The sequence below is a fragment of the Leucopleurus acutus genome, assembly GCF_964270905.1.
Source record: "Leucopleurus acutus genome assembly, chromosome: 4".
NCBI lineage: Eukaryota > Metazoa > Chordata > Mammalia > Artiodactyla > Delphinidae > Leucopleurus > Leucopleurus acutus.
In genome coordinates this window covers 14,123,156-14,263,890 of record NC_139146.1, presented here as the reverse complement: position 1 = coordinate 14,263,890, position 140,735 = coordinate 14,123,156, and the positions used below count along the sequence as shown (strand labels likewise).

Here is a 140,735-nt window from a genome sequence, read left to right as displayed (position 1 = left end):
TCTCAACTTTTAGAATCTGACAACAAAAGAACTTCAGTTCTGAAGTAGATGTTATTTTGTGGTTAGACTTCAGAACTTCTAAGTGGAATTTGGTTTTGTGATAGTGGATTCTGTAAAACTTAATGAGAGGCATATCTAATTGTATTGATACCTCAGTATTTAAAATCTGATGGCATTGATTAAAGTCAGCCACCTATATCTTTTTAAATGACACAGGTGTCAGGATGCTTATAAAGTCTGATTCTAATGTTTTATTATCCTCTTAACTACAGTATGTTTTATAACTATCAGTCATTTACCAAACTAATCTTCTTAGTCAATTTCAGAAGAGACAGACTTTTTGATCAAAAAAGAGAAAACAGTTTTAAAACTACCTTTTTTTTTTTTTGTCAAGGTTAAGCCAAAGTATAATTTTAAGACAACTTCCAGGAAGCACATAATCTTTTCTTTTGATAAAAAGTAATAAGATTTAATGCAGATCAAGACCAGGTCTTTAACCAAAACAAAAGCTTTAGTTATTTTACTTTCACATCTCTAATACACAATAAACTAAAATTAATATTCTTCCATGTTTCTTAACCAGACAGCTCTGGGTTTATAATATAGCCAGATGTCTTAAGTTTTTTTCCCTTGTTAAATTCAAGGGTGATTGTTTCATACAATAACAGGGTACCTGGAATTTTTAGAATATTAACAAACTGCTTAGAAGAAAAACCCCTAAATGTCTATGGCAGTAAGTCAGTACCTATAAGTGGTAATGGCTCTTTCACCTTCCAGATCTCTAGGGGTACCTCTAGCATATTGTTCGAGTAAGCATTAAAACAAAAGGCATGTCTGTTCAGATACATTATGAAATAACTTGGAGCTTTCAAGTCAAAGAAAGAAAACTAATAATTGAATCACGAACATTTGACTTAGTCTGTCAGGCAGGTCAAAATCCATATCAACAACAGCAACAAAAATAAATGGTAATGATCTTTGCTTTGGAATCTCTAATTTACTGTCATGTCCTAGGTCACATGATGAGTATTAGGGAAGTGTATTGATTACCCATCCTATAAAGAGATTAGTGAACTTCAACATGTTTTAGATAGTTTAATTGCATTATAGTATATTACACTATAAGTGGAAATTATCTTAGTCTTTCCAGTTACCTTGTTTTATCTCTCAGTTCTGGACTCTTAAATAATCATTATATTTCTCTCAATTATATTTTGTTTTATTTTGGATTATTCTTTAAGCCTTTTATTTCATGGATTTAAAGAAATACTTTTACGATCACTTTGATGGCTAATTTTATTACCTGTCTTTTTACTTTAAAACCAAATCTTACTGTTAAGAATTTTTTGACTCTTAAATTTATACTTGAAAAGCCATGTTATAAGTTTCCATATGTAATTTCTCTAAAATTTAATAAGGCTTAATAGATTTTTCATATTCTGGCCTTTGAATACTTTTAAGTAGTTCTAGACCAAAAGAGGTCAATTTTGTGAGTACTGTGTATTAAGTAACCAACGTCCCTCGTTTTTAATCCAGATATCAATGTAACAAAAAGGGTCAGAAATTCAAAACAGTTGTTAAAGATCAGACAACTTCAATTCTTTGCTGCTTTCTGATTACGTACATGTGTTGTGCATCCTTCTTGTTTTTTTTCAGAATTTCTTAAATTTTTTGCTTCCAAGACCTTGAGTTAACATGCTCTTGAAATCTTATGGACCCACCCAGAATGTAGATGTAAAAATGTAATTAGAAATGGAGAGCTAAGCAAAGGAAACATTAAAGTGTTGTGGTTTCTTCACCTGAAATAATACTTTTATGGCTTAGTGTCTTGGAAGGAGACTCACATTAAAAGTAAAAAATGTTATATTTGGCAGGATGAAGCCATTGTTGTTTAATATAGAAGCAAATTTTTAATGAAGTTACTGAATTGTTTAGTACTAAAATGGCATCCAAGTCATTTTTCCTTTCTCCAACCATTATTAAAATAATTTATACACATAGTGACTCCGACTCCAGTCATTAGTATAAAATACCTTCTGGCAGTTTAGTACCTACTAGCTTTTTTTTTTTTTTAAAGAAAACTACTGCATTTGATTTCTCAATTTCCCAGTTTGTTTTTAGCACAGAGTGACCAGTGCAAAGCAGAAAATCATAATGAAGTGTGATGTGTCTATAAACTGCATATAACAGACCCTTAGTTTCAATAAGCAGACTTGAGAATGGTTTGTAATGTTAAGTCGGTAATGTTATTATATATGATGCTAATATATATGTGGCATACAATTTTGGTTCACATTTAAAATGTTTACATTTCACAGAATCAAAGTATATAAAACATTATATATATAAAATGGCATCTTCATACTAGTGAACAAATAGCAATTGATAAATGCATTTCAGTTTTGGATGGCAAGTGCACATTGTCAAGAAGTTATGTAATTATAAATATATTTATCTACTTACTCTTTGAACCATGAGTTTTACACAGCTGAGGCTTAATGTTCACATACTGAACTTCACTGACTTGGTGGTTTGTGGACAGGTCATCAGAGTCATTTACATAAATTTGCTTGGCAGTGAGGGTTCTGAGTAAATTGACAAACTTTTTAAACCATCAAATGATATCGATTCTGAAAACTACAATAGTAGTTTGCTAATACTGTGTTGTCAGCGAATAACTTAACTTTATATTAGAAGAGAAAATCTAGCGATAAATGAACTAGACTTCAGAAATTTTCAGTACACAAAGAGGAGCTCCCTGCCCAAGTTTCTCCTAACCTCTTTTTGAGAATTGCTATTCCAGTTGAACATGTGTCAAATAGCATGTTGGGATAAGGAAACAACTGAGGTCCCCTGGTCTAGATTACAGCATTTGGTGCTTAATCTTCTAGTGCTTGAACAATTTGTGAGAATAAGAAGGATAATAAATCCTCAACTCAGAAAAATATTTATACCCCCATTTAACTTTCCAATGAAATGGAAATTAGTACTTTCAAAGTCTAGAAGGCTGAACAGTTGGCAGTTCATTCCTGTTCATCTTATCCTGATTTGGGGAAGAACTGGAGAGGATTTTGCTCTTTTTTTTTTTTAACCCACAATCCCTAGTGATTAAACAGCAAAGAGTTGATAACCTTCCCGAGGTGAAGAAGGAATGTCCGTTGACTGTAAGTACCTCCTAATACTTTATCCTCAAGCTCTCCCCTCTGCTGAAAGGTAAAGAAATCGGTTCAGGATGGTTCATGCATCCTGCAAATGCCAAAAGGCAATTTGAAGCAGTTCTGTTGAGCAGCATTTCCTTACTTTTCTTCACAATTATATTTGGTCTCCTGTTTAACCTCACTGAAAAGGATTTGTGTATTCGTTTTAGACATAACAAGATTCACGTTAAATTAAGAACAAATAACTAGGAATTTGTAGTAAAGAAAATTAACCCTGTTGAAGGCAACGAGAAGCAAAGAACAAAGAGAAATAAAATAGAAGTCCAAATATCACTAGTTATGACAACGTAAGTACCATAAACTTAGCAGTTTAAGAACTACATGTAGTGTTTACAAATACACTTCTTAAACATAATGATGTAATAGTTGAAAGTAAATTAATGTAAAAATGCCAATCAAAAGAAACTTATTAATCAGATTAAGTTGCCTTTACAGTGGGGAAAAAAAGGGGGGAGTATTGGTATACAGAGTTTTAATAATGGTAGAGCAATTCACCAGAAATGTAACTCTGAAACAACAGCCTCTATATATATAAAGCAATTTGACAACTACGAAAAGAAGTTTAGGCCCACAATATCAGTGATAATTGGTAGTAGGCTATAAGTATAAACAGAAATGAATAGAACTTTAAAACCTAGATCTAATATAAATTATATGAACTGTCACTCAGCTATCAGGTAAAACTATTTTACATAAATATGTAATATTTAGTAAACATGACACCATAGCCAAAAGAAATTCCATATGCTTGAATTGAAAAAAAATGAACTTATAGAAAAGTCAAATCCTGTTGAAAATCAGAACATACTTCTACTTGAATGACAATATAAACTGCTTTAAATGGCAGCTGTACCCCTTAAACCTCAATCTCTTTTGGACCTACTCTTTCTCTCATTGCAGTACATGAGCATGCACATAATAAGCACTCAGCAATCTTTAAGTCAATGAACCTGCATATAAAATGCAACTTGGTAACTTGCAGCTGAAGCACTAATTTAGAATTTTATACAGGCATACCTCATTTTACTGTTTTTTTTACAAATTGAAGCTTTATGGCAACCATGTGTTGTCACAGGATGGTAGGTATTTTTTAGCAATCAAGTACTTTTTACGTAAGGTATGTATGTATTTTTTTGACTTAATGGTATTGCACACTTAACAGACTACAGTATAGGGTAAACATAACTTTATTTTTATTTATTCATTTATTTAATTTATTTATTTTATTTCTGCACCAAGCATGGCATTCAGGATCTTAGTTCCCCGACCAGGGATCAAACCTGTGCCCCCTGCAGTGGACGCATGAGTCTTAACCACTGAACTGCCGGGGAAGTCCCAAAGATAACTTACAGGCACTGGAAAATCAAAAAATGTGTGAAACTCACTTTGTCATATTCACTTTATTACCATGGTGTGGCACTGAACCTGCAACATCTCTGAGGTATGCCTGTATGCTTTAATGCATATACTTAAAATGATGTAAAAGATGTAATGACTTAAGAATACCAGTAAAAAGGTAGATAACAGCAAAATGAACCTGAAGAAAATTAAAAGGTAAAGAAGGAAATAAGAGCTGAAATCAATAGTAAATGGAATAAAGAATGAAAACATGTATCTGAAAGTAATATATATATTATTATATATATATATATATATAATTATATATATAATATATAGAGAGAGAGGCGGTACGTGGGCCTCTCACTGTTGTGGCCTCTCCCGTTGCGGAGCACAGGCTCCGGACGCACAGGCTCAGCGGCCATGGCTCACGGGCCCAGCCGCTCGGCGGCATGTGGGATCTTCCTGGACCGGGGCATGAACCCATGTCCCTTGCATCAGCAGGCGGACTCTCAACCACTGTGCTACCAGGGAAGCCCTGAAAATAATATTTTTAAAAACAGACAAGCCTCTGCCAAAGTTAATCAAGGAAAACAAACATAAGCATTAGAGAGATTGATTGAGTTAAAAATTTACCCATAATCCCACTTACAATCCCATCAGAAAGAATACAATACCTAGGAATAAAACCTACCTAAGGTAGTAAAAGACCTGAACTCAGAAAACTATAAAACACTGATGAAATAAACTGAGGACAAAACAAACAGATGGAAAGGGATAATGTGTTCATGGACTGGAAGAATTAATATAATTTAAGCGACCATACTACTCAGGGTAATCTACAGATTCAATGCCATCCATATCAAATAGCAAGGGCATTTTTCACAGAACTAGAACAAATAATTTTCAAATTTATATGGAAACACAAAAGACCCCGAATAGCCAAAGCAATCTTGAGAAAGAAGAACAAACTTGGAGGTAGCACAGTCACTGATTTCAAACTGTACCACAAAGCTACAGTAATCAATGGAACAGAGTAGAGAGCCCAGGAAAGAACCAATATTGTAAAAATGGCTATACTACCCAAAGCAATCTACAGATTCAGTGAAATCCCTATCAAATTACCAATGGCATTTTTTCACAGAATTAGAACAAAAAATTTTACAATTTGTATGGAAACACAAAAGACCCCGAATAGCCAAAGCAGTCTTGAGAAAGAAAAATGGAGCTGGAGGAATCAGGCTCCCTGACTTCAGGCTATATTACAAAGCTACAGTAATCAAGACAGTATGGTACTGGTACAAAAACAAATATAGATCAATGGAACAGGATAGAAAGCCCAGAGATAAACCCATGCACCTATGGTCACCTAATCTATAACAAAGGAGGCAAGAATATACAATGGAGAAAAGTTTCTTCAATAAGTGGTGCTGGGAAAACTGGATAGCTACATGGAAAAGAATGAAATTAGAATACTCCCTAATGCCATATACAAAAATAAACTCAAAATGGATTAAAGACCTAAATGTAAGGCTGGACACTATAAAGCCCTTAGAGGAAAACATAGGCGGAACATTCTTTGACATAAATAGCAGCAAGATCTTTTTTGACCCACCTCCTAGAGAAATGAAAATAACAAAAGTAAACAAGTGGGACCTAATGAAACTTAAAAGCTTTTGCACAGCAAAGAAAACCATGAACAAGACACACAACCCTCAGAATGGGAGAACCCTCAGAATGGGAGAAAATATTTGTAAACGAAGCAACTGACAAGGGATTAATCTCCAAAACATACAAACAGCTCATACAGCTCAATATCAAAAAACAAACAACCCAATCAAAAAATGGGCAGAAGATCTAAATACACATTTCTCCACAGAAGACATACAGATGGCCGATAGGCACATGAAAAGATGCTCAACATCACAAATTATTAGAGAAATGCAAATCAAAACTACAATAAGGTAGCAACCTCACACCAGTCAGAATGGCCATCATAAAAACTCTACAAATAACAAATGCTAGAGAGGGTGTGGAGAACAGTTGCACTGTTGGTGGGAATGTAAATTGGTATAGCCACTATGGAAAACAGTATAGAGGTTCCTTAAAAAACTTAGAGTTACCATATAATCCAGCAATGCCACACTGGGTATATAAATGAAAAATATGAAAACATTAATTTGAACAGATACATGCACCCCAATGTTCATAACAGCATTATTTACAATTGCCAAGATATGGAAACAACCTGAATGTCCATTAACAGATGAATGGGTAAAGAAGATGTGGTGTATATATACAATGGAAAACTACTCAGCCATAAAAAAGAAATGTTGCATTTGCAACAACCTGGATGGACTTGGAGGGTATCATGCTAAGTGAAATAGCTGAGAAAAAGACAAATACTGTATGATATCACTTATAAGTAGAATCTAAAAACTAAACTAGTGAATGTAACAAAAAAGAAACAGACTCACAAATATAGAGAACGACCTAGTAGTTATCATGAAGAGACTGAAGGGCGGAGGGGCAAATTATGGGTTGGGGATTAAGAGATACAAACTAACTACTATGGATAAAATAAATAAACTACAGGGACATATTGTGTAACACGGGAAATATAGCCAATATTTTATAATAACTATAAATGGAGTATAACCTTTAAAATTATGAATCACTGTTGTATATCTCAAACATATAATATTGGACAGCAACTATACCTCAAATAAATAAATAAAAATTTTAAAAGGTAACATACTCATTGTAAAAATACTGTAAAAACAGGAAAATACAAAGATTAAAAGATAAATCAACGTTTCAGGGGAAAAAAAAAGGACCTCTATATAGAGGTCTCTATATAATCTACATAGATAGAAAAAATTATAAAACATTACTGAGACATTATAGTAGACCTAAATGAAGAAAAATACCATGTTCAAAGATTGGAAGACTTGATCTTGTTAATGACAGTTCTCCCAAAATTGCTACATAGACTCAATACAGTTCCAATTTCAATGCAATGCAAGTCTAGTCAAAATCTCAGCAGGTGTCTTTTGGAGAATGACAAGCTAATATTTATATTGAAATGCAAAAGGCCAAGAACTGCAGACACTTTTAAAGAAAAATAAAAACAGGGTATTGGCTACAGCATTATACATATAAAGCTATTAAGCTTTAGTTAAAGTAGCGTAATATTGGTGCAGGAATGCAGTGGAACAGAATAGAGGGCCCACAAAAAGACCATTCATTTGGTGACAATATAGAACATTGGACAAAGGTCAGACTCTCACTAAAAGGTACAGGGGAAAGTTGTCATCCACATGGGGGAAAACACAACTAAGTACTATGTCACAGTATAAAGAAGAATCAAATCCAAGTAGACTAAAGACTTAGCTGTGAAAGTCAAAACTACAGGTTTGTTCATTTAACTGAGGTATAATTAAAATGCAACACTGTATTCGTTTCCAGTGTACAACTTCATGATTCAATATTTGTATCAAAACTTTTTAGAAGGCGGAGATCACCTTCCTCCCACAGATACACCAGAAATACATCTACACGTGGAACAACTCCTACAGAACACCTACTGAATGCTGGCAGAAGACCTCAGACCTCCCAAAAGGCAAGAAACCCCCCCACGTACCTGGGTAGGGTAAAAGAAAAAAGAATAAACAGAGACAAAAGGATAGGGATGGGACCTGCACCTCTGGGAGGGAGCCATGAAGGAGGAAAGGTTTCCACACACTAGGAAGCCCCTTCGCAGGCGGAGACTGCGGGTGGCAGAGCAGGAAAGCTTCGGAGCCGCAAAGGAGAGCACAGCAACAGGGGTGCGGAGGGCAAAGCAGTGAGATTCCCCCACAGAGTATCGGTGCTGACTGGCACTCACCAGCCCGAGAGGCTTGTCTGCTCACCCTCCGGGACGCGCGGGGCTGGGAGCTGAGGCTCGGGCTTCAGTCGGAGCGCCGAGAGAGGACTGGGGTTGGCAGCGTGAACACGGCCTGCAGGGGGTTAGTGTGCCACGGCTGGCCGGGAGGGAGTCCGGGAAAAAGTCTGGACCTGCCGAAGAGGAAAGAGACTTTTTCTTTCCTCTTTGTTTCCTGGTGCGTGAGGAGAAGGGATTACGAAGGCTGCTTAAAGGAGCTCCAGAGACGGGCGCGAGCCACGGCTAAAAGTGCGGACCCCAGAGACAGTCAAAAGATGCTAAGGCTGCTGCTGCTGCCACCAAGAAGCCTGTGTGCGAGCACAGGTCACTACACCCCCCTTCCGGGGAGCCTGTGCAGCCCGCCACTGCCAGGGTCCCGGGATCCAGGGACAACTCCCCGGGGGGAACACACAGCGCGCCTCAGGCTGGAGCAACATCACACCGGCCTCTGCACACCGGAAAGGAAATAGTTAATCAAGTCCAGGAAGCACAGAAAGTCCCATACAGGATAAATCCAAGGAGAAACACGCTGAGACACATATTAATCAAATACTCAAAAATTAAATACAAAGAAAACATATTAAAAGCAGCAAGGGAAAAACAACAAATACCACACAAGGGAATCCCCATAAGGTTAACACCTGATCTTTCAGCAGAAACTCTGCAAGCCAGAAGGGACTGGCAGGACATATTGAAAGTGATGAAGGAGAAAAACCTGCAACCAAGATTACTCTACCCAGCAAGGATCTCATTCAGATTTGATGGAGAAATTAAAACCTCTACAGACAAGCAAAAGCTGAGAGAGTTCAGCACCACCAAACCAGCTTTACAACAAATGCTAAAGGAACTTCTCTAGGCAAGAAACATAAGAGAAGGAAAAGACCTACAATAACGAACCCAAAACAATTAAGAAAATGGGAGTAGGAACATACATATCGATAATTACCTTAAATGTAAATGGACTAAATGCTCCCACCAAAAGACACAGATTAGCTGAATGGATACAAAAACAAGACCCATATATATGCTGTCTACAAGAGACCCACTTCAGACCTAGAGACACATACAGACTGAAAGTAAGGGGATGGAAAAAGATATTCCATGCAAATGGAAACCAAAAGAAAGCTGGAGTAGCAATTCTCGTATCAGACAAAATAGAGTTTAAAATAAGACAATTAGAAGAGAGAAAGAAGGACACTGCATAATGATCAAGGGATCGATCCAAGAAGAAGATATAACAATTGTAAATATTTATGCACCCAACACAGGAGCACCTCAATACATAAGGCAAATACTAACAGCCATAAAAGGGGAAATCAACAGTAACACATTCATAGTAAGGGACTTTAACACCCCACTTTCACCAATGCACAGATCATCCAAAATGAAAATAAATAAGGAAACACAAGCTTTAAATGATACATTAAACAAGATAAACTTAATTGATATTTATAGGACATTCCATCCAAAAACAACAGAATACACATTTTTTTCAAGTGCTCATGGAACATTCTCCAGGATAGATCATATCTTGGGTCAGAAATCAACCCTTGGGGGGCTTCCCTGGTGGCGCAGTGGTTGAGAGTCCGCCTGCCACTTCAGGGGACGCAGGTTCGTGCCTCAGTCCGGGAAGGTCCCACATGCCGCGGAGCGTCTGGGCCCGTGAGCCATGGCCACTGAGCCTGCGCGTCCGGAGCCTGTGCTCCGCAGTGGGAGAGGCCACAGCAGTGAGAGGCCCGCGTACCACAAAAAAAAAAAGAAATCAACCCTTGGTAAATTTAAGAAAATTGAAATTGTATCAAGTATCTTTTCTGACCACAATGCTACGAGACTAGATATCAATTACAGGAAAAGACCTATAAAAAATACAAACACATGGAGGCTAAACAATACACTACTTAATAACAAAGTAATCACTGAAGAAATCAAAGAGGAAATAAAAAAAATACCTAGAAACAAATGACAATGGAGACACGACGACCCAAAACCTATGGGATGCAGCAAAAGCAGTTCTAAGAGGGAAGTTTATAGCAATACAATCCTACCTTAAGAAACAGGATACATCTCGAATAAACAACCTAACCTTGCCCCTAAAGCAATTAGAGAAATAAGAACAAAAAACGCCCAAAGTTAGTAGAAGGAAAGAAATCATAAAAATCAGATCAGAAATAAATGAAAAAGAAATGAAGGAAACGATAGCAAAGATCAATAAAACTAGAAACTGGTTCTTTGAGAAGATAAACAAAATTGATAAGCCATTAGCCAGACTCATCAAGAAAAAAAGGGAGAAGACTCAAATCAATAGAATTAGAAATGAAAAAGGAGAAGTAACAACTGACACTGCAGAAACACAAAAGATCATGAGAGATTACTACAAGCAACTCTATGCCAAGAAAATGGACAACCTGGAAGAAATGGACAAATTCTTAGAAAAGCACAACCTGCCAAGACTGAATCAGGAAAAAATAGAAAATATGAACAGACAAATCATAAGCACTGAAATCGAAACTGTGATTAAAAATCTTCCAAGCAACAAAAGCCCGGGACCAGATGGCTTCACAGGCGAATTCTATCAAACTTTTAGAGAAGAGCTAACACCTATCCTTCTCAAACTCTTCCAAAATATAGCAGAGGGAGGAACACTCCCAAACTCATTCTACAAAGCCACCATCACCCTGATACCAAAACCAGACAAGGATGTCACAAAGAAAGAAAACCACAGGCCAATATCACTGATGAACATAAATGCAAAAATCCTCAACAGAATACTAGCAAACAGAATCCAACAAACAGCACGTTAAAAGGATCATACACCATGATCAAGTGGAGTTTATTCCAGGAATGCAAGGATTCTTCAATATACACAAATCAACCAACGTGATACACATTCTTAACAAACTGAAGGAGAAAAACCATATGATCATCTCAATAGATGCAGACAAAGCTTTCGACAAAATTCAACACCCATTTATGATAAAAACCCTGCAGGAAGTAGGCATAGAGGGAACTTTCCTCAACATAAAAGGCCATATATGACAAACCCACAGCCAACATCGTCCTCAATGGTGAAACACTGAAAGCATTTCCACTAAGATCAGGAACAAGACAAGGTTGCCCACTCTCACCACTCTTATTCAACATAGTTTTGGAAGTTTTAGCCACAGCAATCAGAGAAGAAAAGGAAATAAAAGGAATCCAAATCAGAAAAGAAGAAGTAAAGCTGTCACTGTTTGAAGATGACATGACACTATACATAGAGGATCCTAAAGATGCTACCAGAAAACTACTAGAGCTAATCAATGAATTTGGTAAAGTAGCAGGATACAAAATTAATGCACAGAAATCTCTGGCAGTCCTATACACTAATGATGAAACATCTGAAAGTGAAATCAAGAAAACACTCCCATTTACCACTGCAACAAAAAGAATAAAATATCTAGGAATAAACCTACCTAAGGAGACAAAAAACCTGTATGCAGAAAATTATGACACTGATGAAAGAAATTAAAGATGATACAAATAGATGGAGAGATATATACCATGTTCTTGGATTGGAAGAATCAACATTGTGAAAATGAGTCTACTACCCAAAGCAATCTACAGATTCAATGCAATCCCTATGAAACTACCACTGGCATTTTTTCACAGAATTAGAACAAAAAATTTTACAATTTGTATGGAAACACAAAAGACCCCGAATAGCCAAAGCAATCTTGAGAACAAAAAATGGAGCTGGAGGAATCAGGCTCCCTGACTTCAGACTATACTACAAAGCTACAGTAATCAAGACAGTATGGTCCTGGCACTAAAACAGAAAAATAGATCAATGGAACAGGATAGAAAGCCCAGAGATAAACCCACACACATATGGTCATCTTATCTTTGATAAAGGAGGCAGGAATGTACAGTGGAGAAAGGACAGCCTCTTCAATAAGTGGTGCTGGGAAAACTGGACAGGTACATGTAAAAGTATGAGATTAGATCACTCCCTAACACCATACACAAAAATAAGCTCAAAATGGATTAAAGACCTAAATGTAAGGACAGAAACTATCAAACTCTTAGAGGAAAACATAGGCAGAACACTCTATGACATAAATCACAGCAAGATCCTTTTTGACCCACCTCCTAGAGAAATGGAAATAAAAACAAAAATAAACAAATGGGACCTAATGAAACTTAAAAGGTTTTGCACAGCAAAGGAAACCATAAACAAGACCAAAAGACAACCATCAGAATGGGAGATAATATTTGCAAATGAGGCAACTGACAAAGGATTAATCTCCAAAATTTATAAGCAGCTCATGCAGCTCAATAACAAAAAAACGAACAACCCAATCCAAAAATGGGCAGAAGACCTAAACAGACATTTCTCCAAAGAAGATACACAGACTGCCAGCAAACACATGAAAGAATGCTCAACATCATTAATCGTTAGAGAAATGCAAATCAAAATGAGATATCATCTCACACCAGTCAGAATGGCCATCATCAAAAAATCTAGAAACAATAAATGCTGGAGAGGGTGTGGAGAAAAGGGAACGCTCTTGCACTGCTGGTGGGAATGTGAATTGGTACAGCCACTATGGAGAACAGTATGGAGGTTCCTTAAAAAACTGCAAATAGAACTACCATATGACCCAGCAAACCCACTACTGGGCATATACCCTGAGAAAACCATAATTCAAAGAGTCATGTACCAAAATGTTCATTGCAGCTCTATTTATAATAGTCCAGAAATGGAAACAACCTAAGTGTCCATCATCGGATGAATGGGTAAAGAAGATGTGGCACACATATACAATGGAATATTACTCAGCCATAAAAAGAAACAAAATTGAGCTATTTGTAATGAGGTGGATGGACCTTCACTCTGTCTGTCATATAGAGTGAAGTAAGAAAGAGTAAGACAAATACCGTATGCTAACACATATATATGGAATTTAAGGGAAAAATATGTCATGAAGAACCTAGGGGTAAGACAGGAATAAAGACACAGACCTACTAGAGAATGGACTTGAGGATATAGGGAGGGGGAAGGGTAAGCTGTGACAAAGCGAGAGAGTGACATGGACATATATACACTACCAAACGTAAAATAGATAGCTAGTGGGAAGCAGCTGCATAGCACAGGGAGATCACCTCGGTGCTCTGGGACCACCTAGAGGGGTGGGAGGGTGGAAGGGAGGGAGACGCAAGAGGGAAGAGATATGGGAACAATATGTATATGTATAACTAATTCACTTTGTTATAAAGCAGAAACTAACACACCACTGTAAACCAATTATACTCCAATAAAGATGTAAAAAAAAAAAATTTGGGGAAGATGGAATTATGAAGTTGCGTGAAAAATGGCAGAAGGTAGTAGAACAAAATGGTGACTATGTTGTTCAATAACGTTCCTGGTGAAAATAAAAAATGTCTTTTATTTTTACTTAAAAACTGAAGGAATGGGATTTCCCTGGTGGCACAGTGGTTGGGAGTCCGCCTGCCAATGCAGGAGACACGGGTTCGGTCCGGGAATATCCCACATGCCCTGGAGCAACGAAGCCCTTGTGCCACAACTGCTGAGCCCAAGAGCCACAGCTACTGAAGCCCGTGCGCCTGGAGCCTGTGCTCCGCAGCAAGAGAGGCCATAGGTGATGAGAAGCCTGTGCACCACAATGAGGAGTAGCTCCCACTCGCCGCAGCTAGAGAAAGCCTGCGTGCAGCAACGAAGACCCAATGCAGCCAAAAATAAAATAACTAAAATAAATTTATTTAAAAAGAAAAAGAACAAAGGATCTTTTTGGTCAGCCCAATAATATGCTTAAGATCCTTTCTTTTTGTGAAATCTATTGTAAGGTTTTGATTGGTGATTACTCTGGATTTCAAGAATGCCGACCCATAACAATATCTGCTTGCTTTAAGCTGATAGGCATACAAGTTAAACACATTCTAAAATATCTACATTTTTGTACTCCCCTCCCTCATATTTTTTTATTTTAATGTCCTATTTTACGTTTTCATGATTATCTTTTAGTGCTACTTGTAGTTATAATGTTTTACAAAAATTATTTGAGCGCTTCCCTGGTGGTGCAGTGGTTGAGAGTCCGCCTGTCAATTCAGGGGACACGGGTTCGTGCCCCGGTCCGGGAAGATCCCACATGCCATGGAGCAGCTAGGTCCGTGAGCCATGGACGCTGAACCTGCGCGTCCGGAGCCTGTGCTCCTCAACGGGAGAGGCCACAACAGTGAGAGGCCCGTGTACCGCAAAAAAAAAAAAAAAAATTTGATTTTTTTAAATCTTACAAGCAACTCTATGCCAATAAAATGGACAACCTGGAAGAAATGGACAAATTCTTAAAAATGCATAACCTGCCAAGACTGAATCAGGAAAAAATAGAAAATATGAACAGACAAATCACAAGCACTGAAATTGAAACTGTGATTAAAAATCTTCCAAGCAACAAAAGCCCGGGACCAGACGGCTTCACAGGCGAATTCTATCAAACTTTTAGAGAAGAGCTAACACCTATCCTTCTCAAACTCTTCCAAAATATAGCAGAGGGAGGAACACTCCCAAACTCATTCTACAAGGCCACCATCACTCTGATACCAAAACCAGACAAGGATGTCACAAAGAAAGAAAACTACAGGCCAATATCACTGATGAACATAGATGCAAAAATCCTCAACGGAATACTAGCAAGATCACTTAATGGCTTAAGTGATCTTCAACCATATATTTGCCTGTCCTACTGGGATTTTCCCCTTTTCTTTAGATTCTTGTTTCTTTTTTAGAGATCGTTCAATATTTCTTTTAGGGTAGCTTTAGCATTGTTGAATTCTTTGTTTTTGCTTGTCTTAGAAATTATTTTCCCTTCTATTCTAAATGATAATCTTGCTGGGCAGAGTATCCTAGGTTGCATGTTTTTCCCTTTCAGTAATTTGAATATATCATACCACTTCCTTCCGGCCTGCAATGTTTCTGCAAAAGATTCATCTGATAGGGGAACTGGGGGTTTCCTTGTAACTCCTTGTTTTTCTCTTGCTGCCTTTAGAATCCTCTCTTTCAAGGAATTTCTCTTGTCCTTTAATTGGGAGTAGTTCCTCTGTTTTTTCATTTTACTTAACTTTCTCTGTCTCTATTAATTTAGGAGAAACAGTTACCCACTACGGTTCTGAAGGGGTGTTTTTATGTAGGAGAGTCCCTGTGTAGACTGTGTGTGTCCAATATTTTTGATGCAATGGCTGGTTTTGGTATGGATGCCAGCCATGTCTTTTTCAATGTGTGCTGGTCATTATCTCCTTGAGAGGGGGTGTGACTGCTGTTGTGGTGTTCAAAGCTTGCGCTGGATGTGAGGCAGGGCCTCCTCTTTGTTCTGTGGCTGTCACCACCCTGCTGGGGGCAGGGTCTACTCCCCAGTTGTTGAAGTAGAAGCCCTGAGGGTTGGGTTTAATCAGGCTCCGTCCTCTTGAGTGTGTGCCCTACCCCAAAGGAGGTGATTGCTGAAGCAAACGAGGCCCCTGTGGTCACAGTGACCCTATGCGCTGCCTGTGCAGGCATCCATGGTTCTGCTCAGCAGCCCAAGGTAGCATCTTTTTCCATTGTGTTCATCCCAGATGTAGTGAAAGGCTGTGGTGTGGAATAGGCTGTGGCTGGGGATTGAGGCACTGCAGCTATGCTGCCACCTGAGACCTGGGTTGCCGCTGGCCGACCTCTCCCAAAACCCATCTGCCCCAGATCTGGCATGAAGCTGTGGTATAGAGTGGGCAGAACTGGGGCACTCCTGCTGGGAAACTAATTGCCACATGCTACTGCACAGAGCCTGACTACCAGAGATTCAGCACCTAGCTGCTGCACATTCTTGTGGTGCTGCTCGGGGCATGTGCTGACAATGTGTGCTGTGGCTGGGCCCACCATCATGCACAGGCTGACAAAGAGCTCTTCAGCATCCCGTGAATCACACCCCAGGCCCTCCAGGCTGTCTCTGCATGGCTAGATGAGTCCTCTGCCAGGGCCTGTCTGCCTGAGATTCGGCACTTAGCTGCTGTGTGTCCTTGTGGTACCACCCCATGTGCACACTGACAGCGTCTGCCTGGCTTGCCCAACCACCCCGCTAGGTGCACTGACAATGTTCTCTGTGGTTCCACCGAGATCACACCCCAGGCACCCTGGTCTGTCTCTACGCAGAGAGACTGAATCTTTGCCCTGATCTGTGCCAGGCTGTGGTGTGAAATGAGGGGGATGGGGGTGTTCACCCTTTCAGATTGGGAAATGCAGCAAGGCGGCAGCTGACAGTGTTAAGTCTATTTCCACCCTGATTGTTAGCAAGCCAGCACGTGTGACACTGCTCCTGAGTAGAGTCTAGGCTTCTCCAGCCCTTCTATCTGCCTCAGTGGATTTACCAGTAGGCAAGGGAGCTCCCTAGTCTGAGGAACTATCCATGTGGACCTCCTTTTCCTTCCAGACCCCTCCCAGGGGCACCAGTCCCAACCTGAGGCCCTTTTTTTTTTCTTTTGTCCTACCCAGTTACATGGAGATCTTTCTTGCAACTTTGGTTGTATAGGAGATCTGCCAGTTTCCAGTTAGTTTTCTGTGAGAGTTGTGTCACATATAGATGTATTTTTGATGTTTGCGAGGTAGGTGAGCTCCAGGTTCTCCTACTGTGCCAACTTGATCCCCCTTCCTCCTATAACTACAGACATAGACTTAAAATCTATGTCATCTCATATTAGTATAGCCACCCACCTTTCTTTTGGTTACTGTTTGCATGGAATATCTTCTCATCTTTCCACTTTTAACCTATTTGTGTCCTTCAATCTAAAGTGAGTCTCTTATAGACAGTATATACTTGATTTTCTTTTAAAATCCTTTCAGCTTCATCTGCATTCAAAACAATTACTGATATGGAAGGACTTCTGCCATTTTGCTATTTGTTTGCTGTATGTCATATCATTTTTATCCTCTATTACTGCCTCCTTTTGTGTTTAATGGATTTTTATATAGCATGCTGTTTTTACTTCCTCTCATTTCCTTTCAATATATATAGTTTAAGTCATTTTTCTAGTGGTTACCCTAAGGATTACAATTAATATCTTACACTTATAACAACCTAGTTCCAATAACTATCAACTTAGCTTCAACAGTATACAAAAAATCTACTCTTTTATAGCTCCATCTCTTCTTATGTTGTTCCTGTCACAAATTATACCTTTATACATGGTGTGTCCATTAATATAGGCTTATTATTATCACTTACTCATTTGTCTTTTAAATTATATAGGAAAAAATTTACTAACAAAAAAATACAATATTATATTTTATACTTAACTATGTAATTATCCCTACTAGTATTCTTTATTTCTTCATATGCTCCAAATTACTGTCTAATGTCCTTTCATTTAAAAAAAAATTATTTATTCATTTATTTTGGTTGCGTTGGGTCTTAGTTGTGGCATGCGAACTTCTTAGTTGCAGCACGCATGCAGCATCTAGTTCCCTGACCAGGGATTGAACCCAGTCCCCCTACATTGGGAGCACAGAGTCTTACCCACTGGACCACCAGGGAAGTCCCTGTCCTTTCATTTTTTAATCAAAGGATTCCCTTTAACATTTCTTTTAGGCAGTTTTATAACCAACAAACTCCTTCAGATTTTGTTTATCTGGGAACGTCTTCTTTTTTTTTTGCAGTACGCGGGCCTCTCGTGGCAACTGTTGTGGCCTCTCCCGTTGCGGAGCACAGGCTCTGGATGCGCAGGCTCAGCGGCCATGGCTCACGGGCCCACCTGCTCCACGGCATGTGGGATCTTCCCGGACCAGGGCACAAACCCGTGTCCCCTGCATTGGCAGGCGGACTCTCAACCACTGCGCCACCAGGGAAGCCCCCACTGCGCCACCAGGGGAGCCCATTTTTCTCCATTTTTGAAGAATAGTTTTGCCAGATATGGAAGTCTTGGTTTACAGGGTTTTCACTTTTGTTTTGGTTTTTTTTTCTCTCAGTATTTTAAATATGTCACCATACTATCTTCTGGTCTCCATGGTTTCTAATAAGAAATAATTTTATTGAGGATCCCTTCTTTGTGGTGATTCACTTCTCTCTTGCTGCTTTCAAGATTTTCTCTTTGTTTTTGTTTTTCAATAGTTTGCTTATAATGTGTCTTAGTGTGGATCATTTTAAATTTATTCTTCTTGAAGTTTGTTGACTTTCTTGGATGTGAAGGTTCATGTCTTTCATCAAATATGGGACGTTTTTAGCCATTATTTCTTCAAATATTCTTTCTGTCCCTTTCTCTCCTCTACTTTTGGAACTTTCATTATGTATATGTTGGAATATTTGATAGTGTTCCACAGGTCTCTTAACCTCTGTTCCTTTTTCTTCAAGCTTTTTTCTTTCTGCTCCTCAAACTGGATAATTTCAATTGACCTATTCAAGTTAATTGATTCTTTCTTCTCCCTGCTCAAATCTGTTGTTGAAACACTCTAGTGAAATTTTATTTTCGTTATTTACTGAATTCTCATTTGAATCTTTTTTATAATTTCTATTTCTTTATTAAGATCCTCTATTTGTTCAGACATTTCAACATTCTCCTGGTTTTCTCTAGTTCTTGGTGTATGGTTCTCTTTAGCACTTTGAACATATTTAAGACATTTGATTTTAAGTCTTTGTCTAGTAAGTAAAATGTCTGGGCTTCCTCAGACACTGGGGCAGTTTCTGTGAATTTTTTTTCCTGTGAATGGGCCATACCTTGTTTCTTTGCATTCCTCATATTTTTTGTGGAAAACTGGACATGTTAGTATTATAATGTGGTATCTCTGGAAATAATATTCTCTCACCACCCCCTCCTCAGAATTTGTTGTTACTCATGGTGGGTTGTAACTGACTGTTGAGTAAACTTTCTAAATTATTTTTGTGAAGACTATACTTTTTTCTCAGAAGTATATGTTTCTTTAGCTTAGTATTCAGCTAATGCTTTGACAGAGATTTCTGGATGCTGGAGCCAAGAAAAGAAACAAGATAAAAAAGGATTCTTTTCTTTTTTCAGATTTGAGGGCACTCCTTCAACATTTAGCTGGGCCATATAAAACTCTACTCTAGCCTTCACTTCCTGCTTATGCTGAGACTAAAGATCAACCAATATTGAAAGGCTAGGGTCTTCTCAAGTATTTTGTATGTGTTCTGCCCTGGTCATGTGGATAACCTTTTAGATTCCCTGGTATACAAAGGAAATTCTCAAAGTTCCTATTGCCCCAAAGTATCTTATTCCCAGTTTGTCCTCTGAGGTTGTGTGACTACTGTGCAACTATTGCTTGTCCCAACTGTTATCTTTTGCCACAGCATCTTGTTCACTTGTGGCAGTGGTTCGTTCATTTGTCTCTCAATGTGTTTAAGGGATGCCTTCCATGGAGCTAATTCTCCACCCAGAGAGTTCCACATTGGGTAAAACAAAGGCAAACATCTATATGTCAAGGAACCGAAGACAAATCAAAACAGACAATCAAAATTATTTGAGAACAAGGTCTATTCTGTTCCCTCTGGGACTAGGAACCCACACCAAGAACACAGGTTGATGCCTTCAAAACCAGGACCAATCTGGGAACAGAGAAGTGTGGGAAAGGTAACTTAAATGCCACAAAGCTCTCCTATGTGCTTAAGTCACCCTTTTCCTAATAAAGCATTCACTTCATTGCTATAAACCTTTGACTACCTTCCAGGATTCCAATAAATTTGATCCTGACAATTTGCCAGTTTTTTTGTGGGTGTTTCTAGGGAAGTACAAAACCCCAGAGTTTCCTACTCCACCATTTTCACTGACATTACTAGTCACACCTCTTTGCATTATTTTTTGTTTTTGTTTTTAGCAGTCACTCGAGGGATCACAATATATATATCCTTAACTTTCATAGTCTATTTGGGGGTTACTTTTGTACCACTTCACTTCAAAGAATCTTCCAAACATATTTAACTTACCCAATTTCCATTTATTCTGTAAATGTCATATATATTACATTTATATACAACATAAAACTCGAAGTAAAAGGTTTTGATTTTTACTTTAATTACTGACGTAAACTTCAAAGAAATTAAGAAAAAGTGATACTTGTTTATATTTATCCATATATTTCCCATTTCTGGTGTTCTTTATTCCTTCCTGATGATCTGAATTTCTATTTGGTATCATTTCCACTCAGCCTGAAAATGTTCCTTTGGCATTTCTTGTAATGAAGGTTAAAAGATGATGAATTCTCTTTGTTTCTATTCATCTGAATTAATATTTTGTTAGGCACAAAATTCTGAGTTGGCAGGGTTTGCCCATCAACCCCGCCCGAGCACTGAAATATGTCAATTCCCTGTCTTCTTGGTCCATTATCTCTCATGAGAAGTCAGCATCACTTACATCATTGTTTCCCTGCAGCAATATATTGCCTTTCTCTAGCTGCATTCAAAGTTTTCTCATTTTCTCTAGTTTTCATAGGTTTGATCACAATGTGCCTAGGTGTGGTTTTCATGGTATTTTTCCTGCTTGGGATCTAAAGAGTTTCTTGAATATGTATACTTAATAATGTCTTTCAAAAACTTTGGGAATTTTTGAGCTATTTTTTTCTCCATAAAAAAGAAAAACTCACTCCACCACACATTTAAAAATTTTTGTTGACTACTGGAAATCATTATCATTCTATGATATCTGAAAATTTTTAGTATCTGATAAATTTTTACATTAAAAGGAGAATTAAATCTTCTGAAAAATAAAAGAGGGGGGTACTCTTATAAACACATTTCACAGGTCAGCATAACCCTGATACCAAAACCAGACAAGGATGCCAAAGGAAAAGAAAATTGCAGGCCAGTATCCCTGATGAAAAGAGATGCAAAAATCCTCAATAAAGTATTAGCAAACTGAATCCAAAAATACATTAAAAGGATCATACACCATCAAGTGGGATTTATTCCAGGGATGCAAGGATGTTTCAACATCCACAAATGAGTCAATGTGATACACATAACTTTTTTAAGAAAATGAAGGATTATCATATGACCATCTCAACTGATGCAGAAAAAGCATTTGACAAAATCCAACATCCATTTATGACAAAATTCTCAACAAAGAAGGTACAGTGGGAACATATCCCAACATAATAAAGGCCATATATGATAGGCCCACAGCTAACATCATATGCAAAGGTGAAAAGCTAAAAGCATTTCATCTAAGATCACGAACAAGACAAGGATGCCCGGTCTTGCCACTTTTATTCAACATAGTACATGAAGTCCTAGCCAGAGCAATTAATCTAGAAAAATAAATAAAAGGCACCCAAATTGTAAAGGAAGAAATAAAACTGTCAGTATCTGCAGATGACATAATACTATATATAGAAAAGAGTAGAAGTTCCCTCAAAAAACTGTTAGAACTAATAAACGAACTCAGTAAAGTTGCAGAATATAAAATCAATACACAAAAATCAGTTGCACTTCTATACACTAATAACAAACTATCAGAAAAAGAAATTAAGAAAACAATCCTACTTACAACTGCATCAAAAAGAATAAAATGCTTAGAAATAAATTTGACCCCAAAATTTAACATCTATATATTGAAAACTACAAGATATTAATGAAAGAAACTGAAGACACTAATAAATGGAAAGAGATGCCGTGCTCATGGATTGGAAGAATTAATATTGTTAAAACATCAAAATTCCAATGGTATTTTTCACAAAAACAGAACAATCCTAAAATTTGTATGGAACCACAAAGGAACCCACATAGCCAAAGCAATCTTGAGAAAGAATAAGAAAATTGGAGGCATCATGATTCCTAATTTCAAACTATGTTGCAAAGCTATAGTAATTAAAACAGTATGGCACCGGGATTAAAAATGACACATAGGTAAGCTCCCTGGCGGGCCGATGGTTAGGACTTGCACTTTCACTGCCATGGCCTGGTTTCAATCCCTAGTCAAGGAACTAAGATCCCACAGGCTAAGCAGTGCAGGAAAAAAAAAAAAAAGACACATAGATCAATAGGACAGACTCAAGAACCCAGAAATAAACCCACACCTATACAATCTACTGATTCATGATAAAGTAGTCAAGAATATACAGTGCGGAAAGGACAACCTGTCAATAAATGGTGGTGGAAAAACTGGGCAATCACATGTAAAAGAATGAGACTATACCACTATCTTACATCATACACAAAAATTAACTCAAAATGGATTAAAGACTTGAACACGAGGCTTGAAACCATAAAATTCCTATTAGAAAACATAGGTGGTAAGCTCCTTGACATAGGTTTTAGCAATGACTTTCTAAATCTGACACCAAAAGCAAAAGCCAAGAAAAGAAAAACACATGGCAAAACATCAAACTAAAAAGCTTCTGCACAGCAAAGGAAACCATCAACAAAAAGGCAACCTACTGAATGAGATAAAATAATTTCGAATCATATATCTGGTAAGGGGTTAATATCCAAAATATAGAAAGAACTCATACAACTCAACAGCAAAAACACAAACAACCCAATTGAAAAATGGGTAGAAGATCTGAATAGAGTTTTCCAAAGAAGACATACAGATGGCCAACAGGCACATGAAAAGATGCTCATCATGACTAATCAGGAAAATGCAAATCAAAACCACAATGTGATACCCCTTTACACCTGTCAGAATGGCTGTCATCAAAAAGTCAACAAATAGCCAGTGTTGGCAAGGATGTAGAGAAAAGGGAACCCATGTGCACTGATGGCGGGAATGTAAATTGGTGCAACCACCATGGAAAACAGTATGGTGTTTCCTTAAAAGATTAAAAATAGAACTACCAGTTCCATTTCTGGGTATTTATCCAAATAAAACAAAAACACTAAGTCAAAACTACACATGCACATGCACCCCTATGTTTCACTGCAGTACTACTTACAATAGTCAAGATATGGAAACAACCTAAGTGTCCACTGATAAATAATTAGATAAAGAAGGTATGGTGGGCTTCCCTGGTGGTGCAGTGGTTGACAGTCTGCCTGCCGATGCAGGGGACACGGGTTCATGCCCCGGTCCGAGAAGATCCCACATGCCGCGGAGCGGCTGGGCCCGTGAGCCATGGCCGCTGAGCCTGCGCGTCTGGAGCCTGTGCTCCGCAACGGGAGAGCGTACCGCAAAAAATTTAAAAAAAGAAGATATGGTATTTTACATATATACTATAATATTATTTGGCCATAAAAAAGAAAAAATCTTGCACAAATTGATAACATGATGGACTCAAAGGACATTATGCTAAGTAAAACAAGTCAGTAAGTCAGAGAGAGAAAGAGAAATACCACATGAGCTCTCTTATATGTGGAATCTAAACAAAAAATGAACAAATGAACAAAACAAGTTCATAGATACAGAACACAGACTGGTGGTTCCAAGAGGCAGGTGGTGGGGGTAGGAGAAATAATGAACTGGGGGGGGGGGGTTGGTGCTTTTTTTCTTTTTTAGTTTAAACAGGTTAAACAAAAATTTAAAAAAGAAAAAAATAATAGGTATGGAGGGGACAATGGGTCCCTCCAATGTAGGGGATACTGGAAAGTGCCTGAAAGGAAGGTATCCTGCACTTTAGACCATGGAAGGTAGGTCAGTCCCCCATTCCTGGGGTCACCAGCTTTATGTTGTAAGCAGCTTAGCCCCAAGAATATTCAGAAGCCCCACTCAGAATTCTCTCAGGAATAAAAAGGAGGGGGTACCAAAAATACAAGGCCTTAGACTTCCAGTAGCCAATGTGACAAGTTCTTATATGAAAATATCAGGCTTTTGGTATGTCCATACTATGGGAAATTGTAAGTTCAATTTATATGTGGTGATCTTGGGTAATTAATTTGATACACTGGGAGTTTAAAAATATAAATTGCAGTACATATAATGATCCCATTTCTTTAAGTAACAGGAACTATGTATATATTTGTACAAAAATAGCAAGGTATGGAAGGAACCATTTCAAAGTTAACATTGATTACCTAAGAGAGAGTAATAGTTTAACAAATATTTTCAAAATAATAGTATATTACATACAAATTAAAATGAAATTTGAAAAAAGCACCTGGTGCTGGAGAAGTCTGAAAACCTTGTAGACAAGGAAGGTGTACTTCCTTCTGTATCTTCCTGTTTAGTCTAAAGGGGAGTTTACATTTAAGTGGCTGCGGAATGTCCCCAAAGTGTCCCAGGTTGGAAAATCTTCCTACAAGACGAGACATCAACCACAGTCAACCACACCAAGTCAGGATGTGATTTTCAGCTGTTAAACTGCAGGGGACATTCAGTGGTTTCCCAAATGTGGTCTGTGAAGGACTAGAGAGTCTGGGAAAGGGGAGTTATGAGGCTAACAGGTGAAATTCTGGGACCCCACTGCCACTGTCTGTTTTGCAATTGGGATTTTCATTAAACTTAGGATTCAGCAGCAACAAAAACAAAAGAAGTTGAAAATTTCTGATACAATTGAAAGGGACTTTGGAGTCAAAGAAAATTTACTTAATCTCCCTGAGTCTTAGTTTCTTCATCTGTGTAATGCAGATAAACCACAACCTACAAGGGCTGTTGTGAGGATAAGATGAAATAATGCAGTTAAGCACTTAGCACTTAATAAATGGTCACTTAAAAGACAAAAGGGTCACCTAACTTGGGGTGAATAACGGGCTTGAAACATTTTACACTATAGCATTGTCTTCAACTTTGCCTGTCACTTTCAGACATAATGCATTTCAATGACCTGGGGTGAACTGTCAACATCGTGCACTCTGAGCACCTATTCATTCTGGGTGCTACTTTTCTGTTTGAAAAAGTCACCTCATTTTGTGAGGTGAGGAACCTAAATTCTTATCAGGCTGGAGGGAAAGAAGGGTGATAGAGACCTATGAAGCTCATGTTTAGTAAGCATCACAGTGGAGAAGACTGCTTCTTGCATTCTAGGACAGGAAAAAATGTGAGGCCTTTACTGAACCAGGCCGACCCAGGTAGTCTGTCTTGATCAAAATGGGATAATAAATACAAAATGGGATAATAAATACAAAGAAACATTGTGCCTCAGAACCCAAATTCTGAAACTAGACTCCCTGGATTCAAATCATGCATTGGTCACTTACTAGCTATGTGACCCTGGTGAAGTTGCTTGACATCTCTATGCCTTAGTTTCCTCATCTATAAAATAATAACTATTGCATATGGTTATTGAGAGGATCAGATTAGTTAATGTATGTAAGGCACTTAGAATAGAATAAGAGCTGTATAAGGGTGCTATATAAGAGTTAGCACATATGCTACATTCTACATATACCTAGGCATATATAACTAATCAACGACAGCATTTTTTTCCAATGAATCTGTTTTAGGTGTCTATATCCTTTGCAAAAAAGACACTCGGTGTAGCTGTTAACTGATTAGCTCACCAAATGAAAACTGTTTTCACCTCATAAAGTCAACTGGAATATTTTATTATAAGCAGTGGAGAATGTCAGTTTACCCATACCAGCTTTCTATACCAAACACTCCACAAGAGTAAAATGTATCCTGATTAGAGGCAAATGATGCCATGTAAGGGAGATTTGGCACCCAGGCCTGGTGGCCTGTTGTGTGGACACAGATGTTTTCAGCTGCTGGAGACAGTCTGTTCACATCCTGAGACAAGCAGCCATGAAAACTCATTTTTGCCTGTCCTCATTCGTCATTTGCTATAGAATAAGAGCAGTTACTAAGCCACAGACCACAAAGAAAAAAGTTAGTCTCATAAAATACAGCATGATCCTGCTTGAAAAAGCATGCACACTTCAAAGTCACCCATGGACAGAGACACATAGGTAAGCCACTTGAGGACATTTATTTCAACTAGGAGCATTTACCCTGAGAACCCAGCCCTTGGTTAAAGAAAGAGACAGAGAGAGTGAGAGAGGGAATTTTGTTCAACATAAATATTTTAAAAATTATAGGCTACAGAAGGTAGAAAATGAAGCTTCCCTACAATCCTCACATTTATTTGTAAATACTATATATAGCCAACAGACTGTCGTAATAAAGTACTCTTATCTCTTGACTTGGGCTACTTCAGAGGGAAACTAATTGTCCTAAGAAATTAGATATTTTTCCCCAGTTTTACTGAGAAATAATTGACATACATCACTGAATAAGTTTAAAGCAGAGATGTTCTTAAAATAGCTTCTTCAGAGCTATACATCACTATTCTTTGCATTGTTCAGGGTACTAGCATTGTTTCTCATTCTTTTTAACTGTAGGGAAAACCAAAAGTTACATAAATAAAGGAAAAAGGATTTTATGTCTCAGCTGGAAGTTAGTGATATTTACTTAATTATAATATAAACTGAATATTGTGATAAACAAAAATTATGAGGTAACTACATTTGGAGGATGAGATTAGATGAAGGGAGGACAGAGAAGGATGAAAGTAAAAACAACTAAATACATAATTCCTCATCTACAATAGAAAATAGATTTAAATCTAAAACTAAAAAATCAACAAAGAACATAAGCATGTTATTTAAAAATAAGGTAAAATATACAAAAATAAGGTGTTAAATGAATTGAAGATGGTTGCACCTGAGGAGCAGAAACAGCTGTTTTTGGATGCTTCTTTGTTGTTTGTTAGTAACCTGTGATATAAAACATATGTGTGTTTTGCACCAGTATCAGCATATCAATAGTGATGCTATGGGCTAGAAATGCCTCGAGGCATTCACCCAGGCCCACAGTGAGTCCCACACACAGACATTTCCCCTTTCAGAACCACTGCTGTGGCTGGATCAGCCCTTGTGGTTCTTATTATGATTGCAAGATGCCTTCAGCAATAAACATCAGGAAACTTTGAAAAAAACAACAAGGTTTATTACTCACAGGTCCTACAGAGTACACAGCACACCTGGGGCTACACAGTGAAGTCACTGATAGAGAAATTTCTCTATTATTTTTGTCAATTTTCTCTAAGTTTGAAATTATTTCAAAATAAAAAGTTTGAAAACAAAAATGCCTTGCAAAAATGTTAAAAGAAGTTCTTTAGAAGATTTGGTGGCTGACGAGAAACTGCTTCCTGGTTCAGAGCCGGCTGTCTTCTCACTTCCACATGGTAAAAGAGGCAAGGGAGCTCTCTGGGCTCTCTTTTATAAGGGAACTAGTCCTATTCATGAGGTCTCCACCTTCATGGCATTATCATCACACAAAAGTGCCATCTCCAAATACCATAAGGTTTCAACATATGAATTTGGAGGGACACAAATATTAAATCTACAGCAAAATGGTGTAGTGTTATTTGAAAATGGACTAAGATTAGTTGTCAACGTACACTGCAAACTCTGGGGAAAACACTAAAAAATGTTGAAAAAAAAAGTATAACTGATATGCTAAGAAAGGAGAGAAAATGAAATCAAATAAAATGATCAATTAAAACTAAAAGGTAGAAAAAGAGTAGAAGACAAAAATAGGAACAAAGAACAAAGGCAACAAATAGAAAACAGCAACAAATATGGTAAATATTAATCCAAATATATCAATAATTACTTGGCGGCTCAATAGTTAAATGCACCAATTCAAAGACAAGTGATTGTCAGAGTGAAAACCCAACTATCTAAACTTACCTACAAGAAACCCACTTTAAATATAAAGACTCACATAGATTGAAAGTAAGTGGATGGAGAAAAATATATCATGCTAACACTAGTCAAAAGAAAGCAGGAGAAGTTATATTAGTTTGCAACAAAGCAGACTTCAAAGTAAGGGAAGTTAACAGGGATAAAGAAAGGTATTACATAATGATAAAAGGGTCAATACTCCAAAAAGACATAACAATTTTTAATGTGTATACACCTAACAACAGAGCATAAACTGGGTGAGACAAAAACTGATAGAACAGCAAGGAGAAATAGATGAAACCACTATCATAGTTGGAGACTTCAAACACTCTCTTAGAAATGAACATATACAGCAAGAAGAAATCAGTAAGGATAAACCTGAACTTAATTGTAATTTAAATATATATATATTTATATATATATCCCTGCAAACAAAAGTCCAGGACCAGATGGCTTCACTGGGGAATTCTACCAAACATACGAAGAAGAACTTATACCAATCCTTCTCAAACTCTTCCAAAAGACTGAATATGAGGGAACACTAACTAAGTCATTCTATGAAGCCAACGTTACCCTAATACCAAAACCAGACAAAGACATTACCAAAAAGGAAGATAACAGGCCAATATCTTTGATGAATATACATTCAAAAATCCTCAACAAAATATTAGCAAACTGAATCCAACAACACATAAAAAAGATCACATATCATGACCAAGTTAGATTCATCCTAGGGTCACAAGGATGGTTCAACATATACAAATCAATCAGTATGATACACCACATAAACAAAAGAAAAGACAAAAACCACATGGTCATCTCAACAGAGGCAGAAAAAGCATTTAACAAAATTCAACATCCATTCATGATAAAAACTCTTACCAAAGTGGGTATAGTGGGAACATATCTCAACATAGTAAAAACTATTTATGAAAAGCCCACAGCCAACCTAACACTCAATGGTGAAAAGCTGAAGGCCTTCCCACTTCTATTCAACATAGTATTGGAAGTCCTAGCCACAACAATCAGACAAGAAAAAGAAATAAAAGGTATCCAAATTGGAAGAGAAGAGGTAACATTATCATTATGTGCAAATGATATGATACTAATATATAGAAAACCCTAAAGACTCCACACAAAAACTACTAGAACTGATAAACGAATTCAGCAAGGTAGCAGGACACAAGATTAACATACAAAAATTGGTTGCATTTTTTTACACTAACAATGAAATATCAGAAAGAGGAAGTAAAAAAAAAAATCCATTTTTAAATGGTATCAAAAAATAAAATACTGGGCTACCCTGGTGGCGCAGTGGTTGAGAGTCCGCCTGCCGATGCAGGGGACACGGGTTCAGGCCCCGGTCCAGGAAGATCCCACATGCCGCAGAACGGCTGGGCCCGTGAGTCATGGCCGCTGAGCCTGCGCGTCTGGAGCCTGTGCTCCACAACGGGAGAGGCCACAACAGTGAGAGGCCCGCGTACCACAAAAAAAAATAATAATAAAATAAAATAAAATACTTTGGAATAAGCCTGATCAAGGAGGTGAAAGAACTATATGCTGAGAACTATAAAACATTGATGAAGGAAACTGAAGATGATTTAAGCAAATGGAAAGCCATCCCATGCTCTTGGAAGAATTAATATTGTTAAAATGGCCATACTACCCAAAGCAATATACAGATTTAATGTCATCCCTATCAAATTACCCATGACATTTTTCACAGAACTAGAACAAATAATCCTAAAATTTATATGGAACCATAAAAGAACCAGAATTGACAAAGCAATCCTAAGGAAAAAGAACAAAGCAAGAGGCATACCTTTCCCAGACTTCAGACAATACTACAATTAGCTACAGTAATCAAAACAGCATGGTATTGTCAGAAAAAAAGACATATGGATCAATGAAACAGAATAGAGAGCCCAGAAATAAACCCACACACCTACGGTCAATTAATCTTGACAATTAACAAAGGAGGCAAGAATATACAATGGAGAAAAGACAGTCTCTTCAGCAACTGGTGTTGAGAAAGCTGGACAGCCTCATGTAAATCAATGAAATTAGAACACTCCCTCACACCATATATAAAAATAAACTCAAAATGGTTTGAAGACTTAAATATAAGTCGTAACACCATAAAATTCCTATAAGAGAACACAGCAAAACATTCTCTGACATAAATCATACCAATGTTTTCTTAGATCAGTCTACCAAGGCAATAGAAACAAAAGCAAAAATAAACAAACGGGATCTAATAAAACATAAGCTTTTGCACAGCAAAGGAAACAGTAAACAAAATGGAAAGATGACCTATAGACTGGGAGAAAATATTTGCAAGTGATGCAAACAACAAGGGGTTAATCTCCAAAATATACAAACAGCTCATTCAACTCAATAACAACACCAAAATCCATTTAAAAAATGGGCAGAAGACCTAAATAGACATTTCTTCAAAGAAGACATACAGATGGCCAATAGGTACATGAAAAAATGTTCAACATCTCTAATTATTAGAGAAATGCAAATCAAAACAACAATGAGGTATCACCTAATACTGGTCAGAATGTCCATCAGTAAAAAGTCTGCAAATAATAAATGCTGCAGAGAGTGTGGAGAAAAGGGAACCCTCCTACACTGTTGGTGCGAATGTAAATTGGTGCAGCCACCATGGAGGCTCCCCAAAAATCTAAAAATAGAGTTGCTATGTGATCCAGAAATCCCATTCTGTGGCATATATCCAGACAAAGCTCTAATTCAAAAAAATACATGCACCCCAATGTTCATAGCAGCACTACTTACAAAAGCCAAGAGATGTGAACAACCTAAGTGTCCATCAACAGATGAATGGATAAAGAAGATGTGGTACATATACAATGGAAAATTACTCAGCCATAAAAAAGAATGAAATAATGCCATTTGCAGCTACATGGATGGACCTAGAGATTATCATACCAAGTGAAATAAGTCAGAAAAAGAAAGATAATAGCATATGATATCACATATATGGAATCTAAAATATGACACAAATGAACTTATCTATGAAACAGAAACAGACTCACAGACATAGAGAACAGACTTGGGGTTGCCCAGGAGGAGGGTGAGTAGCGGAGGGATGGATTGGGGGTTTGGGACTAGCAGATGCAAACCATTATATACAGAATGGATAAACAACAGGTCTATTGTACAGCACTGGGAACTATATTCAATATCCTGTAATAAACCATAATGGAAAAGAAAAAAATAAAATAATTAAGTAAATAAAATCATCTAAACCTCCCCCTCAGGAAACTAGAAAAAAAAAAAAAGAGCAAGTTAGATCAAAAGTAAGCAAAAAAAAAAGAAACAATAAGAATCAGCAAAATCCAATATTCATTGCAGCACTATTTACAATAGCCAGGACATGGAAGCAACCTAAGTGTCCATAGACAGATGAATGGATAAAGAAGATGTGGCGCATATATACAATGGAATATTACCCAGCCATAAAAAGAAACGAAATTGAGTTATTTGTAGTGAGGTGAATAGACCTAGAGTCTGTCATACAGAGTGAAGCAAGTAAGAAAGAGAAAAACAAATACTGTATGCTAATACATATATATGGAATCTAGAAAAAAAAAATGGTTCTGATGAACCTAGGGGCAGGACAGGAATAAAGACACAGACGTAGAGAATGGACTTGAGGACACGGGAGGGGGAAGGGTAAGCTGGGACAAAGTAAGAGAGTAGCACTGACATATATACACTACCAAATGTAAAATAGATAGCTAGTGGGAAGCAGCTGCATGGCACAGGGAGATCAGCTCAGTGCTTTGCAACTACCTAGAGGGGTGGAATAAGGAGGGTGGGAGGGAGACGTAAGAGGGAGGGGATATGGGGATATACCTATGTATATAGCTGATTCACTTTGTTATAGAGCAGAAACTAACACAACACTGTAAAGCAATTATACTCCAATAAAGATATTAAAAAAAAAGAATTAGAGAAATCAATGAAATTGAAAACAGTAAATCAATAGAGAAAAATCAACAAAACCAAAAGCTAGTTCTTTGAAAAGATCAAAAAATTCATATGACTCTAGCCAGGCTAACTAAGAAAAAAAGAGAGAAGTTACAAATTACTAATATCAGAAATGATAGAGAGGACATCACTACAGATCCCATGGACATGAAAAGGATAATAAAGGAATACTTTGAACAACTCTACGCCCACAAATTTCATAACCTAGAAGAAATGGACCAATTTCTGTAACACATAATCTGCCAAAACTCACACAAAAAGAAACAGACAATGTTTAGGCCTATATCTATTAAAGAAATTGAATCAATAATGGATAACCTTGCAAAACAGAAAGCACCAGGCCCAGATGCGTTCACTGCTGAATTCTATCAAACTTTTAAGGAAGAAATTATACCAATTCTCTACAATCTCCTTCAGAAGACAGAAGCAGAGGGAATACTTCCTAACTCATTCTCTTAGGTCAGCATTACCATAACACCAAACCCAGTTGACAACATTACAAGGAAAGAAACTACAGACCAATATCTCTCATTAACACAGATGCAAAAATCCTCAACAAAATATTAGCTAATTGAATTAAAAAGAATTATACACCATGACCAAGTGAGATTCAACACTCAAAATTTAATTAATGTAATTCATCACATCAACAGGATAAAGAGAAAATCACATGATCATACCAATAGATTCAGAGAAAGTATTTGACAAAATCCAACACCCACTGATGATAAAAACTCTCAATAAACTCGCAGTAGAGGAGATCTTCCTTAACTTGATAAAGAATATCTATAAAAAACCTACAGGGACTTCCCTGGTGGTCCAGTGGTTAAGACTCCGCACTCCCAATGCAAGGGGTGTAGGTTCGATCCCTGGTTAGGGAACTAAGATCCCACATGCCGCATGGCATGGCCAAAAAAAGAAAAAAAAATTAAGAAAAAAACCTACAGCTAACATCATACTTAATGGTGAGAAACTAGAAGCATTTCCACTAATATCAGAAACAAGGCAAGTATGCCCCCTCCCATAATGCCTTTTCAACATCATACTGGAAGTACTAGTTACTGCAATAAAACAAGAAAAGGAAAGAACACATGTACAGGTTTGGAAGGAAGACATAACTGTCTTTGGTCACAGATTATTCTATCACCTATGTAGGAAACCAAACAACAACAACAAAAAACCTTCCTGGAACTAATAAGTGATTATAGCAAGGTTGCAGGATATATGGTTTATATACAAAAGTCAATTGCTTTCCTATATACCAGCACTGAACAAGTGCAATTTGAAATTTAAAATACAATGCAATTTACAGTAGCATCCCCGAAATGAAATACTTAGGTGTAAATCTAACGAAATATGTACAAGATCTATATGAGGAATACAACAAATCTATGATGAAAGAAATCAAAGAAGAACTAGATAAATGGAGAGATATTCTGTGATCATGGATAGGAAGGCTCAATATTGTCAAGATGTCAGTTTTTCCTAACTTTGATCTACAGATTCAATGCAATCCCAACTGAAATCCCAGCAAGTTATTTTATGGCTATCAACAAGCTGATTCTAAAGTGTATACTGAGAGGCAAAAGACCCAGAATAGCCAGTGCAATATTGAAGGAGAACAAAGTTGGAGGACCGATACTACTAAGGGTATTGGGTCATATAAATCTACTGTAATCAAGACAGTGTAGTATTGGTGAAAGAACAGACAAATAGATCAATGGGAAAGAATAGAGAGCCCAGAAATAGACACACAGAAATACAGTCAATTAATCATTGACAAAGGAGCAAAGGCAATAGAATGAAGCAAAGATAGTTTTTTCAACAAATGGTGATAAAAAAAACTGGTTATCCACATGCAAAAAAATGACTCTATACACAGCCTTTACAGCCTTCACAAAAATTAACTCAAAATGGATCACAAACCTAAAAATAAAACTATAAAACTCCTAGAAGGTAACACAGGAGAAAACTAAGATTACCTTGGGTATGACAATGGCTTTTTAGATACAACACCAAGACACAATCCATGAAACAAATAATTGATAAGCTGGACTTCTTTAAAATGAAAAACTTTTGCTCTTCAGAAAGACATCTCAAGATAATGAGAGACAAGCCACAGACTGGCAGAAGGTTGCAAAAGAAACAATGATAAAAGACTGTTATCTAAAATACAAAGAATTCTTAAAACTCAACCATAAGAAAACAAACAACACGATTAAAAAACCAAGGCAAAGAGTTCAATCCATATCTCACCAAAGGAGACAGACATACAGATGGCAAATAAACATATGAAAAGATGTCCTACATCATGTATCATCAGGGAAATGCAAATTAAAACAAGATGCAACTACACAGCTATTATAATTTCTAGACTAAAATCCAGAACAATGATAACATCAAATGCTGGTGAGGATGTGGAACAGGAATACTAATTCATTGCTAGTAGGAATGAAAAGTGGTACAGCCACTTTGGAAGACAGTTTAGAAGTTTCTTACAAAACTAAAATATACCCTTACCATAAGATCCAGCAATTGCTTTCCTTGGTATTTACTGAAAGGAGCTGAAAATATGTCCACAGAAAATCCTGCAAGTGGACATTTATAGCAGTTTTACTCATAATTGCCAAAACTTGGAAGCAACTCAGATGTCCTTCAATAGGTAAATGGATAAATAAACTGTAATATATCCAGACCATGGAACATTATTCAGTGCTAAAAGAAGTGAGCTATCAAGCCATGAAAAGGTATGGAGGAAACTTAAATGCATATTACTAAGTGAAAGAAGCTAATCTTTAAAGGCTACATTCTATATGATTCCAACTATTCAACATTCTGGAAAATTCAAAACGATGAAGAAAGTAAAAAGATCAGTGGTTGCTGGGGTGGGGTGAGGGTGGTGGATAGGAGGAGCACAGAGGATTTTTAGGGCAGTGAAAATACTATAATGATAGATATATGTCATTATACATTTGTCCAAACCCATAGAATATACAACATCACGAGTGAATCCTAAGGTGAACTATGGACTTTGCATGATTATGATGAGTCAAGTAGGTTCATCCTTATTAAAAATGTACCTTTCTGGTGAGTGATGTTGATAATGGGGGAAGCTATGCATGTTTGAGAGGAGGGAGTATATGGGAACTCTCAGTACCTTCCACTAAGTTTTCCTGTGAACCTATAACCGCTCTAAAACATTCTTTTCTTTTTAAGTCGATATAATCCCTGATACTAACAGAATAAAGGATAAACACCACAACCTCCACCCCCCACCAAAAAAAAAAAACCCACAATGACAGCAAATTACAGGAACTTCTGAAAGTTTAACAGCAAAAGCAAGTCTAATTGGAAGACTGGACTCTGGAACCAACCGCTCAAGCGTTGTAATATATAACCCTAAAGGAAGGATTTCCAGGAACGAAGGGAAAAGTTGACTTTTCTCTGAACAGCTTTTATACAGCTTGCAGGTAGACAAACTTACAGAAACCTGATATATCCATTAATGTTGAAGAAAAGAGCTTTCCATTTAGAAACTGACCTAAGTTTGTGGAGTAGTTCTCAGTTTGTTACATATCCTTGCTGAATATCACCATCTTCTCATCTGCATAAAGTGTATCATACCAACCTCAGAGGTCTTTTTTTTTTTTAGTTATTTCTGAGACATACATTTTAAAGTAATAACAAGAATTATGACATAACATTATACAAGAACATATAAGATTTTTATAAACTTCTAAAAATTTCAGGTCTTTTTTTTTTGCGGTACGCGGGCCTCTCACTGTTGTGGCCTCTCCCGTTGCGGAGCACAGGCTCCGGACGCGCAGGCTCAGCGGCCATGGCTCACGGGCCCAGCCGTGCCACGGCATGTGGGATTTTCCCGGACCGGGACACGAACCCGTGTCCCCTACATCAGCAGGCGGACTCTCAACCACTGCGCCACCAGGGAAGCCCTCGGAGGTCTTTTGTGTGTGTGTGTGTGTGGTATGCGGGCCTCTCACTGCTGTGGCCTCTCCCATTGCGGAGCACAGGTTCCGGACGCGCAGGCTCATTGGCCATGGCTCACGGGCCCAGCCGCTCCGCGGCATGAGGGATCTTCCCGGACCGGGGCCCGAACCCGCGTCCCCTACATCGGCAGGCAGACTCCCAACCACTGCGCCACCAGGGAAGCCCGTCGGAGGTCTTTTTTGATCAATACATTATCGCACGTGTGTGAGAACTCTCAAATGTGTTATTCTACAGATGGCATTATAATTAATAGAAATTTACCAAAATAAATAATGGAGTCAATTTTCTTAAAGCTCCGTATCCATTCATTACAGATATGAAAAACTGGAGTAAGTACAAAGGTGTTAACCGGCGGTTAAGTCAGGTACTGACTTTTTTCCCCTATGCTGCTCCGTCAAGTTTAAGCATTTGGAATTCAAAAAATTGTTTTAAACCCTTTACAGAATTGGAAGAAGTAGCTTTTCAGACCGTGAAGTGAGTAACTGACTAGTTGTGAATATCTCATATCTTAGGCTACCTTTTTTATCCGTCTTGCGCGGGTCTTCCAAGAGCCGAACTGCCAACGCTCCCAACCAAGTTCTAGGCCGCCGAAGCACTTCCGGTCCTCGGCCCGGAGGCGAGCGGATAAGGAGCCTGCCACGCATGCGCGCCCAGGCGCAGCTTCTGCGGAACGCCCCGCCTCCTTACGTCCCCTCCAACCTCGCTAGAACGGCAACCGGCGGGAGTTTTTCAAAATGGGAGCGCGGAGGCGCCGCCCAGGCCTCGGAAGGTGCCCGGGAGACCTTTCGGTGGCTGTAGTGTCGTCGCCGGGAGCGGCGGCCTAGAGAGCCGAGCCTGATGGACACCAAGACACGCTGCCTACTTGGAGCGCTGCCTCGAAAGGACTGCGTAAAGGGAGTTAATCCAGGGAGCACGGACCGCGGCCTGGAAATATGGCGACCTGCATCGGGGAGAAGATCGAGGTGAAAAGACTCGGCAGTCCCCAGTAGGGTGGGTGGGAGTCGGAGTGCCGGGACTCGTCGAGACCCTGGCAGGAAGGGGAGAGAGCGCAGCTAACGGCTGCAGGTTGGACGCCGGAGTGCTTTGGGAGGGTCCCAACCGCCGGGGGCCCGGCTGTTTGAGGGCGGAGCGGCCCGCCCCTCTGAGACGCGGGGGCGGTGGGACAGGTGTGTTGCTCGCGGCCCCGCCCTTCTGTCCCTAGACACCGCGGCTTCATGTCAGCGATCCCGCCGGAGCTGCCGCGCTAGAGCAGGGCAAGGCTATCTTCCCCTTCTCCAAGGGGATGGCGGTTACCTCCGGCGGGAGTTGCGGCGGGATTCCGTTCAGGGCCTTAGCTCTCGGGGGCAGGCTGGGGGTGGGACGAGGATGCTGAGGCTACGCTGAGGCTGAGGAACCAGACCATTAGGGTGCTCTATCCAGAGACCAGCCTGGAAGCTCAGAGACCCGCAAGGCGTCAACATGCTGTCCACCCCAGACACCTGCTGTATCGAGGTGTGATACCTGCTTGAATTTTGAATGCAAGTTCTCCTCCCGATCCATTTTAGCCTCTTTTTTCCAGCCCCTTCCTATTTTTTCTTCCTTTCTGCATCGAAAATCATTACACATATCCTTTAATTTTAACTTTTAAGGATTTTAAAGTTGGAAATCTTCTTGGTAAAGGATCATTTGCTGGTGTCTATAGAGCTGAGTCCATTCACACTGGTTTGGAAGTTGCAATCAAAATGGTAAGAATATGTTAATCAGTTTCTCACTTCTGCTTTGCAAGTAACTAGAGAGGTTTGCTACTTGAGATGTTAGAAACTCCTTACCTGCCAGCCTTTTCTTTATGCTGTAAAAAACCCATTGCTTAGGCAGAAGACAGTAGTTCCAACAGTTAAACTTAAGGATCTCTTAGGAGATCCTTAACCATCCTTAAATAAGTGTTCTATCTTTACTCATGTTCATTAGATTTGGTATCTGTTCTAATTATATGTACTTAGAGTAATTGGTAGCAGTCAAAGAACAAATAATAATTTGTTTATAATAAGAAGAATACACTGTGCATAGTTCTGTATTACACTGTAAAAAGCTAAAATACTATTCTTGATTGTTAGAAGTCAGTCTAATAGGAGTAACATAAGGAAATTAAGAAACACCTAAACCAGTAGGAAAAGGGAAGATTTGTTTTAAAGCTTTGCTAAATTTTATTTGTTGTTATTATCATAGATATGATGGTTGAGCTATTAAATTCTTTAAGTTGGTAGAGTGTATTAGAATGCATTGGGCAAGTTTATTGAATGTCCACCCTGTCAAGCACTTTGCTAGGTGCATGGGGAAAATAGACAACGAAATAAATTGATCTCAAAAAGAAGATAAAAGGACTTCAGAATATTTTATAGTATACTTTCTCTTTTCAAAGTTAACATGACAACTTCACATTTGAAAGTTTATCATTAACATTTAAACCTCTCATGTTATTTTTAGATAGATAAGAAAGCCATGTACAAAGCTGGAATGGTACAGAGAGTCCAAAATGAGGTGAAAATACATTGCCAATTGAAACATCCTTCTATCTTGGAGGTAAGATACAAATTTTATAAAAGTGGCCAAGGGCATTGAATTTTTCTGTATTATAATTTATTATGCCCTTTTACATTTCAGCTGTATAACTATTTTGAAGATAACAATTATGTGTACCTAGTATTAGAAATGTGCCATAATGGAGAGATGAACAGGTATATAAAAAACAGAAGAAAACCATTCTCAGAAAATGAAGGTAGGCTGTGCTTCTTTTCTTTCTTTCATTTTTCTTAAAAAAAATTGGTTTTGGAAAATACAAATTTTACTCTTTGTAGTTTTGAAGAATGTACTTTTTATAATATTTAGTAAAACTGTTTCAATGATTACTTTGGGCTATAAAAAGAGATTTTTCCCCCCCAAATTAAGAAAGTTGTTAATTCATGTAAGTAATTCAGGCATTACAGAAATAAAGTAGAAGAAGAAATTTGCTATCCATCTTTTGCCAAAACAACATTTTAAATTAAGTCATTGGTCACAGTTGAATGTGTATCTTTTCAAATTTAGAAAAAGCTTTTTAGGATGCTGTTGATGACTATGAAGTAGTTTCTAAGTCGAACACAGTACCTGTTGAAACCATTTATTATAGAAAATGTCAAACACTTAAGTTGAGACAGTAATATAATGAGCCCCTATGAACTTACCACTGAGCTTCCAAAACTATCAACTCATTGTTTCATCTGTACCCTTCTTATTCCCCCAATTCCTCAGAGTATATTGAAGCAAATCATAGACATCTTTTTATCTTTAAACAATGCAGACTTTAAAAAAAAAACAAAAAACGTAAGCACAAAGTCACTATCACACCTAATAATTCCTTACTGTCAAACACATTGTCAGTTTCAGCTTCCCCAGTTTCTTATAAGTAACTTTTTTTACAGTTCAGATCAGGATCAAGTAAGGTCCGTATATCATCACACAAATGATTGTTTTCAAATTATCTTACCCTGCTAACTGACATTGCAGGCTAAGATTGAAAGCTAAGAAAGGTGGTTGCTGATAGGCTTTTTGTCCATTTGATCTATATTTAACCCATTTGGAAAACAATTTGGTCATATGTGTTAAGAGTTAAGGAAATGTTCATATCCTTAGACTGAAAATAAGAACATAATACATAATAAGAAAATAAATTCATATACATATTGATGATGAGTACTGCATTTTTCATAATACTGTATAATAGTAAGGCCTTCTTAAATAAGACAACTTGCAAAAGATAGGAAGGAAATGAATTACCAATTTGACTAATTAAAATTAAGAGTGTGTATGACAAAGGATACTGTCAACAAATTTAAAAGTTAAAGATAGGAAGAAAATATTTGTATAACAAATGGCTGTCCAATTAATTTTAAAATATAAGGCATGCCTTAAAAGAAAAGATAATTGTATAGGAAAATGGACAGGGGATGTAAGCAGACTGTTCACAGAAGAGAAAGTATAATTGGCCAATAAACATACGAAAAGATGCTCAAAATCAGTAGTAATCATAAGAATGCCAACTAAAATAACGAGTACCATTTTTTTACCCATTGGATTGAGACTACCTAATTTCAACAAGGATACGCTTGAAAATAACAGCCTTTTGAAGGGCGATTGGCAAGGTATTAAAATACTAAATTTTATCTTTGAACTCAGTGATTCTACTTCTTGAATTTACCATAATGAAGCACCCCATTTATATGCACAAGAAAACAAGCATGTACAAGAATGTTTATTGCTATATTTTTTTATAATCTTGAAATGACCCAAATATTAATAGCAATTTAACAAGATGGAGATCTATGTGTACTGACATAGAAATATCTCCAAGAAATATTGTGAAGTGGCAAAAAAAAGTAATAAACTATATTTTTATACCATTTTTATATTTTAAAAACATTTATTACAGTGTATTTCTATAGATTTAAGTGTACATAAGCACATGGAAGAAAAGTTTAAAAGAATATATATAAACTGTTAATAGTGACTACTTTTTAGGAGGGTTTGGGAGGACATCAAAGGAAATACAGCTTGCTTTTCTTTTTTTCTCTTTTTTACAATTTGAATTATTTATGAATTGTTTAATTATAAATATTTTCTCTTTCTATGGACTTCTGGTTACCCTAGTTAACTCTGGTCACTCCCAGTTCCTATTAAAATTAAGCCTCCCTTAACTGTATTTAGAAAACTCATTAGTTGGAAAGGACAGAGTTTAAAAGGAGTGCCTAGTTGTCTTAATAGGAATTATTAAAGAATATTATGAAATTATCAGAGTGGTATTTTGGCTGGTAAAACTAAGCTACAAACCAGTTTACTAATTGTCATACTGGCATATGTACTTGGGTTTCATGATGTATTCTAAATACTGAATCTTCAGATTTTCTAAATTGTAGTTTTAATTTTTGCATTCTAATAGCTCGACACTTCATGCACCAGATCATCACAGGAATGCTGTATCTCCATTCTCATGGTATATTACACCGGGACCTCACACTTTCTAACCTCTTACTTACGCGTAATATGAACATCAAGATCGCTGATTTTGGGCTGGCCACTCAATTGAAAATGCCACACGAAAAGCACTATACTTTATGTGGAACTCCTAATTACATTTCCCCAGAAATTGCAACTCGAAGTGCACATGGACTTGAATCTGATATTTGGTCCTTGGGCTGTATGTTTTATACATTACTTATTGGAAGACCACCTTTTGACACTGACACCATCAAGAACACGTTAAATAAAGTTGTATTGGCAGATTATGAAATGCCAACTTTTTTGTCAAGAGAAGCCAAGGACCTTATTCACCAGTTACTTCGTAGAAATCCAGCAGATCGTTTAAGTCTGTCTTCAGTATTAGACCATCCTTTTATGTCCCGAAATTCTTCAACAAAAAGTAAAGATTTAGGAACTGTAGAAGACTCTATTGATAGTGGACATGCCACAATTTCTACTGCAATTACGGCTTCTTCCAGTACCAGTATGAGTGGTAGTTTATTTGACAGAAGAAGACTTTTGATTGACCAGCCACTCCCAAATAAAATGACTATATTTCCAAAGAATAAGAATTCAAGTGATTTTTCTTCTTCAGGAGATGGAAGCAGCCTTTATACTCAGTGGGGAAATCAAGAACAAGAAACCAGTAATGGTGGAAGGGGAAGAGTAATCCAAGAGGCAGAAGAAAGGCCACATTCTCGATACCTTCGTAGAGCCCATTCCTCTGATAGATCTGGCATCTCTAATAGTCAGTCGCGAGCGAAAACGTATCCAATGGAACGATGTTACTCAGCAGAAATGCTTTCAAAATCCAAAAGATCAGGAGTAGATGAAAATGAAGAAAGATACTCATCCACAAACAGCAATGCTAATATTCTTCACTTCTTTAAAGAAAAGACATCCAATGGTTCTGGATCTTTTGAAAGACCTGATAACAATCAAGCACTGTAAGAATAATTCTATCAAAAAGCATTTTACTTTTCAATAAACATTGTATTAGCACAAACATGAAGCTGCATCTAACTAAGGGTTACCTTGTCAGATATTCCTGGGGCACTTTTAACTATGACTTCTGTTTTTTAATAGGAAGAGAATCAGAATGATGATTTTGAATTGTGGTTAAGAATCTCTTAAAATGAGTATATGTGCTCATGAATGTATTTGTAGTATGTGTTTAATACTTGGGAATTTCTAGTGTCATTTTAAATTTTATATGAAGCAGGTCTCCAGTGCGATGTATCATATATTAAACATGTCTGATTCCTAAAGTACTCTTAACAGTAACTGTACACACACACACACACACAAATAGAGAAAGAGAAGTTGACCCTAAGTGATGAGTAATCATATTGACTGCTTCTCACATGAAGGCAAGTTTTTAGTGACTAGTGTTTTTCTTTTTCTGATCTTTGATTTTTATGTTTAAATTAAAAGAGGACAGTAGCCATATAGAAATGTCACAGTGCCATGGGCATTTTGGCATGGGAATTTAGCTTCATAGACACAATTTAGTTATGCAAATGTTGGGTTCTACAGTTAATGTAAAAATTTTTAGGTATTCATATCAGAAGAGAGCTCCCTTTTTTAGTGTTTTTTTATCTTAAAAGGTTACTACCTTTTAATTTTTTATTAGTTTATGGGAAATTTTTTTTCTTTGTTTAGCTCCAATCATCTTTGTCCAAAAAATGGAAAAACTCCTTTTCCATTTCCAGACCAGACAGCTCAGACTGAAATGGTGCAACAGTGGTTTGGGAATCTGCAAATAAATGGTGAGTTTTTAATGGACTATTTAATAAAAAGTTAATGACTTGGCCACTTACCAAGCATTGCAGTTTTCTATTTGGGTTTTCTTAAGAAAATAGTACATTTTCAATAAACTGTTACAATAATAGTAATAATTACTGTTAACACAGTTTGAGTATTTACTGTATCAGCCACTGTCCTTAATGCTTAATATATATTATTATTAATAATTCTCACAAAAACCATATGAGGAAGATACTATTATTAGCCCTGTCTTACAAATGAGGAAATAGTAGTACGCAAAGGTTAATTTGCCAAGCTGCACTGTCCATAAATACAAGAGAGAGGAGTCTAACCCAAGCAGTCTGGCTCAGAGACTTTACTCTTAACCCCTCCGCTCTTGCAGCCTCTCTGTAATAAGTACCTACTATCAGTGCCTATAAAATAATCAAAAGATGGTTGACTTTATTTTTAAGTAGAAGGTGATGTGGATCATCATAGTGTACCAATGGGACCTCACATACACTAAAATACACAGCTACTAAAACCTAAACATTTTTAAACAGCTTTCATCCAAGTCATTATTTTATTTATAGATACAGAGTTTGAAAGTTAAACATTTCTCATTATTGAACATGACATTCACAGAAGGTGGGTTGGAAAATAATGATGGAAGAAAGAGAATAAAAAAGAAACATGGAGAGGAGGAGAGAGTTTTTTACTAAGTATCATGTTACCTCAGACAAGTGCGTAATATGGCTGTAATTTAAGCATAGAGTTATGTCACCTCAAGAGTCTATTTTTTTCATGTATATTATTTTCAAGGGCCCAAAAGAGAATTAATCTTCTCATGTGTACTTGTTAAAGATGATAATTCAAGTTTATGTTTTTTAAAACTACAGAACTGCCATGTGCTTAATCTTGCACTTAACCTCCTATTGTGTTTATAGATACTTTTATTTGGTAAACATGGACATGTCTGAAGTAACTTTGTTTATAATACTCTAGTAGTGCTGCTACAATTTTAAAGTATATTATTTGATGTAGGATATTTTCTGTCATAATGGGAATTATGGAGGGAGGCACTTAAAAGTCATTTAAGGGGAAAGCTGAGATATAGATTTTTATAGTTTAGCATTAGAAAAATTGCCTTACAAAGTTTTATATAGTCTAATCATTTTAAGGGCTTTAAAAAAAATAATGTTCCCATGTGAACTCTAAAACTATATAAAATTTAAATGGATAAAGTTCAAGAACTGTTTTAGAAATGTGGGTACAAATACATTTATAATATTAAGTATTAATAATAAACCTATTTCATATATTTTAGAGTGTTTTGGTTTTAGTTGCATATTTTGTAAGTAAAGATGAAATAGTCCTTAGCTTAAAGAGAGTGAATTTACATGTTATGTAGAATGATTACCTGGGAACTCCTCTCAAATCTATTATTTGTTGCAGCATTGGCAGTTGCTTTAGTATTAGTAAGTGACCCTCAGTGACTAGTTTTTGCTTTGATTGAAACATTAATTTCATATTAATATCTTTTCTTTCTTAGTCTTAGACTAAAGGTATTCCTTTGCAGTCTGGCTTAAAATGTCCTTTTAAAGTCACTTTTATTATGCCATATCTTTTTGTTTTTTTTTTTTTTGGCCGAGCCGTGCAGCTTGTGGTATCTTATTTCCCCAACCAGGGATTGAACCTGGGCCCTTGGCAGTGAAAGTGCCAAATCCTAACCACTAGACCACCAGGGAATTCCCTTATGCCGTATCTTAAACTGAAAAATTACAAGCTTTTTTTTAAAACTAGATTTCTTTTGTTCCTCAAGGAAAAAGGATGCTATTGTAACCAGCATGACATTGTTTTGTGTAGACTTGACTTTTTAATTATTCACTAAATTGCTTTATTCTATGTATATTATAGCTCATTTAAGAGAAACTAGTGAGTGCAACAGCATTAGCCCAAACAGAGATTTCCAGGGCCATCCAGATTTGCAGGACACATCAGGAAATGCCTGGACTGATATAAGAGCCAAAAAGAGCCCTGATACTTCTGATAATGCGCATTCTGCAAAACAGTCGAATACCATGAAATATATGACTGCATTTCACAGTAAACCTGAGATAATTCAACAAGAATCTATTTTTGGCTTAGATCCTTCTTCCGAACAAAGCAAGACGAGGGGTGTGGAGCCACCATTGGGTTATCAGAAACATACATTACGAAGCATTACATCTCCTTTGACTGCTTACAGGTTAAAACCAATCAGACAGAAAACGAAGAAGGCTGTGGTATGTCTATTATTTTTCTAAATCACTGGATGGTATTTTCCTTGAGTATATGGTTTCTGGTATCAAACATAATAATATCTTTTCAGTTCCCTATAATGTCCCTGTATTTTTGATACGTACTTGATAAACTCACTTAAAAGAGACTGGGTATTTATGGAAAAATAGCTATTGTTTCCTTCTGGGTACTTTAAGAATGGTGAATTGATAGTATTTTTGAATTTTAAATTATTGATAATGAAAAACATTTAAAAGTAATACTGGCTAAATACTGTGTTAAATATTATCCACAACCCTAATAACTAAGTTAATATTTAATACTATCTTTTGCTTTTGTTTTCATTGTTTCTACATTTAATCTAGTCTCAAAAAGATAAAATAGAAAATATCACTTTTTTTAACATCTGAAACTATTTAAAGAAAAGGAGTATGCACAAAATTAAGTACAGCATTTTTTTTTTAAATGTGTGCATTGGGAATGGTGATTTTGATTTTTTAATTCTGTCTTCATCCTGTTTGTCCCTGTTTTCCCTTTCACCCAGTCTTGCCTTTATTTGGCGTGCTATTGTCTTTTCAAGCCCTTAAATTCTCCACCCTACCTTCTGCTTTCTTTCTGTTCACTGCTTATCATTTCACACTTCATTATACCTTCTTTCCTTTGCTCCTTATGTTTCACAGTTGTGCTGAAATACACCTGTGGTCTAGACAATTGCAGTAAAGCGGCTATTTGATTTTTACTTTAATTTTTGTTTCTGCCATGGTTAAGTACTTTTCTCTTAACTAATATGTATGTCAGAACTGTTCTGGTAAATAAGAGAATTGTTACTGATTTTAGGTTTTTTTTTTTTAGGTGAGCATACTTGATTCAGAGGAGGTATGTGTGGAGCTTCTAAAGGAGTATGCATCTCAAGAATATGTGAAAGAAGTTCTTCATATATCTAGTGATGGAAATATGGTAATGTGGATTTCCTTTATTATCTTGCAGCTTCATCACTTAAGCATTTATCATTCCATTCGTTCTATAATGATATTTAAAAAACAACTTTTAGTCGCTTTTCCTGATATGATAGTATCTCTGGAATTCAAAAACTAAAATAGTATACTACATACCTTTAAATAAATTAGTGTGGTGTAAAAAATAATTATAACCAGGAACAAAATCTAAACTTTAGGCTTAAGTTTAAAAAGCAAAAAAATTACTTTTAGAGAATATTTAGCATTTTCAATAAAAATAATATACATGTGAGCTCTTTTTATAATTTTAGTAACAAAATATAGTGCTCTAACTTAATGGCATATAATCAGAATTCTTAAAAATTTTTTGCCAGATCACTATTTATTATCCAAATGACGGAAGAGGTTTTCCTCTTGCAGATAGACCGCCCTCACCTACTGACAACATCAGTAGGTACAGTTTTGACAATTTACCAGGTATGTAAATTTACCAGGGAATAAATTTAGATAATGGATTTATATATACATAAACTCTATACTGTGGGTATCATAAATTGTAAATATTTTGGCTTCAGTTGGGATGCAGGTTATGTTCTTATAACTTTATATCTGGTGAGATGTGCTATACCTTACTAATCCAATATTTAGTCATATTCTGTGTTATAATGGTATTTTATTGTTTACTTAAGTAAAAACTAACTCTAGAATATTAGTCATGTGTCACACAAATATAATTTGTACACTTGTATAGTTACAATTTGTCTAGAATCATGTTAAAAATTCAACATGAAGTATCTGGTTTTTGACTTTTGAAATCATTACTGTGCTACATAATGATCACTTGTAATTGTGGTTAACCAAATTAGCTTAGCTTCTGGATATTATGAATTGGGAAATTAACTACTGAGTAGTAAGACTTCCCTAAGGTAACTTAGAAGCAAATATGAGAACCTATCTAATCTAACTCTGTTAGAAATTAAGACACATAGCAAGACTATCAAATATTATAAATGACCATAGTTACAGGGAACTGCTAAAATTTACTACTCTATGTTTTACTAATATAAAAAGTGCTACATTTCTTTTCCTAAAGTCATTTGGTTCTGATATCTCAGGTAGAACTCTTTTCATTTCATTTATTAAAACTTTCCTGGAGTCATTATCTTACTTTTAATAAGGAGTCAGTGATTCAAAGTAAGAGATTTTTAAAATAATCATGAGACTGGGACTTCCCTGGCGGTCCAGTGGTTAAGACTTCACCTTCCAACACAGGGGGTGCGGGTTCTATCCCCTGGTCGAGGAGCTAAGATCTCACATGCCTCATGGCCAAAAAACCAAAACAGAACAGAAGCAATGTTGCAACGAATTCAATAAAGACTTTAAAAATGGTCCACATCAAAAAAATCTTTAATAAATAATCATGATACTAATCATCAGATTTTGTTATATACTTCTTAGGAATTTTATTATACTGTCTTTAGTTTTCATTAAAATAGTAGACTTACATCTCTAAAATATTTTTATTTGGGTAATGGAACTGTTAACTTTGGGTAATGGGAGTATTAACTTTCGACTTGAATTTTTGAGGAAGAGTAGAAATAAATGTTAGACTGTTACGGAATTTATGTCAACACTTTATTCCCTAATGTTAGGTAACTTTTTTGTTTTCTCTCCTTAGAAAAATACTGGCGAAAATATCAATATGCTTCCAGATTTGTGCAGCTTGTAAGATCTAAATCTCCCAAAATCACTTATTTTACAAGATATGCTAAATGTATTTTAATGGAGAATTCCCCTGGTGCTGATTTTGAGGTTTGGTTTTATGATGGTAAGTGCCATTTAGAAATGGTAATTTTTTTCCCTTTAGTTTGTAACTTAGTAGTTGTGGGGTTTTTTGGTTTTTTGTTTTTTGTAAATTCAACACAATGAGATTTATTTATTTATTTTATTTATGGCTGCGCTGCATGGCTTGCGGGGTCTCAGTTCCCCGACCAGGGATTGAACCCAGGCCACAGCAGTGAAAGCTCTGAATCCTAACCACTAGACCACCAGGGAACTCCCCAACACAGCGAGGTGTGTGTGTGTGTGTGTGTATCCATACATAAAAATTATACAGCACACTATACTATATGTCGAATGTTAATCAAAATTTATATATACTTGCTTGTAAACAATTTATTTTCTAATGTGTATATTAATTCTCTTTCCCCTTTTGGCTCCAGTTTAACAACATTCTGATTGATATTATAAAAAAATAACATGAAATAAACAATATCCTGTTTCTTACTAGAAATTTAAACGGACACATACCAAATTTTTAAGATAATAAATATCACAAAAGGATAAGGTCGAACCAGAGAATTTTATTTTCTAAATCTATAAAGATGTTTACTTTTTAATTTGTAAAGTTTCCTCCTTTAAGGGACACACAGTACATGCACTCACACAGTACACATAATTATAGCTGTCCTTCACTTATGTTTTTGTATGAGAGTAGTGGTTTTTTAAAAATATAAAAGTATCAAAATTAAGCCAGTTATATGCGGAAAAGAAAAATGGCCTCTATTTTTTGAATACTACTTTGAGAGCCTCATTTTATTAATGGCCAATAAGTGAATATAAATGTTACCTTGATCTGGGAGTCATTATGTACTGGGGTATGATAATGAATATAAATCCAGTAATATTTAAAGAAATAATAAAGGGTTTTCTGCTTAATTTTTAAGGAGCAAAGATACACAAAACAGAAGATTTAATTCAGGTGATCGAAAAGACTGGCAAATCTTACACCTTAAAAGGTGAAAGTGAAGTTAATAGCTTGAAAGAGGAAATAAAAATGTATATGAACCATGCTAATGAGGTATGTACCGACTTTTAGTAGGTTTTTTCTTACCAATTAATAATAATACAAATGACATAGATGAAGTAATGACAGAAAGCACTCTTTTGAAATAGGGCCACCGTATTTGTTTAGCACTGGAATCCATAATTTCAGAAGAGGAAAAGAAAAGTGGAAGTGCTCCCTTTTTCCCAATAATTGTAGGAAGGTAAATGTTTGAAAATTTATTAAATATGGCTAAAATGTGTAGAAATGTTTTTTTAAAAAAAACAGTTTAATGTTTACATTATGAACATTCTTTTGTTTTCTATAAATTGAAAGCTTTAAAAGAATGTATTTGACATATCTTTCTCCTTCAGAAAACCTAGTAGTACTAGTTCACCTAAGGCCTTAACACCTCCTCCTTCTGTGGATCCAAACTACCCAATGAGAGAGACACCATCTCTGAATAGAATGATCATAAATAGTGCAGCTTCTCCAAAACAGGCACCAATACTTAATCCTTCTGTAAGTAAATATATGTCACTTCTGTACTTTAAACTCTTCAATGATTGCCTAATGTCCTTGATATCAAACTAAAACACCCTACTGTGGCCTTACTATCACCTACCTACTTTTCCAGTCTCATCCTGAGCTACCCCACACTCTCTGTGCCTAGTTCCTTGATTAAGCCAAACTCTCAGGGCCTTTGCACATGCTCTTCACTTGACCTGGAACTCTTTTCCTGAACCTCTTAATGGCTAATTCTTTCTCATCTTTCAGGACTCAGTTTAAATATTACCTCAGCAAGGCCTAACCTGACTCCTCTGGGAAAAAGCTAAATATATTAACATATATATTGTTTTATTTTTGCTAGTAAAATATCATTAACTGCCTTAATATACATGATAGAATCATGGTTAAACAAACTTATATTTTTACTCAATGAACTATCATGCCAATAAAAACTATATAGCAATGTAGTAAAATAAAATGCAAGATTAAAGAAATAGATCTCTGTTTGTGTATATGGGTATGTGTGTATTCACACACACAAACATACATACTATAATGGAAGCTATGAAAAATTATACCTTCGGAAAAAAAGACAAAAGAAATCTACCAAAATCAAAACAGTAGTTCTGTGATTTTTTTTCCTATTTTATACTTTTCCAATTTTCTGTAATGTGATTGTATTTTTTTTAATTTTGTCTTTTAAAAATTAATTTAAGATAATGAAAATCTGGTCATCATCTACTTTTGCTGAAGTTGGCTTATTAGAATGCTAAGGAATAATATCTTTCTTTCTTTTATTGTTTGTAGATGGTTACAAATGAAGGACTTGGCCTTGCAGGTGCAGCTTCTGGAACTAACAGCTCTCCTAGTAGTCTAAAAGATTGTCTCCCTAAATCAGCACAACTTTTCAAGTCTGTTTTTGTGAAAAATGTCGGTTGGGCTACACAGGTGAGAAGTTAGATTTCTCTTTGCAGGACAGTTTTTACACTTTTTGCATTGGTTATATCATTAATAATTTTCACATTTTTTTATTTGTATACAGATGGAAAGCTCTAGATATTGTTGATAACAAATTGCCTGCTAGGTCCTAGGTGACCTGTTCTTGCCATTTTTTTTTTAAATTTATTTATTTATTTTTGGCTGTGTTGGGTCTTCATTTCTGTGTGAGGGCTTTCTCTAGTTGCGGCAAGCAGGGGCCACTCTCCATCGCGATGCGTGGGCCTCTCACCATCGCGGCCTCTCTTGTTGCGGAGCACAGACTCCAGACGCACAGGCTCAGTAGTTGTGGCTCACGGGCCTAGTTGCTCCGCGGCATGTGGGATGTTCCCAGACCAGGGCTCGAACCCGTGTCCCCAGCATTGGCAGGCAGATTCTCAACCACTGCGCCACCAGGGAAGCCCTTGCCATTTGTTTTTAAAGTAGAGGTCATGATGATGGCTAAACATTAGGATTTGAGAATGCCCAGGGCATCGTAAGTTTTAGAAAGTATTTGTAATCTATATTAATAGAGTAATTTTTATTTGGCAGAAAAGAATTTTTGCATTTAAAAATTAGGTCTACATTGAGTTTCAAACTTAAAGAATTTTATGTAGGTGTAGACTTAGATTTGTATATTTTCTGAAAGCTTGAACTTTGGAGATGTTTGAGCACAGCACATGTAATTTTTACTTACCAGTGAAGTAAAATATAGCCTAGTCCTTTATGGGGGGTAGGAAATATCGGGAAGGGAACTCAGCATTTGTTGAGTACATGCTATGTGGTACCATGTTTTTCACATACATTGTCTCATTTCCCAAAATAAAACCTAGTAAAGTTGATGTTATCGCCTTTCATAGATAGTAAAATTATGGCTCATAATGGATGGTTGACTTGCACATTCCTACTAGTTTGCAGAATCTGGATGTAAACCCAGGTCTATTTGATTCCAGTGTCCATGTCTTCTCTGTACTCTGTTTGGAGTGGCACATTGTAAACATCAATGACTAAAGAAACCAATTTCAAAAGCAAAGATGTAACATTCTCAAGCAGAATAGAAATTCTTTTGGCCTAAGAACAAAGAATAGAGGGAAATTCTAATTTAAGAAAGTGTTGCTTGGTTATTTCCTAAATCTCTTCTTGGTTAGAAATACTATGGGAAAGGAAAAAAAAAAAGGTTGCTTAGATAGCCTAGTGGAAATGAATGGGAAACAGGATTTATGTAGAATAATTTTAATTTATGATGCCCTATCCATTAAAGGAATAATCTGAAAAAGATATGAATATTCTCAAATGTTACTACCATCACAGCCCCAAATTTGTAGTTACCTGAAGGGTTGTTTTGTTTTCTTTTTAAACTATATGAAAATCCTTTTAAACATGAGTACCTTTTAAGAACTTCATATCCTCTGTAGTAATTTTGCTTGCTTATTACTTTTCTAGTTAACTAGTGGAGCTGTGTGGGTTCAGTTTAATGATGGGTCCCAGTTGGTCGTGCAAGCAGGAGTGTCTTCTATTAGTTATACATCTCCAGATGGTCAGACAACTAGGTAAGTTCTTAAAATACTGGTTGAGATTCAGCTCTTTGCTCTAATTTTATCTATATGATGAAATAAATGACTTAATAAAGTTACTATTTTCATGTTGACAAAGTTCATATTATTATTTAAACTGTTAAATATTCATAGCAGCTCATATAGTCTAATGCATATTTTATGAATATTTACAGGAATGCAGGGTAATTGGTATGGATTATCCACGCCAAGTGGTTAGACTCCTTTAGCCTTCTTATTCCTTCAGTCTAACATAGGTTGGCCCTTTTCATCAGTAATGGACTTCTAAGTTCAAATATACTTAGAAAATTTACATAAAAGAACATAGAAACGAGGAAGCTTTCTTTTAAAAGGTAACCAGATTATTTTTCCCAAATGAAAGGCTGTATCCCCTGATCTAATGTAAAGTGATTAATGTTAAGACTTTTTTGAATGTATATATTCATTCTAAATGAGGATGTATGCCAGACTAATAAGTATGCTAACAAGGAGGATCTGGGAATAGTAACAATAAGCAGTAGTTTGGTCTCCACATTTCAAACCATAACCTACTGAAAAGAGGTAGGGTGCCGACAGTACCAGTACAAACATGCTACTTTATGAAAAGTACATATTGTAGAGAAAATACTTGGTACAAATATAACTTGTGGATATCTACCAACTGCTTGTGTGTGTATATATGCAGTACCATCATTTAAAGAACTCATTAAAGTGAGAGGTTTTGTTAAATCAACTCTTTCAAATGATCCAGAAAGTGGAAAGATACAGATATAAAATGGGTAGAACCCATGTTCAGAAGATAAAAGTTCAGATTTTACTTGATATGGTCATTTGGAAATTTTTAATATTTAATAGAAATGTATTTATAATGTGTTTAGCTTAGTATTTTCTTTAAATTAGGATCTTCAATTTAATGAAGAATCCAGATTTTCAGCTTGCTTTAGAAATTACAAAGTCTGTTCAAGTTTTTTGACCTAATTTTCTTTTTATTATTTAAATACATTTAGAAATTGGTCTATTTTAAAAGGAAACAGGGACTTCCCTGGCGGTCCAGTGGTTAAGACTTCACCTTCCAATGCAGGGGGCTGTAGGTTCAATCCCTGGTCGGGGAGCTGGGATCTCACATACCTCACAGCCAAAGAATAAAAACATAAAACAGAAGCAGTGTTGTAGCAAATTCAATAAAGACTTTAAAAAAAATGGTCCACATCAAAAAAATCTTTAAAAAATAAGTAAAGGAAACAAATTGAGTATGCTTAATTTAAGTGTCTAATAATTTTGTATGATCTCTCTGAAGTGCCTTTGCCATTGAAGAATTACTGAAAAATATAATGTGACTTTTGGTACTCTTACAAACCAAGTGACTAAGTTATAATTTTATCTTTTTCTCTTTTGCTTCACTTAGGTATGGAGAAAATGAAAAATTACCAGAATACATCAGACAGAAATTACAGTGTCTTTCTTCCATCCTTTTGATGTTTTCTAATTCAACTCCTAGTCTTCATTGATTAAAGCTCCTTTTAGATATATATATGTTTAATAAATAACGTTTTTGTTGGCTTTCAAGTAAAGTGACTTTTTTCATTTTAAAAAACTTCTTCAGAAAGCCCTTCTATAAAAGAGAATTTTAATCTATACCATAACAGATGTATTCAAATGAGAGAACAAAGCAGAATGAAACTTGAGTCACTTACAAAATGTGGTCGTAGACTAAAATAGGAGACCTAACTTTGCTCTTAGAACATATACTCCTAAAATTACTGTGTTCACATATTTGTATTGAACAATCTTTTAAAGCAAAAATATAAATGGTGTGTGGTATATTTGTGCTTTTATTTTTTTCTCTACTTCTTAGACATGTTAAGAATCATGGACAAAACATGCTGGAGTTTCAGAATTTTGAACATGTAAATAATGTGTATTTATGTTACAAGTAACATATGTAAACATGTATATTTGTTTTATATTTATTTTTGTAGCACTAGTTTGTGATGAAACATTTCTGAAAATGCATTTTATTAAAAAATAATAAATACAGTGTTACTTTATCTTTTGATTTATTTAATTAAATACTTAATTTAGGGACTTCCCTGGTGGTGCAGTGGTTAAGAACCCACCTGCCAATGCAGGGGACATGGGGTTCAATCCCTGGTCCGTGAAGATCCCACATGCTGCAGAGCAACTAAGCCCGTTCACCACAACTACTGAGCCTGCGCTCTAGAGCCCACAAGCCACAGCTACTGAGCCCACATGCTGCAACTGCTGAAGCCTGCACGCCTAGAGCCCGTGCTCTGCAACAAGAGAAGCCACCGCAACGAGAAGCCCGCACACTGCAACGAGTAGTAGCCCCTGCTTGCTGCAACTAGAGAAAGCCCACGTGCAGCAATGAAGACCCAACGCAGCCAAAAGTTTTTTTTAAAAAAGAAAAATATATAATTTAAAATAATTTACATAGTAAACTCAATTTTAGTTTTTTTGCCTGTTTAAGACCCAATTAAATTTTTTAAATTAATTTTTCAAATGGTAAGTACATTGTTTCTCTACCTTTATCTGAAAATATCTGTATATTTTAATGATAAACATTTTAACACTGAAGACCTCAACAATGCAATTAACTAACATGAGGAAAAAGAATATTTGATAGTGGGACAGCAATTCTTAATGAAATACTCAAGGTAAAATAGGAATAGAATGAAACTACTTAAATATAAAGACTGTTAATGCTTCCTGCTGATTTTTATAATCAGAGAAATATTGGAGCCAATTCCATTAAATAGTCAGGAATACCCAATGTCACAATTATTCAGCATTGTTTTGGAGGTTGTTACCTACGGCAATGAGAAGAAAAATAATAATTTGTAACATAAGTTGCACAGTTAATAAGAAAAAGACAACCCAATAAAAAAATAGGCAAAAGATATGAACAGATAATTCACAAAGGAGAAAATCCATATAATGAATCAAAATCCATATAATATACTCAACCACATCTGTAGTTGGAGAAATACAAGATTAAAACAAAAATCATTTCCCTTTATGAAAGATTCGTAAAAAATAATAATAGTGGTACAATGAGCAGGGCTTTCTCAGGTGTTGTTGATTACGGTGTAAATGATAAAGCAATTTGACAATATCTCTTAGAATTATTTTAATACATAGGTAAACCAACTTTGGGGAGGAAAATTATGTAAACCCTTCTCTTAGGGATAAAAATTAGAAGAAAGAATTTCCTCTTAAAAATGGAAATAATTGAAGTCCTAGCTTAATTTTGAAAGCTAAAGACTCAAATACATTTTGCTTTGACAGAATTTAGGTGTATTTTTTTAATCATCTCCTTAATAAGTCTTAATGTGTCTATGTTTCAGGTATTTCTCTTCTATATAATATACAGCTGAATTTTTTCAGTCCAATGTAATAAGCTCTGTAGTCTACTTTGTTTACATTTATTATCATTTCTGATTTATTTTCAGTTTGTCATTACAGTTCTATTGCATATACTTCCCATCTTATTCTGTGTTTTCTACTAACCATACTTCTTTGCTTTTATTTTCCTTTCCTCCCTTCTTTCACGTTGAATTTCCTTTTCATATGCATATTTAAATTTTCTTTCAGCAGATTTTTCCTGAATTAAAGTTTTTAGAATTTTTTCTGTTTCATTGCTTTTGGTTTTCTTCTTCAAGGACTTCTGCTATATGTATGTTAAATCACCTGTGCTTAATTTTTATATCCATCACTTTCTCCACATCATTTTTTTCTCTTTATTTGTTAATTTTCCTCCATCTTTAATTTCCCTTAAGAAGTTATCTATGGCATCTTATTTACTCTTGTGTTCCTTCTAATTTGTTCTTCATGTCTGAAATTATTTTTTAAGTTTTGTATTCTTTCCTGAGCTCGGCCAGCAATATTTTCATACCTTCCTATTATCTTCTCTAGTTCATTGGGAAATTTTCCCATTTCTCAGTTTTTCAAATTACGATGTTATTTTTTAATCTTTCCATTACTTCGTAATTTCTTTCATCTCATTTTATAATACATTCTGTTTTTATCTGTTTTATGGGCATATCTGTCTGGCATGCCTTTGTTGTCTATGACAACATTAGTTCAACTGCACTTTTCCTGTTTCTCCTCAGTATTTATTCCAGTAAATGGCATCTGCATCACTAGCTGTTCATGTCAGAATCCTGGAACTCATTCTTAACACCTTCTTTTACCTCATCTAATCACCAGTTAATCCAAGTCTACCTCTAAAATATATTTTACATGCTTTAAATTCCCAATTCCACTGTCAGTTCCCTAATTCAAGTCACCAGCATCACTCATCTGAACTACTGCAATAGCCTGCTGCTCGTCTCTAAACATCTACTCTTGCCTCCTATACGAGTCAGGGTTTTTACTTGCAAACATCAAAATCTAACCTAGTTAGTTTACACAGAGAATATATTTATTAAAGGATATCAGCTCACAGACCCTCGAGGAGGGAAAGAGATTCAGGCTTTGCAGCTAAAAACAATGGCTGAATCATAATGTAGGAGCTTCCCCAGAAGAAGACATCATAACAACGCTGCTCAGCACAGATCCCACAGCCATGCTGATGAAGCTAGGGGACTAGGTTCTGGGAGCTCTGACGGCTTTCTCGAGAATTTAGCCACTGACCTTGCTCCCTCACTAAAGTAAGTTTTGCTTACGTTGCTCACTTCCTCTTTTTGCTCAGTTCCTTATGAAGTTTCACATTGGAGGAGTGTACTGGCAGAGCCAGAAACACAAGCTCATGGCCTGGCTGCAAAGGTAGAGAGAACAAATGCATTTTGGCTTCTATCTAAAAGGAGAGGCTCAATGTGAGAAATTCTCCAAATGTAGAAGGGTCTGCAGGAAGTGAAGAGTGGTCACATACATGATAAATGTCCTCCACATCCATTCCAATTCATACTTCACACTGCAGCCAGCTCATTCTAAAATACACAGCTGATTATGTTATTAACTTACGTTAAATTAATTGTGGAAATTTAAAAACAGAAGTACAGATATACCAGGATAAGGAACCTCCATGTGTCTCCCACCCAACTTCAACAAATATTTTGCCAATCCTGTTACATCTCTCTTACTGATATCCTTCCCCCACTGGAGTATTTTGAGGCAAATCCCAGAAATCATATAATTTCTATCATAAACTCTTTAGTACCTTTAACAGATAAGGAGCTTTTAAAAGCATAACCAATAACACACATCTCAGAATTTACAGTAATTCCTTAATATTTAATGGTGAGTCCAGTTTCAAATTTCTCCAGTTACCTCAAAAATACCCTTTTACATTTGACTTAAAACAAGATCCAAAATAAGATCTATATAATGCATTTGATTTATATATCTCTGAAGTTTCTTTTCATCTATGACTGCTGATCTCTCAACTTTTATTTTTTCCACGGCATTTTTTTTTTTTAATTTTAAGAAACTGGACCATTTGTCTACAGAATATATCATCTTCTGGGCTTAGATGATTACTTCCTAGAGGTGGCTTTTAGTTGTATCTTTCGTATTTCCTATAAACTGGTAGTTTACATCTACAGGCTTGATTAGATTCTGACTCAATGTTTTTTGGCAGGAACACTTACATAGGTGGTGCTGAGTGCTGCATCAAATCAGAAGGCACGTAACGCTTACCCACTTTTAATGATGTTAAGAGTGATCAGTGTGTTCAGGTGTTGGCTTCATCCATCCTTTGGAAAGTTCCTCAATAATCTTCCACCTCACTAGTTTTATCATTCACTGATGAATGGTGCCCATATCTATAATATTATTTCACTAAAGGATGCTAGATGGGGGTTTTTCTAATTCTATTAGTCCCTTGTATTTATTAGCTTGGATTATTCTATAGGAAATAACTTTCCCTCATCAATATTTTATTACCCTGAAGTTTAGATACAGGAAAGGCAGAAGAGAAGCTTAAGTCTTTATTTCCTGGTTTTTAGAGTAAAGAGTTAAAGCCCTAGCAACCTCCAAAGGTGACCAGTGTGTTTCTTACTTTTAATATCATTATGAACTCACAGATTTTCACACATTTGATGTGTTTAAATTGGCTGCAGATATTACTCTTCTCAATGCTTTAATTGTCCCATTTTTGGCTAGTATAAGTCCCTTTATTTGATTCCTGGGTCCTTTTGGCAAGACAAGCCACAAAATGGAGAATGCCTAAAAATAAAGTCAAACAGAGGTACACGATGAAATATATCACCTCACGCTTGTTAAAATGGCTATCAAAAAGATACAAATAACAACTGTTTGCAAGTATGTAGAGAAAGGGAACCCTCATGTCCTGTTGATAGGAATGTAAATTGGTGGAGCCACCATGGAAAACAGTATAGAGGGTCCTCAAAAAATTAAGAACTACCATGTGATCCAGCAATTCCACTTCTGGGTATATATCCAAAGAAGATGAAGGCAGGATCTCAAAGAGATATCTGCACTCTCATGTTCATTGCAGCATTATTCACAACAGCCAAGATACGATGCACAACCTAGGTGTCCATCAACAGATGAATAGATAAGGAAAATGTAAGTAAGTGTGTGTGTATGAATATTATTCGGCCATAAGAAAGGAGACCCTGCCATTTGTGACAAGATGGATGGACCCTGAGGGCATTATGCTAAGTGAAGTAAGTCAGAAAGAAAGGGACAAATACTATATGATATGACTTGTATGTGGAATCTAAAAGAGACAAACTATTAGAGGCAGAGAGTGGAATGACAGTTGCCAGTGGCTAGGCCGTGAAGGAAATGGGGAGATGTTGGTCAAAGAGTATAAACTTCCTGTTATAAGATGAATAAGTTCTAGGGATCTATTGTACAGCATGGTGATTATAGTTAATAACACTGTATTATATACTTAAAAGTTGCTAAGAGAGTAGATAGATCTTAAATGTTCGCACCACGAAAAAAGAAACAGTAATTATGTGATATGATGGAGGTGTTACCTAATGCTATGGTGGTAATCATTTTGCAATACGTAAGTATCAAATCAATATGTTGTATACCTTAAACGTATACAATGTCATATGTCAATTATATGTTGATAAAGCTGGAAAAAATCAAATGACAAAGGGAAAAGATAACCATCTACAAACCAAGGATGGGCCAAAGAAAAAAACCAACCCTGCTGACAACTTGATCTCAAGCCTTCTAGCTTCCAGAACTATGAAAAATAAATTTTTGTTATTCAAGCCACCCCCCCAAAAAAAGGTACAACAAACAACATAAAGTGCAAATTATAGTGTTTACTCTTAGATTTGAAATATTTATAACTTAGAGTAGGAAACATTTGGAAAAGTATTTAGAAATATTTTTGCATTTTTGGATAATACTGATTATCCATATAGATAGTTCTGTACTAGTCCCTTTTAGCAGCATTCAACTTATGTGAGGTAGTAAAGTGTACATAATGTGATTTAGCCAATTTCTAGTAAACTCGGTAAACTGTTAGATTACAGCTATTTTACCTCAGATTTATTAGCCTGCCTATATTGGGGCTGTCGGGCTTATCCAAATTTAAAATTCTGCAGTTCTGAGTAGCTATGCAGACACAGATTGAAAACCGTTGGGTCTTCCCTACCACTACTGAGAGAGAAAAAATAAATAAGGTAATAGTTTTTCTCTAGAATTTAAGGGAATTAGAAAATGCCAATAATTTTAACAGTTTGCTGTTCAGTATATGTATACAATAACACATATCTGGCTTATGTTTCTAAAGTGAATTATTTATTAGGACTTGAAAAAAAAGTAGTTATCTGTACTACAGGTAGCAAAATCCATCTTAATCTCTTAATCCTCTTTATTGCTCAAATATGAGCATTATTCATACACATCCATTAACTTAGGGGTTAATTAGTAAGATCCTGAACTAAAATAAGACGGAAAGTGTAGTATTAAAAATCATGACTTATAGAAGCTAAGGGAGGATGGCAGGCATGGTAAGTATAAAATTTAAGTCATGATTTTACTTCATAAGGAAAACTTTATAATAACAGAAAATGCATTTTTTAATAAATAAAAAGGAGATAGCTGTGAATAAAAGTACCTCTATTAGGTAAAAGATTTCTATAATTTCATTCTATTACAGGTAATTCATACAGAACTCTCCTTATGATTTCACTGCATATTCTCTTGTTATTTTAATGACGCCTCTGCAGTTTGACTTAAGAGTATAACTTCACATTTACAGACCACTGTCTATTCACTCGTGACTTTATGCCACCCCCCCAAAAATGTCATATGAAGACTATTTCTTTTTTGAGATAAGGAAACTATGATCCAGAATTTTTATATTATCTTGCTATTCATAATTACACACAGAATTCCCTATTTTATTCAATATATGTTCTTGTTATTCAACATATGCAATATCTACAACCTGACTTTAGGAAACTGACTCTTAGCAATCATCTAGCAGAGCCTTAAAAGAGAAAGTTCCACACAGCAAGTACTTTCCACCACAGTCTTAGCTAGGTTATTCTTGAATCCTTCCATGCCTTACAGAAAAAGCAATGAGTCTTCTGTAAACCACACCCAGGAGTGTGATAGTGAGCACCACGATTCCACACACAAGGCTGAAAGCCCATCGTGGACCCCAGGCAGCATACACTTGACTGATGAAGACAGGTCCAAGAATCCGTGCTGCACTTCCAGACGCTGTTAACCAGCCCATGTACATACCCTGTTGGGGGAGAAGCAAACTGATACTCAGGTGTAGTTATTTTAAAAGCAAGGATGATGCTAATATTACCAAACTATGACAAACACGAGAATCACTTCCTCCGTTACTTTTGAATTAAAGTACCTCTCTATAAATACAGCAAATAATGAGCAATAAACTTATTTGATATACTGTTTAGGAAAATAAAAGTGTAAAAGAACGAACACTGTCTGCTGAAATGATTCATAAATTTACTTTTTAAGGCTACCATTTATTCTGTACTTGCTATTTTCCAGACGCTGTGTCAGGTGCTCTACATATATTGTTTCCAACGTTCACAAATTTCTATGATTGGTATTATCCCCACTTAACAAATGTGGAAGCTAAAGCTCAGAAAATTCAAGTAACTTATCCAAGAGATATGAAGCCCTGTTTGGCTGACTCCACTGTATTAATTTCCACTATACCACAATGTCACTGCTCCAACTACTGTATCCAAAACTATAGCCCATACAATATACCCAAGAACGTGCAATGCAGCATTACTTTTAATATCCTCCAATTGTAAATAACCTGTCAAGCGTGGATTAAGTAAATAAACTATGGTACATTTAATAAATGGAATGCTAAACAGGTGCTTAAAAGAATATGGTCTTATACAGAATAAGATCTTATAACAAGAATAACATCTCTCTACACATTGACATGGAAAGAAGGCCACGGTATATTAAGGGGAAAAAAAATCCAGATGTAAAAAAGGTTTATATACATGAGATATAATTCATTTTATCTTTTTTTAAAAAGGCATGAGGGTGGATATGTTTGAAAAGGCATAAAAAATATCGTGACGTGTACAAATGAAGTAAACAGTGGTTGACTTTAGTGTGATGGAGGTAAGGAGAGCCTTCCTTTTCTGCTATATACATTTCAAATTACTTGAATTTTGTTACAACCATCATGTATTGTTTTTGTAATTAATATGCTTTTATTCTTGATTTTGAAAATGTGAAAATATAACTTTATAGATTAAAAAACCCAGAAATTACCAAAATGTTTTACCTATTATTATAGCTTTAATACACTGACGTTAAAATTTTTTTCTTTGCTTTATTTCAATAAACATTAATTTCTACCTTGAAAATGTAAAACTATCAATTTAATTTTTATAAAGAACAAGATACTATTTTCATTTTGTTGCCATTTAAATAACTGCTACTAAAAAGAAAAGTCAGAAGTAAAACCTGGAAATAAGCTAAATATATAATAATAGGAAAATGACTAAATAAATGATGGTACATACATAAGATGGAATATGTCTCCATTAAAAATAATTCCCTAAAAGAAAATTAAATGTCATGGGAGAATATTTACAGCGTATTGTTATATTTATTTAAAAAAGCAGATTACAGGGACTTCCCTGGTAGCACAGTGGTTAAGAATCTGCCTGCCAATGCAGGGGACACGGGTTCGAGCCCTGGTCCCGGAAGATCCCACGTGCCGCGGAGCAACTAAGCCCATGCGCTGCAACTACTGAGCCTGCGCTCTAAAGCCTGTGAGCCACAACTACTGAGCCCACGTGCCTAGATCCCGTGCTCCACAACAGGAGAAGCCACCCAGTGAGAAGCCTGCACACCACAACCAAGAGTAGCCCCCACTCTCAGCAACCAGAGAAAGCCCACGCAACAAAGACCCAACACAGCCAAAAACAAAACAAACAAATACAGAATGGTCACAAAAAATGTGAGTGCTTACAAGTATACCTCACGCAATTGCAGTGTCATGCTAGCTGACTCACCTGAGGTTTTGGCCCCAGAATTTTTGAATATAATGTATATGACATAACATTGCAGGATGGATAGCCTATTCCAATTAGCACAGCTGATGTGAGGAACTGGGCCAGATGGATCATGGGGGTGTAGAGGCACCAGGCTTGTTCAACTGGGCAACCAGTTGGGCCTTCATTGTGATCTTCTCTTGGAATCTTCCAAAGAGTAATAATTATTTCTCCAAATGTGGTATTAGGGATTGAATTATTATGTAAATCTGTAAGCAAAATCAGTACAGTGTATTACTTGTTAATTTAAATGAATAACAGGGGCTAACATTATAGAATTATGTATAGCTATACCTTCCCACTGTATTTTGGGAAACTGATGTCCCCAAGGTAACAAGATAAAGAAGCCAACCCATATAACAATGAGTCCTCCCAGCAGAATAGCACGCTCGCCAACCCTGTTAAAGGAGAGAAACTGTAATTAAAAAATGAAACATTGTATTATAACATAGCTTCATTACTTTTAGAATTTTTAAGACTATAAATAAAATAATATCTTGATACTTTTAGTGATATACTAATTAAAACGAATGCAAAATATAATTTCCCACTAAAAGGAACCAGGACTCCTCTGAAAACTGGCTGATATCAGGTCTGGGACAGAAAATATATAAGATGAGCCTGGACATCTTATCATAACAGGAAGAACAGAAATTACCAGTGACTACTAGGTTATGATTACAAGGACTCAGAGGGAATTCCCTGGAGGTCCAATGGTTAGGGCTGTGAGCTTCTACTGTAGGGGGCATGGGTTCAATCCCTGGTCGGGGAACTAAGATCCTGCAGACCTCACGGCGTGGCCCCCCACCAAAAAAAAGGCCTCAGAGCCAATTTGAGGAAGCTGGCTAAGAATATGACAACGTGAACACCAAAAAGAACAGTAATGACAATGGCTTGAAACACATCAAAATGTTATTTATAAATTCATACTATATTAAAATAAAATACTCTTGGTCATTTTTAGAGGATGTTAGGGAACCCACTCAGTATTTTAAAAATCAGTTAATAAAAGAAAAGGATCACCCTGTCTCTCCTACAAAAACTGTACCTCAGGATAACCAAATAGGTAGTGATGGAAAAGTTCTCTTTATAGAAAGTGTTCCAGCAAATAAATAAAGGAATGATAGAATTAAAATACCAGCATTTTGCACTGATCTATTAATAAATTAATGGCTCTAAGGAATGGTCAATGGCCACTTACATCGTAAAAAGAGATAAACAAAACTTTACATTTCTCCTGATGTAAGCACATACCACCACCTATAAAACATTCTTGCCAAAAAACTGAACTCAAGTCTCATCAAGCTTCTAGATCTAAGTACCAATTTTCAAGAAATATAGCAAACACAGGAAAATATTAAAAAACAAACAAAGACACCACAGGGATTTATTCAACAAGATCCAAAATGTGGGAAACTATAGGGCAAACATCTTGGTTGCTTCAATTTGTAAGGGAGAAAAAGAGAGAGATGGAAGAGATGGTAAAGAGACTTATAGATTAAAAGAGACTTAAGAAACGTAAAAGCCTGAGTCAAGTGAGTAAGCTGTGAAATAAAACAATATAAAACAAAACAAATTTTTTTAAAACTTTGAGACAGTGGAGAAAATTTGAATACTCCCTGGATATCTGATGATATTTAGAAATCACTGTTAATTTTTTTAGATGTGATAAATGCTGTCATCATTAACTTTTAGAGATACATACTGAAATATTTATGGAAGACATGAAATGATGTCTAACATCAGCTTCAAAATAATCGAGATGTAGGGGATAGGCAGTGTGGAGTAGGTGGCGGTATAGATGAATCAAGATTGTCCAAGGTTATAATTGTTGAAGCTAGGCAATAGATATTAAACATTCAGTACATGATTCTCTCTGTACCTTTGTATATGTTTGAAATTTTCCATAACAAACAATGAAATATACAGGGACTTCCCTGGTGGCGCAGGGGTTGGGAATCCGCCTGCCAATGCAGGGGACGCAGGTTCAATCCCTGGTCCAGGAGGATCCCACATGATGTGGAGCAGCTGAACCCGCGAGCCACAACTGCTGAGCCTGCGTGCCACAACTGCTGAGCCTGCGTGCCACAACTACTGAAGCCCATGCGCCTGGAGCCCTTGCTCCGCAACGGGAGAGGCCACTGCAATAAGAGGACTACACACCGTGGCAGGAGTGGCCCCCACTCGCTGCAACTGGAGAGAGCCTGCGTGCAGTGACGAGGACCCAATGCAGCCAAGAATGAATGGATTAATTAATAAATTAATTTTTAAAATAAAATATGCAAACAAGATGAAAGATTCCTAAAACAAAACAAACAAACCCAACACCTCCCATTACCCTCAGAATACCTACAAGGCTTCACATCTTTCCAACCTGATCTTCTCCCATTTGCCATTTCTCTCATTCTTCTCTGGCCAAAACGGCCTTTCTGCTTGTTCCTTAAACGTACAAAGCACAGTCTTCTGGGGCAAGAGAGTTCCAGGCCACTGCATGGCTGTTCTCTGACTTCACTGAGGTCTCTGCTTGGATGTAACTTCCGTTTGAGCTGCCCTCCATGAGCAGTCAATCAAAACAACACTTCCCCTCTCTCCCAACCCTGCCTTGCCGCTTTTTATTCTCTTCCTCTGCTCTATTCTTCATAGTACTTCCCATGACCTGATTTCACATTTGTGTTTATTAGCTTTCCCCCCAGTAGAATACAAGCTCTTTGAAGGACATGAAATTGGATCATCTGTAAGAATGCCTATCAGCAGGACCACTCTACTTCTGTAGCAAGATGTAATGCATGTACTATTATTTAACTTTGAATATGAATCTATGTCTATGTCTATATCTTGGCCCCTCTACTTGGCTCTATAAGGATAGGAATCTTCGTAGTATTCCCCATAACACCTAACCCTACGCACTGACTCAATATTTGTTAATTGATTTTAGAACTTTATTAAAGTTCTAAAGTATTGTTAAAATATTTTAGGAATAATTAAATCATTAGAACTGTCTAAATTTATCAACTAATGTTCCACTCCAGACTATATGAATGAACTTAATTTTATACAAGTATTTTTTTTAGTGTGCTCTTTACAGTTATACTTTTACAAAATGCTTCTTTAAAAAAGTGTTCTGTGATCAAAGTTACAAAAAACTTTGCGAAATGCTACGTACTCTTGTCATGAAGGTGATATAGTATATATACTGAAGATTTAGAAGTTTTAGAGTAAAGAAGTTTGGTGATTTTAACCAGAATTTTCCACACTTAACCATTAATCTTTCACAGCAGAACAATGTTTTATGAAATACGCTTATAGAAATACTTTAAATAAAACATAATATACAAAAGATACATTAAAAGACAATTATTCACTTTGTAAAATATCTTGCTTTACCAAAGAATATACTACATGGTACAGAAATACGCTCCCTTAATAAATTTTAAATCTGTTTGCAAACATTCAAGGACTAAAACTCATGCATAATGACAGAAAAGCTTTATATTACTTTACTAATATATTCATTTACATCATTAGCTCTGTTTCATGTTTCACTTTAAAAAGAAAAAGACTTAAAATAAAACCAAAGACAAATAACCTACTTTTTGGAAAGTAATTTTATCCCCATGAAAATAATAACTGCCTCAACTCCAAGAGCAGCAAGTATTATGCCATCATATAACACAGCTTGTTCTCTGGTCCAGGCATACATATCCATTGTTAATGGAGTAACAATGCTAAGAAAAATAAAAAAGAAATTATTCTTCTTTTATTTCAATCATAGGCATTGTTACTTAAAGTTGAAATAGTAAGATTTAATAATGATACCAACACATTCAAGAATCTGCATCCCTTTTAACAATGACACCAGATCCACAGAAACAGAAATTTTAAGACATTTTAAGTACATTTTGTTGTAACATGCACAAGCTACTAAGTTTGGCTGTTTGCATTTTTATTTTTTAATATTTACTGTAATTATATAAGTAACATGTCCAACACTGCAAAAAGTTTGAAAAACAGGAAAAGGAAACAAACCAACCATAATTCCTACCATTCTAATATAATTAAAAAATCATGGTTGTGTTTTGATTTAAACTGGTCTCTTTTCAATGAAATAATGTTACTATGATTAAGTTATTAACTTACTATGATTAAGTTATTAGAAACTTCTGGGATTTTTTTTTCTCTTCCTCTGTCTCTTTCATACCTATCTTTGAATGTACATATTTTTCTCCCTACCTCCGAATGCTGCTCTTCCTTTATATGACTATCTGTCTCCTTCCTTGCCAAGCTTCTTTTCCTACTTTCTGTCTCCTTCTGTTAACTGGCTAAAAAAGGAATTTAAAAATATTCAAAATATTCATTCTTTTAAAAAAATCACCATCTTTAATTTTAAAATCAGATGAGCTGCTTTGGAAGATAGTTCACTCATTTCTCAATAAATGAAACATAGAATTATCATATGATCCACTTCCTCGTATATACCCAAAAGAACTGAAAGCAGGGACTCAGATACTTGTACACTAATGTTCATAGTAGCATTATTTACAATAGCCAAAAGATGGAAATAACCCACATTTCCACTGACGGATGAATGGATAAACAAAATTGGTTTATAAATAACAGTGGAATATTATTCAGCCATAAAAAGGTATAAAATTCTGACACATGCTACAACATGGATGAACCTTGAAAACATCATGCCAAGTGAAACATACAAGACAAAAAATGACAAAAGATGCATGATTCCACTCATATGAAGTACCTAAAATAGGCAAATGCATAAAGAAAGAAAGGCGAATAGAGGAAACCAGGGGCTGGGTGAGGGGGAATGGGACTTAGTGATAAATGGGTGTAGCACTTCTGTTTGGGATGATAAAAAGGTTCTGGAAACGGGTGGTGGTAATGGTTGCACAACACTGTGAATGTATTTAATGCCACTGAATTGTGCAATTAAAAGTAATTAAAATGGTACACCTGAAACAAATACATTATTATATACAAATCTGGCCTCAATTAAAAACAAAAGAAAATATGGCAGAAAAGCTCTAAGAATCATAGCAGACTACAAGTTTAATACATGTCCAATAACATGGTTCAAAAATGGGAAATAAATATACAAGAGAATAAATTATATCCTTTAAATTGAAAAAAGAAGTTAAAATAGTAAGTTTATGTTATGCATATTTACCATAATAAAATAAATACCCCCAAAATCAGATGAGCTAAAAATTCCATGTATCTCAATAATTAAAAAAAAAAAAATCAAGTATATCTGGCATAAAATGTACTGGCATAAAAATGTTACAATATATCAAAAAGTGAAAAAAACAAGTTGTCAGATGATAATATCACATATTCTTGTTGGTTTAAAGACACACACACACACACACACACACACACACACCCCTTAATACTTACAGTTGTATAGAAAAAAATGTTTCAAAACAACACACACTGAAGTATTAGCAGTGGTTACCTCCAAGGAAAGAAGTGGATGTGGAAATACAGTTGTAGTGTTTGGAATATTTACAAGAATATACTATTTTAATAATGGAAAGGTATTTTAAAAATTAAAAAGCCATATGACAAGGGACGTCCCACTGGTGGTCCAGTGGGTAGAACTCTGCATACCCAACGCAGGGGGCCCGGGTTCAATCCCTGGTTAGGGAACTAGATCCCGCATGCATGCTGCAACTTTTAAGAGTTCTCATGCTGCAACTAAGAGTGCACATGTCGCAACTAAGAAGTCCGCATACTGCATCTAAAAAGATCCCACATGCTGCAACTAAGACCCAGTACGACCAAAATAAATAAATAAATAAATATTTTTAAAAATAAATAAATATATATTTTTAAAAGTCATATGGTAACTAACAGTCAACAAAGCCTACATGAGGCAGAGATTTTGTAATATACTAGCTTTCTTCAGGATCACAGCTTAAACAGAGTTAAAATTTCTAGACTGAACCCAACATATATAAGTAGGGTGCTGCAGGACAGAAGGGAGTGGCAGGATATATTTAAAGTGATGAAAGGGAAAAACTTACAACCAAGATTACTCTACCCAGCAAGGATCTCATTCAGATTCAACAGAGAAATCAAAAACTTTACAGACAAGCAAAAGCTAAGAGAATTCAACACCACCAAACCAGCTCTACAACAAATTCTAAAGAAACTTCTCTAGGAGGGAAACACAAGAGGAGAAAAAGACCCACAAAAACAAACCCAAAACAATTAAGAAAATGGTAATAGGAGCATACATATCGATAATTACCTTGAATGTAAATGGATTAAATGCTCCAACCAAAAGACAAAGACTGGCTGAATGGATACAAAAACAAGACCCATATATAAGCTGTCTACAAGAGGCCCACTTCAGGGATTTTCCTGGTGGCACAATGGTTAAGAATCTGCCTGCCAACACAGGGGACAGGGGTTCGATCCCTGGTCTGGGAAGATCCCACATATTGCTAAGCAACTAAGCCCGTGACCCACAACTACTGAGCCTGCACTCTAAAGCCCGCAAGTCACAACTACTGAGCCCGCATGCCACAACTACTGAGGCCTGTGTGCCTAGAGCCCGTGCTCCACAACAAGAGAAGCCACTGCAATGAGAAGCCCACACACCACAATGAAGAATAGCCCTCGCTCGCCACAACTAGAGAAAGCCCACGCGCAGCAACAAAGACCCAACACAGCCAAAAATAAATCAATTAATTAAAATAATAAAAAAGAGGAGACCCACTTCAGACCTAGGGACACATACAGACTGAAAGTGAGGAGATAGAAAAAGATGTGCCATGCAAATGGAAATCAAAAGAAAGCTGGATTAGCAATACTCATATCAGATAAAATAGACTTTAAAATAAAGACTGTTAAAAGAGATAAGGAAGGACACTACATAACGATCAATGGATCAATCCAAGAAGAGGATATAACAATTAAAAATATTTATGAACCCAGCATAGGAGCACCTCAATACATAAGGCAAATGCTAACAGCCATAAAAGGGGAAATCGACAGTAACACAATAATAGTGGGGGACTTTAACACCCCACTTACACCAATAGACAGATCATCCAGACAGAAAATAAATAAGGAAATACAAGCTTTAAATGACACAACAGACCAGATAGATTTAATTGATATTTATAGGACAGTCCACCCGAAAGCGGCAGAATACACTTTCTTCTCAAGTGCACATGGAACATTCTCCAGGATAGATCACATCTTGGATCACAAATCAAGCCTCGGAAAATTTAAGAAAACTGAAATCATATCAAGCATCTTTTCCAACCACAACGCTATGTGATTAGAAATTAATTACAGGAAAAAAACTGTAAAAAACACAAACACATGGAGGGTAAACAATACACTACTAAATGACCAAGAGATTACTGAAGAAATCAAAGAGGAAATTTTAAAAAATACATAGAAACAAATGACAATGAAAACATGACAACCCAAAACTCATGGGATGCAGCAAATGCAGTTCTAAGAGGGAAGTTTATAGTAATTCAATCTCACCTCAGGAAACAAGAAATATCTCAAATACACAATCTAAACTTACACCTAAAGCAATTAGAGAAAGAAGAACAAAAAACACCAAAGTTAGTAGAAAGAAAGAAATCATAAAGATCAGAATAGAAATAAATGAAATAGAAATGAAGAAAACAATAGCAAAGATCAATAAAACTAAAAGTTGGTTCTTTGAGAACAGAAACAAAATTGATAAACCTTTAGCCGGACTCTGCAAGAAAAAAGGGAGAGTATTCAAATCAGTAACATTAGAAATGAAAAAGGAGAAATTACAACTGACACCGCAGAAATACAATGGCTCAGAAGAGACTACTTCAAGCAACTATATGCCAATAAAATGGACAACCTGGAAGAAATGGACAAATTCACAGAAAGGTACAACATTCCAAGACTGATTCAAGAAGAATTAAAACATATAAACAGATGAATCACAAGTAGTGAAATTCAAACTGTAATTATAAAGCTTGCAGCAAATAAAAGTCCAGAACCAGACGGCTTCACAGGCAAATTCTATCAAACATTTAGAGAAGAGCTAACACCTATCCTTCCCAAACTCTTCCAAAAAATTGCAGAGGAAGGAACACTCCCAAACTCGTTCTACAAGGCCACAATCACCCTGATACTGAAACCAGACAAAGATAACACCAAAAAAGGAAATTACAGACCAATATCACTGATGAACATAGACGCAAAAATCCTAAACAAAATTCTAGCAAACAGAAACCAACAACACATTAAAAGGATCACACACCATGATCAAGTGGGATTTATCCCAGGGATGCAAGGATTCTTCAATATATGAAATCAATCAATGTGATACACCATATTAACAAATTAAAGAATAAAAACCATATGATCATATCTCAATAGATGCAGAAAAAGCTTTTGACGAAATTCAACACCCATTTATGATAAAAACTCTCCAGAAAGTGGGCATAGAGGGAACCTACCTCAACATAATAAAGGCCATATATGACAAACCCACAGCAAACATCATTCTCAATGGTGAAAAACAAAGCATTTCCTCTAAGATCAGGAACAAGACAAGGATGTCCACTCTCACCACTAATATTCATCATAGTTTTGGAAGTCCTAGCCACAGCAATCAGAGAACAAAAAGAAATAAAAGCAATGCAAATTGGAAAAGAAGTAAAACTGTCACCGTTTGCAGATGACATGATACTATACATAGGTAATCCTAAAGATTCCACCAGAAAACTACTAGAGCTAATCAGTGAATTTGGTAAAGTTGCAGGATAAAAATTAAAGCAGAGAAATCTCTTACATTCCTATACACTAAGAACGAAAAATCAGAAAGAGAAATTGAGGAAACAATCTCATTTACCATTGCAACAAAAAAGAATAAGATACCGAGGAATCAACCTACCTAAGGAGGCAAAAGACCTGTACTCAGAAAACTATAAAACACTGATGAAAAAAATCAAAGATGACACAACAGATGGAGAGATATACCATGTTCTTGGATGTGAAGAATCAACCCTGTAAAAATGACTATACTACCCAAAGCAATCTACAGATTCAACACATTCCCTATCAAATTACCAATGGCATTTTTCACAGAATTAGAACAAAAAATTTTACAATTTATATGGAAACATAAAAGACCCCGAATAGCCAAAGCAATCTTGAGAAAGAAAAATGGAGCTAGAGGAATCAGGCTCTTGGACTTCAGACTATACTACAAAGCTACAGTAATCAAGACAGTATGGTACTGGCACAAAAACAGAAAAATAGATCAATGGAACAGGATAGAAAGCCCAGAGATAAACCCACACACCTATGGTCACCTAATCTATGACAAATGAGGCAAGAATATACAAGGGTGAAAAGACAGTCTCTTCAATAAGTGGTGCTGGGTAAACGGGATCTCTACAAGTAAAAGAACAAAATTAGAACATTCTCTGACACTATACACAAAAATAAACTCAAAATGGATTAAAAACCTAAATATAAGACCAGACACTATAAAATTCTTAGAGGAAAACATAGAACACTCTCTGACATAAATCACAGCAATATCTTTTTGGATCCACCTCCTAGGGTAATGAAAATAAAAACAAAAATAAACAAATGAGACCTAATTAAATTTAAAAGGTTTTGCACAGCAAAGGAAACCATAAACAAAATGAAAAGACAACCCACGGAATGGGAGAAAATATTTGCAAATGAAGTGACGACCAACAAGGGATTAGTCTCCAAAATATACAAACAGCTCATGCAGCTCAATATCAAAAAAAAAAAAAAAACCCAATCAAAAAATGGGGAGAAGATCTAAATAGACATTCTCCAAAGAAGACATACAGATGGCCAAGAGGCACTTGAAAAGATGCTCAACATCACTAATCATTAGAGAAATGCATATCAAAACTACAATGAGGTATCACCTCACACTGGTCAGAATGGCCATCATCAAAAAATCTACAAACAATAAATGCTGGAGAGGGTGTGGAGAAAAGGGAACCCTCTTGCACTGTTGGTGGGAATGTAAATTGATACAGCCACTATGGAGAACAGTATGGACGTTCATTAAAAAACTAAAAATAGAGCTACCATATGACACTGCAGTCCCACTCCTGGGCATATATCTGGAGAAAACCATAATTCAAAGAGACACATGTACCCCAGTGTTCACTGCAGCACTATTTACAATAGCCAGGACATGGAAACAACCTAAATGTCCATCAACAGATGAAAGGATAAAGAAGATGTGGTACATATATACAATGGAATATTACTCAGCCATAAAAAATTGGGTCATTTGTAGAGATGTGGTTGGACCCAGAGTATGTCATACAGAGTAAAGTAAGTCAGAAAGGTAAAAACAAATATAGTATATTAACGCATATATGTGGAATCTAGAAAAATGGTACAGATGAACGTATCTTCAGGGCAGGAATTGAGACGCAGATGTAGAGAACGGATATGTGGACACGGTGGGGAAAGGGAGGGTGGGATGAATTGGGAGATTAGGATTGACATATATATGCTACCATGTGTAAAACAGATAGCTAGTGGAACCTGCTGTATATAGCACAGGGAGCTCAGCTCAATGCTCTGTGATGATCTAGGTGGGTGGGATCGTGGGGGAAGTGGGAGGGACGCCCCAGACGGAGGGGATGTATGCATACATACAGCTGATTCACTTCGTTGTACAGCAAAAACTAACACAATACTGTAAAGCAACTATACTCCAATTAAAAAACAAAAAAAGCCATATGATAACTAATGGTCAACAAAGCCTACACAAGGCAGAGATTCTGCAATATACTAAGTTTTTTCAGGATCAGGGTTTAAACAGAGTTAAAATTTCTAGACTGAACCCAACATACATATGTAGGGAGCTATATAGCTTAAAGTAAATTAAATTAATACACAAAGTTTTATAAGCATATTTATTATAAAACTCAGAAGAAAGGGAGAAAGACTAGTGAAACAGACTCCCTTATAAGGAAGGAAGATAAGGCAGTAAGATTACAGGCAGAGAATTAACTACATTCAAGTTAAAGGCAAAAACTTTATATATGCTTCTTACATCATGATAAGAAAAATATGCCTTACATAAGGATTTTGAGAACATCTATATTCCTGATTAATATTGCATTAAGAAATACAGGTTATTTACACAATCAGATTTAGATGAAAACAGAAAATAACTTACGTTTCAAAAAGGGCAAAGATAAACAGAATCACAAAAAACAGAACATTGGTGGCCACAACAGCAACTTGATCAATATTTCCTTGGGGGACCTGAACTTCATCTGTACTTGCTGTAGTAAACAGAAGAAAAATTATATTACCTACACAACTAATTTTTCTTATGACACTAAAACAGTGTAAAATTATACATAGCAAATTCAATGACTAAACATTTAAAATCATTTTTTTAGGCTTTCAAAGCAATTTAAAAATTAACAATTTACATAACAGAAATAACTTTTAAATGGCATTTAAAATTAAAGTGAATTTTCTTCCCAGGACATACACTTCAATTCTGTTACCTACAGGAAATACTCAGATTTTCTATTCAGCGTCTCTCAATCAAAAATAGAAATGTATGTCCATAGAATTCTATAAAATGATCTCATACTAAATACTAAATTTGCTTTAAATTTCAGTTGCAGATTTTTTTCTACCTTACCTAAATTTTAAAGTTACATGGATTTCATGAAGACCTCAAATAGTTTATTAAATAAGTTCTCAGTTCTATGATTCACCTCAATGGATATATATTTTGAATTTCAACAGTACGTAGAATTACTATTAGTAAATACCCTTATTTTTTAACCACAATTTTTTTTAAGTTCTTACGTTATCATTTATATGTTTTGCAAAGAACTACCAAGATTTGATGGTGGTTTTATAAATTAGGAAGGCAAATGAGTTAAGATGTTCACTTATCTTGAACTATATAGTTAAGTAACACATTCAATATAAGCTATATCTGATGTAATTGAGAAATATGAAGCCATATATATTGATACATGTATGTATACACATCCATCATGCTACTTTATAATTTACCCACTTATTCAGAGTAAACCAGGTAAGTAATACAAGAATGTATTTATGTTATCTTTAAGTGTATGTGTGGCAGAAGTGGGGGCAGGGGGTGATTTTCCTAAGACACATAAATTTCTATAATTTTTTCATAATAGTGCCTGACTTTATATCTCAGGATTCCTGAGGAGGAGTTCTTCCTCCAATAATAAGTGAGATTTGAAAATAGTCTGCTATACTTGGGGGCAATTAAGCACCTTGGACACTTGACATAGGGTTATGACCTCCCTTTCACACAAAGAAAAGCAGTCACACCTTTGTCCAGTTCCTTTTCTGGGGTAGACTCTGGTCCCTGTGGGCCTCAAATTATTTTGGATAGACCTCCCTGATTCTCAATCACCATCTAGAAGCCAGTCTTTACTCCTTTGAATCAAATATCAACATTGCCCCAAGTTAGACTGGAGTCTACTTTTCTGCAGCCTCCAACCAGTCCTAGCTTTAGCAGGGAGACTCAGAAATGTTGCATCCTAAACTGTGGGAACTGACTAGGTATCCTAATTATAAGAATTTTAAGAAAACACTGCATATTGATTAAAAAACTGTAATTGGAAATTAAATCCTATCCCATGATAACATCTTTAATAATAGGAACAACTTGATGTTTTATCTAAACATTTATTGAAATTTAAAAATGATCTTTGTTTTATAAAAATTATTTTGAAGGACCTAGAAATCTTATGAAAGAAAATAGATCTCTCCTTTTTAAACTCCGATTTGTGCTTTAGAGCAGTGTTGTCCAATAGAACTCTGACGTGATGGAAATGTTCTTTCTCTCTACTGTCCAGTACAGCTGGCTGTTAGTCACATATACCCATTAACTAAGCACTTGACATGTAGCTAGTGTGGGAGTTCCCTGGAGGTCCGGTGGCTAGGACTCGGCGCTTTCACTGATGTGGCCCGGGTTCAACCCCTGGTTAGGGAACTAAGATCCTGCAAGCCACGCCACACAGCCAAAAAAAAAAAAAAAAAAAAAAAAAAAAATGTAGCTAGTGAGATAGTGAGAATGAGGAATTTCTTAAATGTAATTAAGTTTAAACAGCCAAATATGACTAGTGGCTACCACATCTGACAATGTACCTGTATGTCTTTGCTACTCAAAGTGTGGTTCATAGACCAGCAGCATCAGTTCCCAAAGGAGCTTGTTATAAATGTAGATTCTTCCTCTCCAGGCCTACTGAAACAGATTCTGCATTTTAACAAGGTTCCCAGGTGTTTTCTAAGCATATTAAAGTCAATAAAGCAAGGATCTACATGGTTATCCCCTTCAACTTATGAAAGATTTCTTGTGCATCTTCCCTTTCTCAGCCCCTCAACCTCACCCTCTTTAACTTGCTCATTCTCTTTACCTTTAAAGAGGTAGAGAGATAGGTCCTTTAAGTTAGCATCCTATCTTACACCTTTTCAAAACAGTAGCTTAAACCCACTGCCGGCACTTCCTCACCACTCATTGTTTCTTTTTTTCTTTCTTTTTATTTTGAAAACTTTCAAACACATTCTTATCCATCTATGCCCTAGATTCAACAATATTTTGCCACACTTGATTCATCTACCCCTTCCTTTCCTCCTTTCTCTCATTCTCTCTTTGTTGCTGTAGTGTTTTTCACTAGATGATTCCCAAATTTCTATCTCTAGCTTTGATCTCTACTGCCAGAATTACAGATGCCTCTGGAATTTTTTAGTTGTTCTAGGGTAGCATTATATTTGGTTTGAACCAAATTGAAATCACCTTATCTTTTCAGCCAGTGTCCCTTCTTAAATTCTCCTTCTCTCATTCTTTCAATTATCTAGAATCAAAACCCAGCAGACATCTTCAACAACCCCCTCCATTCCTTAATATTCCCTATCCAACCTGTCAGAATCTTTTTTTTTTTCTTCAAAAGCTCATATCTCATCCCTTCTCCATTCTCAGTTACTGCTGTAGTCCAGGCCTTTACATATCTGGATTAGCCTCACTTGCAATCTATCGTCATACTTCTCCTTTGTTCAAAATTTGCTATAGCTCCTCACCACTCTGCTCTCCACCCGACTACTTTTAACTTTATCTTCCACCAGTTTTGTTGTAAAAATTAAATAAAATGTCTATCAAAGAACTTGGTAAAATTAACAGGGTCTTTTCCAAAACTTTATAAACTCCTTGAGGACAAGGACTAAATTGCATTCTTTTGCATGGGGGGACAATCCTCAAGGAGGACATAACTAGGAGTACTTAAATAATGGTTTATTTAGTAAAATATACCTACTTATAAGACTGGGTACCTATTTATAAGTCAGAGAAAGATATGAAGGATGAAAATGGGTATTTGTAGAGTATACCAAAAGACTAAAAATACAAAAGAGAAACCATACTTATTCCCATGATTAAGTGAATAAAGAAATACTTGAAACAGAAAGATACATTTGGTAGCAATAATACTGAAATCATTCCAAAGATCTCAAGGATTTTAGGATATTGGCTTTTTGAAAACAAGATGAAGTGATTTTTAACAATGGTCTTAACCTTACCAATTGTGCACACCAAGTCACTGACATAGGCATGCCTTTAAAAAAAATCAACTTAGCTAACTTTCAACTTTGAAGATCTTCCCCAATTACCCATTGTACTGTCCTCAGAGACAAAATTCAAGTGAATATCAAAGAGACAGAATCATTAGAAACACTTTGTAATATTATAGTAATTTAGTCAAACAGGTCAATAGTACCTTCTTCAAAATTAATATTTTTACACTGTCGTCCTGAGTCATCCACACGATGTTCTCTTAAAAGAAAAACATAAATATTGTATCCATGAAAGGCTTAGTATAATAGATAATAGTTTAAATTTATTACTAGCTTTCTATTTTTTCACATTCTGGTATAGTTTCTTTTACTGTCTTCTGAGTAATGAAATTATTATGATATATAACCGATAAAATTTTTAAAATACAAGTTACAATTATTATTATATTATCATATAAAATGAAAAAACCCTCAATTCATCCAAAAGCACACATGAGCTGCCTTAATCAGTATTTGAAGTTTTCCAATGATTTTTAACATGAGTTATAAACATTTTGGACTCTTGGATAAAACACTCCAAAGAAATATAAAGTAACAAAACTTCTGCAGTTTTATAAAATTTTTTCTAATATATAAAAGATAAGAGATACACATTATGAGTAACTTTTGTATCTAAGGTTGAACCTAATCATTAATCTACTTAAAATGTTGCTTTCATGCCATTTCCCCTACTTAGAAATCTATCATTAGTAGACCAAGACCAAACCTTGAATCTTTAAAGACCTTATAATCTGTTCTTATTCATCATCTATTATTTTAGTTGTCAGTACCACATGCGTTAGCTGATAAGAAAATATGAACACAACTAAACATCAAAAACCAAATAAAGACATCATAGAAATAATAATTCTCCAACAATGATAATGCTTATTTAATTTCACAATCTACAAGAGTAGTTTTATCATTTCTATCTAATTACCTTAGTATAGTAAGAATCAGAATAATATTTAAAATTCCCAGGAAGGCGCCAAGTAAAACTGGTGCTGTGTACATGTTTATCTGCAGCTTAATGGTATCCCATGTCACGCCCTTTTCTCCAATGAGTGCGAAACAAGTCTGAAAAACTTATTAAAATAAAATGTATACAGATTAATTATTATATGGGAGGCACAGGCTAAAATAAATGTGAGAAATATTTACCATAGAATTGGAAGTAATATATGGAATCATCCATCTGCATCAGACATCTCAACAGGGGCAAGAAAATTGGTTCTTGGTGGGGAGAGGCAAAACATTTACTCTTTTTCTGTATAAAGCACAGATATGCATACAGTACATAAAACACATACAATATAGGTCTGTGGTATTTCATGGGATGGAGTGATTAGGAAAGAAATGTCTAAAAAGCCTCCTTAGGGAGACAATAACATAAAAAATGGGTGAGAAGCACTGATGTACAGGCATTCACAAGGGATTATACCTAACATAACTTGTCAGTATTTTCTTTTTTTAAAATACATCTCTGTATGAAATTTAAGTTATACAATTTCTTCCATAAGTAAATTATTAAAGTTTAATCAATTTCATTATAAGAAACTGTCACTTTTTTTTTGTTTTTTGTGGTACGCGGGCCTCTTACTGTTGTGGCCTCTCCCGTTGCGGAGCACAGGCTCCAGACACGCAGGCTCAGCAGCCATGGCTCACGGGGCCAGCCGCTCCGCGGCATGTGGGATCTTCCCAGACTGGGACACGAACCCCTGTCCCCTGCATCGGCAGGCGGACTCTCAACCACTGCACCACCAGGGAAGCCCGAAACTGTCACATTTTAACTCAATATTTTAAAATATTACTGTGTATATGGTACTTAAATTATATATATTTAATACCACTTTCAATTTGGATCTGTGGCAAAAATCAGATTGGGTAAGTATTGGTTTGCTCTCCTGATTTAGATTCTATATCTCGTTCTGCCAGGACTTTACATGTAACCTTAGAGTGAGGATTAAGTAAAATACTGCACCTAAAGCACTTAGAACAGCATCTAGCATATGGTTAGCACTCAATGTTTGTGCTTATTGATGTGGTTATTATTGGAAAAGTCATCTAATCTTTTCAGGCCTACATTTACTCATCTTTAATATAAAATGTTTTAGTGATAATCTTTTTTTAAAAATTTTATTTACTTATTTATTTATTTTTGGCTGCGTTGGGTCTTTATTGCTGCCAGCGGGCTTTCTCTAATTGAGGCGAGCGTGGGCTTCTCATTGCGGTGGCTTCTCTTGTTGAGGAGCACGGGCTCCAGGGGCGCAGGCTTCAGTAGTTGTAGCACACGGGCTTAGTTGCTCTGCAGCATGTGGGATCTTCCCAGACCAGGGCTCAAACCCGTGTCCCCTGCATTGGCAGGCAGATTCTTAACCACTGCACCACCAGGGAAGCCCCGTGAATAATCTTTAAAATAGATGGCCAAAATATTTACTGAGAACCTAAGCCTATACCAGGTACTGTGCTAGAAACTGAGGGTAGAGTGGTAAGCTTAAAAAGACCCAGACTATGCCCTCATGCATATAGTAAGGCAATAGGTTCAATTGTTCTAGGTTTCTGCTTATATTTTATTCCAGAACACTGAACTAAAATACCAGATTCTGGTGAATGATGAATTAGGCTTTCTTCTGTTGAAGCAAAGTAATGGAAACTGGAGGTTGGGGTGTTAATGATGAAGTAAACTGAGGTGGATTCAAATTGACTCTGTTTATAACTGCAATATTAAAAGCATGGGCCAATTATATGGCTTTTCAAAGTTATGCTAGGCATAAAAAATTAATTTCTCTACTCATTTAGCAGAAAATTAATTGGTCTTAGGGAAATATTAAATCTCATTAATATATTTTTATATTTATTAAACTATGAAAGCTTGGAAAGAAGAAGAGACTAGTAAATCTTTTTTAAACTCTTTCATTTTCTTCAACCTTAGAAAAGTCTTAAAGGTATGGGCAAAAAGGGGAAAAAAACTCCTATAACTTTCCTCAAATCCTTCAATTAAAAGAATTTTGTTTCTCATAAACAGGAAAAAAAAGCAAACTCTTGCTGAGATGTCAAGCTAAATGATTATCTGACAGAACGTATACTTTGGAATCAGACAGTGAGGTTTGAATCTCATATTTCCCATTTAATATCAGGGTGACCCTGGATAAGTTACTTAGATTCTCTATGCCTTGGTGTCCTAATCTGTACAGTGGGACTAATAACATTTAATTTAGGGAACATGAGTTAACACATATAAAGAGCCTAGCCTCACTGCTAGATCAAAAAATATCAGTTTCCCTCCCTTTGCCTTCAGCTATGAGGTTTTATACTTGAATTGCATCTAACATTTGAACCTCAAAAGTTTTCCCAATTCAAATCCAAGTAATGATAAGTGAAGAACACCTACCTGGACCTAGAATAAAACCTAATGCTTGACATGCACTTGTGTTTGCCATGGAACTTGTTCTTTCCTGAAGAGAGGTAGCACCAGCAATATATGATCTAATAACTGCTACATTTCCTAAGAAAAGACACAATAATACAAAGTAAAAGAAAATATTCTCCAGTTTATAAAAATTCGACTTAATTTGGCTCTATACAGAAGAAGAAATATTAACCTACAACATAGTTACTGCTTCCTCTTTATGATTATACAAGGCATGTATAGTGAACAAATGTATCAATTAATGGAAAATATTACTTTTAGTATTGTGAAAACATAGTTAAAGATGTGAATAAATGAAAAAATGGCATACAGGAAACTTAAACTTTTTTCATCATTAAATACCAAGAAAGCATTGAGTGAATGGAGTCCTACTAATTGCTACATTGTTTTAAAAGAAATATGCTACACACGCTGCATGTTTATAAAAAAAAAATCCTAAAAATTTGAGTCAAAAAAATTTGCTGAGCATTTATGGTAAAGAGACTCTGCTAGGGGCTAGAGAATATTTTCAAAAGTCATAGATTGTCTCTAATTACACTAAGTTTACTAGCTAGTTGGTGATAAGGGATGAAAACAGTGCAAAACAGTATATAAGCAAATGCCAGAGACATGTTGGAGAAGCAGTAGTGTAGCCTAAGCAAGCTTCATGGAAGAGGTGGAACTTGAACTGAATCTTGAAGGATGAAGAATCATGGGAACAGAAGAGAGAAACTATAGGTAATGGGAACATCATGAGCAAAGGCAAAATGATAGGAAAGATATTTGCAATGAGACATCTGTATGTTGAATGTCGTATAGGAGATTGAGAAGAGGTGACCCTAGATGAGAGAAGGCCATAAATGTCAGGATGAATGTGAGTCCAACACAACCAAAAATATACATGCATGCATATTACCTGCTCCAAATCCCACCAATCCACGAGCAACCAACATGTAGTATTTATTATGAGAAGCTGGAACCTGGACATATGCATAGAGGCAGTTGGCTGCCACCGAAATGAAAATGGAAACAGTAAGAGGCTCTTTTCTTGGTCGATAGTTAGACCACAAACCAAATATAGGTGAAGCTACCATTTGGCCAAGGCTAAAAGAAGCAATAACCCAGCCCAAAAAACTTGCATCGGCAGTCTGATCAATCTGCAGAAAAAAGTACAATGCTTTAAGAATTGTTATCCGAGAAAAGTAAAGTTAAAAATCCAAATACATTTTTTCTGACCATGTAACATTTCTTATTAAAAAAATAAAAACAATAATTCTAACACATAAGTTTTATAACACCATTACTTACAGTAAGGAATTCAAACTTCTGACATTACAATTAAATGTGTTAACAATTCACTATACACAAGGAAAAATGTCTAGGAAACTTCATCTTTTAGAACAATTATAGAAATTCTGTCATAAAAATCTTGTTAAAAAAATCACATTATATACCTAACAATAACATCATAAAAATAATATGCCATTCTTGTAAAGTAAATATAATTATTTACCTTACGCTACTCTATAAACTAAACAACCATTAGCACTGTGAATCTATTTTTTTTAACTGGGCACAATAATCAAATGCTTAAAGACAATAATAAAATTTCTCTCATTAAACCTACTACTAATTCTTCCTTTCAGCATAGACAATCCAGGATTCTACCAAAGAGGATTTATATATCATTAATACTGAGGTTAAAACCAAATGATTACAACTCAGAAAATACTTTCAGAAAACAGAAAATTTAGCTTACAAAAGGGACTATGGAATAAATCAACAGATGGGGTTTTTAAAAATATGGTAGGTTATATAATAATTTGGAAAAATAAGAGCCATTAAATTTTAGGACATAAGTTTAAACATATATAGGTTAAGTGGTAGAACAACTTAATAAGGAAAACCATGGCCTTTTCTCTTCCAAAGATATTTTTAAAAAGCTTAAAATGAAGATATTTAGGTACATTTCTGTTTGTGTGGGATGAGAAATAAGAGTGAATAAGTATAATGACTTCATGTCATATAAATTTAAAAATTAATTTTCAAAAAAGCAATGAAAACAATTTTAATATTAAATGTCTAGTGGTTTGAAAGCAAAAGGATAAAAGTGTCTTCTCAGGATATCAATTGATCATAATAGTCAAGTGTCCATTTCATGGACAGAAGTGAGCTGACTCTTGAAGATGGCTCTAACAATTTTAACAACATTTGCTATTTTTATTGGATACTATTCTTTACAATGACTGGAAAACTGGAATCTGCTAGAATTCTGCTAGAATTGTAACAGGAAAGTAAAATGGTTTGGAAGATACAGGTTCTATACTACAACAGAAGGTATCAGTTCAGTAATTGAACTGTTATCTGTGCTCCTGTGTGTTTCTCTCTCTCTTATAGTAATAACAGCATGTTGTTTCCAATCCTCTGGCCATCTCTAATGATCTCTATCATATTGTTTTCAGGATAAAGTCTAAACTACTTATTATGTAAAACTAACTCACAAGCTGGTCATTGTCTCTCCTCTCTAACTTCATCTCTCTGCATGCTCCCTCCCCCCAGTTCTAACTTCCAGCCACAGAGAACTTTTTGAAGTTTCCAAAATGAGTCAAGCTCTTTGTTTCCAGGCCTTTGCACAGGATCCTCTACTGCCCCTTCCATCAGGAATGCCTTTCCAAACTCCTACTCCGTGGCCCAGACTGCCCCTTCTGGTGACCAGTTTCTGTAGGCCTTCCAAACTCAGCTCAGATATAACTGCTTTGGGGAAATCTTCCAGGATCTCTTTAGTCTGGATCAGCAACATCTCCCTAACCCCCATGTCTGTCTGTCTGTGTCAGTCTGTGTGTATGTCCCTCTCTCCCCCAGCCCCCACTCCTTCCGTCTCTCTCTGCCTCTCTGCCTCTCTCCCTCTCCCTCTAGCTCCCTCTCCCCTGTGAACACGCACACACACTCACACATCAAGCTCTTAAGACTTTTACCCACTCATATTGTATGGTAATTATCTGTAAACTTGTTTGGTTTTGCACACTTCAGTGAAAGTTAGATGCATCTCTTCTCTTAAAAAAAAGCCCACAGTGCGTAGTACTGAATTTCAAAACATTCTTCTCTAAACATGTTAATAATATTGACAAAGTCAAAGTTCTAGAACTCGTAATGCTTCACTATGGGAGCTGAGATGTGTTCCAAGCCTCCTCAACTATTTACTTATAGATTATTGCTTATTCATCCAATTAACAGTCACTAAAGCCTTCTCTGCGACAAAACCTGTGCGAGGCTATATGAATACAAATTGAATAAACACAGTTCTTGCCATCAAGGAGTTTCCAAACCAGGTTCTACTTAACTGATTCTGAAAAATCCTACATTTTTGAGTAGCTGAGGAAAAAAACCAGCATGCTTTAATTCTTTATCTGTCAAATGCGGGTAACTTCACAGAGTTGTTATGAGAATTATTTAAGCCAAGACATGTATAGTGCCTAGGGTCATGTCTGCCTATAGTATGCACTAAATGAATGTTACTTATACATAAAAAATTAATATTTCTTGGTATTTTGTTTTTACTGATATGTCAGTTTTATTATTATATTTTATTGTAACATGCATGAGTAGTCCCACTATGTCCCTGGGCCTACAGATAACCTATCATTCCAATTCAAAATCTGGGTTTAAGAATATGAGTTTTCCTGGAAATCAATCACAACTCTGGGCAACACAGGCTACGGAATCACTGGGCTGATAGCTGTCTATCAGCCAAGGGCCAGAAGCACAAGTCAGCGATTCACAGCAGTGCCAAATTCCTTTCAGACAGATAACTTACTGTTTGGGGGTTTTAGAGGGGTGGTTGGGCCTAGCTTTTTATCTTTCTCACAGATGACTTTTAAGCTAAGTAATATTTGGTAACACATTATCGTAAAAGAGATAGTAGTCTTCAATTAAAAATGAAAATTTTGATAAACAGCAATGACCTACTGTATAGCACAGGGAACTATATTCAGTAGCTTGTAAAAACCTATAATGGAAACGAATCAGAAAAAGAATGTGTGTGTGTGTGTGTGTATAATTGAATCACTTTGCTATACACCTGAAACATTGTAAATCAACTATACTTCAATAAAATAAATAAACAAATAACATTTTAAAAAAAGAATGAAAAATCTTAAGACAGTAGGTAACATAGCACTGTAGAGTCAGATTTTGGTTTCAGATAGGCTTGATTCTACCATTTTCTAGCTGTGTGATCTTGGGCAAGCTACCTAACTGCTCTAGTCTGAGTTCCTTTATCTGTTAAACAGGAGTGATAATGACCACCTCACAGAGTTGTTATGAAGATTAAAAGATGATTTAGATGAAAGATTTAGTATTGTGCCTGGCACACAATGAGCTATAATATTATTATGAAATAACTTGAGAAAATTAACTCACAAGGTTTTTGGTGAAAATGTTATGCTTGTATTGCCAAAGAACTAGTGATATGTTCATGTGCCCTCAATAAATTTACCTTTGAAGAGATTACAAATATCTGGAGAAAGGAGTGTACCTTTTCAAAATTCAACTTATTATGCTGAGTAGACCTAATTTTGTAAATACCTTTCTTTTGAGAATTTTGAGGTTAAACAAACTAGATACAGGGACCATAGAAATCAAGAGTTTTTATACATGGAAATACATATTTTAGCACAGAAGATATTGCTCCAGAATTGTTAAATATTCTGTTCCAATTCTAATAATTCTGCCAGTATGGAAAGAATTTTTAGTGTCATGAGTAATGACTTCATGTAAAATAAATTTTTAATTAGTTTAAATTAATTTTGAAAATGGCAGTGAAAATGTGGCACTAAATCACTAAAAAGTAAAATGTGTATTTTTTTCCTATATTTCTTTTAAAAGATAGCATAAGAAAATAGGATTTTTAAGTTAAAAATTATAAAAACTGGGCTTCCCTGGTGGCGCAGTGGTTGAGAGTCCGCCTGCCGATGCGGGGGACACGAGTTCTGTGCCCCGGTCCGGGAAGATCCCACATGCCGCGGAACAGCTGGGCCCATGAGCCATGGCTACTGAGCCTGCGCGTCCGGAGCCTGTGCTCCGCAACGGGAGACGCCACCAACAGTTAGAGGCCCGCGTACCGCAAAAAAAAAAAAAAGAAAAAGAAAAAAAAATTATAAAAACTAAAAAATCTAAAATGAAATATAAGATGTCAATAAATTTCTTATATAATAGGTATAATTTTTAAATGCTGTTACAACACTCAATGATAAGTATTAATGATAAAGGGATATGGAAGCACATAGGAAAACCTTCTAATGCAAACTGGGTTGAGGGACAGTAAGAAAAGGCTTTTCAGAGGAGGTGACATTGGATCAACTTGAAGAATTAATAAAAAATAGTGGAGAAGAAGGGGAGGAAAGGAATGGCAGAGGAAAGGAGAGATGGAGAGAAGGAAAGCATTCCAGAAAAAAAAGGAGGAAAAAGTGTAAAGATCTGAGGACCTTAGGTTCATCCAAGTACATGATATAATAAATTACTGGCTATAGATCTAATATTGGCCAAGGCTCAGTATCTAGGCTGAAACACACACACACACACACACACACACACACACACTCTCTCTCTCTCTCTCTCTCTCTCTCTCTCTCTCTCTGTCTCTCTCTCTCTCTCTGTCTCTTTCTCTCTCTCTCTCTCTCCTCTGGAGAAAACCAAAATATAAGGGGCAAGTTGATAAAGAAAAATACACAAAATAATTTAAGAATAAAGAGTTAAGAGTAATGTCATGGAAGCTAAGAGAGTTTCAAGAAGCAAAGAGAGGACAACAATGTCAAACACTACCCAAATGTCACCTAAAGTAAGGACTGAAAAGTATCTACTATTTGGTGAGCAATTAAGTCATTGGAGACCTCATCAAGAGCAGTTGCAGGGTAGCAGAGGAGTTAATCAGATTGTAGCAGGTTAAGGAGTGAAGAGGAGTTAGGAAGCACAGAGGAACTCCTTCAAGAACCTTAACTGAAATATTATTATAGATTAATTATGTCTCTACCTTAAATACTGATTTTTAATAAATTCATTACTGGAATTTTAAAACAGAACTGACAGTTATATGTCAAATATATTTTTTAAAAAGGTAGAATTGACAGGACTTGATCATCAACTGATGATCAATTGATGTTAGAGTACCCACCAAACTTGCATCTTCTTGTCACTCCCTCCTTCCCATGTAGTAACCACAGCATCAAAACACATATATTGTCTACTCTTTTCACAATGTCACCTGACAACCCAAATTATTCTACCAGAAAGCATCAAGTTATTCCATAGCAATATCATTTATACATTATAGGAATTCAGACTATGTCTAGCTTAGTTTCCTTTTTATTAGGGAAGGGGTATGGATGGGATGGAAAAGTGGCTAATAAGTAGGTGACCATACATCTACATTTGCCTGCAATTGTCTGGATATAATCCTGCTAAAGCACTCTTTTCACTCCAAGAGTGCTCTGGTTTGCACAATCAAGCATACAGTCACCTTACTTATAAGCCTCTTTTGAAGAATTATTATCTCAAGTTATTTTAGTAAAGATTAACTCTGAATACCAAAGAGATTCTCTAGAAACTACATAAGAGTTATTACTACTACAGCTACATAAGAGACGAATAAAGTGCACAAACCTTTTGGAGATATGGCCATATTGACATTAACACAATAGAAAATCCTGTGAAGAGGCAAATTCTGTTATTTATACTTATAATAATTTCATCACTATAGATACAAATGTTTGAACTATAGCATGGATTTTAAAACATCATTATGAATTTACAAATTTATAACCACAAATGTCTAATTTATTAAGCAATGGAGTTTTATTTATCAGAAGGAAAATAAATATTAAAGGCTGGAAAACATATATATAATTATAGTCCCTCACCACAATTAACATAATAAAAGCAGAGGACCTATTTCTCCTTATTCACGTGTCTTTACTGTAAATGAAAATTACTGGAACTTCCCTGGTGGCAGAGTGTTTAAGAATCTGCCTGCCAATGCAGGGGACACAGGTTCGAGTCCTGGTCTGGAAGGATCCCACATGCCGTGGAGCAACTAAGCCCGTGCGCCACAACTACTGAGCCTGCGCTCTTGAGCCCACGAGCCAAAACTACTGAAACCTGTGCACCTAGAGCCCATGCTCCGCAGCAAGAGAAGCCACCGCAATGAGAAGCCCGCGCACTGCAACGAAGAGTAGCCCCTGCTCACCGCAACTAGAGAAAGCCCATGCACAGAAACGAAGAACCAACGCAGCCAAAAATAAATAAATTTATTTTTTAAAAAAAGAAAAGAAAATTACTGAGAGTTTTGTTAACTTTTTATAGCAGAAATGAATGGAGGTAAGGCTACTTTGTTATAGAGGAATTGCTAGACTTCTAATCTGTGTTGTTTGGGAGAGATAATTCACTGTAGGGAGGACTAAGAAGAAGGAAAATGATCTTTAAAGGGGGCAGTGGCTATAAAGAACCAGAATTTCTCAAGATGGGCATACCTTAAAAGAAAATTATCTCTGCTAGCTTTTATTGCTTGAGAACTGTAATGATAAACTCCAATGTTATTTGTAGATTTTAAATATTAGGCACATCCAAGCACAATTCTATCAAGGCTATTTTTAAAAAAGCAGCTCTATTAAGATATAATTCACAATGAATTCACCCATTTAAAGTGTACAATTCAATGGTTCTTAGCGTGCCAGATATGTGCAACCATGACTACAGTCAATTTTAGAATATTTTAGTCACCTCAAAAAGAAACCCTGGACCCTTTAGCTATACTCTTCTATCCTCTATCATTTCCCCAACAGCCCTAAGCAACCACTAATCTACTTTCTGTCTCTATAGATTTTCCTATTCTGGACTTTCATATGAATAGAACCACACAATACGTGGTCTTTTGTGTCTGGCTTCTTTCTTTGCATAATGCTTTCAAGGTTCATCTATGTTGTTGCAGTATCAGTACCACATTCCTTTTTAAAAGTCTGTTTTAAAAAATAATTTAATTATTAGTTTCATCTTAGTGTATTTTGAATTAACACATTGACTTGATGAAAAGAATCAACTAATGTTTGAAAATAAGACTACTATCTCACAATCAAGAAACTTGTAAACAGGTAAAATGTTTCACATGCCAATTAAAATCTAAAGTTAAAAAATTTTTTGCTGTTAAATTTGAAATTATTACTTATATTTTAGATAAATGAGTACAAAAATTAGAAATGCTTTAAATAAAAAAACAATCTGTTGCAGAGATTGTTACCTACACAACATTCATTTGCCCCCTTCCTCCTCTCTGATAGAATCCTGGTTGTATTGAGGTATCCATCACTCCTCCACAAAGCCACAGGCTTTAGAGGACACTGTGTCCACTCCAAATTCCAGAGGGTAGATCCTGATTAGATCTCACTATCCCAGCTGATGATGGGTTTAGAAATTAACAGGTAACCCAATTCTGACCAGTGAGAAATAAGGGGAGGTCTACTTTGGGACCTCCAAGAAAGGACTCCTCATCTCTTTGGAGGTTTAAAAAATAAGTCCCTTTCAATCAATAAAAATTACTGTGGAAGGATGTGACACGTGGAACTGCTGCTGCATCCCTCCTATAGCCTAAGAATGAAGGCAGTATGTAGAAGAGAGCAAAACCAAAAAACTTATTCAGAAGCAGAGCCAGTGAACTTCACCTGGAGTTGTCCCACTATGGATATCTTATAAGAAAATACAAATTACTGTTCAAGCCAATTTGAATCAACATTTTTTCCTGATATTTGTGGAAAGCATAATAATAGATATACAATCCAAAAAACTGTTGAAAATATCCTTTATTTTGTACTTTTCTTTAGTTTTAGCTTTATTTAAAGTCTATTTTTGCTCAATATTGAATCATAAAGAAGACTGGCGAGAGAGAGAGAACAAGAGGGTGACCTGGGATAAATGGAAATGATATGGAAAACAACTTAGTCAAATGACCTTCACTAAATCCATCTCAGGAAAGAAACCATTTGTAAAATTATTGCCTATGGACTTAGAGTCCACGATTGGAAAAAAAATTGATTCCCTAAAACATTCCTTTATAAACTATCACAGTATTGAGAATTCCTATATATTTTCATTCCTTACCATTTTTAACATAATTACAGTTCTTAATATTAAAAATTTTTTTCCTCATAAAGGTTAACTTTTTCAGTAAATATATTTTCAGAAATAATGTTAATAGGTTAAAATAATCAAGCTATACAGATTAATATTCTTGGACTTTACTATTGGTATGTGTCAATATAAAAGTTAAATGAGGTTCACAGGCAACAAAAGTAAAAAGCAAATACATTAAACTACATCAAAATTTAAAACTTCTGTGAATAAAAGGGCACAATCAGCAGAGTGAATAAAAGAGTCACGGAATGGTTGAAAATATTTGCAAATCATATATCTGATCAGGGATTAATATTCAGAATATATAAAGAACTCCTACAACTCAACAACAAAAAACAACCTTATTTAAAAAATGGGCAAAGGACTTGAACAGACATTTCTTCAAAGAAAATATACAAATGGTCAACATGCATGTGAAAAGATGCCTAACGTGAGTAAGGAGAGTAAGGAAGTGAGTAAGGAGATACAAACCAAAGTCACAATAAGCTACTACCCGATTAGAATGACTAATGTCAAATAAACATAAAATAAGAGTTGGTGAGGATGTGGAAAAATCTGAACCCTGACTGTTGATTAGAATGTAAAATGCAGCAGCAGCTATGGAAAAAAGTATAGCAGTTCCTCAAAAAGTTAAAAATAGAATTATCATATGATATAGCAATTCCACTTCTGGATATATACCCAAAAGAACTGAAAGCAGGATGTTAAAGAGATATTTGCACACCCATGTTCACAGCAGCTATTTGTAAGAAACAAGATATGGAATCAACCCAAATGTTCATCAACCGATAAATGGATAAACAAAATGTGGTATATACTGAAGGGGATCAGAACATTCTACCCCAAAATATGCTGCTTTGGCATATTGATTATTTTGAGCTGAAGGCAACTAACAAACAGCAGACACAGAAGGGCTTTCTGTCTTCCCCCTTTCTGCCTAAAAACTGGGCATAAATTTCCCCTGAGAAATGTGCTCTTCCAGTACCAGGAAGAAGAAAATATTCTTATCACTGCAGATGGAGCATCAATGCTGAGATGAGTCTGCACAAACAAACCTTACTCAAATAACCCTCATCCTCCATTAGTTTCCCCCATGTATTTCCTAGTCACTTTCCCACAATTTACCATCCCTAGAAAGCTAACCCCTTTTCTTTGTCTAGTCACCTCTCCACAATTAGAGACCCTTTTTAAAATAGTATATAAGTCCCTGAGTCTAACCCTTTCTTTGGGGTTTTCACTTTTCTATGAAGCCCCGTATCTCACATAAAAATATTAACATCAAATAAATTTTTATGCTTTTCTCCTGTTGATCTGCCTTTTGTCAGTTTAATTTGCAGGCCCCAAATTAAAAACCTTTCCTTTACTTTCTTAGCTATAAAACCTAAGAAAGTAAAGGAAAAGTTTTCCCTCTCCTACAATTTATACAACAGACTATTATTCAACCTTAAAAAGGAAGGAAATTCTGACACATGCTACAACATGGATGAACCTTGAGGACATTACGCTAAATGAAATAAATTAATCACAAAATTAAAAAAAATAAATTACAAAAAAATCACAAAATTAAAAAAAAATTAATCACAAAATTAAAAATCACAAAATTAAAATTAAAAATAAAAAAAAGTATGATTTCATTTATATGAACTATCTAGAGTAGCCAAGTTCATAGAAACAGAAAGCAAAATGATGGTTAATGATGGTTGAGGGAAGGGGAAATGAGTTCTTGTTTAATGAGTATAGAGTTTCAATTTTGCAAGATAAAAAAGTTCTGGAGATTGGTTACACAACCATGTAGGGATATTTAACAACTCTGATCTTAGAAATGGTTAAGATGGTACATTTTATGTTATGTGGTTTTTACCATAATAAAAAAATAATTTTAATTAAATGACATTAAAATATATTTTATCTAAATTTTTAAAATTATGTATAATTTCAAATACTTACCTACACTGCTAAGAAACATAGTAAGATACAGAATCCTAATTGATCTCCATCGGCTCTTATAATGCTCCTCAGTTTCTATAATATCCCATTCTCTAGGTATAAAGAAGAAAAATGTAGTATAAAGTTATCTCAGTACATGCAAATCTTTCTGTGGCATAATTTTATTTTCTCTCTCCTAAAGTCATGAAAATTATATGATAGAGGTATAGTTTACTAATATTGGTTTTTACTATACTAATTCATCTATAAATAAGTATTATATCTTTTAATTTCCATGGATTATATTTATGGATCACTGTGCATAGGAAGTTGGGAGACATGAGGCAGCTTAAAAAGGCAAAACATTTTGTGAGCCAATTATTTTGCTATTGTTGGCATGCTATAAACTTATGAATCAAGCATGTTTAAATTTGCTAAACTGACAAAATGAATAAAGTATATCCAAATAAATAAAATAAACTAGCTACAACCATTAGATCTCCTACAGGTGGGATATACAACTAGTAACTATTAAACGATAATAACTGTCATCATTATGACATGCTCTACTTGATGACAGCAAATTAACTTTGCTGTAGGAAGCTATTTTAGTTGGGTACTTTCAGCAAAATTAATATAAAAGTGACACCAGGAAGGTTTGATATGACCTAAGACATTCGTAGCCCTGGAACCTCCTGAAACATTTGCCTTTGCTCCAACACAGGTTACCAGACAAGCTCTGTTAGTGGACCAAAGAGAGACCAAGGCCCCTCCAGACTGGGTTGACCTTTCATTATCACTCTGGACCTGGATTAAGGGCAAGTATGTTAACCACGTAGCCTACCTGTCAGGTGATAACGTTAGCATGTGTACCCATTACATTTTCACATATGCACACAAAAAGAGTTAACAAATTTACCCTAATATAAGCATTATATGTTTTCAAATAATTAAAACAAGCACAACAGACAAAATGCCACCTTATGTTCCAAAATTATTTTCTAAAATAGACTTCGTACTGTTAGTCTTCAAAAAAGAAATTATGTTTTTTTTAAATGTGACATGACTGGGAATGTTAGAGAGGGAATGAAGAAGAGAAATAACATTTATTAGATCTATTATGTGCCAGATATATCAGTTCCTGATATAATATATATGAAGTGCTTAACACTGTATATGCTGTTCCACAAAAATACTGTAATGTCGCATACCTGAAAAATAGCAGAACCCCAGATGCTCGTATTTGCAAATCAATATATTGAAATTTGGAATACATAATGCAGATACAGGAAGTCCCCTACATACGAACCTTCAAGTTGCAAACTTTCAAAGATGCGAATATGCGTTCGCATGTCCAATCACATAAGTTAGTTCACGTGTCTGGCAAACATTGTCACATGTGTGCATCCTCTAAAAGTGGTTGTGCTTTTGTGTACTTTACTGTACAGTACTGTATAGAGTACAGTAGAACAGTATCTTTATTTCAAGCCCAGGATGTCCAGAAGCAAGCGTAAAAGCAGCGGTGATGTGTCTGGTACCGCTAAGAAGTGCCAAGTGATAACGACAGAAACAGAAGTGAAAATAATTGAGAGAGTGGAACGAGGCAAAAAGATGGTTGACGTCGCTCATTCTTATAACATGAATCGTTCAACCATCAGCACGATTCTAAGAACACGGACAAGATCATGGAATACATGAAGTCTGATGTGCCAATGATGTCGACAATAATATCAAAGAAGTGTGGAAAAATGACGGAGATGGAGAAAGTTCTCAGGGTGTAGATGCAGGATCAGTATCAGTGTTGAGTCCCACTCAGATTAATGCTGATTCAAGTGGAAGCCAAAAGACTTTATGAAGACTTGAAGAAGAAATACGGTGAAGAATCAAAGGGCGCATCTTTTAATGCCAGTCATGGCTGGTTTCATCAGTTCAATGCTACAGCCAACCTTGACAACGTAAAAGTAAGCAGCGAGGCAGCGAGTGCAGATACGGTAGCTGCCTGGGAATTTCCTGAAACGCTTTGAGAAATTATTGATGAAGGCACGTACTCACCCAAGCAGGTTTTTAATGTGGATGAGACAGGACTGTACTGGAAGAGGATGCCAGACCAAAGTTACATCAGTAAGGAGGAAAAGTCAATGGCAGGTTATAGAGCAGCAAAGGATAAGCTAACTCTGTTGTCTGGTGGCAATGCTTCCGGCAATATGAAGCTGAAGCCTCTCTTAGTTGATCATTCAGAGAAACCAAGAGCCCTTAAAAATATAGCCAAGGGCTCTCTTCCTCTTGTGTGGAAGAGTAACCCCAAAGCCTGGGTTACACAGGCCATTTTCCAGGATTGGTTTTTCCACCACTTTATCCCGGAGGTAGAGAACTATTGCTTGGAACATTCTTTTGCTGCTCGATAATGCTCCAGACCACCCCCCATTCATGAACAACTTTCATCCCAACATCAAAGTAGCGCATCTGCCACCAAGTACTATGTTCCTCATCCAACTTATGGACCAGGGAGTTACAGCCACTTTCAAGAAATATTATTCACGTTACACTTTTAGTCAGGCAGTAAAGGTGACTGATGAATCAGGAACAACCTTGCAACAGTTTTGGAAGGACTAACATCTACAAGGCCACAAAAAACATTGACTGCTTGGCGTGAGGTTATGGCCGCCACCATCAATGGGGTTTGGAAGAAACTTTGCCTGCAGTTTGTTCACGATTTTCATGGATTTGAGAAGGTGGATGAGGAGTCCAAAGAGGTCTTCAGCAACTTAGTGACCCTCAGCTAGAAGCCGGAGCTAGATCTGCAAGAGGACGACTTCATCGAACTCCTTGCTGTGCAACACGAGGAGCTAACTAATGAAGACCTGATGAAACTGGAGACCCAGAGAAAGGACGAAGAGAGACAAGAGGAAGGAGAAGTAACTGAAGAACCGAAGAGATTCACGTAGCAGGAAATGGCAAGGGGATTCTCTTTATTTGAGGCGGCACTGTTAGCTTGTGAGGCACAGGACCTGAACGTAGAACATTGCATGAAGGTTGCAGCAGCCGTTCAGAATGCAATCCAGTGCTACCGTGTCATCCATGACGAGAAAAAAAGAGCTACTATCCGAACATCATTGGATCGTTTTTTTCAAGGGGGTAGATAGAATTGAATCCAGCAAGGAACCAGAACCTGTGCCACCAATGTCACGCATGAGTGAAACTGCAGCTTGCCCTCTGTCTCCTATTGCTGTCGATCCTTCAGCTCTGCCATCTCCCACCTCCTCTCCCTCCTCCAGTCATTAACTCTTCTGGCCTGTTCACTCGATGCCATTCCCTGTATGCCAGCTGTTGTACTGTACTACTGTACTTTTCAAGGTACTGTACTGTAAGATTAAAAATGTTTTATTTTTTTGTGTTTGTTTTTTATGTGTTATTTGTGTGAAAAGTATTATAAACCTATTACAGTACAGTACTACATAGCCGATTGTGTTATTGGGTACCTAGGGACTTACGAATGCGCTCTCAGAATGGAACTTGTTTGTATGTAGGGGACTTGCTATTATTACGTAACAGCAAAAGATATACACCATTCAATCCCACAGCACTGAATTCTTGTATCAGTTTAAAGTACTGGGTTACTATTATAGTTTTAATGAACTCATTATTATTTTCTGGAGATCAGAAATCTAACTGATAATCATGAATAAGAACTATCACTAAAATAAGCCTGAACATTTTCAAATAACCAATTTGCTCATATCTTATCTAAGTTATGGAACTAAGAGAAGTAAATAATCTGATTCTGAAAAAAAATGTAATAAAATTGTTTGTTTGAGTGACTTTGACTTGAAGGTCAGTCAAAAATCTTTCTTCTTTTAATGACAGCTATTAAATATTGAAGGGATGATAGAAAATCACCATTTACTCTCCATGTAATAATGGATGAAAGCAAAGATCATCAGTGAATCCTAAAATAACTGGTTGGAAGGTCAAAAGTCCTCAAAGTATCACTCTTTTGTCGATCCACTAATCAGAAAATGGAAAATGAGCCTTTATAATTTAGAGATATAACAGTCACCCTCTTAACCAAGTAGTCAAGCGTGGCATCCCCGACAGTGGGATGGCCTGGCATCCAATGCTTCCTGACAGAATACACTGGGATGTTCTCAACATAAGCCATGGGATTTTCTTGCCAGAAATGTTTGACCAGGATCTATCCAGAAATGGTCCACAAATTCAGAACATGAGATGGTCCAAAGAAAACAGAAAACTAATCTAGACTTATCAGAGGATTCAATGTTAGTAAGAACAAAAGAGAAGGTCAGGGGATAGTTTTAGGTTGGAGGAGTCTAAAAAGACATAAGGATCAATGCTTGAATATTAATCAGATCCTGTTTAAAAAAGAATAGCTGTAGAGTACATTTTTGGAACAACTGGAAAAATATGAGTATAGTCTGTATAGTACATGATATTTTGAATTAGTAGTGTATATCTAGCTCTGGTAACAGTGACATAGCTGTGTAAAAGAATGTCTATGTTTGGGGGAGATGGAGGCTGCAGACTAAAATGTTTAGGATAAAGTGCCATAGTGTCTGCAACCTACTTTTGGGTAGTCTGGCAAAAGAGGGGTGGTTGTGTGTGTGTATGTGTGTGTGTGTGTAGAAAGATTTGAGCAGTGTGGAAAAGGCTAACAATGACAGGGTAATCAGGTATTTATTGCACTGTTTTCTCAATTTTTCTACGGATTTAAAATGTTTCAAAATAAAAATTTTACTTTTTCTTATTTTTTAAAATAAATTTATTTATCTATTCATGTATTTATTTATTTTTGGCTGTGTTGGGTCTTTGTTGCTGTGTGCGGGCTTTCTCTAGTTGTGGTGAGGGGGGGTTACTCTTTGTTGCAGTGCACGGGCTTCTCATTGTCGTGGCTTCTCTTGTTGCGGAGCACGGGCTCTAGGCATGCAGGCTTCAGTAGTTGTGGCACATGGGCTCAGTAGTTTTGGCTTGCGGGCTCTAGAGCTCAGGCTCAGTAGTTGTGGCACACAGGCTTAGTTGCTCCACGGCATGTGGGATCTTCCCAGGCCAGGGATCGAACCTGTGGAGGCTTCCCTGGTGGTGCAGTGGTTAAGAATCCGCCTGCCAATGAAGGGGACACAGGTTCGATCCCTGGCCCAGGAAGATCCCACATGCCGTGGAGCAACCAAGCCCGTGTGCCACAACTACTGAGCCTGCATGCTGCAACTACTGAAGCCCGCATGCCTAGAGCCCATGCTCTGCAACAAGAGAAGCCACTGCAATAAGAAGCCTGCACACTGCAATGAAGAGTAGCCCATGCTCTCCACAACTAGAGAAAGCCCATGCACAGAAATGAAGATCCAACGCAGCCAAAAAAAAATAAAAATTAAAAAAAAAAGTATCACTTTGGTGAAGAAATGTATCTTTCTTCCTTGTTGGAGATAGTAGGAACATAGGAGAATATAACTGTCCTTCAATCAAGTTACCATTTTTATTACATTCCAACGTGATTTGTTTAACATTTTGATTCCTTTCTATTATCATTGCTGTATTCTGGTATTAGTTCTCCATTTGAGATTCTCCTTCAAGTAAAGTTGCAATGCTAAAGGGTTTTGTCCTGTCCAAAATTTTCATTACAAACTATACCTCAAATGATAGCATGGGGCTTCCCTGGTGGCGCAGTGGTTGAGAATCTGCCTGCTAATGCAGGGGACATGGGTTCGAGCCCTGGTCTGGGAAGATCCCACATGCCGCAGAGCAACTAGGCCCGTGAGCCACAACTACTGAGCCTGCGCGTCTGGAGCCTGTGCTCCGCAACAAGAGAGGCCGCGATAGTGAGAGGCCCGCACACCGCGATGAAGAGTGGCCCCCGCTTGCCACAACTAGAGAAAGCCCTCGCACAGAAACGAAGACCCAACACAGCCAAAAATAAAATAAATAAATAAATAATAATTTTTAAAAAAATGATAGCATGTTTATCAAAGTTGCGACTCAAAAACTATGAGGAATACACATGGATTTACTGAGGGGAAAAATAAAATTGTACTTTTACCAGAGAGAGCATCTGTGAACTACTGAACAGCAAGAAAGAACCCATATTGAAAGAGGAAAAAGAAAGCAGTGTGTGGTCACTGACAAAATAGTGCAATGGTATAAAAGTTATAGAAATTAAAAGACAGAAATAAATTGAGAATGTTCTATAAAAGTATCTTGTATACAACCATAAGTTCTAGTAATATTTGTTTTACAGAGACTAGGCTAACGTTGCAAAGAAAAATTTTAAGCACCTATAATACTTTAGGATATTCTAAGAGAGGGATCAGCAAACTACAGTCTAATAGGCCAAATCTGGCCTACCACATGTTTTTGTGTGGCCCATGAGCTAAGAATGGTTTTTACAGTTGAATATTTGTGATCAATTTCATGACAGAAAACATTAACTTTGACAATAACATTGACAATGAACAATAACATTCATTATTAGACTCGTATTACAAAAAATTGTACTCATTTATTATTACATTTTAAATTTCATTACTACAAAATTTTGTGGAAATTTATTTTCTTTCTTGTTATCTAAGTACCTATATAATAACTTTGATTTTGCCTCCTGGCCTGCAAAGCCTAAAATATTTACCATATGGGCCTTTACAGGAAAAGTCTGCCAACCCTGGTCTCTTAAATTCTATGGATAAGGTCAGTGGGGATTCCTGAGGACTTGATGAAAGGCTGAGGTTGGTGGTGAACTAGGCTCATCTTTTTGCAATTTACTCAAAGTGAACAGGGCTTGCCAGTTAGTTTTACATATGTTCCCTTTACTAGGGAATCTACGTTTTTAAAGACAGTACACTTACTGAATTATTCTCAAAATACTCCCTTTTTATTTTAAAAATGCTAAATCTAGAAATTAAATTCAGATAGGCAGAACATCTGAATTTAAATGGACCCTAATGAGCATCAATTACTTGAACAAAAGAGAAAGAAAAAAAAAATCCCCTTTTAAAGTAGGTTTATTTGGACAAAGTGACAGAATGTACCATAAGAATACATCTAACCATAACTCAAGGATCCTGAAATCTATCTGGAAAACAACTAAGAATTAGGAGGAAGCAAAAACAATGCTGAGAAATCCAAAAATCACAAAGTCCATGTACTCAAGCTCATGCACTTGATTAATACGAGAGACCTTTAGCTTTCGGTCAGAGCTTCCATGTTCTAACTCCCTACAATTCCATTAAGCTTAGATACATGATTTTCAAAGCCACAGCAAACTAGAAGTCCCAAAGAAAAGTTGGGAGAAGTTTGCAGACAGCAACAAAAACAGAGGTTGCCAACAGATAACAAAAACATGATGAGGAATAGTCTGCCAGAAACAGAATAGGATGAAAAATGAAAAATAGATGTGAAAAGTATAGCACTGTAGAACAAATCAGTATAGCAGCACATAGTCCCAAATGCCTTATTAGGCCCGGAGGATGTCACTCTATCACAATATATTTCAGCAGTGACATTCATTTTAATGATCTCAAGATAAAATGTAAACAAAATTACATTCCATATATTCCATTTAGTAAATCAGGGACCTGACAAATACATTTTCCAAAGGGTTTCAAACAAAGTGATTTTTAAAAAAGGTTTGGTGCTCATACACAGAAATAAACTCAAAGGATTAAGGACCTAAATGTAAGGTTGGATAGTATTGTATAAAACTCTTAGAGGAAAATATAGGCAGAATACTCTCTGACATAAATCACAGCAAGATCTTTTTCTACCATCTCCTAGAGTAATGAAAATAAAAACAAAAATAAACAAATGAGACCTAATTAAACTTAAAAACTTTTGCACAACAAAAGAAACCATAAACAAAATGAAAAGACAGCCCTCAGAATGGGAGAAAATATTTGCAAACGAAGCATCTGACAAGGGAATAATCTGCAAAATATACCAACTGCACATGCAGCTCAATATCAAAAAACCCACAAACAACCCAATCAAAACCTGGGCAGAAGACCTAAACAGACATTTCTCCAAAGAAAACATACAGATGGCCAACAAATACATGAAAAGATGGTCTACATCATTAATTATTAGAGAAACTACAATGAGCTATCACCTCACACTGGTCAGAATGGCCATCAACAAAAATTCTACAAATGATAAATGCTGGAGAGAGTGTGGAGAAAAGAGAACCCTCCTACACGGTTGGTGGGAATGTAAATTGGTACAGCCATTATGGAGAACAGTATGGAGGTTCCTTAAAAAACTAAAAATAGAGCTACTACATGATCCAGCAATCCCACTCCTAGGCATACATCCAGAGAAAACCATAATTCGAAATGATGCATGCACTCCAATGTTCACTGCAGCACTATTTACAACAGCCAGGACATGGAAGCAACCTCAATGTCCATCGACAGAGAAATGGATAAAGAAGATGTGGAACATATATACAATGGAATATTACTCAGCCATAAAAAGAAGGAAACAGTACCACTTGCAGAGACGTGGACAGATCTAGAGATTGTCATACAGAGTGAAGTAAGTCAGAAAGAGAAAAACAAATATCATGATATCACTTATATATGGAATCTAGAAAAATGGTAGAGATGAACCTATTTGCAAAGCAGAAATAGAGTCTCAGATGTAGAGAACAAACTTATGGTTGGGGGGGGCAGTGGGATGAATTGGGATGTTGGGACTGACATATCTCCACATATATACAGCTGTCACAGACAGCTGAAGTTTATCTGTGAATTTAGTTAATTTACTGTAATAATTATATATGTTTAAAATAATACTTAACTTCGTTTTCCTAAAGGTTTAAATACATAACTGCAGAGTAAGAAACAAACTCTAACAACTCCAGGGTCAAAATAACCAGAATAATAAGGGTCAAAATACACTTCATCCCTTAAATGCTTAAAAATTAGTCTTTATACATTTGACATAGGAGAAAGGGAAGGTCATCTTAGGTTTACTTGAAAAAAGTATCAAGAAGTTACCAGGCAATTAGTTAAGTGAATACTGAGACCGGTATCTTCAAGTCTCGAATAAAACTGTGTGAAACGTATAATCAGTTCTGTAAAGGGCCAAATGCAGAGGCTTGGTTGCTGCATCAGCGTTGGTGTAAAGGTACAAGAGGCAGTTTGCGTTTCTTCAACACCTTCAACAGAACCCGCCGGCTCAAGGCGCCCCGCGGAAGTGAAAGCGCATCTCCAAGTCTCGCGCAACCTGCGCCGTCTCCCGCCACCCTGACACCCCTCCTTCGGCCCACAAAGCCTGATGCAGGGAAAGGGACCAGTCCCAATAGCGCAGGAGGGTCAGAAGGCCTTCCCCCAACATCCGCTCACCTGCTTCCGGGTATGCTGTGGCCTAAGAGCGGCTCCTGCTCAGCCTCTACCCCCAAGCCCGCCATAATTACTGTTCCCACAAGGCTTGGGGCCAACTCTCGCGATACCTCCTGCTCCCTCCCATTCCAGGCGGCCTGAAGCTGTCAAAACAGGCCAGCAAGTGCGCATGCACGCCCAGAGACCAGAGTGGGCGGAGCACCCCAGGTTAGAGGCGGGGGCCCCCGGGAGGAGGGGCGGCGCCGAGAGGATGATGAGTGTTAAGGGCGGGGCCCTAAGTCCTTATCCTCCTCCAGGGTACGGGCCTCTCCGCCTCCCGGAACAAGGCGCGGAAGAGCCGGGGAGGGTTCGGGGGCGTGTCCAAACAGCCACCCCGCCCAGGGTTCGTCCTCCTCCCCAGCTTCCCTGTCAGCTCGCCGTCGCTTCTCAGTTCCTGGAGAGGCTGCTGTAGCTGTGGTTGGGGCTCAGGAAGGAGGCGAGTCCCGAGAGGCTAGAGAGCCGCGGTGTTCGGAGTCTCGGCCAGCTGGACAGCAGGCGCCCACCAAGCGGCCATTGAGTAAGTAGACTGTCCCAGCCGCGCTTCCCAAGCCTCTTGCCGCGCTTGCCTACGTGCCAGTAGGCAAGACTGAGAGCGCAAGGCTTGGCGGGAGATGCGGGGGTCCCGGGCCGAGTGAGGTGGGCAGGCGGGCTGTCCCTTCTCCCTGTGGAAGGTGGAGGTGGCTACGCGCTGTGGTTTTCTTGCTCGGCTAACTACAAAGGCACCTTACCCGTAGTGCCTTATTAGGACCTGGGATGAAGATGATCCTCAAATTCGAACCCACCGCCGCCTGCGTGGACTGAGAGCTTCCGCCGTGCAAGATGCCACTCAGCAGAGCCTGCTGCTGTAACCTGGGGGTTAGAAAAGCCACAGCACCAGTTTGACAATGACCAGATCTTTTCATCACAAGGAAAATGACATTTTTAGAAAATATGTTCTGGGTTGTTTTTGTTTGTTTTCAGTAGATCTTGGTGCTGCTCCTTTCCTGGTGCTTACATATTAACGTCTTACCCCTACAAGCAGGCTTGTAAGCTAATTGGTAGCAGTAGTCATGTGTGTCACAATTACTGTTTTATTAGCACTAGATACATTCTTATGTAATTTCATTTGATCACAACTGTTCTATGACAGGTAAAGCAGACACGTTTCTATTTTACAGAGAACTAAGGCTTAGAAAAGTTAATAACTTACCCAGAATCACTCAGTGTGAAAGTATCAGAGTTGAGACTCAAATTCAGTTGTTTTCGATCAATATTTAGGAGCACTTATCCTATGCCAGGCACTATACTGGTTATGTGTTGTATGGTATATGACATCACTCTGATCTTTGTCTTGTTTGTGACCTTGTGTGTATCCTGTTTGACACATTCCACTGGTGAACAGCTAAACGTGAAATGTGTTTTCTACTAGTTCAGAATTATCTTCTGAATCCAGACCTGACATTGTATACTTGGATTCAGTTTTGCAAATTTGTTTGTAACAGCTCACAAAAGCATATCAGATTCTTGTGATTGTTTCCAAGAAGGTACATGGGTAAAATTAGTATTTTTTTGTCATAATGTTGCTTTACTATATCTTCAGCTTCTTTTTAATCTCTGGAGCCTAGCACAGAGTATGGCATATATATATATATGTATATTTGATAAAGGAACTTTTAACCAGTATTGCACCAAGCAGAGTGGTTACTAAATAAATATATGTTGAATGAACACTTATTGAATTACCTCATTTCATCCCTACAACAATCCTCTGAGGTGGGATTGTCTCAAGCATACAAGGAAATTGAAAGTATGGAGATTAAGTAATTTGCCTAGGGTCACACCTCCAATTAGCAACAGAGCTAGAATCCAAGAAACACTCCTGACTCCTGACTCCTGACTCCTGACTATAAAGCCTGTGCTTTTCACCACCAACCTTCCTATGAAAAGAAGGTCAAGATTCTTTTCCCATATCTCTTAAAATATTTCAAAACAAGTAATCAATTTTTATATAAATGAAATAATTTGCTATTATGTATTAGGCCAGCTATTATTCCCTCTTTATAGTTTAAGGTGGCTTATTCAAGCCACCTTCACACTGCTAGTGAAGAACCCAGGTCTTCTGACACTGCTATTTTCCATTGTTGCCTCCAAGTGATGACTTCAGATGGCAGAAGTACATGGGATGAATGCATGTACAACTGGTGAAATCTAAATAAGCTCTGTGTATTGTACCAATTAAAAAAAAAAGGAATAAATCATTTCTTAGAAACATACAACATCCACAGTAAACATTAAAAAAATTTGTTTAAAAACCTAATTATTTCTTTTAAAGCCCATGGAAAAGAAGAACTAAATTTGAAAAGAGATTCGATTATTTGCTAAATGTTTCACATAAGCATATGATACAGTCCACCTGTTGTATTTCCTTAGATGACTGCTTAGAATAGAATAGACAGCTAGAATAGATACCTCTCCAAACAAATAAACAAAGTTCCTGTTTTCTTATTCTTCTCCAAATTAAGATGAAAAGGAATTAAATTTGTCGAGGTAGCATAATAGATTTTAATAGTGGATATTGGTGTATCTAAACCGTACTGTAAGTTGCTACTTAAACTTGCATTGAAAATAAGTGATTTAAAAGTGAAGTTATAAGATAAAAATTAGGTCTGCATTTTTGTGGAGTAAAGTTCTTGTACATGGTGGTATTTTTTTTTATTTCATATATGCCTTTGAGATATGTATCAACTATATGAGGATAAAAGTCCAGAAACAATTAGTGTTGCACTTAAATGCTTAAGTACTTGAGTGATAGGCGGTAAAAGTACTAGATGGCATAAATAGACATTGAGTGTCATTTTAGCAATAGAGCTCATTTCCAAGAAAGACTTTTCATTCCTTGGCACTATACTAGAACTTCTATATTTGTTTCACTTTGTTTTTCTTTTTTGCATTGTCTATATAAAAGTATAGATGACAATTGTGTCAGTTTGGCTTGATACACACTGCAGAAGTGGGTCCTGTTTCTGCACAAGCTCACTGATGTCAGTTCAGCTTAATGTGGGGACTTTAAAAAGTATCTGATGTGGCTCCAGATGGGGCCTCCTCTTGGTATATTGGAGTTATCTTTACCCTGGGCTTGGATTATAATTTGTTCATGGTGGCACTGGATAGCAGTTAGCCCTGCCTAGAAAGACCTACATGTTTAGAGCATCCCAGAAAACCTGGTATTTTATATCATTCTTGGGGCTGAAATGGGACTTAAGAAGATCTGTGTAACCCCAGACTCCCAGAACGAAGATTATCATAAGCCATGTGTGTGTTTGATTTGCTTTCTGTTCATGATTGGTCAGTTGTTTACTGTCAGGTAAATGTAGCAAGGAAAATGCTGGCTCTAGATTTGGAGTGCTGACTCTTATGGCCTATATTACATGAAATTAAAGTGATTCAGCATCTTTCCTAGTATAGGGTTGAAAATTAGAAATGCCTAAACAATTTAGGCACCTAATAAATATAGAACTTTACAAAATACTTGAAGAGTTCATTTTTCTCAGGTCTTTTCCTGTTCTCTGGCAACTTTGTACTTTTGCATGTTTGTCTTAGCTTGTTTATCTATTACCACCCCAGAAGAATACTGTGTAGAAAAATGGGTTGTCTCATGAATAGTTTAGTACTTTTCTTCTTACTGTAAAACATGAGTGTTGGAATTTTGTTGTTTTTTACACTAACATGGAATATGCATATTGCTTTTGAAGCCGTGGATGTTACAAGGGAAGATATTGGCCCCCCATTCTTTTCCTACCACTGTAGAGAAAATAAGTAGTCTATAATACTTGCAAAAGATAATGAAGTCCTGTCTTGTAATGACATGCCGTTGTTCTCCTGCAGTTTAATAAATGTACATGAAAATGTATTAGTGCTATTTTTTGAACAATTCCAGAAAGACCCAAGTGAAACAGGAGGGAAGGGGGCAGGGCACAACCTTTAAAAGAATGACAGAGCCTGAGGACATGACATAAACTGATTGGAACCAAATAGGTCCAAGAAGGCAGACTAGTAGACTTCCGCTAGACCTTAAGCCTCAGGATACGCTCATTTTAACACATCAGCAAGCTAAATGACACACCCACAGGCACCATGACAGTTCCAAGGCCGACCATAAAGGTCAAAAAGTAGGTAGTGGCCCACTTTCTGGAAATTCCCACCCCTTCCCCAAAATAGCTGGAATACTCCTCCCACTCACTAGCCTATGGAATTACCTACCCTTATAAAAACTGACAACCCCGTACCCTGGTGCCTTTCTCACCTTCTGAGATGGCCCACACTCTGTGGATTGTGTTTCTCTCTAAATAAATCCACTTTTTACCTTTCACTTTGTCTCTCCCAGAATTCTTTCTGCAATGAGACATCAAGAACCTGAGCTTCATGAAGTCCTGAGACCAGGTGTGTGATCTCAGTTAAAAGACTGTGGGTTCGAGTCCCAGTCTGGGTTTTGGCTGGGTTCAAGCCCTGGCCCATGGGTTCAAGTCCCAATCTGAGTTGCACAGTTTCACAAAGAGTAAAAAATCATCATTCATCACTCGGAATTTTTTCCTTATGCTCTAGAAGCCCCCTGAATAGAGTTGCATATCTTAATATATAAAAAGAGTTGGTCTCTTATTTGAAATACAGAACACTAATGCAGAATTTTGCTATTTGGGTAAAGAATAAACTGTTCCATTTCTACCACAGCTGGGTATACTCAACTGAACTCTATTGAGTTAATCTATGGGTGATATTAATCACCCATAGATTAACACTACAGGAGTCAGTGCAGATCCCACCAGTTAAAGGTTCATTTCTCCAGATGCCATTGCTTCTGATGCCAGCCAGACTTTTGACTGACTTGGCTACAGATTTGGGGTTTCCTGTAACCCCCTTGGATCAATAATTTGCTAGAACAACTCAGAAGAACTAAGTAGGGCTTCCCTGGTGGCGCAGTGGTTGAGAGTCCGCCTGCCAATGCAGCGGACACGGGTTCGTGCCCCGGTCCGGGAGGATCCCACATGACGCGGAGCGGCTGGGCCCGTGAGCCCAGCGCGTCCGGAGCCTGTGCTCCGCGGCGGGAGAGGCCACATCAGTGAGGGGCCCGCGTACCGCAAAAAAAAAATATTGATCACGCTTTGTGCGAGGCTGATGGAATGGTGGGGCAGGTACTTGGTGCAGTTGGAGCTTTACCTGAGGTCTTCACAGAATTGGAAATTTCCTATTTCCTGCTTAGACGGCTTCTAGGTGTACTCACTGAAGGAGACAAGAAAGCAGCAAAAGTGCAAAAGCTGTCTAAGAATGAAGTACTTATGGTGAACATAGGACCCCTGTCGACAGAAGGAAGAGTTAGTGCAGTCAAGGCTGATTTGGGCAAAATCGTTTTGACTAATCCTGTGTGCACAGAATCAGGAGAAAAAAATTGCCCTTAGCCGAAGAGTTGAGAAACACCGGCGTTTAATTGGTTGGGGTCAAATAAGAAGAGGAGTGACAATCAAGCCAACAGTAGATGATGACTGAAGAATTAAATAACAGATTTGGATGAAGTCGGAATTTCTCTTAACAACCTAGGGGTATATTTTCAAAGCAATAGTGAGGAATTAATTTCACAGCTCATTACCTTAGGAGTAGCTGTAAGGATATTCTCATTTTTTGGTGATGAAAATTTAACCTCTAGTACTAAAATAGGGTCTACAATAAGTGTAAAAATTGGTGTAATGTTGGATTGAATCTACATTTTACCAGAAATTAGTCATTCCCAAATAATGTCTAATTTATACATCAGTGCAGGTTTGAAAGGAAACTGCTACAATCAGCCTTTGCTGTAGCACACATACCACTGAACCTGTTTGAAATAAAATTTTTCTTCTTAAAAAAAAAAAAGTATACAGATTTCCTCAGTTTTCACAATCAGTTATAGAGCTATCATTTAAGGATTAGAGATATTAGTATACTTAAAGTTATAAAGATAAGCAGTAAACAAATATCAACTAAAATTGGGTGGTGGGGAGAAGGGATCAAATATATCTTTCATTAGTTATCATCAGGAGTTAATAAATATTATATAGAACATGAAAATACAGGTTTGAGTATTAAATAGAGTTATAAGGATAATCAATAATAATGTTGCTATTATTAGTAAGTATAGCACTTAAATTTGCAAAGTGCTGTTTAAGTGCTTCAAGTATAGTAACTCATTTATTTCTCATACCAATCTGAGGTAAGTACTGTCATTATCCCTGTTTTACAGATGGGTTACAGAAAGGATAAGTGACTTGCTCAAAGTCACATAGTAAAGGATTCAACCAAGGGAGTTTGCCTCTAGAGTATATGCTTTTAGCTGTTATGATATATTGCATCTTAAATGTATCACTTTCAAATGTACATACACTCAAATGTAAAACAAATATGAATAATTAAAAAATACTGAAGTCAATAAAACAAAAAACTAGAAAAATTATCATAATAATAACAATATATAAATAGGTTAAACTCACCCATTAATAGAAAAAACGAGGTAGACCTGTATATCCTGAAATTGAAAGGGCTTTGCAGATATTTATAAATAATCAGGGTGAGGAAGAAATGTCAAAAAATACAAATACTGTAGTTGATCTCTTCTGTGTTTAAAGAAACACACCAGGCCTTCCCTGGTGGTCCAGTGGTAAAGAATCCACCTTGCAATGCAGGGGGCGTGGGTTCGATCCCTGGTCAGGGAACTAAGATCCCACATGCTTCAGGGCAACTAAGCCCAGGTGCCACAACTACTGAGCTCGTGCGCCTCAACTACTGCTTGCATGCTGCAAACTACAGAACCCACGTGCCCTGGAACCTGTGTGCCACAACTAGAGAAGAGAAAACCCCAAACCCGCATGCTGCAACTAGAGAGAAACCTGCACACCACAATGAAGACCCTGCACGCTTCAACAAAGATCCTGCGTGCTGCAAATAAGACCCAACACAGCCAAAAATAAATTAAATAAATAATAAATAAATCTTTTTTAAAAATAAAATCACTAAAGAAAAACCACACACACACACCAAAATCCCTAAAATATGTGTATGTATATAAATGGATAGAACAAGTGGTCACAAGAGTACAGCATTAATAGCAGTTACCTTTTGGAAGGAGAGGAAGCTTAGCAGAAATGAAGAGACACTTCTTATCTTTACTCTGTATTTTTTTTTTTTTTCCCTGTGGTACGCGGGCCTCTCACTGTTGTGGCCTCTCCCGTTGCGGAGCACAGACTCCGGACGCTCAGACTCAGCGGCCATGGCTCACGGGCCCAGCCACTCCGTGGCATGTGGGATCTTCCCGGACCAGGGCACGAACCTGTGTCCCCTGTATCGGCAGGCGGACTCTCAACCACTGCGCCACCAGGGAAGCCCATACAGTGAACATTTTTTAACTAGAAAATGAAGAAGAGAATATGTGATCACTGTCACTTGCCTTTCTTCTTGTATAAATTATCTGTTCCTGTGCTTTATTCACTAACTAGATAGTTTTTAACAAATTTCATTGGAACATAGTACATGAATAGACTTCAGAACTTATATGATTTTAATGAGATTTGCAGTTTAAAGATTTGGCAGCTCTTTTTTGTCATGTAGGTCTTGGTTTAAATGTTACCTCTTTGGTTAAGTGAGGCTTTTTTTGACCATCAAAGGAGCCCTCTGGTCTTTATCATGTTGTCTTGTTATATTATGATAATAATGTTGTCATCATCTAGTCTTGCTTACTTTTTTTCCTAAAAATAATTTGTTTTCTTTCCCTGAAGTATAAGATCCATGAGAGGAAGAACGTGCCTTGATCATCTTGTAGCACAGGACCTAAAATAATTGTTGGCATATAGTAAGCACTTAATAAATACTGTTGCATGAATGAAAAAAGTAATACTCATTCTTAAAAATTCAGAAACTTACATTTAGGCCATCCAATAATGGCTGAGCTATGGTGAACTGATTAATGATAATTCATAGGAATCTAGTAATCAGAATACCAGTTTGTTTACTTATAGTAGTAGATATGAATAGTGTCATAAACAGAGATGGATATGCATTATGGGTTTTTTCCTAGCATTATTATGCAAAAAGCAAATTTAATCAAGAATAAAAAATGAATAACACGTGGAAATTGGGGAAAAAGAGAGGTGGGCAGTTTTAAAAAATACTAGATACTATACTCTGGCTATTGATTGTATTGCCTAACACAGGGGTCCCCAACCCCTGGGCTGCGAACCGGTACTGGTCTGAAGCCTGTTAGGAACCAGGCCGCACAGCAGGAGGTGAGCGGCGGGCCAGCGGGCAAAGCTTCATCTGCCGCTCCCCATCGCTCACAGTACCGCCTGAACCATTTCTCCCGCTGTCCGTGCGTGGAAAAACTCTCTTCCACGAACCTGGTCGCTGGTGCCAAAAGGTTGGGGACCGCTGGCCTGACAAGTATATTATCTAGTAAATGTTTATTTTTGGTCCTGAGAATCGTAAGAGGCAGTATGAATGATTTGGTTTTGCTGGTCCAGTCATAAAAAGAATAAAGTGCCAGTCCGATTGATGGTGGATTAGATCGTACACTTATGCAAACAAAGAAGAGCATTAAGTTAAAGTTGTAGTTTGTTACAAATCAAAGAGTAAAAATATGACATAAATGGTGGTTCCCCAAAAAGCATTCAAAGTAATAGATAAGCCCTTATTAAAGCTCACTGATGGAGCTGCAAATTTCCATTTTCCATTTTTCTAAGTAGAATAAACCCTGAACCTGAATTAGGTTTTGCCTGGAAATCAAAACTACACCATTCAGTTTGAAAAGACAGAGGCAGATTTTCTTTAAAACTTTAGAAATGTTTGGGAAAGGTAGATAAGTGGTACATAAGTAGTAGTAGCACTGATTAATTACTACTTTTCATGCACTGTAGAGTAGAAGACAGGCAGTGTAGTATAGCAGATCTTCAGCCATGTGCCTGAGGTTCAGTCTTAGGTCTGCCCCCCACTTGTTGTGTGACCTTAAGTAAATCATATCCTCTCTGTGCCTCAGTTTCCTTGTCTTGGGGTACTATATCTTCATAAGATTGTTGGGATGTTTAAGCAAGAACGTACGTGTGTGTGTGTGTGTGTGTGTGTGTGTGTGTGTGTGTGTGTGTGGTTTTTAAATGGTGCCTGGCAGATAAAATAGTACTACATAGGTATTAGCCACTCCTATTCAACAAATATTGAATATTTATTGTCAGTCACTGTACTGAGGATGGGAAGGTCCTGCCCTAGAGGAATTCAGAGTTTACTGTAGCTCAGGGCTCTAATTCTTCTCTACTTTCATCCGAGTTCTTTTTCCTGTATCTTGTATCTTATTTCCAAGAGAATACATTCAAAGTTCTAGTTTAATCTCATTTTTAAATTTTCCCCCAGTTTTATTGAGATATAATTGATAATGTTGTATTATTTTAAAGTATACCACATAATGACCTGATATATGTATATACTGTCATGTGTTTACCACAATAAGTTTAGTTAACATCCATCACCTCTCATAGTTAGTTTTTTTTCTTGTAATGAGTACTTTTAAGATCTCTAAGATAAATAAGTCGTGGGGATATAATGTACAGCATGGTAACTATAGTTAACAATACTGTGTTGTGTATTTAAAAGTTGCCAAGAGAGTAGATCAACGTTTAATTTTTACCTGATATTTGTAGAGGTGGTTAGAAAGTTGACCTGCCGAGTAAAATAAAATGTTTTAAAGTCATTTAAATTTTTGTTTTATAGATGTTTGTTTGCTACTAATGGGTGTGAGCAAGTTAGATATTCTATATCGGAGACTTCTCCTTACAAAACTTTTTATCAGAGGATGGGGAAGGCCAGAGGATCTCAAAAGGTAAGCCTTTTTTCTGAATGCCTCTTCTAAATTTGTTGTTTTAGTAAACATTTGAAACTTCATTTCAGTTACAAAGTCCTTTACTATAAATATAAAGTGATTGGTAAATTAAGCATTAACTACTATATAAGAAAGAAATTATTTCCTTTTCTCTTTTATCTAATTATTGCGCTTAAGTTTTAACCCATATAATCATAAATTGAACTATTTTAAAAGTAATTCAGACTTAAAAATAAAGAGCTCTCAGACATAGGTTTTTAACTTTGGTAATTTTTTATCCATTACAGATTTCAGGGACTAAACTTTCTTGGGTAACCTGAATTTGTAACGACTGTGAAACTGTGATATAGTGTAGCTCATGGAAGTATTTGAACTTGTGAAAAATAATTTTAGGGATTTGTGCCTTTAATTTTGAGTCTTGAATATGTTAATTACTTTTGGAGCAATGATATTTCTCATGTTTTTTCTGAGACAAAATGTCAAACTTGAAAAAAACCAAAGCCTAATTTTTTCTTTAATTATTAAAATTAAATTTTAACATAGTTTATGAACTGGACTTGCTAATTTTTAATTACTTTTCATCAGTCTCAATATAATGGGAATACTGAAGTTTTTTCTTTTTTTCCCCCCCTTCCCATAATAGACTCTTTGAATTCAGAAAGATTATTGGAAATCGAGAAAGATGTCAGAATCTGGTTTCAAGTGATTATCCAATATACATCGATAAGGTATTCAGATAAAAGAAATGCAATTATAGAAATTCAGGTTTTATATAACTGTGTGGCAAGAGTGGGCTGAATGTTGGAGTATAATAATAAACTCTAAAACATGAGTACAATATAGATTTTTCATTTAATATTTTTTAAATGCTATTATGTACCCTAACTGAATGCTTATATAACTATATGCATGTTTATATGGGAGCATATATTTAATACTTAACTAAATACAAGAAAATATTTAGGGATGGATCTTTTTGAGCCTCATCTTTTATCTTTAGGCTCAAGAGAGTTAAATTATTCAACATTCAGAAGAATTACAAGTAATACAGGGAAGTACTCTACTGAGAGAATCAGCACATGAGAAGTTACTAGCAAAACAACTGTTAAATAACATCAGGGAAATGTTATGGGATATAGTTAATTGCTGAGAGAAGGGTAGAAAGAAAATGCTATAAAATTAGAGAATATGAGAAAACATATTTGAAATAATTTTGTTTTTAAGCAGCCATGTTTTCCTGTAAAACACTTCTAGGCTTATGTAATTGGATACTTGAAGTGCTGTAGGGGAGGGCCTGCAGCTGGGTAGGCTTCACATCCCTCATGGCCTTCAACCACAGTAACTCTACTTTCGTTGCATTTATATATTGGATGTCTTTAGCAGATTTCATTTTTCAAAAGAATTTCACTGCTAAAAACAGGATCTTATAAATTGGAAATCCCTCCTCTATACCACATAGCTGTTCCTTTTGTATCTTCTGGATTTAGAACATTTCTCCCTCAAATTTTGCTAAATATTTCCAATTTTCTCTGTTTCTTTCCTATTAAAAAATCATAGGCTTGAACAAATTTAAAACATACCAAGTAAAGATCAAAACTCTAATTTATGCCACTTTCCACCTCCTAATTCCATTTTCCTCCCAAGGAGGAATTACTGTTAGGATTTTAGAATGCTTTCTTACAGATACCCTTCCTCTCCCCCACCTTCTCTCTCTTGCTCTCTCACTCTCGTTTTTTAAAGATTGAGATATAATTCAAATACAGAAAAATTAACCTTTTAAAATGTACAATTCAGTGTTGTTGTTTTTTATTATTACATTTCCAAGATGTGCAACTATCACTATCTAATTCCAGAACATTTTTATTGCCCCCAAAAGAAACCCTGTACCCATTAGCTGTTACCTCCCACTTCCCCAGCCTCCCACCTGCTGATAATCACTCATCTGTTGTCTCTGTGGATTCACCCATTCTGGAAATTTCATATAAATGGAATCATCCAACATGTGGCCTTTTGTTTCTGGCTTATTTCACTTAGCAAATTTTTAAGGTTCATCCATGTTGTACCATGTACCACTGCTTCATTCTTTTTTATGGCTAAATAATATCCCATTGTGTATATGTACAACATTTTGTTTATCCATTATTCAGTTGATGGGCATTTGAGTTTCTACTTTTTTTTTTTTTTTTTTGGCTCCATCAGGTCTTACTTGCGGCACATGGGATCTTCGTTGAGGCATGTGGGATCTTTTGTTGTGGCACGAGGGCTTCTCTCTAGTTGTGGCGTACGGGTTTTCTCTTCTCTAGTTGTGACACGCAGGCTCCAGGGCGCGTGGGCTCTGTAGTTGTGGCTCCAGAGTGTGTGGGCTCTGTAGTTTGCAGCACCCGGGCTTCTCTCTAGTTGAGGTGTGCAAGCTTAGTAGTTGTGGTGCGCAAGTTTAGTTGCCCTGCGGCACGCGGGATCTTAGTTCCCTGACCAGGGATCAAATCTGCATCCCCTGCATTGCAAGGCGGATTCTTTACCACTGGACCACTAGGGAAGTCCTGAGTTGTTTCTACTTTTTAACTGTTATGAATAATAACGCTATGAATATTCATGTACTAGTGTTCTTGTGGATATATTTTTTTCCGTTCCCTTGGGTATATATCTAGGAGTGGAATTGCTCAGTCACATGGTAACTGTATGCTTAAATTTTTAACAAACTGTCAACTCTTTTCCAAAGTGCACCATTTTACTTTTCCACAAGCGGTGTATAATGCTTTCAATTTCTCCACATTCTTACTAATATTTCTACTTGCCCTAGCCTTCCTAGTGGGTGTTTAGTATAATTTTATTGTGATTTTGATATGTCTTTCCCTAATGACTGTGATGTTGAGCATCCTTTCATGTACTTATTGGCCATTTGTATATCTTCTTTTGAGAAATATCTGTGAAACCTTGCCCATTTATAATTGGGTTATTCCTCTTTTTAGTGTTGAGTTGTAGCTTGCTTAATTTTTAAATCTGTCTTATATATGGCTCTGAAAGTGTTTTTTTCTTACCAAATTGCCATTTATCCCAACACTATTTGTTGAATTATTATTCCCTTTCACATTAGTTTGTGCTGCCTGCTTTGTCAAATAATTCTTCTAAAATAGATAAAAGAAAACTTTAAAACTGTAGGAGGGGGCTTCCCTGGTGGCGCAGTGGTTGAGAGTCCGCCTACCGATGCAGGGGACGCAGGTTCGTGCCCCAGTCCGGGAAGATCCCGCATGCCGCAGAGCGGCTGGGCCCGTGAGCCATGGCCGCTGAGCCTGCGCGTCCAGAGCCTGTTCTCTGCAACGAGAGAGGCCACAATAGTGAGAGGCCCGCATACCGCAAAAATAAAAAACTGTAGGAGGCACAAAGATGACTAAAATGTAAACACTTCCTGGATTAAAAATTTCGTATTATACACGTTAGGTCTCCTTACCATTAAAATGCAGTGCAATCCCAATTAAAATATTCAGTTTAGTGCTAAGATCCATAAAAGGATCCTAAAATTATTTTGGGAAGAACTCAACTATATATTTGGGAAGTACAGTCAGATCAGGAATACTTGAAAAGGAAGAGTGGTAAGTAAAAACTATGTCAGTCATATATCAATGGGTATTGTAAGGCACAGTATGATCAGCACAGCCTGACACTGGTTTAGAAATAAATGATATGCTAATGAGACCTGATAAATGATTGAAAATAATTTGTAAAATTATTTTCCAAAAAATAAATTTACAAAAAAATTTATGGAAAGTTACTTCATGATAAAGTAGTATTTTAAGTTATTTGCAAAGAAAGTGTGGATTATTTAATAAATGATGCTGAGACAACTGGTTAGTATTTGTGTTTTTTAAAGAGGTTGGTATATTTAGCTTCTAAAAATACAGTTTTTTGTTTCTGGTTTTAATGAAAATATGTGATGCTTTACTGCTAATTTAATTTTGACTATTGACCTGATAAAGATTTTTTATTTAAAAAAAATAACTATTTGAGGTGGAAGAAAAAACTTAGGTGTTGAATATTAGTAAATGCTTTTGCTACATATGTAACTATCACATTTCTCCTTATTTAATGTGTTGACGTGACTCATTTCATCAATAGGTTACCTGAAAACAAGCCATTCTAACATATATAATGTCAACCCTTATTTGCTTGTGGTAAATTATAATTTGTAAATTGTTTTTATATTTATATTGTTGAATTCTTGTAACAAATATTTTATTTTGTTATTGTATGTCATTGTACAAATAAGGTTTACTTATAGTTTGTTTTCCCAGGTAGGCTCAAGTAGAGAACATAGAAGGAAATGAAATGTGTGTAGGAGCCTTTAGAAAGCAGAATGGGGCAAAAGGATACTTAGTAGGCACTAAAAAAAAGTTACAATTGAATAGAACTTTTTAACAGAAAACATCTATGATAGACCTAGATACCACTGTCCTTGTGTATGCATCTTGGTTTTGCTTTTTTTAGATTGAAGAGCAGTCAGACTGTAAGATCCTAGATGGACACTTTGTTTCCCCCATGGCCCACTATGTGCCTGATATCATGCCAGTTGAATCTGTTATTGCAAGGTAAGTATTTTTATTCAGAAAGTTAAAGTAGTAGGTTGTTTACGTTCACTTATACAATTACAATAATATCAATGCCATATTATTTCAAATTACTTATTATTAATTGCAATAATTATTTAGCATTTTTCCATTAAATGTGGGGTGGGACGGAGTAAAAATACAGAGTTTTAGTATACATTTGAACTTAAGTTGTTATCAGCTTAATCTTCAAAATTTCAAGAAGCAGCACAGTGCTGGGAATGCTAAATGAAGCAGTTGTTAACGTTGGTAGTTTTGATTATGAGACTGAAAATTAAGAGTTAGTTTTCATGAGCACAAAACAGATATAATCATTAAACCATCCTAAATTTTCTTTTCTATGTTCTATTCAACAATTTATTGACAGTAGATAAGTAGTGATATTTTCCCTTGCCCAGGCAAAGTAAGCTCAGAATTCAGGTTTATGTTGCCTGAGAACACAACCGCCTAAGGTCAAACCTTGAGCTGACAGAGTGCAGTGTTCTACTGTGATAATAATTCCAAAATGTCAACTGCTAAGGAAATTGAAAGGAGAAGTAAATCAGTTTGGGAAGATAAAAAGGTTCTGAAGATGGATGGTGGTAGTGATTGCATAACAATGTAAGTGTACTTAATGTCACTGAACTGTACACTTAAAAATGGTAAAAATGGTAAATTTTATGTTATATACATTTTACTACAATGATAAAAAAAGAAGAAGTCATATAGGAAAAAACATTAAATGAGAGGACCAAGATACTACGATAAGAAGACGACAAATAGAGAAGACTGTGTTTTTTCTGGTGTGGTTTGCTTTTATCTCCAAACATAAAAGTTTTAATAAATCAAATCCTGTTATATACTGCAAGTTGAAAAAAAGATAACATGAACTATGTTATTGATATCAACAGCTTGTACAGCCAAGCATTATTCCTGCAAGGAAAAGAAGTGGAGCTATCTAAAGAATTGTTTTTCTAGGACTTAATCATATATATTGATGTCTTTAAAAATAAGAAAATTTCATTATGCATATATAAAGTTGTGGTATTGAATAAGGTAAAAATGATTGCAATAAATTCTGTGCTTATATTGTAATTGAATTTTTAATACCGTAACACCAAGCAAATTTACAGTATCTTTGTTGCCAGTTGGGCAAACATTAGTTTAATCAGTCAGTTACAGGGTTTTTTTTCTACCAAAACATATGTTTATGTTTATTACATTCCCATAACCATTATAACAGAATTTTAATGCATTTTAATAAATAAATGATAATGAAAATTCATCAGTGCCTGAAAACTCAGATTTTTTTAAACTACTAAATGATCATGATATTTTAAATACACAATCTACATTGCTAATATCTATTGAAATAGAATTTATAGATGAATAATCATGCCATAAAGCACCTGTACTTTCATCCAACAGGACGTGGAAAACAGCAAGTCAATTACAGTTTGAATGGCAAAATTCTGAATGACCTTTTGTCCCAAATAATTTAATTATGAAACTTTTAATAATTCAAAGTTTGTATTAAAAGACTTTTAGTTTCACTGATGTGTTTTATTTTAAATAGGTTCCAATTTATTGTGCCTAAAGAATGGAACAGCAAATATAGACCCGTATGCATTCATCTTGCTGGAACAGGAGATCATGTAAGACTTTATTATAACATCTTAATCCCTAATTTGTTAAGTTACTCTCCTTAACAGATGTGGTTATTATATTTTTAATTTAATTTTAATTTTACATTAGACTACAGTTGATTTACAATATTGTGTTAGTTTCAGGTGTACAGCAAAGTGATTCAGTTATACTTGTACATATATCCATTCTTTTGTAGGTTATTACAGAATATCGAGTAGAGTTCCTGATGCTATACAGCAGGTCCTTGTTGTTTACCTATTTTATATATAGTAGTGTGTATATGTTAATCCCACACTCCTAATTTATTTATTATATTCTTTAAGTACATCATCTTTTCTTTCCTCAGCATTACTGGAGACGACGAACACTAATGGCTCGTCCTATGATTAAAGAAGCCCGAATGGCTTCTTTGCTGTTAGAAAACCCTTATTATATCCTTTTGTGATACCTAGAAATCTTTTTTCTTATTTATTTATTTATAGATTTAGTCATCAAAAGGAATGATAGTAACCAGCTTTTCTAAACCAATTATATTTAGTCAGTTCAGAAAATGCTTAAGAATTAAGGAGCAAGAATGAAAAGAAGTGAAAAATTGTTTCATGCCTTTTTAAAAGGCAATTTAAGGATTTTGCTTCTGTTGTATAATGAAGATAAACCGCTCTTCTGTTTCTTTTGAGATTTATACTGGATTTTAATATTAATAAGTCAAGTGTTTGACTTATTAAGGAAACCCTCATGTTTTAAATACATTTACATGTAAGTATCAGTTGAGGTTTAGAACAGTTCTTAACTTAATTTTCAAGATTATGTCAGACTATTCCCAGAAGAAGAAATGAAACTGATGTGCAGATATAAAGAAATGTTCAGCGTTGCTGGTAATAAGAGAAATGTAAAGTTAAAAGAGCAGTTACAAAAGATTTAAAAAATAAAACACAGTAGTCATAAGGCTATTGTGAAATGGGCACTCTTATTACTGATGACTGTGAAAAGCAGTTCAACCCTTTGGGAAAGCATTTTTACTATATGCATCAGAAACCTTTAAAAATCTCACATCCCTTGACATTTTGATTCTGGGAAGTTTATTCTAAGGATAAAATATTAAGAAAAGAGAAAATGATAGAAAAGAGGAAAGATATTTAATAGCTTATAACTTATAATAGTAAAACATTAGAAATAGCTTAAATGTCTAACAATAGAAAAATGGTTAAGTAAATTGTGGTTCATAGCATTGGAATGTTGTACAGTTGGTTGTGTTATGTTTATTACTTTACTACCTGTATGACCTTGAACCTGTTAGTTAACCTTTTAGTACCTCAACTTTTCCTTGGTAAATGGGAATAATCTCTTAGGTTATTCAGAGTATTAGAATAGTTAATACTGGTAAATAATAAGGATGCAGTAAATTTTAACAGTTAGTTATTATTTAAAAAGTTTACAGTAATGAATGAAAAGTATTTATAATGCAAAAAGAGGATATAAAACTCTATGGTATGGCATAGGTATGCAAAAAACCTAAAATAGAAAATCCATTATTTTCTATTTAGAAACTGTGCCTAAGGGAAAATTTTGGAAAGAAATACAAAAAAATATTAATATGGTTGTCTGTAGATAAAATAGTTTTTCTTCTAACATGATTTTCTGAATTTTCTAGATTTTTTTATAAGTGAAAAAAGAGACCAATAAACTTCATTTTAATATTAAGTTGGGGATTACACAACCCTGCTGAATTACTAAAAATATTGAATTGTACACTTTAGATGGGTGAATTGTATGCTATGTGATTATGTCTCAATGAAGCTTTTTAAAAAAAGAAAAATAATTAAGTTGAAAAACCTGAGAACTCCTTAACAGCCTATTTGGAAAATAGTTATTTCAGCATTAAATTGTCTTCAAGTTTAACTATTTTGCTTAAGTTAATGTGTTTTGAGACACAGAGTGTGTTTAATTATTTAAAAACTTTCTCTTTGACCCACATTCTTAAATGGCTGCAGGAAACCCAAGGACCAAATGTAAGTATGTGTTATCTTCATTTTCCAGTCTTTATACTGAATTTTCAGCCATCTTAAAATTTTTGATAGCCTAACCATTTTTTCTGAAAAACAGAATTCTGGGCCCCTTGCATTCTTGTGGTACCTGGATCTTTGCATATAATTATTCTACATGGTTGTATAATAAATAACCATTGACAAAATGAATTTTTGTACATTTTGGCAAGGTTTCATATAGGAGCTAATTATGTATGTCTTTATATGAATTAAATTTAAAAAAGTAGATTATAGGGACTTCCCTGGCAGTTCAGTGGTTAAGACTTTGCCTTCCAATGCAGGGGGTGTGGGTTCGATCCCTGGTCAAGGAGCTAAGATCCCACATGCCTCGCAGCCAAAAAAAAACAAAACAAAACATAAAACAGAAGCAATATTGTAACAAATTCAATAAAGACTTAAAAAAATAGATTGTAACTTGGTCACTTTAGTAATAAAATCATATTTTTTATAATTATATAAGAATAGTTCCGGATTCTAAAAATATATATTTAAGTGCTTCTTATAAAGAAATGTACTTATGTAAAATCAGTTTCTAAAACAGAAAGTTTCAATTGAATTGGTGTGTATTTAAATTAATCAAAACATGTATTATAAAAATGTTCTAACATATTCATAAATTACGTATTTTGTGAAAATAAGCAACATTTAAGATTTTGGTAATACATGAGCCTAGTATTATTTGAATTCTTTTACATTGCTATTTATTTTATTTTTTGTTGTTGTTGCCTTGTTCCTTTTTTTAAGATTTTAATTTTATTTGAGTATAATTATTTACAACGTTGTTTTAGTTTCTGCTGTACAGCAAAGTGAGTCAGTTATACAAATACATCTATTCACTATTTTTTAGATTCTCTTCTCACATAGGTTATCACAGAATATTGAGTAGAGTTTGCTGTGCTATACAGTAAGTCCTTGTTGGTTATCTATCTTTTTTTCTTAATTTAAATTTATTTATTTTTTTATTTTTGGCTGCGTTGGGTCTTCGTTGCTGCACACGGGCTTCCTCTAGTTGTGGCAAGAGGGGGCTGCTCTTCGTTGCAGTACAAGGGCTTCTCATTGCGGTGGCTTCTCTTGTTGCGGAGCACGGGCTCTAGGCTCGCGGGCTCTAGAGTGCAGGCTCAGTAGTTGTGGCACATGGGCCTAGTTGCTCCGTGGCATGTGGGATCTTCCCAGACCAGGGCTCAAACCCGTGTCCCCTGCATTGGCAGGTGGATTCTTAACCTCTACGCCACCAGGGAAGCCCTGGCAGGCTGATTTTTAACCACTGCACCACCAGGGAAGTCCCGGTTATCTATCTTATATATAATAGTATGTGTATGTTCATCCCAAGCTCCTGATTTATCCCTCCCCCACCACATTTCCCCTTTGGTAACTGTAAGTGTGTTTTTGATATCTGTAAGTCTGTTTCTGTTTTGTAAATAAGTTTATTTGTATCTTTTTTTAAATTAGATTCCACATATGATTGATATCATATGCTATTTGTCTTTCTCAGTATGACTTACTTCACTTAGTATGATAATCTTGAGGTCCATCCATGTTGCTGCAAATGGCATTATTTCATTTTTATGGCTGAGTAATATTCCATTGTATAGATAGATAGATAGATAGATATACCACATCTTCTTTATCCACTCCTCTGTTGATGGACATTTAGGTTGCTTCCATGTCTTAGCTATTGTAAATAGTGCTGCAATGAACATTGGGGTGCATGTATCCTTTCAGATTATGGTTTTCTCTGGATATGCCCAGGAGTGGGATTGCTGGATCATATGGTAGTTCTATTTTAAGTTTTTTAAGGAAGCTCCATACTGTTCTCCATAGAGGTTGTACCAATTTACATTCCCACCAACAGTGTAGGTGGGTTCCCTTTTCTCCACACCCTCTCCAGCATTTATTGTTCGTAGACCTTTTGCTGATGGCCATTCTGACTGGTGCGAGGTGATACCTCACTGCAGGTTTGATTTGCATTTTTCTAATTATTAGTGATGTTGAGCATCTTATCATGTGCTTTTTGGCCATCTGTATGTCTTCTTTGGAGGAATGACTATTTAGATCTTTTGCCCATTTTTTGATTGGGTTGTTTGTTTTTTTTTTGACACAGAGCTGTAAGAGCTGTTTGTGTATTCTGGAGATTAATCCCTTGTCGGTTGCTTTGTTTGCAAATATTATCTCCCATTCTGTGGGTTGTCTTTTTGTTTTGTTTATGGTTTCCTTTGCTGTGGAAAAGCTTTTGAGTTTAATTAGGTCCCATTTGTTTATTTTTGTTTTTATTTCCATTACTCTAGGAGGTGATAGAAAAAGATATTGCTGTGATTTATGTCAGAATGTTCTGCCTATGTTTTCCTCCAAGAGTTTTATAGTACCTGGTCTTACATTTAGGTCTTTAATCCATTTTGAGTTTATTTTTGTGTATGGTGTTAGAGAATGTTCTAATTTCATTCTTTTACATGTAGCTGTCCAGTTTTTCCAGCACCACTTATTGAAGAGACTGTCTTTTCTCCATTGTATATTCTTGCCTCCCTTGTCATAGATTAAATGACCATAGGTGCATGAGTTTATATCTGGGCTTTCTATCCTATTCCATTGATCTATATTTCTGTTTTTGTGCCAGTACCATACTGTTTTGATTACTGTAGCTCTGTAGTATAGCTACAGTATACTACAGGAATCAGCTGGAGTCTGCTTCCTCCAGCTCCATTTTTCTTTCTCAAGATTGCTTTAGCTATTCAGGGTCTTTTGTGTTTCCATATAAGTTAAAAAAAAATTTGCTCTAGTTCTGTGAAAAATGCCTAGAATTAGGTGAATTATTTTACACTGCTTTAAAAAAAAATGTGCTTTATGTTCTATTGTAATTATTTTTTTCTTAGAAGGGACAACTATAAATTTGTTTTTCCTTATATCAATCGTGATAATTTAATGAAAAATTGACAGTATAGAAATATTATTTTCTCATACATATTTTAACAGTTTTAAGTTATATCAAGTAAATAAGACATTCTTTTCTGGACTTCAAAATAGTTTGGTAGTTGAAACTCAATGAAAATTATATGTTGTAGAGCAGATACAGCTTTTTTTTTTTTTTAATTTATTTTTGGCTGCGTTGGGTCTTCCTTGATGTGCGCAGGCTTTCTCTAGTTGCAGCAAGCGGGGGCTACTCTTCGTTGTGGTGTGTGGGCTTCTCATTGCAGTGGCTTCTCTTGTTGTGGAGCACAGGCTCTAGGCACGCAGGCTTCAGTAGTTGTGGCTCGCGGGCTCTAGAGCGCAGGCTCAGTAGTTGTGGCGCACGGGCTTAGTTGCTCCGCAGCATGTGGGATCTTCCTGGACCAGGGCTCGAACCCATGTCCCCTGCATTGGCAGGCAGATTCTTAACCACTGTACCACCAGAGAAGTCCCTAGATACAGCTTTTTTAAAAAATAAGTTTTAGGTGATTAATATGCAGAACAATGTTAGCAGCATTCCAATTCCATCCATTTATTCCATTGTTTTACTTAGCTATCTGGTCCTTTAAAGGAAAAACATGTATTCTGGCTGCCTGTTTTCAATTTGCATATATTATCATGTAAATACATAAAATAAATAATTTTCTCTTTTGTTTTGTGAGGCTAGAAGGTCCAGCTTAAAAAACGTGTCTGATCTTTTTGTGATGGGAGGAGCTCTTGTTTTAGAATCTGCAGCTCTCTTGCACTGGCTAGAGAGGGAGGGTTATGGACCTCTAGGAATGACCGGAATATCCATGGGAGGACACGTAAGCATTTTCATTTTAACTGATATTTAATTGTGGTTATGTTTATAAAATCTAGGGAATCAAGCAAGGTAATGGATTTATGACACATCCTCCTCTGTGGGAGTCTCATAGTGTACGCATGCCGGAGAAAATTGCAGCCTTGAACGATTGCCCAGTCTCCTTGCCTGTGGGCTGTGAGCACTGAAAGGGGTTGTACAGTGTGGGAGGTGGGGGGAAGATCTAGGGAATCTATTTATTTAAAAATTCACTTTAGGTATAGAATTAATTTTAGTTTTGGTGAAAGCAGAAACAGATTCTAAATTTTCATTCCAATTATGAAGTAACGATATTTTTTGTATGATTCATGTAGACACTGATTATACTACTTACTCCACAGCTATATCTCAGGTGTTAGATTTAATATTTTATTAAAAGTTGATTATAAACTTAACTTCAAGTGTCAACTATAAATGCCTTATTTTGCTGTTAAATTGGTGAAGATAGCTAATTTGGAAAACACTTTTCCTTTATCTCTTCTCTCCATCAAGCTGTTTTACCTTTGCTTTCTAGAGTGTACTAAAACGGCCTCCTAATTGGTTTCTCTGTCTAGTCTTTTCACTCCTTAACCTTATTCTTAAGGCTTTTTCTCCACACTGTTAACTAGAGTGGTCTTCCTAAATCTGATCTCTGCTCTCTCCTGCTTAAAACCTTCCACAGGTTTTGCTATTGAACTGGGCACTAGCAATGCCAGGTGCTGGCACCCATCTAGTGCCCCCTCATTCCCTTTCACCTGGCCGAATAAGAGCTTGTCCTTTCGCTTCCAGAGTAGAGCTTACTTCCTGTGAGAAACTCTTCCGGATTCCCAGCCTTATCCTAGACTATACTTCGTTTCTCAATAACACGTACTTATTTCATTTTACTGTGATTACTTGTCTAGCAGTCTGTTTTCTCTATAAAGCAATTGATTCAGTGAGGGCCAGGAACATGCTCTGGTTCATTTTCTGGACATATTAGTCATATAGTACATTAAAATATATATATATTGTGTAAGTCATTTGAATTATAAAATTAAGTGTAAAACCTTACTCAAATTCAAAACAACTACCAAAGAGTGAAACTGATAAAATTAGCTTCAAAAACTCAAATTCAAAACAACTAAAGACAGTGAAACTGAAGAGTGGGAAAGGATTTCTTTTCCTAACTAGTAGTGTTTCCATTGTTATGACCCAGGTCGGGGTGTTATAACGGTCAGCTGGACTACTACCTATAAACTGGTTTCCCTACCTCAAATCTCACCCTTTCTAATCAATGTTATAAAATACTATTTAGCTTCATTGAATCACTTGACAATAACACTCCTTTGCTCAGGTCTCTTTATTAATTCCCCATTATCTACAGAACAAAGCAACCTCTAATCTGATCCTGATCGATCTTTCTAGCCCTACCTATCTCCCCTACCCCATTGGTCACATGTGCCCTACTGACCAGCGTAACTGAAATATATTGGCTGTTTCCCTACCAGACCCTGTGTTTCTCACCATCTTGCCTTTGATTATACTGTCTCCTTTATATGGAAGACCACACCCCATCTTTCATTTCACCTAAAAGACTCAACCATTTCATGAAGCCTTCTCTGATTCCTCTAGCCAAAAATAACATTTCCCTTCTCTAAACATATTACATCATTTTATATCAGTTTATATCAGTTATAATCTGCTTTGTAGTTCACCAAATTCTTGACATCTTTCAGTCAACCTCGAAAGCCTGAGATTTTATGGTTGAGATTTTGCTCTTTCTGAGCAGGTCACTTACATAATGAGTGTGCTTAGCCTACTGCCCAGCATCTACATCCTAGCATGTTTGCTCTATATTTATCAGTAGAAAGTAGCTTTCTGTGATGGGTCTTAAGGTACTTAAAATTTCCTAATACATTTTATTGCTTTTTTAGAGGGCAGTTATATGTCATTGTTGAGTTTTATGGTTTGGGGAATTTGGAGAGTTTGCTAGACATTCTAATGAGTGTTTAAGAGACTTTGTGTTCATGTCTTATCTCATCAGCTACTATACAAAGTACTTCTTAATATTAAATATTTTTCATTTTGGTGAATGTAAACTTTAAACTGAATCTCTCTGTTATCATGTTACAGATGGCTTCCTTAGCAGTATCCAGCTGGCCTAAGCCCATGCCACTGATTCCATGTCTGTCTTGGTCCACAGCATCTGGGGTCTTCACTACGGTAATTTAATTGCAATTAATGTTTAGATAATTATATATAATTAACGGTAATTGTTTGCAGGGTTCCAAAATCACCCCCAGGCTTGGTGATTCACTGGAAGGAATCGCAGGACTCAGTATATAGCCGTACTCACAACTAAAACTTATTGCAGCAAAATGATACACTACAAAATCAATCAAGGGAAAAGGCACACAAGGCAAAGTCCAGAGGAAACCAGGCATAAACTTCCAGTGGAGTCTCTCATGTTGTGTTTAATTCCCTCAGCAATGAGTTATGACAATGTGTGCAAAGTGTTGTCCATCAGTGAAGCTCATTTGAGCCTAGGAGTCCAGGGTTTATATCAGGGGTCAGTCGCTTAGGCACCCTCTGCCTAGCATGTACTAAATTCCAGAAGGAAATCAGGTGTTCAGTAGAAACTACATTGTTTGTATAAGCAGTTTAGGCACAGTGACCCACTTTATCATTTTGGAAGTTTTATATCAGGGTAAAGAACTGTTTACTGTCAAGTTACCAGACTCTAGGCAAGGGCCAACCTCACAAGCAGGCTTGTTTAAAGATAGGAAATCTCAAGTCTGCTTTGTTAATTTTTTTCTGCACAGTAATAATAATAAAAACTATTGGACAACGTGCTTTATACGTGTGATTTGATCTTAATTTAGTTTGTTATTTCAGGGCGTGCTAAGTAAATCGATTAATTGGAGGGAGCTAGAAAAGCAGTATTATACACAGACAGTTTATGAAGAAGAAATTATTCACATGCTTGAATATTGTGGAGTAAGTATTTTTAACTTCTGCAGAACATTGTGGGGGAAATGTTGATCATGTTTAATGATTCAGATTTTTAAAAAGAATTGCAGTTTTGTTTTGTTTTTTTAACATATATAACTTTTTTGTGTGTAACCGCACCACGTGACTTGTGAGATTTTAGTTCCCCAGCCAGGGATTGAACCCAGCCCTCAGCAATGAGAGCACGGAGTCCTAACCACTGGACTGCCAGGGAATTCCCTGAATTGCAGATTTTTAAAAAGCAGTACTATTTTTTACTTAATAAAATTCTTCATTTAAAAATAAAATATAGAAAATCATGCAAAGCAAGTGCATAGCTTACTACATTTATTAAATGGCTAACACATTTGAATAGAACTTGACCACCCAGCTCAGAACTTAGCACCCAACCCACAAACCACTTTCATGTGTCCTAATCAGAAGACCTTTCTCCTCCTACTAGTTAGTTATCATTATCCTGATTTTTATAGTGATTACTTCCTTCTGTCAAATATGCATCCCTGGACACTTCAGTTCTTTTATTTTATGGGTCTTTTAAGTGTCTTTTAATCTATAAGTTCCCTTTCATCCTTTTCTTTTCCTTATAATTTATCTATTGAAGAACTTGGGCTATTTACCTGTAGAGTTTCTCACAGTCTAGATTTTTGTTTGCATTCTCATGGTACACGTTAGCATATTCCTCCATGCTCTCTATTGCCTGCAAATTGGCAACTAGGTCTAGAGGCTTGATTAAACTCAGTTTATCATTCTTTAGTAAGAGTATAGGAAGCAGATAATGTCTGGCTGTTCATTTTGTGGTGTAAGCAGCCGTTGATGCTTAATGTCTGTGTCTATTATATTGAGTGTTGCAAAATGCTGATACTCTAATTCTATCCTCTTTTTTCATTTATTAATTGGAATACTTTGATTTTAAAAAAAGCCACTTCCCTTATCGATTATTTGGTTACCTCATAGTTCATTACATATACCTTAATTTACCAATTATCAGGGAAATGAGTTGGTTCTCTATTATTCTCCTAAGGTGACCAATTCTTTTCAGAAATGTTTTTTTCTTTTCATGAATTTTAAAATTTTGCACATTCAGTTTAAAAGTTACAGAGAATCTCAAGAAACCTCAGGGAAAAAGACTCTTTCTACTATCAACGAGGACTTTTTATTTGTAATTCCATCAAAATAAAACTCACTTTTGTAGGGGACTTCTCTGGCAGTCCAGCGGTTAGGACTCTGCACGCCCACTGCAGGCTCACGGGTTTGACCCCTGGTCTGGAAGAAGATCCAGCCTGCAGTGCAGCTTGGTCGGGGAAGGGGGAGAGGGAGGCGGCGGTGGGGGGGGAGGGGAAGGGGAAGGGAGGCGCGGGAGGGGGGAAGGGAGGCAGGGGGAAGGGAGGGGGGAGGGGGGAGGGGGGCTCACTCTTGTAAAATAGGTCTATTTTGCGGAGCCTCAAAGGGCAGTTAATTACTTGCCTAAGAACTTTATTACAAAATAGCTCTCCCTGTTAGCTAGTTCCTGTGTCCCACTATACATATAATCAGAAAGATACTTATATTTGAGAGCTTATGAGAAAACCTAACATGCATTTTTTAAGGGAGGTTCATAAATTTTGCCTGTCTGAAATGACAGTGTATTCTTCTCCAGCCCTTTCTCTCTGTGACTCTTGGTGATTGTATACAAGAGTCCTTTTGTCTTAGTTAGAACTAGTTCACAGTTATGAATATTCAAGAAATATCAAGCCAGCTTCCTTTTTTTTTATTTTAAAAACTGTGTTTTCCCAATCAAAAGAAATTAAATTTGTTGATGTACTGTTCTGAATAATTCTAGGATGCTTTGATCTTCCATTTCCTGATGTTACTAAACCTCCTTTCCTTCCTTTTTATATTTCTGTGATCTGGATAGCTTTAGTGATTTGTTCTGCTAACCAGGTTATTGTGGTTTGTTTGTTTTCCCTTGCCTTCAACCCATTTTTCGTTCTTTTATTTTTTAAATAGGTTGTATGGTCATATAGTTCAAGTATCAAAAAGCATAAAAAGAAATATAGTAAAACGATTCCTGCCCTTGTTCCCAGTTTGCCTAGGTCCTATCTCTGTCAACAAATAACCCACTATATTATTTAGTATTTCAAGGAATTTTTCAAACTGAAAGAAATCTCAACTTTTCTCTCTTCCCTTTTCTTATGGGCAATACACAAATGTTTCCTTTTTCTTTTTCACTGCTGCATAACAGCCTATTATATGGAGGGATGTACCATGACTTATTAACCAGTATCCTGTTGATGGGCATTTATGTTGCTTCTCATCCTTCACTATTAACAAACAGTTCTGCAATAAGTAACATTGTACATACATCAGTTCACAAGTGCAAATTCCTAGAAATGTTGTTGCTGAGTAGAAGGGTATAAGCAGTTGTAATCTTAGATTCTGTCTAATTCTAGTTGTGTGAATTTACACTACCAGCAGGAACATGTGTGTCTGTTTCCCCATAAGTTCACAAATTCAGTGTGTTATCAGACTTACATGGTTTTTTGGTCAACCAGACAGGGAAATTTGGTATAGTTTTTATTTAATTTATTTAAGTAGGGACTTCCCTGGCGGTGCTGTCCAGTAGTTAGGACTCCACGCTTCTACTGCAAGGGGCATGGGTTCAATCCCTGGTCATGGAACTAAGATCCTGCATCCCTCAGCAAAAAAAAATTTACTTAAGGATAAGTGAAATTGAACATGTTTATAAGTTTTTTGTTTTTAATTAATTAATTTATTTATTTATGGCTGCATTGGGTCTTCGTTGCTGTGCGCAGGCTTTCTCTAGTTGCAGCGAGTGGGGGCTACTCTTTGCTGTGGTGCACGGACGGGCTTCTCATTGCAGTGGCTTCTCTTCTGGGGAGCTTGGGCTCTAGGCGCACGGGCTTCAGTAGTTTTAGCACACGGGCTCAGTAGTTGTGGCTCTTGGTCTCTAGAGCGCAGGCTCAGTAGTTGTGGTGGCGCACGGGCTTAGTTGCTCTGCGGCATGTGGAGTCCTCCCGGATCAGGGCTCGAACCCGTATCCCCTGCATTGGCAGGTGGATTCTTAACCACTGCACCACCAGGGATGTCCAACCTTGATAATTTTTAATTTTTCTTAGTTCAGCCTGAGAAAGGGATTTGGGGTGGCTGGTGTATTACTGCCAGGATGCACTCATAAGAATTTTAGAAGTTCTAAGGTTAAAGCAAATCATGGATTTCAAAATTTTGGCAATAAAAAACATGACACAGGCGGGACTTCCCTGGAGGTCCAGTGGTTAGGACTCCGTGCTTCCACTGCTGGGGACCCAGGTTCAATCCCTGGTCAGGGAATTGAGATCCTGCAAGCCGCAAGGTGCAGCCAAAACAAAACAAAACGCATGTCACAGGCTAAATGATAGTCTTTACTATTTAGTAAGAAACATTCAGCAATAAAGTATCATTTATCTTCATTCTCAGTTAAATTTTGACATCTCTTTTCTCTTTTTGTTTTTATTATGGTAAAATATACACAATATAAAATTTACCATTTTAACCATTTTTAAGTGTACAGTTCAGTAGTATTAAGTACATTTACATTGTTGTGCAACCATCACCACCATCCATCTCCAGAACTTTTTCATCTTCCTAAACTGAAACTCTGTACCCATTAAACAAAACTCTATTCACCCCTCTTCCCATCCCCTGGCAACTACCATTCTACTTTCTATCTGTATGAATGTGAGTACTCTAGGTACCGCATAAAAATGGAATCATACAATATTGTCCTTTTGTGTCTGGCTTATTCATTTTGCATAATGTCTTCAAAGTTCATCCATGTTGTAGCATGTGTCAGAATTTCATTCCCTTTTAAGACTGAATAATAATCTATTGTATGTATATACTACATTTTGTTTATCCATTGATGGACGTTTGTGTTTTCTCTGTTTTAACAAGGTTGTTAAATAAAATCCTATTTTATATTAAATGACATTTTCTTTTCTTTCATATAATCAGACAGATTCTTTCAAAATGGGACAAGAGTTCCTGAAACACTTCCCTAGCAGTGCAGACAAGCTAACTAACCTTAACCTGGTTTCTAGAACTTTAAATTTAGATATGGCAGACCAAGTTGTGTCCCCAAAAGCTGCTGAGTGCCATAAATCTAGTAAAACATCTATCAGTGCCACATCAGAAGGACTCTTGTTGCAAGATACCTCTAGGATGGGGTGCTTCAATCAAACACTTTCAACCAACAAAAGTAGTTATACGCGCTGTAATCCTCAGTCATACCACCTACTCAGTAAAGAACAAAGAAGAAACACTCTTCAGAAAGAACCTTTAATATTTATGAAAGGAGTCATGGATGAATGTACTCATGTAGCAAATTTCTCAGGTATTAATTTTTATATGAAATTGAGAATATTTGCTGATGATATGTGATAATCATGCTGATGATATGTAAAATATGTGAAATATTTTTAAGGATGCTTTACAAGATAATTTCATATTTTCAAGAATATATTTATTGTTGGCTCCACATTGTTTTTTCTAAGATAAGTTGGTTATGTAAATGTATCATATTTAAATTTTATCCATGAAAATCTAAGACCATTTTATTAGTTGTTTAAAAACATTGGGTTTTGTATCTTCTTTAGAATATTCATCTCAATTTTGTATTAGATAATAATAATCAGAAGTTTAATAATCAAAAGTTTTAGTTTGGCAAATGTTTTACTTACTGCATTGTATGGTGTATTTTATTTTCCAATATGAATACTAGTATTTATATAAAATTCTTAGAGCTTCTTAAAAGTATATATGTTGCATCTTAAAAAAATCCTGTACCTAGTTCCAGTTGACCCAAGCCTCATCATAGTGGTTCAAGCCAAAGAAGATGCCTATATTCCACGAACAGGAGTTCGAAGTCTACAAGAAATTTGGCCTGGTTGTGAAATCCGATATCTAGAAGGGGGTCATATTAGTGCTTATCTTTTTAAACAAGGACTCTTCAGGTAAGATGATTGGTCTAACAGGTGTCTATTTATTTGTTGTTTGTTTTGGGGACTTTTTTGGCTCAACAAATATAAAGATTGGGTATTTTTATTATACATTTTAGCCCTCTTATTTCCTTCCTGCCTCTCTCAATTCTCACACTGTGATACTCTTTCCTATCTTGTCTTTTTATTTTGTTTTCCTTCTAGAGAACTAGGAAATAGCATGTGATAGGCATGCTTTGTTGTGTGGTTTTACCCTCTTCAAATATTAATAGCCAGGTGTTTTCGGGTGTAGGGAGGAACATTAGCGTTTGCAAAATTCGCTTTAGCTCATCATGAACTTTTCACTCCACTCTGATGTTCTTCTCTCAGAATGACCTGAGTATCTGTGGAATAATGTGGCAATGTTTTTCAGTAGCAGGTGAATATTGAACCCTAAAAGAGAAGTGAAATACTGGTTTTATTGTTAATAACCTTGTACGACTCTGGTATTTGATAAAATTTATAAAGACTTTTTGCTATTATTCTAGTTTTTTGATAATGCTGTTTTATTTCTACTTCTATTCAGATTTGATTGTTAACAGGTATCATTGGAATATTTATCATTAATGGTTAAATTAGTTCACATAAAGTGCTTAGACCAGTGCCCTGTGCAGTGTTCCAAAACTGCCAGCTGGATAGTGGTATAATAGAAGAATGCGTGTGCTGTATGTTTGACATGTTTTAGTTCTCTTTAACCTAAGGAATAATTCTTTGTATGTTGTTGCTTATGTAGTTCAGTTTATAGATATCACCTTTTTGAGGTACAGTCTAATTCTCCAAGTCTGTAATGTCCTCAGGAATATAGTAACCCTTTCTTTTTATAGTATGATCTTTTAAAAAATACTCATGTATCAAGCATTTGAGTCCCTGTTAGTTGGTAAGTGAGCAGACTACTTATCCAGTACCCAAGTGACCCTCTGGCACAGCAAAACTAAGACAAAAACAAACGAAAATTGTGAGTACTTAGTGTTGCTAGGGTTGCTCAAGAGTCTAAAGTTCTGTTATACATGTGAATGCAGGGAACGCACATGCTTGTTTTAGTAAATCGTTGTCAAATTTCTTTTACTCTTTTATGTATCTACGTGGGAGTGTGGCTGAGAGGCATTAGGAAGAATAGAAGTCAGCAGTAAAAACTCATAAGTGCTAATCTGAAGGCTTCATTTGAGAAAGAGATAAATGTTAGCTATCAACATGTGCTAGGTACTAGAGCAATTGCTTCATATGTTATTTTTACACAGCAACACAGGAAACAAAAAAGATTAAATAACATGCTCTGGTGGAATAACTGCTAAGCCATTTGGCTTCTCTTACTCCCCACTAGTCACTTCAAAACCTAACAAAATTTAGGGCTTCCCTGGTGGCGCAGTGGTTGAGAGTCTGCCTGCCGATGCAGGGGACACGGGTTCATGCCCCAGTCCGGGAAGATCCCACGTGCTACAGAGCGGCTGGGCCTGTGAGCCATGGCCGCTGAGCCTGCGTGTCCGGAGTCTGTGCTCCGCAATGGGAGAGGCCACAACAGTGAGAGGTCCGCGTACCACAAAAAAAAAAAAAAGACATTGGAGTAGTAGAATTTTACAAATTCAGGCTTTTCATTCCCCAGATTTAAAAATAAAACAAGCCAATCCTTTATGTGCTCTAATAATTTGGGTTAAGTTATTTAGAACTGATTGATAATACAAATGAATAAGAGACTATTCAAATGATTTAAAATGCATATGTATATCTTTACTAACGCTCCTCATACCATGTACACAAGCCCAGATTGCAACCTTAGACCTCATTTTATAGATTTTTGAGCCAAATACACACAAACATTATACAAAGCTTTGTCTTTCCAACAAATTGGAAATCACAGTCTGTAGCAGGTGCCAGTTTTAAAGTTAATATCTTTTTAAGGATGTGGGGAAATGCTTAGTCAAACAAGTATAACACAGGATTAATATGATCTCAGTTATCATTTAAACTGGGTGAAAATGCAGACATAAGCATTTTTAAAAAAAAGCTTGTAGGAAAAGATTAAATGTAGATATCTTAGAGTGATGGGATTATGACTTTTTTCCCTTTTTCTGAATTTTCTACAATGAAAATGTATTTGACAATAGGAAAAAAAATAAGCCTTAAAAATAATATGAACCTAGGCCAGATCAGTTTGACTCTTCCTTTCCAATTAAAATACTACAATACCTAGTGGAGTTAATGTAGGAAACTAAGGCTTTTTTTTTTTTTTTTTTTTTTTGCGGTACGCAGGCCTCTCACTGTTGTGGCCTCTTCCGTTGCGGAGCACAGGCTCTGGACGCGCAGGCTCAGCGGCCATAGCTCACGGGCCCAGCCGCTCCGCGGCATGTGGGATCCTCCCGGACCGGGGCACGAACCCGTGTTCCCTGCATCGGCAGGCGGACTCTCAACCATTGCGCCACCAGGGAAGCCCCGGAAACTAAGGCTTTTAAGTTCAGTTGCTATATCATAATCTATGCAGTAGATTGAATATTACATTTGAAAAGTTCTATAGCCAGTTAATTTTCAACAAGTAACAGAATAAAAAGAAACCAGTTCCTTTTCATTTTATCATTTCATATTTTATACATAAATGTATACATATATAAATTTAAAGGCACAAAAAAGTGCTTCATGGGAAAAGATGGCATTTATGAACCATCGGTTGGAAGTACATTTGAAGTTTTCCAGTGCTGGTGAAGTTACATGGATCCAAACACTCAGCCTCACGTACCTGCCTCTTCCACAGCTATTGATATTTGGAGAGGAGGTCAGCTTGCAAGACACAGGTTATTTGGAAATAACTTATAGTAAAAACACTGTCTGTCCCCCTTTTTTTGCGAATTACTTGTAGTTTTTCTTTCATATTTAATTTTAGGCGCGCCATCTATGATGCATTTGAACGCTTCCTCCGTAAATACGCTAACTAATGGGATCACGTATGTAACCAGTGCAGCCATCATGTTTCTTATGGAAGGAGTTTGATCCTTTGATGATGTGAAGAACAAGCAGACAGCACTATATATCTAATTGCTGTCAATTTAGTCTGGAATTCAGTGTTACAGATCAGTCAACTATAATCTTTAAATACATTTGAATAATTGTAAACCAATATTTGGATGAAATAGTGCTGAACTATTTTGTACAATTTGTGGGAATCCCATAAAATCAATATCTAGTCTGTTGTTACTATTTATGTAAACTTTACATTTTAAATTATGAATAATTTATTAATTTAAAACAAATTTATTCATAGAAACCCTATTGGTTTCTAAAGAACTGCTAAGTCAAACTTAGTTTGTAATATGTCACCCTATATTGTATATATGACCTTACATGACATTTCTATTATTGATTTGATTCGAGAAACATGTTTATTTCTTTTACGGATCCACAGTGAATTTATAATCTTATTTTCAACTTTAATTTTCTGCCATGGATACTTACCATGTGTAAAATCAGTTTTAACTTTGAATACTAAAAAATCCTTTTTGCTTTCTACTTAAGTACTTTTAATAATTAAATTGAATGTGAGAATGCAGATAAGATGCATAAGACTTGGCTAAACTTTAAAACTTTGCCAAATATTAGGTTAGAAAAAAATGCCAAACATTTTTCCCCTACTTGAAAAGATTCAATTCATGAACACTGAAATAATGAAAAACCTATTGCGTTAATTAATAACTGTTTCTTAACATTTTCTTGTATACATACTCTGCATTTGCTAAACATCTAACATTAGGCCAAGTACTTAACAGCTTTGGTTTTTTAATTTCAGAAATTAATGGCCACATATGAAATTGATCTGTCCGTATAAACTTTATTTTACGGAAAAGATATAATAACTAGTACTTTTTAAAAATATTATATGGCTACACTTGGTGCTTTCTTTTTATTTTATTTTACTTTTAAACTTTTTTGGCTGCACCGCACGGCCTGTGGGATCTTAGTTCCCCAACTAGGGATTGAACCCGGGCCCTCAGCAAGAGTGCAGAGTCCTAACCACTGGACCGCCAGGGAATTCCTGGTGCTTTCTTTTTATGTTAAACTTCTCAAGCCAAGAACTAAAATGTTTTTAAAAGTAGAAAATATTTGGGGTTTAGAAAAAATATATTTGAGTTTTATTTTTTTTGAAATATGTGTTGTCTGTGGGTTATTTTAAAATATGTATTCCTAGTCTAGTAAGGATATTTGAATTATAAGATGCCTTTGTAGCTTTTTAAAGGAGATTTTATTTGGCCCTCTAATGCCTCCATCACCTTAATTTTTAAAAACTATTTTTAAATGATTAATGTGAAGTCACTGATGGCATACAGTGTTGTAAATTCTGTAAATCTACTTTGACATAACAAACAAACATAGTTACAGCCATTTGAGCTATAGCAATTTTACATGTTCAGATTAGAACCTTTACTTTTCACTAAAAGTATGAAATCTACTAAAGTTCTCCAACAAAGTACCCTTTAAAGATAAAGTAAACCTTGTTGTTAACTGAATTACAAGTATTTTCTTATGTATTTAGTGAGGTGATTGCTTTCTGAGCAATGGCTTTAGTGAAACCAGTACTTTATTTTTCACATAAATATTTCCTACTAAGCAATAATGTACTATGGTATGTAACTTTCTATTGGTAAAAGAATGAAATTTCATTTCAGTTTAATTAATTCTTAGGCATAACTAATTTCTCCCAAATAAATGTGAAAGAGGTGTTTTTAAAATTTCTTCTCTTATCCAGATGTTCTAAGAATATATGCACACAACTACCTAAAGAAGTGCTGTCTGCCATTTTGAAGACTGGGTACATAAATTGCTAGAAATTCATTTAGCCCAGAGTTGCAAACTGGCAATCAGTACAGGACAGCTTGTCCCACAGTTGTTTTATTCAGTGTGCATAATACCTCCAGCAAAATTTTTGAATTTGAGAAGTCTTTAGACTGGGTATGCATTCCCCAGTTTGCCATAATCCACCAGATTCCAAGCTCTTGTATTAGACTACTTCACTACTTTGTGTTTCCCACTTAGCCCTGAAGACATCTGAGCCTGACACCCTGACTTAGATCTGTGGTTAAAAAACGTTTCTGAATTTCATGATTTGATAATGTTGTAAGTACTATTAAATCATTTTAGCATATGCATTTTAGATTGTTTCTTATGAATGTAAATTTTAAGGTGGTGCTTTCTTTTATAAAGATTATTGAATTATTGACTCTGTAACTGAAATTTTAAAAATAATTTCCAAATATTTTTTACTTCACAATAAAAGTCTTAAAAATTACTTGTTATGTTCAAGACGTATTATTCTAAACGCAGAAAACCCATGTCACATTTGATTAATATAGCCAAATTTGAAATAAGTGTATGTTCCTTCTTAGTAATATTATGACCCAAACAACGTAAGGCAAATATAAGCCAAGGAGTCTCTAGCAAAACAGTATTCAGTATCTACAAGAGCCAAATTTCCCCCCAAAATGTGTGATGTCAGGGAAACCAGCATTCTGACAGACCAATCTAAATGTTGTGTAACTCACTATTAGATATTATTACATTTACACTAGTAAATGTACTGCAAACAATTAAAATCTAGAGATAAGAACTATAGGACTGGGAATAGGGGTCCTGAGCAGAGGCTGCTGTAGAAACTCGGTTTGGAAATAAAAGAAAGGTTATGGCAGATTAGACAAAGGGAAAAGAGGTACATTTTGACCATTTTGCAGGAGCAGAGTAACGTAATTCTAGGAATACTATTATAGGTAGAATCCTAAGAAACCAATGACTGTGTGAAGGACTTTGAAAACAGTTTTAACTAGAAAATGTTGGACCAAAAATCCAAGGATTTTCCTCAGGACTAAAAGAGCTAATAGGCAGATTCACCAGATTGTGTTAATTAAGAAAAACTGTATAAACAACTGTAAAAAGTTTAATCTGTGTATAAACTAGCTGGGATAAAAGTTTTCCTATATACAGTACCTGGATAAAGTACCTACCTAAAGTACGTACCACTTTACTGCTCTAAGTGTGGTCAGTAGATTTGCAGCATCCTCTGGGAGTTTGTTAGAAACTTAGAATCTCAGGTGCCATCCCAAACTTCCTGAGTCAGAAACTGCATTTGAATAAGATCTCCAGATGGTTCAAATACACATTACGTTTTGAAAAACACCCTTCTAAGGTCAGTGGTTCTCAAATTTTAGCCTGCATAGGAATCACCTGGAGACTTGTTAAAAAGATTTCTGGGCCCCAGTGCCCAGAGTTTCTGATTCAGTGAGTCTGGGGCAGGGCTGGGGAATTTGTAATTCTAACAAGTTTCCTAGGACACTGATGCTGTTACCTAAGGGGTTACACTTGAAAACCTAAGAGCCATGGCTCTAATTGGATCTCAGGCCTTGGCTGCACATTAGAATCACCTGGTGGGGAGTTCCCTGGTGGTCCAGTGGGTAAGACTCTGAGCTCCCAATGCAGAGGGCCCGGGTTGGATCCCTGGTCAGGGAACTAGATCCCACATGCATGCCACAACTAAGTCCACATGCTGCCACTAAAAACATGCCGCAAACGAAGATATCACATGCTGCGACTAAGACCTGGCACAGCCAAAATAATAAAAATAAATAAAAATAAATCACGTGGGGGAGTTTTAAAAACATAGGTAAGAATGCTCAGACCTCACTCCAAAGATTCAGATTTAGTTGCCTTGAGGTACCCAAGCTCCCCGGGCAATTCTAATGTGCAGCCAGGCTTAAGAACCATGTGCTTCAGCAAAGGAAAACATAAACAAGACGAAAAGTCAACCCTCAGAATGGGAGAAAATATTTGCAAATGAAGCAACTGACGAAGGATTAATCTCCAAAATATACAAGCAGTTCATGCAGCTCAATATCAAAAAAAAACAAACAACCCAGGCTTCCCTGGTGGCGCAGTGGTTGAGAGTCCGCCTGCCGATGCAGGGTACACGGGTTCGTGCCGCGGTCCGGGAAGATCCTACATGCCATGGAGCAGCTAGGCCCATGAGCCATGGCCGCTGAGCCTGTGCGTCCGGAGCCTGTTGCTCCACAACGGGAGAGGCCACAGCAGTAAGAGGCCCGTGTACCACAAAAAAAACAAAAAAACAAACAAACAAAAAAACCCAATCCAAAAATGGGCAGAAGACCTAAATAGACATTTCTCCAAGGAAGATATACAGATTGCCAACAAACACATGAAAAGATGCTCAACATCACTAATCATTAGAGAAATGCAAATCAAAACTACAATTAGATATCACCTCACACCAGTCAGAATGGCCATCATCAAAAAATCTACCAACAATAAATGCTGGAGAGGGTGTGGAGAAAAGGGAACCCTCTTGCACTGTTAAAATTGATATAGCCACTATGGAGAACAGTAGGAAGTTTCCTTAAAAATCTAAAAATAGAACTACCATACGACCCAGCAACTCCACTACTGGGCATATACCCTGAGAAAACCATAATTCAAAGAGTCATGTACCACAATGTTCATTGCAGCTCTATTTACAATAGCCAGGACATGGAAGCAACCTAAGTGTCCATCGACAGATGAATGGATAAAGAAGATGTGGCACATATATACAATGGAATATTACTCAGCCATAAAAAGAAATGAAATTGAGCTATTTGTAGTGAGGTGGATGGACTTGGAGTCTGTCATACAGAATGAAGTATGTCAGAAAGAGAAAAACAAATACCGTATGCTAACACATATATATGGAATCTTAAAAAAAAAAAAAAAGGTTCTGAAGAACCTAGCGGCAGGACAGGAATAAAGATGCAGATGTAGAGAATGGACTTGAGGGGAGGGGGAAGGGTAAGCTGGGACGAAGTGAGAGAGTGGCATGGACAGATATACACTACCAAATGTAAAATAGATAGCTAGTGGGAAGCAGCCGCATAACACAGGGAGATCAGCTCGGTGCTTTGTGACCACCTAGAGGGGTGGGATAGGGAGGATGGGAGGGAGACACAAGAGGGAGGAGATACGGGGATATTTGTTTATGTATGGCTGATGCACTTTGTTATAAAGCAGAAACTAACACACCATTGTAAAGCAATTATACTCCAATAAAGATGTTAAAAAAGAACGATGTGCTTTCAAGGACTCAAGGGAAGAGGAATAGCTGCTGAAGGAAAGGATATAAAGTCATTAAATCAACAGATTTTGGAAAAGAATTCCCAATTTCTGGGTGTTATCAGCACCCAAGAGATATTAAAGTAGCCAAGAGGGCCTGTGTCCCTTTTGCTTCTATATTGTTAAGGGTAGATGTGTATTAGAACAGAATGAGCTGAGGGTGCATTTATGCACTTACGTGCAGCAAAGCTTCTGTAAACCTTAAACATAAAGCAGAGACAAGTATGAGCAAGGAAGAAATGCTACCCCTTTTGCTTTATTTTCTTCAACCATAAAGATTACATCTTCCCTTCTTTTTAAAAAGAATTATTATTTATTCATTTAATTTATTTTTGACTGCGTCGGGTCTTCGTTGCTGCACGCGGACTCTCTAGTTGAGGCACGTGGGCTTAGCTGCCCTGAAGCATGTGGAATCCTAGTTCCCTGACCAGGGATCGAACCCACGTCCCCTGCATTGGAAGGCAGATTCTTTACCACTGGACCACCAGGGAAGTTCCACATATTCCCTTCTTAACCACATGAAATTGCTTTTTAAAATGCAAATATGGGTTATCCTGGTGGCGCAGTGGTTGGGAGTCCGCCTGCCGATGCAGTGGGCGCGGGTTCGTGCCCGGCCCGGGAGGGTCCCACGTGCTGCGGAGCGGCTGGGCCCGTGAGCCGTGGCCGCTGGGCCTGCGCGTCTGGAGCCTGTGCTCCGTGGCGGGAGAGGCCGCGGCGGATGCCCGCGTACCACCAAAAAAAAAAAAAAAGTAGATATATTGGCTCTTTGAAAAGTTAAAGCATTTCTTTAGAAAATTTTTGCTTTCACTTCTAGAGCAGTTACTCCTCAAGATTTTTCCATCCATATCAGTCACCAAAATAGATGCCTTTGCTATTGTATGTTTTAGAGACACTTGTCACGAACTCATAGACCTTTGATCCACTTCCCTTGCCCTGTAGATAACAACTGACTTGAAGTCCTTACACTCAGGCAAAAGGCAATCACTGACCCTGGTCTGCGTTTTTACTCAAGCTCAACTGTAATCCTATACCAACAGCGTCGCCTGCTAAGCATTCAGTCCTGAACTAATTCCCCAACCTGCAACTCCTCTACAAAACACCAATTGGCTAGTGGATACACAACGATAACATGGAACTGAATATATTTTCTACTTGGAAATATAAATATGTTTGTACATTTATTATTTCATAGTCTTCCTTCTAGATGTCATTTTATATGTCTTAGGCTGTAAAGTGGGAGAAAATAAATTGGTAATTGAGAGATGCATTGGGAAGACCTTTTGAGTAATAAAATCTACTTGAGAGGAGATAGGTTTGCTGTCACTTGCAGAACTGTACCGACAGGACTATCTGGGGTTTGCTCTTATTTCTCCTTTAGGGTCATATCTTTAATTCACTCTTTGGTATCTCCAAAATGGATGAAGATTCTATGCAGCTGGTCTGGTAATGTGCTCTGTGTCCTGATACCTGCCAGGTCTTCAGGATTTTTTTGTATCAGAAAGTAATCATGACACTTCTGGGAACAAATTCCTCCAGAGAATAGAGCTGAGCCTCTTGCAGCAGTTAGCCAACTTGTGAATTCAAAGGAAAAGTTCTTGAAAGAAACTAAAAGTGCAACTCCAGCGAACACACAAGTGATAAGAAAGTGAAACAGTCTTATTGCTGATATGGAGAAAGTCTTGGTGG

The 140,735-nt window shown here is 36.3% G+C and overlaps 3 protein-coding genes across 10 annotated transcripts; 2 read left to right on the top strand and 1 right to left on the bottom strand.

Moving 5' to 3' along the window:
- Positions 1 to 37,024: 37,024 nt before the first annotated feature.
- PLK4 (polo like kinase 4) lies at positions 37,025 to 53,569 on the top strand (the record flags this gene model as incomplete). Of its 3 annotated transcripts, none has more annotated exons than XM_082837883.1 (16): positions 37,025 to 37,054; positions 37,721 to 37,816; positions 38,556 to 38,651; positions 38,733 to 38,847; positions 41,044 to 42,070; positions 42,786 to 42,892; positions 44,787 to 45,154; positions 46,002 to 46,106; positions 46,480 to 46,582; positions 47,784 to 47,933; positions 48,832 to 48,965; positions 49,061 to 49,152; positions 49,304 to 49,451; positions 50,247 to 50,387; positions 51,858 to 51,964; positions 53,373 to 53,569. In XM_082837883.1, the coding sequence occupies 16 exons, from the start codon at positions 37,025 to 37,027 to the stop codon at positions 53,473 to 53,475; spliced, it is 2,922 nt and encodes a 973-aa protein (XP_082694009.1). In that variant the 3' UTR covers positions 53,476 to 53,569. The 3 variants fall into 3 exon arrangements, with proteins under 3 accessions (XP_082694009.1, XP_082694011.1, XP_082694010.1); XM_082837884.1 differs by lacking the exon at positions 37,025 to 37,054 and adding an exon at positions 37,551 to 37,583; XM_082837885.1 differs by lacking the exon at positions 38,556 to 38,651.
- Positions 53,570 to 59,120: 5,551 nt separating this feature from the next.
- MFSD8 (major facilitator superfamily domain containing 8) lies at positions 59,121 to 101,838 on the bottom strand. 4 transcript variants are annotated; one of them, XM_082838631.1, is made up of 12 exons: positions 101,751 to 101,838; positions 91,664 to 91,755; positions 87,197 to 87,240; positions 81,456 to 81,696; positions 80,522 to 80,635; positions 78,071 to 78,215; positions 77,295 to 77,350; positions 73,697 to 73,805; positions 66,075 to 66,209; positions 62,779 to 62,882; positions 62,446 to 62,693; positions 59,121 to 60,671 (listed from the first exon to the last, which is right to left on the bottom strand). In XM_082838631.1, the coding sequence occupies exons 2-12, from the start codon at positions 91,680 to 91,682 to the stop codon at positions 60,465 to 60,467; spliced, it is 1,422 nt and encodes a 473-aa protein (XP_082694757.1). In that variant the 5' UTR covers positions 91,683 to 91,755; positions 101,751 to 101,838; the 3' UTR covers positions 59,121 to 60,464. The 4 variants fall into 4 exon arrangements, with proteins under 4 accessions (XP_082694757.1, XP_082694756.1, XP_082694759.1 ...); XM_082838630.1 differs by lacking the exon at positions 101,751 to 101,838 and adding an exon at positions 100,987 to 101,088; XM_082838633.1 differs by lacking the exon at positions 101,751 to 101,838 and adding an exon at positions 88,063 to 88,104 and having other exon boundaries at positions 91,664 to 91,690.
- On the top strand, positions 101,441 to 136,176 carry ABHD18 (abhydrolase domain containing 18). 3 transcript variants are annotated; one of them, XM_082838638.1, is made up of 13 exons: positions 101,441 to 101,539; positions 110,779 to 110,887; positions 111,531 to 111,615; positions 115,370 to 115,470; positions 117,044 to 117,122; positions 117,461 to 117,547; positions 119,098 to 119,123; positions 122,767 to 122,905; positions 125,032 to 125,121; positions 125,794 to 125,895; positions 129,898 to 130,276; positions 130,733 to 130,895; positions 133,792 to 136,176. In XM_082838638.1, exons 2-13 carry the CDS (start codon positions 110,796 to 110,798, stop codon positions 133,841 to 133,843), a joined length of 1,395 nt encoding a protein of 464 aa, XP_082694764.1. In that variant the 5' UTR covers positions 101,441 to 101,539; positions 110,779 to 110,795; the 3' UTR covers positions 133,844 to 136,176. The 3 variants fall into 3 exon arrangements, with proteins under 3 accessions (XP_082694764.1, XP_082694765.1, XP_082694766.1); XM_082838639.1 differs by lacking the exon at positions 125,794 to 125,895; XM_082838640.1 differs by lacking the exons at positions 101,441 to 101,539; positions 110,779 to 110,887; positions 111,531 to 111,615; ... (1 more) ...; positions 117,044 to 117,122; positions 117,461 to 117,547 and having other exon boundaries at positions 122,762 to 122,905.
- The last annotated feature ends 4,559 nt before the right edge of the window (positions 136,177 to 140,735 follow it).

What these genes read in the sequence shown, in the direction of transcription:
- MFSD8 (XM_082838630.1), bottom strand. Translation starts at nt 101,051, where the DNA reads ATGGCGGGCTTGGGGGTAGAGGCTGAGCAGGAGCCGCTCTTAGGCCAC. An exon ending in CACAGCATACCCGGAAGCAG is followed by an intron (nt 91,756 to 100,986) that starts GTGAGCGGATGT and finishes CTTTATACCTAG; the next exon opens with AGAATGGGATATTATAGAAA. An exon ending in AGGTTTTATTCTAGGTCCAG is followed by an intron (nt 78,216 to 80,521) that starts GTAGGTGTTCTT and finishes TATTTTAATAAG; the next exon opens with TTTTTCAGACTTGTTTCGCA.
- ABHD18 (XM_082838638.1), top strand. Translation starts at nt 110,796, where the DNA reads ATGGGTGTGAGCAAGTTAGATATTCTATATCGGAGACTTCTCCTTACA. An exon ending in TCATGTAGCAAATTTCTCAG is followed by an intron (nt 130,277 to 130,732) that starts GTATTAATTTTT and finishes TCCTGTACCTAG; the next exon opens with TTCCAGTTGACCCAAGCCTC. An exon ending in TTTAAACAAGGACTCTTCAG is followed by an intron (nt 130,896 to 133,791) that starts GTAAGATGATTG and finishes ATTTAATTTTAG; the next exon opens with GCGCGCCATCTATGATGCAT.